At 39.7% G+C, this 144,179-nt stretch overlaps 1 protein-coding gene across 1 annotated transcript; it reads right to left on the reverse strand.

The window, feature by feature from the left end:
• Positions 1-15,160: 15,160 nt before the first annotated feature.
• LOC131996711 (uncharacterized) lies at positions 15,161-89,775 on the reverse strand. Its single transcript, XM_059366485.1, has 3 exons — positions 89,648-89,775; positions 18,560-23,571; positions 15,161-15,318 (listed from the first exon to the last, which is right to left on the reverse strand). The coding sequence occupies exons 1-3, from the start codon at positions 89,773-89,775 to the stop codon at positions 15,161-15,163; spliced, it is 5,298 nt and encodes a 1,765-aa protein (XP_059222468.1).
• Between the last annotated feature and the right edge of the window lie 54,404 nt (positions 89,776-144,179).

The following is a 144,179-nucleotide window of genomic DNA, read 5'->3' on the forward strand; positions in this document are numbered from 1 at the left end:
CTAAATCGGACATGAACGGCCGCCACATCCCTTAAAACACCTCCCAAACCGGTCATGTATGCCGACTTTGTGTATTTGGGAGTAGACCAAGAATCTGACATCAACATTCGGGACCAACTGCCTAGGTGATGTCCCACCCCAATAACAACCCCAAAATAGGACGTATTTGCTCACCATATGCTGACGTTTGCTGATTTTTGCGACAAGGGGTTTTAATTAAAGGTATTTGAAATTAGGAATCGAATTTGATATCCAATTTTAAAGCCAATGGCAATATGGGGTTTAAATAAATGATATTGTAAAGTAGAGCACGATGCTGATATATTTTCAGAGCTGAGTGTTTGGGGGACCGCCCCACTCCCCAAAACACCCCTAAATCGAGCATATTTACCGACCAATGTGGGGCTCAAATGAAAGGTATTTGTACCCTACACCACTACTGTGGTACAGGGTATTATAACTTAGTGCATTTGTTTGTAACACCCAAAAGGAAGAAAGATAGACTCATTGATAAGTATACCGAACGACTCAGAATCACTTTCTGATTCAATTTAGCTATGTCCGTCTGTCTGTCTGTCCATGTTAATTTATGTACAAACTACAGATCGCAATTTTCATCCGATCGTCTTCAAATTTGGAACAGGCATGTTTTTCGGCCTAAAGACGAAGCCTATTGAAATTGGAAAAAAAGGATCAGATTCCAAATCTGATAAAGCTCCCATATAGATGTTTGTCTGATTTGCAGTAATAACCGATTCTCACGAAATTTGGCAGGAAGGATTTTCTTATGACTCGAAATTACTGGTGAAGTTCAAAGAAATCGGTTCAGATTTAGATATAGCTGTCATATATATACAGCCCCATTTTCACTCCTTGAGCAATTGCAAGCGCATTTATTGACTAATCTTCCCAAAATTTTGTACAACGCCTTTATCAACAACTCCCACGATATATGAGAAGTTTTCTTGAAATCGGTTCAGATTTAGACATAGCTCCCATATAGATGTTCGCCCGATTTGCAGTAATAATGCAATAAAATGGTCACTTGTTAACCCATTCTTTCGAAATTTGGCGGGACGGGTTTTCTTATGACTCTTGACATTACTGGTGAATTTCATAGAAATCGTTTCAGATTTAGATATTGCTCTCATACATTTATATCGCCCGATTTTCACTCATTAAACCATTGCAATCGCATTTTATAACCAATCTTCACAAAACTTTGTACAACTCCTTGCTCAAAGACTACCACAATATCTGAGAAGTTTGCTTGAAATTGGTTCAGACTTAGATATAGCTCCCATATATATGTTCTTCCGATTTTGAGAAATATTGCAATACAGTGCTCATTTATTCACCGATTCTCTTGAAATTTGACAGACTTTTTTTTTGACTCTCGATATTTATGGTGTGTTTCATAGATTTAGATATAGCTGTCATATATGTAAATCGCCCGATTTTCACTCCAAGAGCTACTGCAAGCGCATTTATTGACCAATCTTGCCAAAATTTTGCACAAAGCATTCCTCGACAACTACCACAATATCTAAGAAGTTTGCTCAAAATCGGATCAGATTTAGTTATAGCTCCCATATATATGTTCGTCAGATTTAGACTAATTTGCACCCGTACCCAGCAGAAAATATTGCACCCCTGGATGCAATAGTGTAAGTTAAAATTATTATAACATCAGCATACACAGCTGCTTCCGGCATGCATAATTTGTGTGGGCGATGTCCCACTTTAATGCGATTGTTTAAATATCCAAAATGCGCTTCTTGTTTAACATCAAAAATGGAACATTAGCAGCACAAATTTAATTTGCTTTTTTCATGCAAGTAAAGTTTTCAATGAAAACACCGTTTTCTGCGATTAATGCCCCAAAAATAAATGATTTTTTTAGTATTTTGTTTTCATTTGCTGTGTGTTGTTGGAAATAAATTGTCATTAACATACAAAGCTCAGTCTCAGATGGCGTTTTATCTCAAAATCTTTTAAGAATACTGCGTTAAAAAGGAGAAAACAACAACAAAAGATTAAACACAACACGCGCGACAACCTCTTTGCCCGAGCTCGCAAATTCAACTGAATACATTAAACTATCTTAAAGCACGCGGATAAAGATCGGGCCAATTTCTAGCTTTCATGAAGCACGAATTGTTTTACTTGATCTTTGTTCAATGAGCTCAAAACACTATTGGCAGACACAACCGTTGATCAAAAGCAATATGGATGTAAAACAAATTCGTTTTTACCATACTTTGAAGCCATTTTTCATGCATACCCTATGTAATATATTACTGTACAAAAGTATGTTTAAACCATATTTTTTCTAACATTTTTAAAGAATATTACTTTACATTATATTATAGTTTCATGTATACTTTTTGAGCCTTCAAAATGCGCGTTACTATGCTAGAATATTTTCGTATTGCTTCCAAGCCAGGAAAAATTTTTTGCTGGGTAGTTATTAAAATTTGAACATATACTCGAAATGTGATACGGATTGTTTAATAACCCATCTGAAAACATCCGCCGAGGCCCATGAAAGTTGGTTTACAATTGGATATGGCCCCACATTGTACTTATAGGGTAGGTGTAGGGTTTTATACAGTCGGAACCGCCCGACTTTTGCCCTTCCATACAATTTTTTTCAGGGCCAAGTGTCTAGGGGCAACCTCACTTTCGAAACACTCCTAAATCGGACATCATGACAATATGGGGCTAAAATAAAGACTTCGAAGAATGAAGTATATCTAACACCCAATCGTTAATGACCCTTAACCCTAAGAGTGAATTGATAGACCAATAAATATCATATAGGATTTAGACAAAGGCATTTATATTCGTATACTGTTAGTCAAGTGATATACATTTACTTCTTTCGTAGCATGGTATTTCACTAAAAGCTCTTTAATTGACGAAATGAAATATTCAAAGGATAATTTTGTCCCAAACAAAGTAAAAGAAGGCTCAAGGGAGCGGGCCCTGTTCCGCTAGTCTATATATATAAAAATGAATTTGTGTTTGTTTGTTTGTTTGTGGGTTTGTAAATTTGTTTGTTCCGTATAGACTTAAAAACTGCTGAACCGTTTTTTTAAATTTTCACAGATTGTCGGGAATGGTCCGGAAGGAGCAATAGGCTATATAATTTATTGATATTGTTAGGGGGCGGACCCTCCCCCTTACCCTAAAAGTACGATCCTAAAATAAAATTGAACCCATCGGGACAATATGGGATTCAAATGAAAGGTATTTAAGAGTGCGAATTGTGTGCTACGAATTTCATATTAAAAATTGGATCCAAGTAACTGGGGGGCCGACCCGACCCTAAAACCCCCTTAAATGGTTGTAATGGACGATAATGACAATGTGGAACTTAAATTAAAGGTATTTGGGAGTAGATTACAAAATGGTCAGGATGGAGGAAAGGGCTTTTTAGTTTTTTTGATATTGGAAGGGGGCGGACCCTCCCCCGTTACCCCAAAAACACCACCGAAAATCAAAAGGGGACCAATAGGAACACTAAACTTTGTGTCCAAAAATTTAGGTGCTTTACTTCCCCATTAAAACAATGGGAGATCAAGTGATAGATATTTTTAAGTAGAGTGCGTCATTCAAATTTATGCTCAAGCCCTCTCACCAAACGGCTGTATACACCAATTATGACAATGTGGGATTGAATTCAAAGTATGAAGTTGCGGACTGCGAATATAATATCTTTATTCTGCTCATATATCTAGCGGACCACCTCACCTCGAAACAGTTGATCAATTATAATGACCTAGCAGGACACTGCCGTCGTACCCCCAAAGTTATGACGTGCAGTGTGATAGGAGCAGTTGCAAACCTTAAGTCAAGGTGGCCGTCATGTTTAGCTCAGCGACAAGGAGCTTTCTTTTCCTAGAAAAGTCCAAACAAAGTGCTGCTGGGTAACACTTTCATGTTCAAAAGTTTTACATGGTTTAATTACTAAGAACTGTCGCCACCGCACCTAATATAAAAACCGGAAAATTAGTTCTCTACCACTGAGAATCGTTTAATATGGCAATTTAATTTGATTTAAAAGACAAGTAAAAAGGCGGCCGGGCCGAACTTTGGATACCCCCCACCTCGGGTATATATGTAAACCGCCTTTCATCAAAATTCGGTGAAAAATTCATGACTTATGTCCCATATCAGTCATATTAAAATATGTTCCGATTTGGACCATATACTAATAAGTACAGTAGATATATCTAAAAATAAACCGATCTGAACCATATACGACACGGATGTCGAATGTCGATGATATCGGATTATAAATGCGAATTTTATGGGGCCAAGACTTTAAATCGAGATATCGGTCTACATGGCAGCTATATCTAAATCTGGACCGATTTGGGTCAAGTTACATAAAAATGTCGAAGAGCCTAACTTAAAGCACTGTCCCAAATTTCGGCGAAATCGTAGAATAAATGCCTCTTTTATGGGCCCAAAACCTTTAATCGAGAGATCGGTCTATATGGCAGCTATATTCAAATCTAGACCGATCTGGGCAAAATTGAAGAAGGACGTCGAAGAGCCTAACTAAACTCACTGTCTCAAATTTCAGCGACATCAGACAATAAATGCGTCTTTTATGGCCCCAAAACCTAAAACCTAGATATACGTCTATATGGCAGCTATATCCAAATCTAAACCGATCAGGGTCAAATTGACGAAATATGTCAAAGCGCCTAACACAACTCACTGTCTCGAATTTCATCAAAATCGGATAATAAATATGGCTTTTGTGGGCCTAAGACCCTAAATCGGAGGATCGGTCTATATGGCAGCTATATCCAAATCTGAACCGATTTAGGCAAAATTAACGAAGGAAGTCGAAGGGCCTAGCACAACTCCCTGTTTCAAATTTCAGCGAAATCGGATTATAAATGTGGCTTTTATGGGCCTAAGACCCTAAATCGAAGGATCGGTCTATCTGAGCCAAATTGACGAAGGATGTCGAAGGACCTAACACAACTCGTTGTCTCAAATTTCAGCAAAATCGAATAATAAATTTGGCTTTTATGGGGCTAAGACCCCAAATCGGCGGATCGGTCTATATGGGGGCTATATCAAGATATAGTCCGATATAGCCCATCTTCGAACTTAACCTGCTTATGGGCAAAAAAAAAAAGAATCTGTGCAAAATTTCAGCTCAATATCTCTATTTTTAAAGACTGTAGCGTGATTTCAACAGACAGACGGATAGACGGACGGATATGTCTAGATCGTCTTAGATTTTTACGCTGATCAAGAATATATATACTTTATAGGGTCGAAAATGGATATTTCGATGTGTTGCAAACGGAATGACAAAATGAATATACCCACATCCTTCGGTGGTGGGGATAATACTAAATTATGACTATTCAACATGCAGCCATATAGTCAGTTATAGAAAACTAACACATGATGATCAATGTTATAGGCGCTAAGCTGCACCAAGCGAGAAGCAGCATAGACAAAGGAAATTTATTGATTCATAACATATGTTCAAAAAAAAAACTAACAGATCGGAGAAATGTCAAATTCTCCGTCGTTTATATGTGATTGCGCAAGCATCCGATATAGAACGGATAACTTTTAAGTTATTTTGTTAACAATCTTTCCCTTGTCGAAAGCAGCACTAACATTTAAATAAGCGCCATCTATTCTGTTTGCAAATGAATCAACTGAATGAAGACGCCACCACGAACAGAGAGAGGGCAGAGTGGTAAAAATTGACCATGCAGCATTAATCTTTGTTATGGCAACCTATCGGTCCATAAAATAATGAAAAATAAAGTCTAAGAATTTCGTTGCGGTTGTTTGCTGTACTATTTTTTGCAAATTTCCTACCCTAAGATAGATAATTCAGTTAGTTTATGTGGCTATCTTTGCCATAGATAAAAATTTATTTAGTAGAGTGCGAATATCCATGTTTGTGTTAAACTGTTAGAGGGGAAGACTCAACGAACGTACAAAGAATCAGAGCTATTGGAGAGTAGGTTACGTTACAGTTTAATGGGTTTCATTGAAAATTTAGCTAAAAGATAACAAGCCTCCTTTTTATAGTCGAGCCCAAGTGGAATGTCGATGAGCACACATTTTTTTTATACCCACCACCGAAGGATGGGGGTATATTCATTTTGTCATTCCGTTTGCAACACATCGAAATATCCATTTCCGACCCTATAAAGTATATAAAGGGTGATTTTTTTGAGGTTAGGATTTTCATGCATTAGTATTTGACAGATCACGTGGGATTTCAGACATGGTGTCAAAGAGAAAGATGCTCAGTATGCTTTGACATTTCATCATGAATAGACTTACTAACGAGCAACGCTTGCAAATCATTGAATTTTATTACCAAAATCAGTGTTCGGTTCGAAATGTGTTCATTCACCGTTCAGCGATGAGGCTCATTTCTGGTTGAATGGCTACGTAAATAAACAAAATTGCCGCATTTGGAGTGAAGAGCAACCAGAAGCCGTTCAAGAACTGCCCATGCATCCCGAAAAATGCACTGTTTGGTGTGGTTTGTACGCTGGTGGAATCATTGGACCGTATTTTTTCAAAGATGCTGTTGGACGCAGCGTTACGGTGAATGAACACATTTCGAACCGAACACTGATTTTGGTAATAAAATTCAATGATTTGCAAGCGTTGCTCGTTAGTAAGTCTATTCATGATGAAATGTCAAAGCATACTGAGCATCTTTCTCTTTGACACCATGTCTGAAATCCCACGTGATCTGTCAAATACTAATGCATGAAAATCCTAACCTCAAAAAAATCACCCTTTATATTCTTGATCAGCGTAAACATCTAAGACGATTTAGACATGTCCGTCCGTCTATCCATCTGTCTGTTGGAATCCCGCTACAATCTTTAAAAATACAGATATTGAGCTGAAACTTTGCACAAATTATTTTGTGTTAGGCCCTCCGACATCCTTCATTAATTCGTCCCGGAACGGTCCAGATTGGGATATAGCTGCCATATAGATCAATACGCCGATTTAGGGTCTTAGGCCAATAAAAGCTACATTTATTATCCGATTTTGCTGAAATTTGGAATGGTGAGTTGTGTTAGGCCCTTCGACATCCTTCGTTAATTCGGCCTGGATCGGTGTAGATTTGCAAATAGCTGCCATATACATCAATCCGCCGATTTAGGGTCTTAGGCCCATAAAAGCCACATTTATTATCCGATTTTGCTGAAATAAGCGGTGAGTTGAGTTAGGCCCTTCGACATCCTTCGTTAATTTGGCCCGGAAGGGTCCAGATTTGGTTATAGTTGCCATATAGACCGATCTCTCGATTTAAGGTTTTGGGCCCATAAAAGGCGCATTTATTGTCCGATGTCGCCGAAGTTTGCAATATGGCACAGATCGGTCCAGATTTGGTTATAGCTATATATAGACCGATCTCTCGGTTGTAGGTTTTGGGCCCATAAAAGGCGCATTTTTGTCCGATGTCGCCGAAATTTGGGACAGTGAATTGTGTTAGGCCCTTCGAGATCCTTCTTCAATTTGGCTCAGATCGGTCCAGATTTAGATATAGCTGCCCTATAGACCGATCTCTCGATTTAATATTTTGGGCCCATAAAATGCGCATTTATTGTCCGATGTTGTCGAAATTTGAGGCAGAGGGTTAAGTTAAGCCCCTCCACATATTTCTGCAATTTGGTCTAGATCGATTAAGATTTGAATATAGCAGCCATATAGACCGATATCTCGCTATCTTGGCCGCATAAAAAGCGCATTTATAATCCGATATCACTGAAATTTGAAACAGTGACTTATGTTAGGTTTTTCGACATCTATGTTGTATATGGTTCACATCGGTTTTTTATATATAGCTACTAAAAAGACAAATATTTTGTTATACACAGTTGACCAATAACTTCTACTTACTTGTATTTGGTCCAAATCGGAACATATTTCGTTATAGCTGCTGTGGGACCGGGCCGAACTTTGGATACCCACCGACTCGGATATATATGTAAACCACCTTCTACCAAAATACGGTGAAAATTGCATACCCTATGTCCCATAGCAGATATATCGAAATATGTTCCAAATTGGACCAAATGCTAATAAATACAAGTCATTGGTCTTAGTAGCTATATCTTAAAATAAATTGATCTGAACCATATACGACACGAATGTCGAAATGCCTAACACAAGTTACTTTAAATCAAGAGATCGGTCTACATGGCAGCTATATACAAATCTGCACCGATTTGGGCCAAGTTGCAGAAAAATGTCGAAGAGTCTAGCACAACGCACTGTCACAAATTTCAGCGACATCGGATAATAAATGCGCCTTTCATGGACCCAAAACCTTAAATCGAGAGTTCGGTCTATATGGCAGCTATATCCAAATCTGGACCGATCTGAGCTTAATTAACGAAGACTCACTGTCCCAAATTTCAGCGAAATCGGATAAAAAATGTGACTTTTATGGGCCTTAGACCCTAAATCGGTGGATCGGTCTATATGGCAGCTATATCCACATCAGGACCGATCTGGGCCAAATTTAAGAAATATGTCGAAGGGCCTAACACAACTCATTGTCTTAAATTTCAGCGAAATCGGATGTGGATTTTATGGGCCTAAGACCCTAAATCGGCCGATCGGTCTATACGGGGGCTATATCAAGATATAGTCCGATATAGCCCATCTTCGAACTTAACCTGCTTATGGACAAAAAAAGTACTTGTGCAAAATTTCAGCTTAATATCTCTATTTTTAAAGACTGTAGCGTGATTTCAACAGACAGACGGACGGACATGTCTAGAACGTCTTAGATTTTTACGCTGATCAGGAATATATATGCTTTATAGGGTCGGAAATGGATATTTCGATGTGTTGCAAACGGAATGACAAAACGAATATAGCCCCATCCCCAGTAGGTATAACAAAGGATAATGGATAGAAATTGCAAAGCTATTGGAGCTTTTTCAGGTTATCAATCAATTCGGAACATGCTTGGTTTGGCTCTTGGAGACCAAAGTATATGTCATTGCGCAAAATATCAGCAAAAATTGGAATAGAATTGAGCCCTATATAGTGGCTTAAGAATTAAAATCGGGAGATCGGTTCATATGGGAGCTATATCAGGTGATGGACCCATTCAGACTATATTTGGCATGTATGTGGAAGGTCATAGGAGAAGTCGTCATATAGTACCCAAAAAATAAAAATTTGGTATCCAAAATTCGGATGAGGTACTTAGGGGGGCCGCCCCACCCTAAAACCTACCAAACATATATTTAGACCAATCACGACGATATGGGATAAGAAAAGTATAAGGATAAGAAAACGTATCTGATATCCATTTGTCGAAACAAGTGCTAGGGGGACCACCATAAGCCCCAAAACACCCCTAAATCGGACATATTTACCGACCATGGCAATATGGGAATCAAATGAAAGGTATTTGTGAGTAGAATACGAATCTGATATCCATACGTGGGACCACATTTCTGGGGGGGTGAACCCCTTCCCGAAAACACCCCCCAAACAGAACTTATTTACTGACCATGGGAATATGGGGCTTAAATAAAGGGTATTTGAGTGCAGAATTAGAATCTGATATCCAAATATGAGACCAAGTGTTTGGGGGGCCGTCTCTCCCCAAAAACCTCCCCCAAAGGGGACACATTTACGACCATATCCACAAGGGGCTCAAATGAAAGGCATTTGGGAGTAAAGCACAAATCTGATGTCAATATTCGGGAAAAGTGTCTATGGGGCCACCCCACCCCAAATAGCAAATATTTGCTGACCATTGCAATATGAGGCTCAAATAAGAGGTTTTTTTCGAATAGAAAACGAATCTGATATATATTTTCAAAGCCAAGTCGCTAAGTTGCCGCTCATCCCCCAAAACACCACCCAAACCGGTCATGTTTGCTGACTATGGAAAAAGGGGGCTCAAATGAAAGGTATTTAGGAATAGACAATGAATCTGATATTAATATTCGGGACCAACTGTCTAGGGGACGTCCCACCCCCATAACAACCCCCAAATAGGACGTATTTGCTCACTAAGACAATTTGGGTCTTTAAGAAAGTGGAGCTCGATATCCATAGTTTTTGGGGCCTATACCCCAATCAGATATATTTGCAGGCTTTTGCAATAATGGGGTTTTATGAATGGTATTTGAGATTAGAAAACGAATTTGATATCCAATTTTGATGCCAATGGCAATATGGGGTTCAGATAAATGATATATAGATATATGAGAATAGAGAACGTTGCTGATATATATTTCTGTCTTAGTGTTTGGGGGACCACCCCACTCCCTAAACACTCCCAAATCGGGCTATTTCTGGGGGTCTACTTTCCTTTCCTAAATTACCCCTAAACAACAATTTTTACTGACCATCGCAATATGGGGCTCAAATAAAGGTATTTGGGAGTAGAATACGAATTTGATATACAAATGTAGGACCATGTATTTTAGGCATCACCCCTTCCCCAAAACACCCCCCAAAAGGTAAATATTTTTGACCATGCCAATATGTGGCTCAAATGAAAGGTATTTGAGATAAGAAAACGGATTTGATAACCAATCTTGAAGCCATGTTTTTGGGGGACACCTCATCCTGTAAACTCCTCTAAAGCCAATGGCAATATGGGGTTTAAATAAATGGTATTTGAGAGAAGAGCACGATGCTGATATTTTTTCAGGCCAAGTGTCTGGGGACCACCTCACCCCCGAAAATACCGATAAATAAGACATCATGAGAATATCGGGCAGAAATAAAGTATTTTAAGAATGAAGTACACCTCATACTGTAAGTCAAGCGAAATACTACAATACTTTCGTAGCATGGTATTTCACTAAAAGCTCTTTAGTTGTCGAAAATAAATATTCTAAGAAAATTTTTTTTCCATATAAAGTAAAAGAAGGCGCAGCGAAGCGGGCCCGGTCCAGCAGGTTTTATATAAAAAGTACATATATAGTAGCACAGTGCATGTGCGGATTAATTTAATCAATAAATATATAAACATATTTATTATATATAATACTTATTTATTATATATATTTATTATACATATTTATTATATATATAAATATTATATATAAAAATAAATATATAAACATATTTATTATATATAAACTTATAAAAACATATTTAATGGGACACTGATTCAAAATTACACTTGAACATTTGAAATATTCAATTTTAGAAAAATTGCTTAAAAAAAGCTTAGGTCCTTTATGACCAACGACACCTGTATGTCTTTGCTACATTTGAATTTTTAAATAATTTATGTTTTTCTTCAATTTCCAATTTTTAATGTTTGGTGTTTTCTCCTTTAGACGTCTTGAAAATTTGTAACTTCATACAGAACGTTTTGGCATCTAAGCGTTGAATATTGTTAACAGTATATTGAAGAAGTAACTAAAGACAACAAGTAAAAGCGTGTTAAGTTCGGCCGGGCCGAATCTTATATACCCTCCTCCATGGATCGCATTCGTTGAGCACTTGCCACGGTATCTCTTTTTAGGCAAGCAAAGGATAAAAGAAAAGAATCGCTATGTTATTGAGACAATATCAAGTTATTGTTCATTTTAGACCATAATTGAACTGAATTTTGGAGACCTTAGTAAAAGTCATTGTGTAAAATTTCAGCCAAATCTAATAAGAATTGCGAACTTAATGGCACTTTATCAAGTGCCTTCATCTTTTCGACATTTTGTGGTTTCCATGTGAGCTTACGATGCGATCAAAGACCTAAATATTTGATTTGGTTTTGGTTCGATAGAGATCATTGTTTAGGAACACGATAATATACGATAGGAAAATGTCATAAGTAATGATTTACTATTGATAGCAAGAATATTCTACCTGCTAAACTTTATCAAAAGCTTGCTTCATGTCGAGAAATACCGCAGAGATGTACTTTTTTGTTTCAAAACATGCACTTAAAAAAAATGTGTCCTTATATAAAAGATTTTTTATACCCACCACCGAAGGATGGGGGTATATTCATTGTGTCATTCCGTTTGCAACACATCGAAATATCACTTTCCGACCCTATAAAGTACAATATAAACATTCTTGATCAGCATAAAAGTCTAAGACGATCTAGACATGTCCGTCCGTCTGTCTGTTGAAATCACGCTACAGTCTTTAAAAATAGAGATATTGAGCTGAAATTTTGCACAGATTCTATTTTTGTTCAAAAGCAGGTTAAGTTCGAAGATGGGCAACATCAGACTATATCTTCATATAGCCCCCATATAGACCGATCCGCCGATTTAGGGTTTTAGACCCATAAAAGCCACAGTGAGTTGTGTTATGCTCTTCGATAACATTCGTCAATTTGGCTCAGATCGGTCCAAATTTTGATATAGCTGCCATATAGACCGATCTCTCGATTTCAGGTTTTGGGCCCATAAAAGGCGCATTTATTGTCCGATGTCGCCGAAATTTGGGACATTGAGTTAAGATAAGCCCCTCGACATAATTCTGCAATATGGCACAGATCGGTTAAGATTTGGATATAGCTGCCATATAAACCGATCCTCCGATTTAGGGTCTTAGGCCCATAAAAGCCACATTTATAATCCAATTTTGCTGAAATTTGGGACAGTGAATTGTGTTTGATATCCTTCATCAATTTGGTGCAGATCGGTCCAGTTTTGGATATAGCTGCCATATAGACCGATCTCTCGATTTCTGGTTTTGGGCCCATAAAAGGTGCATTTATTGTACGATGTCGCCGAAATTTGGGCCGAAATTTGAGTTACGATAAGCCCCTCGACATAATTCTGCAATATGGCACAGATCGGTAAAGATTTGGATATAGCTGCCGTATAGAGCGATATTTCGATTTAAAGTTTTGGCCTCATAAAAGACGCATTTATAATCCGATTTCACTGAAATTTGACACAGTGACTTATATTAGGCTTTTCGAAATCCGTGTCGTATGTAGCTTAGATCGGTTTATTTTTAGATAAAGCTACGTAAAAGACCAATATTTTGTTATACACAATTGAACACTAACTTGTACTTATAAGTATTTGATCCAAATCGGAACATATTTTGATATAACTGCTATGGGACAAAAGGTATACAATTTTCACCGGATTTTGATGAAAGGTGGTTTACGTATATTCCCGAGGTTGTGGGTATCCAAAGTTCGGCGCGGCCGAACTTAACGCCTTTTTACTTGTTTCATAATATTAATAAAGTGATTTTGTCATAAATGACAAGTAAATGCTCCTAATGTTTTCGACTTTAACCTTGGTTTTAAAAATATGGTCTTAAACACAAAGATTTATTTAATCTTTAAATTCTCGTCCTTGCATTTCTTTACGGATACATTCCTTTAAGCATAATTTTAAGGTACATTATATTGCAGTATATCAATATTTATTTAAAAAAATACTTATAAATTTAAGGATACCACACGACTTTGATTAAAAGTGAAAAATAGCGTTGATATTAGTAAGAAATTTTGCAACTTTATTTTTAAGATTAACAAGTAAAAAGGCGTTAAGTTCGGCCACCACCTCGGGTTTATATATAAACCACCTTTCGTCAAATCCGGGGAAAAATGTATGCCTTATGACCCCTAGCAGCTATATAGAAATATGTTCCGATTTGGACCAAATACTAATAAGTACAAGTCATTGTTCAATTGTGTAAAACAAAATGTTGCTCTTTTTAGTAGCTGTATCTAAAAATAAACCGCACTGAACCATAAACGACACGGAAGTTATATCGAAAGTTTTATCACAACTCACTGTCCCAAATTTCGGCGACATTGGACAATAAATGCGCCTTTTGTGGGCTCAAAACCTTAAATCGAGAGATTGGTCTATATGGCAGCTATATCGAAATCTGAACCGATCTGAGCCAAATTGACAAAGGATGTCGAGGGGCCTAAGACAACTCACTGTCCCAAATTTCAGCAAAATCGGATAATAAATGTGGCTTTTATGGGTCTAAGACCCTAAATCGGGAGATCGGTCTATATGGCAGCTATATCCAAAACTGGACCGATCTGGGCCAAATTGACGAGGGATGTCGAAGGGCCTAAGACAACTCACTGTCTCAAATTTCAGCAAAATCGGATAATAAATGTGGCTTTTATGGGCCTAAGACCCTAAATCGGCGGATCGGTCCATATGGGGGCTATATCTAGATATAGCCCGATTTGGCCCATCTTCGAACTTAACCTGCTTATAGACAAAAAAAAGAATCTGTGCAAAGTTCCAGCTCAATATCTCAATTTTTGAAGACTGTAGCGTGATTTCAACAGACAGACGGACGGACATGTCTAGATCGTCTTAGATTTTTACGCTGATCAAGAATATATATACTTTATAGGGTCGGAAATGGATATTTCGATGTGTTGCAAACGGATTGACAAAATGAATATACCCCCATCCTTCGGTGGTGGGTATAAAAAACTCATAAACAAAAGCCAAGTCTTTATTAAATTTTAGGATATTGTCTTTGTTATGAGGCATATTTCTATATTTATTAATATAGACCTGATGTAGTTGTCTAATTTAGTAAATATGAAAGCCCGGAGTGCAATACCAATATTAATCAAAAGAATTTTTTTGTGCTCAAGAATTTAAATATGGAGTTAGGTTTCCAAAACATTTATATCAAAAGTTTTCCCTACGAATATGGACCACACTCGATGAGAATTCTTAAATTCTCTTTGTCATGTAATAACATTCAAAAATGGAAATGTAACGCATGACTTGACTTGACATGAAAACTGTTAGTTGCCATGTAAAACTTCTCCCCATAGAGGTGTCGCACTGCGGCACGACTTTCGGACTCGGCTATAAAAAGGAGGCCCCTGATCATTGAGCTTAAAACTTGAATCGGACAGCACTCATTGATATGTGAGAAGTTTGCCCCTGTTCCTTAGTGGAATGTTAATGGGCAAAATTTGTTTGTTTGTTAGTTGCGGAGAATCTTTCTGCCGAATTTTTTCTGATTTCATGCGGATGTAAATCTGATCTCAAAAAGTAAATAGATGGATCGGTTTATACGGCCTTTTATCTATTTATTAAGTACCAATTTTCAATCATATTGCATAAAAGTTAAGGTTTCTAGGAGTTTAGTAAGTTAAAAATGTAGATCGATTTGGGATCGTTATCCAAATCTAACCGACTCGCACCGATACGCGTGCAACAATAAAGTGTGATTTGTGTGACACGATACATCTGTCATGTCGCCAAGCTGCAAATGATGCCCGAAGATACATTGATTGACGATCAATCCATTCGAAATGCACTGGGAAAGGTATGAAGGCATCATGTACTGTAAAAATAAATAGATAGTTGCAAATATACCATATCAAAAAGTTAAAAATTAAAAAAAAAAAACCTTTTTGCGATGGTTTTATTCAATTCAAATTTATTTAAGTGTTAAAAACTTCCTAAAAATCCCTAATTAAAAAAAGTTTTTTAAAGATTTATGACGCTTTTGCCATTTTTTTTTTCAGACGTGAACCCTTGAAATACAGGTAAATTACATTCCTTGTGATTTCTTTTATTTCCCTCCAATGTCCATTTTACGCCATACAGTAACAGGTTAAAACATTATTTGAATTTTTATAGCCTTCACCACAGGATGGGATATACTACTAAATAAGCGTCTAAGACACCATAAAGTATATGTATTCTTGATCGTCCTAAATATATATTCGTATCTCGGAATAGGTACTACCTATTACAAAAAAATGTTAAAGCCTTTTGGAGTAGGCTAGAAATGGACTCCAAAGACTCAACATCTGCGGTGGTGGCGTCAGACCGCTGCATGTTGTCCTCCCCTCCTATAGGTGTGGCTGCCTTGGCACCTGTAGTGGAGAGTAATGCTTCAAGCGCACAACTAGTCGTGGGGGGAAGCACAGTTTGTCCCCAGCCTTTAAGTAAAGGTGGTGTTTCTGACTCGGATTCAGACAGCGACTTTGTCAACGAAAGAGTCATCGCAGCGGAATCGAGAGATGAGGGCATCGGGATGACAGCAGAAGTAACCGATGGCTTTGCTAAGCTCACAAGCAAACCGAGAAAGCGATCCGGTGCACGACAAAGGAGCCAAAGGAGTATGTACCGGCAGCGTAATCGGGCAAAAGTGCAGGATGCTGGAAGGGATAGAACTGACATGCACTGACAAGCACTTCTACGGAAGCTGGAAAAAGAATCAGATCCCCCGAAGTGCATTACACTGCTAAAATACTGAGGAGGAAAAGTACTCTGGGAAATCCAAGCCAGCTAGCCCTCATTGGAGACTCCAGACAGTGTCCTGCGGAGGTAGACAAAGTTGTAGAAGGAACGAAGGAAGCGCGCACGGCCCCTAAGTCTTCATGGAGGACTGTGACTTCCAAAAGGAGGCCACAGCCATCACGGAAGGGGAATATGGTCGCTGAAAATGGTAAAGAGCCGCCCTCTTACGCCAGAGTGGCAAGGAAGCACAACAGAGATGAGCTGACTTATGCAGTCATCAATATCGGCTGTGCATCCGGTAGGATTCCACCAGGTCCCAAGTGGTGGATCTGGTTAACGATCGGATTTTTGAACATGTCTGGAACTCTGTAGAGGGTCCACCCATACAAATGATGAGCTGCGAGTTTAGAGGGGACGCTGCGTTTTGCGTCGGCGCAATGTATTGATACCGTCAAACAGTTAGTCAGAGGTATTCACGCTCCCTGGGAGGGTGCAAAGCTCGACCTTGTGAGAAAGGTGGATATCCCACAGCTCACAAAGTCTACGGTCTTCATCAAGGGATGGGGCAGTAAATTTAGGACGGAACCCATGTTGGGACTCTTGGGCAAGCAAAACGAAGGTTTGATCGCAGAGAAGTGGGAGGTCTTCCAAAGGGAGGAGAAGGAGGAAGGAACTCTATTTGTGGTTGGCATTGATCAAGTCTCCGTGACAAGTTAGACTAAGACTAAAGGCATGGCGCACCACGGGAGCGAAGCTGTCTTTTTCAAGATTGGGAAAGGTATGAAGGCACGTGGGGGGAAGAAACGTGGGGGGATCTTTCAGTGTGCAGAGATGGGAACCACCAAATATAACTCTGAAGATTCCTAGTGGAGAAGAGTGGACTGTAGGGTTTGTTGTTGTTGGAAGTTATTATTTCTCAATAGAGAGAAATAATAACGTCGTTGTAGCAGTTGCCCAAATGATAAAACAAAAAAAAACAATAGCCGTATGAGTTCAACTTTCAACGTTATAAATTTTATTTAAAGTAATAAAAAAGTAGAGAAGAGAAGAGATGCTCACCTTTTCGTGGTTGTGCCAGAAGTGAAGCAAGTGTAACTTCACATACGAAAGGGAGATATTTTAGTACTTACAAACTAAGTGCCTATTCTATTACCACTTAGCATATGTGGTAGGGAAATTTAAATACATCTCTTAGATAATTCACAATAACAGACGTTAGGAAATTCAATTTCATTTAAATAGTTCAAATTCATGTAAATAGTTAAGGACAAAACTTCAATTTTGTCCATGGCGCCGGCCTTGCACTTGTGCAACAGAAGATGCACAAAGCACGGACGCCAAAGACTTTATGGCCTCAGAAAGAAGCATCGGATCTGGTTGCATAATATTGGGTAAATTATTTTTCCTTGTCTTGGGGTATCGTTTGGCCGTCTTTTGTACCTTGCTGTGTTGTTGTTTGGTCTTTCTTAAGGTTGTAGATCGTTGTTGACCTTGAGGCGACGTTTTATTGACTTTTTGTGACTGCTGACCCAGTCTAGAACGGAGATTTATGCTGACTTCTGTGCTCCTCTCGGATTTAGGCTCTCGAGTAGGCTTCGGATGCAGCATAGTATGATGTTGATACCTGCACTTGCGGCACGTTTCCTCGGAATGGCATTTTTCTATCGTGTGGCTCCTCGCAAGACAATTGATGCAGTATTTAAATTTGCGGATAACGATCCTTCTGTCTGACACACTCATCATTACAAATTTAGGGCAGTACCGTAAGGAGTGACGCATCTTGCACAACATGCAGGTGTATATATCACGTACGCGCATTTTGAACTTTCTTTTGATGATCTGAAATAAGAAAGTAGGTTAATGCCTAATTTTATTAGAGTGGGGAGTCTGAAATGACATGTTATTGGATATGTTAAATGAATCGGATGAAGCGATAGAATATTGCAAAAAAAAAAAAAAAACGGTCAAAGGCTAATCTAAAATTGGCAAGTGACATAGCTTCACGATGGGGCGGGTTATCGTCCCAGAAGATACCCGAATATCCGCGATGCGGATATTGTCATCAGACCCAGAATATGTCTTCACAATACGTCCCAAGCGCCAGTCACTTGGGGGCAACAAGTCGTCCATCACGACTACAAGCTCGCCGATCTTTATATTCGGAGACTTGGTTCTCCACTTATATCGTTTCTGCAGCGCTTTTAGATAATCTTCCTTCCAACGTATAGAGAATTGGTGATGAATAGCTTTTAGCTTAAGCCACCTATTTATTACAGAGATGTCTTGTGCAATCGGTTCCGGAAACGACATTATGGGAGACCCCTTCAAAAAATGGCCTGGAGTCAAGGCTGTGAGATCATTCGGATCTTCTGACACAGCGGAGATAGGGCGTGAATTCAAAACTCCCTCAATACGAGCCAGAACTGTAGCAAATTGTTCGAATGTGAACAAGTGGGCCCCTGCTATCCTCCTAAAATGGTGTTTGAAGCTCTTAACTGCCGATTCCCAGAGTCCCCCCATATGTGGAGCATGGGGGGGTATAAATTGCCATTCAAACCCCTGTGTCGAATATTTCTCCGAGATATCTACAGCTGTGACTTGAATAAAGCTCCTGAATTCCCTGAGCATCCTCCGACTTGCACCAATGAAGTTCCTTCCATTGTCAGATACTACCTTGCGAGGTAGTCCTCGCCTCCCCAAAAATCTGAAAAAGGCCGCCTCAAAGGCCAGCGAGGAAAGCTCTGAGCAAGGTTCTAAATGTATGGCCTTTGTGGCGAAACATACAAATATGCTGACATAGCCCTTTAAGAGAGGAGACCGCCGTAGAGTTGAACTTTTAAGCTCAAAAGGCCCGGCAAAATCTATGCCAGTGACATGAAAGGGAGGAGTTAATGCGCATCTCTCCGGAGGCAGTGGAGCCATAATTTGAACACAGGGTTTTTTCCTGAAAATAATGCACGTCTTGCATTTGCGAATTATACTTTTAACCCTAGGTTTGAGACGTGAGATGTAGAATTCTGTTTGCACCATTCGACACATCAATATACATTCGCCGTGGACAAGAATAGAGTGCAAATAGAGTAGATATAATTGACAAAAACGTGATTTCCCAGGAAGAATGATAGGGAATTTTTCATTGTACGGCAGGGAACAAGAGGCGAGTCGACCGTTCACACGTAACACATTGTTCTGATCCATGAAAGGGTTCAAGCATTTCAAGGAGCTTTTCTTAGACAACTCCTCAGACTTACTGACCTGTCTATATTCCTCGGCATACCACCTGAGCTGAGCCAACATTATCAATCGATTTTTCGTAAATAAAGCTTCGGAATGGATGAGGACTGGAGATGTGTTCCTGGGTTTACCCCTGAATCTACTTAGGCAGTTATTGTAAAAACGAAACATGTGGGAAATAACTCTCAATGCCCGAGAATAAGAAGAAAATTGAATCAAAATATCCGAGTCCTCAACGACCTCATGCATGACCCGAACATTAGGACGTTTTCCTATCTCAGGGATGATCAATGGGCTCCTGTTTGGCCATTCTGACGGTGCCTCCTTTAACCAAGTGGGTCCATTGAACCATAACGTATTATCAGTCAGATCGCGGGGCCTGCATCCCCTAGTTCCCAGGTCTGCAGGATTATCATGGGTAGGAACATGTCGCCAAGTTCCACCAGGTATAAGATCGTGTATCTTGGACGTCCGATTCGCTATATAGGTCTCCCATGTCCATGGTGGTTTCATTAGCCAGCCTAGCACTATAGTGGAATCCGTCCATAAGGTAATACCACCTATTCGAAAGTCAAAAGTCGATACGACGTAATTAACAAGTTCTGCCAAAAGATACGCTCCATTTAACTCTAAGCGTGGTAAACTTACAGTCTTGAGGGGGGCAACTCTGCTCTTTGCAAGCAATAGATTCGTACAAACCACAGAATTTGAAGCTGTGCACCGCACGTACACACAAGCACAGAAAGCAGATTGTGAAGCATCACAAAATCCGTGGATTTCCACCATGTCAGTAGGGTTATATTGTAGCCATCTTGGGATTGAAATGGAGTCGATGTGGCTCAGATCAGAGACAAGAGCATCCCATTTATTCTGAGATTCGGTGCTGAGAGTTTCATCCCAATTAACCCCCTCCAGCCAAAGCTGTTGCATCAACACTTTAGACCTAATGACAATTGGGGCTACCCATCCCGCGGGATCAAATAATTGTGCAACAGCTGAAAGTACTTTCCTTTTTGTAGTGGTCCGGTCTGGAGAGATCGATCCAAGGGAATAAGAAAATTTATCGCTCATTGCGTTCCACTTAACGCCAAGAGTCTTAGTAGAACTGGACTCGTCAAACTGAAGAAATTCAGAATCAAGCAAATCCTCCTTTGCCACCTGAGAAAGCAATCTGGAATCGTTTGCGGCAATTTTCTTTAAAGGAAAACCGGCACTGGATAGAACTGTCTTCAGATCATTCTGAGCATCAATAGCCTCATCAATTGAAAATCCTCCGGATAGTATATCATCCACATATGTCTCGCCTCTAAGAATATCCGCAACTTTGGGAAACTGGTCTTCAGTATCGGAGGCTAATTGGAGCAGAGTGCGAATGGCCAGGAATGGTGCACAATTTATCCCGAATGTCACCGTTTTCAATTGAAAATCTCTTACGGGGTCATTGATGCCCGGGCGGATGAGTATTCGCTGATAAGGCCGGTCTTGCGGATGTATAAGGACTTGACGATACATCTTCTGTATGTCTCCACAAAACACATACTGATATTTGCGCCAGTTAAGAATAACGGAGATCAAGTCAGATTGAAGAGCCGGTCCAGTGTGTAGCACATCATTGAGCGAATAGCCTGACTTGGACTTGCGAGAGGCATTAAAAACCACCCTTAATTTTGTGGTTCTATGTTCGGGACGAATTACCGCGTGGTGGGGTAAGTAGAATGAAAAGAACTTTCCACTCTCGGAAATTTCCTGTGACGAAGTTTCCTCCGCGTGGTCGAGGGAAATGTACTCATTCAAAACAGAGCAGTATTGAGATCCTACATCGGGTTCCTTAGAGAGATTTCTCCCCATACGGTTAAATTGAGCCAGAGCTAGAAATCGGGACGAACCAAGATGAATGGACCCAGGAAATTCCTTTTTGAATGGAAGCCGAACAATATAGCGTCCGTCCGTGGACCTTGTGGTAGTTCTTTCGAATAGTTCCTCACAATATGAATCCGATTCAGAGCCGAGATGAGAGGTTGGAACTTGTTCTTGTTCCCAGAATCTTCTCAGGAGTTGACTGATCGCAACCTCCTCCGATTCTATTACGTTGGTAGAGAATGAGTGATACGTTTCGGTCCGCATTGGACCACTAAGTACCCAGCCGAATATGGTATTGTAGGCTGATGTCTCGCCACAAATGTTCTTTTTAATACCTTCTAGATTTATGAAACGTTCAGAGTCGTTTCCAAGAATGAGATCTATTTGAGATGATCTGTTAAAGTAAGGGTCTGCTAAATCCAGCCCATCAAGCTCAGATGGATTAGAGATCTCAAAGGAAACTGAAGGAAATCGCTTTGTGACTTTAGGTAAGACAATGGCAGAAACTTCAAACTCTATACCATGCTTTTCTGACACAATGGTCAGTTGACATTCTTTCTCGGACGATTGCTCTTGATTGCCAATACCCGTTATCAGAAAATGGGCTTTTGAAGTTGGAATTTGTAAACGGTTTAGCATTTTTTCAGAAACGAACGTTCGTTGAGAACCTGGATCGATCAAAGCCCTTATGGTGAAATGCTCTCCTTGATGCGCAATCTGGATCAATGCAGTCCTTAGAAGAATCATGTCATTGTTTGAAGCCAAATTAGCCTGGACAGAGCAGGAGCGTTGTGAACTAGCGGGAGCCTCAGCTTGAGACGAGATATTTGTCCTTACCTCGTTAGATGCAGGACGAGTTTCACTGGCGGTTTCTGATTTCTCAGTTATCGTGCCACTATCTTTATGTGGTTTACCTTTAAGGTGAAGAAGGGTATGGTGAGTCTTGTGGCATATAATGCACTTGTTCTTACTCCTACAGTTTGATTTGAGATGAGCTGAGGATAGGCAGTTGCCACATATTTTGTTTGCATAAACAAAATCAACTCGTTGTTGAGCAGTGAATTCCCGGAATTTCTGACAGGATCTTATGCTGTGTTTCGAATCACATAGGGGGCACGGAGACTGGTCGAGTTTATCCTGTGAATGATATGTCTGAATTTTCTCAGGACTTTTGGTAGGAGGTGTATTTCCTTGTTTAGTGGATTTTATACTATGAATTCTTTCGACCACTTCAAATCGGTTAACCAAAAACTCATCGAGTTGGCTCCAAGTTGGCAACTCGCGGTGGGATTTAAGGGATTGTTCCCAAAGTGCCAGAGTCTCGTCAGGCAACTTGGTAGACACTAGGTAAATTAGCAATGGATCCCAACTCTCAATATTCACGCCGAGTGTCTTCAAGGTACACAAGCAATCGTTGGTTGTGGATTGAATCTTTTGGATAGATTCACTGTTCTCTACCATTGCGACAGGAATATTGAACAGCACTTTCAACTGATTATCTACCAGCACACGCTTGTTCTCGTACCGGGATTTTAATGCGCTCCACGCTAGACTGAAATTTTCGTCGCAGAGAGGGAATCTCTTAACTATTGCGCCTGCCCCCCCTTGAGTCTTGTTCCTCAAATGATAAAGTTTCTGAGCTGGGGTCAATTTCGGATGGTTCACATATACGGCCGTGAACATGTCACGAAACGAGGGCCATTGCTCATATCCGCCCTTAAACACCTCTGTGTCACAGGGTGGCACTTTAATGCAGATATTCGAAATATCTTGAGACGAGTTGTGGGACACATTTTGGTTTTGGGGTATATATTCCGGAACGAGACTGTGCCGTGTGTTTTGACGAGAATACCCACCGGATATTCTGAGTATATCCAGAATCTGGGACCTGGCGGTATAATATGCCTCAGAACTGGCATGAAAATTAATTTTTGCATTTTCCCGGAAATCCTTCGTATTAGAGGCCCGTGGTGACAACATTAGACCCTCATAGGTCTCCTGCAATCGTCTCCAACGATTCTCCAAGTCCTCCAGCTTCACCTCTAAAACCGAATCAGTCTGATCCGCAATATCGCTTTGCTCGAACTGTGTGCAAAACGCGACCAGATGGTCACAATTGAATAAAAACTTCTCTTGATCGGGCGAAGCCTGAATTCTGTTAAATGCTCCTTTCGATCCCGATGCATCTGTAGACGCGTTTGCGTTCGACATAGTGTCGGAACTCGCCTCTGTTGTGCTCATTTCCGTTATAAGACTATACGAAGCAACGTCAACGGAAAATAAAAGAAGAATCGAATAGATCTTTTGGTGTCCGGAAAATCTTGCGTACCTAAGGAATAGTGATGAAAACCGCCTCTATTGAAAAGACAGAAACCGATGATTCGAGACAATCTCACAGTCTCCAACAGACATAAAACGCCTAGGAACCACAACAATCCCGTTCTTCAACAAAAAAAAAAAATTGCCAGCAGAAGATTGGCGAAGCGTACAAGTTTGAAGTGTCCCAAACGTAAAGAAAAATAGAACGCAAGTTCCGACAATCTGATCGATCTATATGTAGGTATAAAATCTTCTTATCAAGAAAGATAAAAAAAAACTAAACATAAACTTGGCAGAAAGAGCAGGGCACTTTCTTTTAACACAATGAGTATAAAGAAGCTATATCCAATAACTTATGCCGTAAGTGCGTAGATTTCAGAACGACGAAGTCCACTACAAATCCGAACGATATGTGTCGGAAATGATTACTTAAGGCGGAGTAGAGATGCAGAGCAAAAAACTCGAGGCCAAGTTACGTTTGAGTAATGAATTTCAATTCATATAAGTAAAGACTGCCGGACCGGACCGTGGACAAATGAGATTATCCAGATTCAATAGTAAAATTTTACAAATTAGCGGAAGTGAATCCGAATAAATTAAATGTGATAAATATTTGCATTCAGTCTAATCAAAAATCCAATAAGGATAGTGTACTTAACGATGTATACGTTATTCAGGCAAAAATCTGCCACTTTAAAGCATTCAAGGTCTATAAATCAAAGACGTCTAATTAAAGCATGTACATTTCTATATTTATTCGTAGGTGCGTTGTAAATTATATTTTATTACTATCTGTGCAAACTTCACTTCGAATTTGTTTATTCGGCCTTGCATATGTTCAATCGAACTGAGATTTTCGTTCGAGTGTATGGTAGAGTTTCATCTCAGCTGATCATATAACAACAGTAAATGTATCTAAGCGATGTTCAAATTGTTCGATTTTGTTTACATTTATTCTTTCTCCATGATTTGTTTTGATCATAACTTTCTGTAATATGATTTCTTGGAATATTCCAATATGATGGCAGTACTACATGAACTGATTATGTATGAAGGCAGTGCAATATGATAAATATGAGGGAAGTGCAATAAGGGAGGAAATGTGTGATGTCGTTAATGATGTGATGTCTCAATGTGAAATTTTTAATGTTATATAAACTACATTTGTTAGCAAAGAGGCCATAATAAGGCGATAAAATGAGATGAATAATAAGGAATAAGGCGATAAATGTAAACAATTTACCTGGTTGTTGGAAATGTCATATTTTTGATTTTGTTGCATTCAGCCTAAACTGTTTTCTGTTCAAAATAGATTTTCACACTATTCACAAATTTTCATTAAGTAATTGCTTTTAATTTTTTTTTTTTTTTTTTTTCAAAATTTTATTTAGGCAAATTTCTAAAATAAATATTTAGAAAATTTTTCCAAGTATCTTCAAATCTTCAAATGGGTTTAAATATTGAAAAGAAAGTTTTAATCTCTTTCTTTTTATTTTATTTTGTTTTGCTGTTCACTTTTTTCTTACTTCTTTTTGTCTTCCTTGTCTTGTTACTACTCGTTATTCCTATTTTAATATTCTCGTTCCTTTAATTTGCATTGTCGTACTTTTCTCTATTCCCATGTCGTGGGCGGTTTTTTCTTTTTTTCTTGTCCTATTAACTGGCTTCCAATGAGAGAAAAATAAACGACGAACGAGTTACAAATCAACTAAAAGAGGAGAGCTTAAACTCGAAAAAACCAACCAATAGGAAAACTGTTATACATAAGACCGGATTAAATTACTTCTTTTTATCTGTTTTCTTTAAAGTGTAAAGAAAAAACCGTTAGGAGCAGTAAATCACTGAGACAAAAAAAATTTTAGGCTTTTGGCGAAGAATATGAAATTTTTTGCAAAACAACAAAAAATATATGGATTTTCCCGTTTTCAGACATTGGGTAAATTTTAACACGACTGTCGGACGGACATCACAAATTTCGATATCATATTGCACTTGGGGTTTCTTTTTGTTGGATTCCTTCTTTTTAAAGGGTATTTTTTGTGAATTTCGTGATTTTTAAAATTTCTGGTTTTCTAACGAAAAAAAAAAAAATACACCTTTGTAAAAGATATCCAATGGAGACATATATAATTTTTTTTTTTTTTTTTTTTTTTTTTTTTTTCGATTTTTTGTGGATTCTTTTCTTAATTATATTTTTTGATGTTTAACTTGACAACAAATATTTTAAAAATCTTCTGAGCATTTTATTAATAATTTTTTTCTTTTTTTTGGTTTTTTTAGTAATTTTTACCGATTTTTTTTGGTTCTATTTTACGACGATCAACGTGGGTGTGTCTGACTGTTTCGCGACGGTCAGCAGATAACACAAAAGGGAGTGAATGCGCACTTACCGCAGTTGTTATACGACTAATTACCATTAAGGGCAATGCAAAATGAATAACTTGTGCCTGTTTCCAATGGACGGTTCGAAGGACCATGAAGAAACGTGGGGGGATCTTTCAGTGTGCAGAGATGGGAACCACCAAATATAACTCTGAAGATTCCTAGTGGAGAAGAGTGGACTGTAGGGTTTGTTGTTGTTGGAAGTTATTATTTCTCAATAGAGAGAAATAATAACGTCGTTGTAGCAGTTGCCCAAATGATAAAACAAAAAAAAACAATAGCCGTATGAGTTCAACTTTCAACGTTATAAATTTTATTTAAAGTAATAAAAAAGTAGAGAAGAGAAGAGATGCTCACCTTTTCGTGGTTGTGCCAGAAGTGAAGCAAGTGTAACTTCACATACGAAAGGGAGATATTTTAGTACTTACAAACTAAGTGCCTATTCTATTACCACTTAGCATATGTGGTAGGGAAATTTAAATACATCTCTTAGATAATTCACAATAACAGACGTTAGGAAATTCAATTTCATTTAAATAGTTCAAATTCATGTAAATAGTTAAGGACAAAACTTCAATTTTGTCCAGACTAAGATAGGCAGACATTTTAATTCTGCGACACCAGGCCGTGCAGTGGCAGGTGACTTAACACTGCCCAAGAAACAGGGCGGCCGACAACGAGACACTAACGGCATCTCTCAATATTGGAAAGAAAGACTGATCCTAATACTAAAATATCAGGCAGTGCTGTGGCGAGAGACCTAACACAGCCTAACAAACAGGATCCCGACGGCGGACCCATCATCGACTTAAAGATTCGGAATACTGGGATAGGAAAAGATCCTAATATTGAAATATTAGGCAGCGCAGCTACAGGTGATGGTACCATCACCTACTCCCAAGAAGCCCATTTACTTAAGATTTGGAAGGCTAAGATAAGCAAAAATACTAGTATTGAAACACCAGGCAGAACAGGGAATGGAAACCCAATACAGCTTAACGATCAGCTTAATCAACTACCAATTATTCTATGCTATTACTGGAACTCGGCCGAGGACCTGCGTTATTTGTCATAAAAATTTTAATTATATATTTTCCCCAGAGTTGTCAACATCGGATGCAACAGTGGTGGTATAGGGAGACGGTGGCATCACTTTATCTGCCTTTCGACTTCCGACACCGCCACCCTCGTCGGAGCTGCAACGGCTGGTGAGGAAAGCAAAACAGACAGGACATGAGGTACTAATAGGGTGCGATGCGAACTCTCACCACATTTCTTGGGGTAGTTCCAACACTAATAAGCGGAGCCAAGCCCTGGCAGAGTTCTTGAATACTAACGACCTAATAACACTTAATATTGGTAACACCGCTATCTTTGTTAATAGGATTAGGGAGGAGGAGACTTGGGCAAGATAACTTAGATTGTCCAAGCGTAGAGGACATTGACGAAAATGTCAACAGGATTACGACTGTACTGGTTGCGTCCTTCGAAGATAGTTGTCCTCTTCGGGAAAGGAAATCAGACTAAGAATACAATGGATAAATTGTGTGTCAAAAGACATAAATATAAGGGAGAAAGTGGCACAGGGCACTCCACAGGGGAGCATTTTATCGCCACTCCTATGGGTGACCACCATAAATGACCTATTACGGATGCTGACTGAGGAGGGATTTGAACCCGTCTGCTACGCAGACGATGTTATAATATTTCTAAGAGGTAAGGATCCAAACGAGCTATGCGGAAGGGCCGAAAGGGTCTTGCATGTGGCATAAGACTGGACTAGACCCAGAGGTCTCAATGTTAACCCAGAGAAGATTGAAATATGCCTGTTCACGAGGAAGACCAAGATGAGCCAATTTAAAGCACCACGTTTCCTCAATAAGACGATTTCAATATCTGACAAGGTCAAATACTTAGGTATGATCTTGGACAGGAAACTGAATTGGAAGTGTCACATTCAGGAGCGTACTGAAAAGGCTCACAGCTGTTGGGCACTATGTAGACGGGCAGTAGGCTCGAAATGGGGCCTGAATCCTAGGATAGTCCACTGGCTCTACAGGAGCGTGATTAGACCAATACTTACTCACACCTCAGAAGTTTGGTGGACTGCTATCGAGAAAAAGTGCAACATAAGGATCATACATCTAGTTAATGTTGTCTTGGCATAGGCGGATCGATGAGAACCACTCCCACTAGGGCGCTGGAGACTATTCTATATATCCGACCTATTGACCTACAGATTAAGTGTGAGGCTGCCATTGCGTCTATGAGACTTAAGGCGATGGGAGAATGGATTGAGGATGGGAGCGGCACCATCGCGGTTTAATCGAGGCGACAATAGGAAACCAGGAAGAAAGCGAAAAGGTTTTTGATCGGATACCTGAGATGAACCTTGAAGTCGAGTGCGAGGCACTGCTGCCATCGGCACAATTTTGGATTGACGGAACCCTAGTATTGACATCTGGAATATCATGTTACACGGATGGATCAAAGCTAGAGGACAGCGTGGGCCTGGGGGTTTACATTGAGAACCCAAGGACTGACATCTGTTTTAGACTGCCTGTCTATAATACTGTCCTGCAGTCCTAGATCCGTGCGATCACGGAATGCGTGAAGTGTTGTGGTGCTAACGCGAGGACGTCGAGTCTGAACATCTTTACCGATAGTAAAATTGCCATAAGGGCAATAACAACCAGGACGGTAAGGTCACGAACAGTCTTGCAGTGTAAGAAGGAGACTAACGCCTTCTCTGAGGATGGGAAAATCCGCATCGTTTGGGTGCTGGTCCATAACGTAATAAGGGGAAATGAAAGGGCCGACCATTTGGCGGTGAAGGCCAGAGGACTGCTGTCAATAAACTTGGTTAATTGCAGTCGTGTTAAGGGAGTGGGCGACGAATGCGCATGCAACATTGTGGAAGAGCGAGACGTGCGGTAGGACGGCGAAGATCAGGGGAGGGATCCAGATCGTGAGAAGACAAGGCTATTACTGAAAGGAAGCAAGAAGGAGGTCAGTATAGCTATTGGTATCATAACGGGACACATAGGACTACGACCTCACTTATGTAAAATCGGTGAGGCAGGTGATAGCATGGGTAGGGCATGCGGGGAAGATGATGAGACGTTGCAGCATTTCCTTTGTCATTGCACGGCTTTCGCGTCCAACAGATACCGATGGTTAGGTGGAGACACAATATCAGACATTGGGGTGGCATTGAAAACAATTACGGATTTTGTAAGTAGCACGGAATTCCTAACTTTAAATTTTAATTTTTAGAGGTTACTTTATAGTTTGTAGAGCTCACAGCAAGCCGATTACTGGCTTAGGTGTATGTCCATAGTGGCATGGGGCGGAATAATATTTGCATCCTCTTTTCTACCTATCCTAACCTAACAAGTAAAAGCGTGGTAAGTTCGGCCGGGCCGAATCTTATATACCCTCCACCATGGATCGCATTTGCCGAGTTTTTTCCCGGCATCTCTTGTTAGCAAAAATAGGATAAAAGGGAAAGATTTGCTCTACTTCTAGAGCGATATCAAGATATGGTCCGGTTTGCACCACAATTACATTATATGTTGGAGACCTGTGTAAAATGTCAGCCAATTTGAATAAGAATTGCGACCTTTGGGGTCTCAAGAAGTAAGATAGAGAGATCGATTTATATGGGACCTTTATCAGGCTAAAGACCGATTCAGGCCATCACAAACACGCATGTTGATAGTCATGAAAGGATCCATTGTACAAAATGTCAGGCAAATCGGATAACAATTGCGACCTTTAAAGGCTGAAGAAGTCAACATCCCAGATCGGTATATATGGCAGCTATATCAGGTTATGAATTAATTTGAAGCTTATTTGGCACAGTTGTTGAAAGTCATAATAAAATACTTCGTGCAAAAATTCATTCCAAGCGGATAAGAGTTGCGCCTTCTAGAAGCTCAAGAAGTCAAGACCCAAGATCGGTTTATATGACAGGTATTCCAGGTTATTGACCGATTTGAACCGTACTTTACACAGTTGTTGTACGTCATGGCGAAAGACGTCGTGCAAAATTTTATTCCAATTGGATAAGAATTGCGCCCACTAGAGGCTCAATAAGTCAAGACCCAAGATCGGTTAATATGGCAGGTATATCAGGTTATGGACCGATTTAAACCATACTTGACAAAGTTATTTGGTATCATAACAAAAGACGTCGTGCAAATGTTAATTCCAATCGGATAAGAATTGCGCCCTCTAGAGGCTCAAGAAATCAAGACCCAAGATCGGTTTATATGGCAGCTATATCAAAACTTGGACCGATATGGCCCATTTACAATCCCAACCGACCTACACTAATAAGAAGTATTTGTGCAAAATTTCAAGCGGCTAGCTTTACTCCTTCGGAAGTTAGCGTGCTTTCGACAGACAGACGGACGGACGCACAGACGGACGGATATGGCGAGATGAGAATAAATTGTCTCGACGATGAAGAATATATTTACTTTATGGGGTCTCACACTAATATTTCGAGTAATTACAAACAGAATGACGAAATTAGTATACCCCATCCTATGGTGGTATAAAAACTATAAATCATTCAATACATCATTTTAATATTCTTTTTTGTGAGGATGAACCAAATTATCTGCGATCAATTTCATTTCTAGTCTTTTAAAACGTATTCCCATGAGTAGAATTCAGTTCAGATTATTGCAACCCATGTAATCTACATTCCTCTGACTCACACATTTCGATTTATAACATATTTATGAAGTGAACAAAAATTTGAATTCAAACTTTTAAAATAAGCCATTTACTATCTTTCGAATTTATCGAATAAGCCGATTAGCGCCCCTATCGCCATTAACCAAGTGTGCAGCCACAAATGGCGTATAATTGAAAATCATAATCCTCCCTTGTTTACACAAAGGCATCAATGGACTCAAATCGTTGAGCTCTATGCCAGACAAATGGTATCCTCAGCAGAAAAACATTTGCCACTTCAGTAGCGAAGGCTTGAAATAAGCAACCAATTCAACCCCTAATTAGTTAATGTTGATACCTTTGCGATCGACAGTTAATTATCAAAAAGATCCTGTCATCTCGAATACTGGTTTTCACACAGACAGCAAAAAATGAATGGCCCATTATAACAAAAGGTTCGCTTAAATGGGTGTCCCCGTTACAGTTGACTTTGGATGATTGACACAAATGCGAATGGCTTGACTTTACAAATTGAGTACAATAAAATTCTCCCTGTTTATATTTTTGAAAAGATGATGTTTTACAAAAAGCGTGTTTCATTTCCTGACAAATTTGACGAAGGAATGACAGTTAGTGAAAACTAATTTGAGCATTTAGCAAATCGAATAGGGGCTAGCAATGGAGGACTAAGGATTTTTCCATGTGAATGCAATTTACTCGTAAATAGGGATGAAATAAGTGTATAGACAATAAGTTCCGCAGTGACGAATTTCATTTATACTTCTCCAAATATTTAATTTGTCGGCATGAATATACATTATGACAATGAAATATATAAGATATAATGAATCTGTAATCTGTCCACGACAGAAGAAATAGCCTTCTATGAGCTTTAAATGTCCAATTCAACTGTACGAAGGTCAAATTGACACAATTTTTTCTTGTTCTTATTTCTTCAAACAATATGTCCATATTAGCGATTCCATTATCGGCTGAAACCAAAAGGCTTTGATTTGGCTTCTATTTAGATAGTAAGTTGATTATTGTTTGAACCATTGAGTGGAGCGCACGTTTTGTTATATCTCTCCGCATGAATTTTTCTGTAACTCGTAATAGGTCTTAATTTTTGAAAAAAAAAAAAATTAATCACTCAAGGATAGTGGTATTCATTAGGCGGTTGAAGATCTGCATCTCTTTCCAATGTACAGCAGCAGGTCTAAAGGCCGGGAGTAGGCTTAGAATGGACTCCAAAGACCCAACAGCTGCGGTGGCGGTATCAGGCTGTAGCATGTTGTCTGCTACCCTCGAAACCTCGAATGGTAGAGCGGCTGCTCAGGTTCCACCAGCCGACAGACGACTGGTGACGGAGTCGAGTCTTAAGGACAAGGTTCTGTTCTAACTTCGCATGCCTACAATTTGCCCAGGCCATCGGCCTTCCCCTGCATAATAGAAGGCTCATCGCTCTCAGGTTTATTGACAGGCTTGGTGCGAATCATCCTAAGACTCACCGTTACGGAGAGACACTCACTAAATTGGGCTCTCAGATACGCTGCAGGGCACCGTAGCGCAGAGGTTATCATGTCCTCCTATGACGCAGAAGGCCTGGGTTCGAATCCTGTCGAGACCATGAGAAAAATTTGTGAGGTACTATACCATGTTACACTTCTCTCCAAAGAGGTGTCGCACTGGGGCTCGCCATTCGGACTCGGCTATAAAAAGGAGGCCCCTTATAATTGAGCTTAAACTTGAATTGGACTGCACTCATTGATATGTGAGAAGTTTGCCCCTGTTCCTTAGTTTAATGTTTGTGGGCAAAATTTGCAATTTGATACGCTGCATAGGCTAACCCAACTTCTGAAACGGCATCGCAGTCAGAAACAAGTAAAAGCGTGCTAAGTTCGGCCGGGCCGAATCTTATATACCCTCTACCATGGATCGCATTTGTCGAGTTCTTTTCCCGGCATCTCTTCTTAGGCAAAAAAAAGATATAAGAAAATATTTGCTCTGCTATTAGAGCGATATCAAGATATGGTCCGGTTTAGACCACAATTAAATTATATATTGGAGACCTGTGTTAAATGTCAGCCAATTCGAATAAGAATTGCGGCCTATGGGGGCTCTAGAAGTAAAAAAGAGATCGATTTATATGGGAGCTGTATCGGGCTATAGACCGACTTGAACCATAATAAACACGTATGTTGATGGCCATGAGAGGATCCGTAGTACAAAATTTCATTCCAATCGGATAAGAATTGCGCACTCTAGAGGCTCAAGAAGTCAAGACCCAAGATCGGTTTATATGGCAGCGATATCAAAACATGGATCGATATGGCCCATTTACATTACAAACCGACCTACACTAATAAAAAGTGTTTGTGCAAAATTTTAAGCGGCTATCTTTACTCCTTCGGAAGTTAGCGTGCTTTCGACAGACAGACAGACGGACGGACGGACATGGCTAGATGGACATAAAATGTCGCAACGATCAAGAATATATATACTTTATGGGGTCTCAGACGAATATTTCGAGTAGTTACAAACAGAATGACGAAATTAGTATACCCCCCATCCTATGGTGGATGGTATAAAAAGGCTGCGGTTTTGCTAATGTCGCTAGGGACAGTTTGGTGATAGCAGTTGTCGATCAGGGGAGGATAACAGGGTTGTATACCTAGGAATAATTGGAAAGGGATAGTCAATGGACTGTCATCAGTATACTCCGATGTTCTTGCCGAATTTCCTGGGTCCCTTCCACTTTGTGATGATGAAGGCTGGTATCGGGACCGATGCAAACTAATTGCATTCGGGGATCAACGCTCAATTGAAATGTAACGTTGCGGTCTAAAAAAGATTGGTGAGATCTGACCAGTCGCAGTTCTAGATTTAGTCAAGAAGAAAGATATTCGTTCTCGATCAAAGGAGCATGCTTGGATTTAAAGGATTACCTCAGATCCTGAATCGATACTTGTAAGACTAAGCGAATGTAATCCCAATCTTTCTACCACCGAGTGGAAGATTGGTAGATTGAATGAGGCTGATGGTGACCGGAAACATGTAGTATTCGTACTACCGAACTCCGGCTGTCTCGCAGAGTTGTATCCTACGGACTAAAAAAGTTGAATCTGCAGGTCCATAGAAGCGGTGTGTTTGGAAAATCAGGCGACAACTTGGCAGTTGTTGCTGAACACTTGCCTGAGGAGCTATCGATCACATCGCCTTCTGGCGGATTGCAGAAGACTTAAAATCCCCCTGCCACGATCGAAACTGGTTGCACAGCTTAAGGTGTGCGCCAGCGGGGAAGCACGAAACTCAAAAAGAAATTCAACAGCAGCAGCTAGTAAAGCATCTAAGGAGGAATAAGAACAAATCCTGGAAGGAAACTCTGCAGTTTCGTGAAGGATACATCTGAGGCCTCTAGGCTATGGAAGATTCTTTCTTCGAGAGCTATTGCGGTGGGGTGTTTTCAAAAGTCAGAGAATTTACGGACAATGTCTTGTGCGGAAATACTAGAACTTCTCTTTGACACTCATTTCCCGGGAACCTTCCCAGGCGTAATTACTTTAGGCGTAAGACAGGTGTAATTCTTTGCAGCAGGAGATACAAGTTACCTACAGTGGCACCTGTCTCCTTGTGAGGAGAGCAAGTTCCATTTCCAGAAAGCGCAAAATAACTTGGTGTTTTGCTACACAGGAATATAAACTTAAAATCCAACATTTTGGAAAGGACAAGAAAGGCAACTCTTGCCCTATACACCAACAAGAGAGCCATTGGCTATACTTCAAACGCGTCATGCAATGGGTATATACTGGTGGTCTGGTGGACGGCGCTTCAAAAGTCTACCCACAGTTCAATAGTAAATCGGATGCAAAGAATGGTTTGTTTGTGCTTCATAGCCGTACTGAGGATGATACCATCTGATGCAGTGAATTTAATGCTACATCTAATGGCTAGACAAATTACTGCTGCCACTGCCGTGAGGCTAAGACGCTGTCTCTTTGGTCATGTGGCTGCTACGAACATTGTGTTATCCTTGATACAATGTCCGATGTTCGAGGCAGTATGGATTACACCTTGCCTTAGCCGCTTTTTGATGCTGTACCACCATTCCTGATAGAACCGATTGGAACAACGATACCCCTGGAAATAGAAGTTACATATATTTTTATACGGATCGTTCCAAACTAGACCACCAGGTACATTTTGGGATGTATTCTAAAGATTTACGTCTGGTCATATCGAAAAGATTATCCAATAACTGCAGTGAATATCAATCGGAGATCTTTGCAATTAAGGAAGTGGTGGAATGGATAAGATATAATGTCAAAACGATGATTGACATAAATATCTTCTCAGACAGCCGTCAAATTCCTGGAGAACGTATTTCTGAACACAAAAACAGTCATCGACTGTCGCAAATCTCTCAACGAGATGGCTGAACAGTTAAAAAATGCACTTGTTTTGTGTCCTAATCTAGACTTAAAGAGGTCTACTGCTTTGCTGTCACTGGCTAGAACAGACGTCTCAGTCATTGTGTCCTTCATGATAGGCCACCGTCTGATCGGAAAACATGCTGACAGACTGAAGGTTGCCAGTAACGATTTTGCAGAAACTGTGAGGACATCGACGCAGAAGAGACTATAGAACACCTTCTGTGTGTGTCCCGCACAAGCAGTTCGAGTTCCACTTTAGGTTTTCATTTCTTGGAGAACCTGTCTGATTTAGCGGATGTGAACGTTCGCAAGTTGTAAGGCTTTTTAAAGTGATCTGGACGGTTCAGCGGTAGGCACTAGAAGTTATCTTCCTTCTTCTGTTCCTGTGGTATAACAATATAGCTGCTATCTAGACCGATCTCTCGATTTAAAATCTTGGCGCCATAAAAGGCACATTCATAATCCGTTGTGACTTTCAATAACTGTGCCAAGTACGGTCCAAATCGATCTTTAGGCTGATATAGCTCCCATATAAACTGATCTCCCTCTTTGACTTTTGAGCCCATGGAAGTCACAATTTTTGTCCGATTTAGCTGAAATTATGCACATAGTGTTCTGTTATGACTTCCAACAACTGTGCCAAGTACGGTTTAAATCGGTCTATAACCTGATATAGATCCCATATAAACCGATTTGACTTCTTGATCACCTGGATACCTCAATTTTCGTCCGATTTGAGTGAAGTTATGTACATGGTGTTCTGTTATGACTCCCAACAACTTCGCCAAGTACGGTCCAAATCGGTCAAGAACGTGATATAGCTCCCATATATAGCTCAAGAAATCAAATCAGGAGATCGGTTTCTCCTGATTTGATTTCTTGAGCCCTTACCAGCATCGATTTCTATGCGATGTGGCTGACATTTTACATATAGTGTTCTGTTGTGACTCTCAACAACTGCGCCAAGTACGGTTCAATTTGGTCTATAACTATATATAGCTCCTATCAGGGACGTAGACGAATGATTTTGTCTAAAGAAAAAATTTGAATTAAATTTATTTTAAACAACAAATTTCGGAAAAGATTTTTAAAATGATTAAATTTCATATTTGTAATATTCTACTACAACAACATTTTGCTGAGGCCAGGGCTGCCTCATAATTATTATTCTTAAGGACAAAATTGTAACGAAACTCTTAGTAAAAACAACATTTTAATGAAATTTTTTCTAAGCAAATTTTTATAAAATTTTTCTGAATACAAAATTTCAGCGTAACATTTTCTGATGACAAATATATATTTTTAAGACAAAATTTCTTTAACATTTTTTTAAGGACAATATTTGAATTAAATTTTTTCTAAATACAAAATTTCTATTCAATAAAATTTTTTTAAAGACTTAATTTTAATGAATTTTTTTAAGGACTAAATTTTAACGAAATCTCTCTAAAAACAACCTATCTTCGAGATTATTTTTTAAAGGCAAAACTTCAATAAACTTCTAAATATCCATTTCGGCCTCTATAAAGTATATATATTTTTGATCAGCGTAGGTTAGGTTGAAGGGTGCAGATATTAATCCGCCCCATGCCACTGTGGACATAACCTAAGCCAGTAATCGGCTTGTTGTGCTCTCTTAGAACTATGAAGTAACCTCTAAAAAGAAAATTTTAAGTTAGGAATTCCGTGCTACTTACGATAACCGTAATTGTTTTCAATACCATTTCCCCAAGTTGGTATTGTGTCCCCACCTAAGTACCGGTAGCTTTTAGACGCGAAAGCCGGGCAATGACAAAGGAAATGCTTCTACGTCTCATCATCTTCCCCGCATGACCAGCACATACTAACAATTGCCGCACCGATTTTGCATGAGTGAGCTCGTAGTCCTATGTGTCCCGTTATGATACCAATAGCTACACTGACCTCTTTTTGCATCCTTTTAGTAATAACCTCGTCTTCTCACGATCTGAATCCCCCCATAGGATTTTCGCCGTCCTACCACTCCCTTAACTCGACTGCAAATAACCAAGTTTATTGACGGCAGTCCTCTGGCCTTCACCGCTAAATCGTCTGCCCTTTCATTTCCCCTTATTACGTTATGGCCCGGCACCCAAACGATGCGGATTTTGCCATTCTCAGAGAAGGCGTTAGTTTTCTTCTTACACTCCAAGACTGTTCGTGACCTTACCGTCCTGGTTGTTATTGCCCTTATGGCAATTTTACTATCATTAAAGATGTTCACGTTAGCACCAAACCACCTCACGCATGCCGTGATACTGGGTTCTCACTGTAGACCCCCAGCCCAACTCTGTCCTCTAGCTTTGATCATACGTGTACCATGATATTCCAGATGGCAATACCAGGGTTCCGTCAATCCAAGGCAGTGCCGATGGCAGCAGTGCGTCGCACTCGACTTCAAGGTTCATCTCAGGTATCCGATCGGAAACCTCTTCGCTTCCTTCCTGGTTTCCTATCGTCGCCTCGATTATACCGCGATGGTATGAGCTGCTCCCATACTCAATCCATTCTTCCATCGCCTTAAGTCTCATAGCCGTAATGGCTGCCTCACACTTAATTTCTATGTCAATGGGTCGGATATATAGAATAGTCTCCAGTGCCCTAGTGGGTGTGGTCCTCATCGATCCGCCTATGCCAGGATAACATGTTCTCTGAACCTGTTGTATGGTCCTTATGTGGCACTTTTTCTGCATAGCAGTCCAGCAAACTACAGAGTCGTAAGTAAGTATTGGCCTAATTACGCTCCTGTAGAGCCAGTGGACTATCCTAGGATTCAGGCCCCATTTCGAGCCTACGACCCGTCTACATAGTGCCCAACATCTATGAGTCTTCTCACGCTCCTGAATGTGACACTTCCAATTCAGTTTCCTGTCCAAGATCATACCTAAGTATTTCACCTTGTCAGATATCGGAATTGTCTTATTGACTAAACGTGGTGGGTTAAATTGGCCCGCCTTCGTCTTCCTCGTAAACAGGCATATTTCAGTCTTTTATGGGTTAATATTGAGACGTCTGGGTCTAGCCCAGTCATCAGTCATATGCAAGACCCTTTAGACCCTTCTGTATAGCTCGTTCGGATCCTTACCCCTTAAAAGTATTATAACATCGTCTGCGTAGCAGACGGGTTCAAATCCCTCCTCAGTCAGCATCCGTAATAGGTCATATATGGTGGTCACCCATAGGAGTGGCGATAAAATGCCCCCCTGTGGCGTGCCCTGTTCCCTTATATTTATGCCATGGGATTTATTCACCTGTTCCTTAGCATATTCCGTCTCCAAAGACCGGGTCCACCCGGTACTAGTCTAAGGATTGGATCAGTGTTTCGCTCCGCAAATTGTTAAAAGCCCCCTCGATGTCAATGCAGGGAGGTCTCCACCGACCTTCCCTTGACAAAGGCATACTGTTTGTATTTGAGCAGTTCGCTGGATGTGCTACTCTTTATCATGGGGTCCACAATACGTTCCATGGTTTTGAATAGAAAGGAGGTAGGGCTTATGGGTCTGTAGGCCTTTGGTGTCGCATAACTTGCCTTGCCGCTTGGGTATATGCATGGCCAGATGAGGCGCCAAATGGTCTGCCTCTTTCTGTAGTAACGCCGGAAATATTCCATCAGGTCCGAGTGACTTAAATGGTTTGAAGCTCCTCAAGGATTACTTCACCATAAATTCCGTTATTATAAACCTTCGATCAACGTCATTATTCCAAGATTCCGGTGTCTCCGTGAGTCCCGTCGTATCCTGTGGAAAATGGGTTTTCATCAAAAGCCTCAACATGTCCTCCGTTGTCTCTGCTCCCACTCCCATATCGTCTACTAAAGTTTCAGTTTGGACATGGGTTTTTGAGAGAAGCTTTTTTATCTTGGCGGCGTCATTAACGCTATCGACCTGTTCGCAGAAAAGCTTCGAGAAGAAACGTTTTGCTGCTCTGGTAATCTTATTGCATCCTTGAGCCGTGTGTAATACACATTCCAATAAACTTCCGCCTTTTTACTACGTGCTCTGTTAAAAAGTCTGCGGACCTCTTCCCAAATATTGCGAATCTCCCCGGTCATCCAGGGTTTTCTTGGGCTGATTTCTTTTCCTGAAGAGGACAACTTTTTTTGAAGGATCCCACCAGTGCAGTCGTAATCCTGTTGACATTCTCGTCAATCTCTTCTATGCTTGGACAATCTTAGCTATTTTGCCCAAGTCTTCTTCTGAGGAGCCTTCCGAAATTTGGCTAGTTGCTTTTCAACTTAATCCGGAAACTTATCGGATTCGCCGCTGGCCGTGCTATTCTAAACCTAATGTATCGATGGTCAGAGAAAGAGTGTTCAATGTAGATCCTCCAATCCTGAACCTCATCGATTAGATTTTCCGAACATATCGTCACATCTAATACCTCCTCCCTAATCCTATTAACAAAGATAGCGGTGTTACCAATATTAAGTGTTATTAGGTCGTTAGTATTCAAGAACTCTGCCAGGGCTTGGCTCCGCTTATTAGTGTTGGAACTACCCCACGAAATGTGGTGAGAGTTCGCATCGCACCCTATTAGTACCTCATGTCCTGTCTGTTTTGCTTTCCTCACCAGCCGTTGCAGCTCCAACGTTGGTGGCGGTGTCGGAGAGTCGAAAGGTAGATAAAGTGATGCCAGGTGTGCTCCACCGTCTCCCTTTCTTACCACCTCAGTCAGTGGACCTCCAATAAATGGGCATCTTGGGAGTAGGTGATGATCTCATCGTCTGCTCCCTGTTCTTTAGACTGCATTGACTTTCCTGTCACTGGGTCTCTCGCCACTGCACTGCCTGATATATTAGTATTAGGATCAGTCTTTCTTTCCAATATTGAGAGATGCCGTGAGTGTCTCATTGTCGGCCCCCTGTTTCTTGGGCAGTGCTGAGTCACCTGGCACTGCACGGCGTGATGTCGCAGAATTAAATTGTTGCCTATGCTAGTCTTCCCAATCTTGAAAAAGACAGCTTTGCTCCCGCAGTGCGTCATGCCTTTAGTCTTAGCCAAACTCGTCACGAAGACTTGATCAATGCCAGTCACTAAGAGAGTTCCTTCCTCCTTCTCCTCCCTTTGGAAGACCTTCCACTTCTCTGCGACCAAACCTTCGTTTTGCTTGCCCAAGAATACCAACACGCGTTCTGTAGTAAATTTACTGCCCCATCCCTTGATGAAGACCGAAGCCTTTACGCTGCCGGTACATACTCCTCTGTCTTCTTTGTCGTGCACCGGATCGCTTTCTCGGTCTTCTAGTGAGCTTAGCAAAGACATCGCTCACTTTTGCTATCATCCCGATGCCCTCATCTCTCGATTCGGCTGCGATGACTGTTTCATTGGCACGGTCGCTGTCTGAATCCGAGTCAGTAATAGCACCTTAACTTAAAGGCTGGGACGAATTGTGCATCCCTCTGGTTTATCCGTCTCTTCCTCATTTACTAGTCTGACGTCTAGTTATGCACTTGAAGCATTACTCTCGACTACAGGTGCCAAGGCACCCACACCTATAGAAGGGGAGGACAACATGCTGCGTTCTGACGACACCACCGCAGATGTTGAGTCTTTGGAGTCCATTTCTAGCCTACTCCAAAAGGCTTTATCATTTTTGTAATAGGTAGTACCTATTCCGAGATACGAATATATATTCATTTTTTCTTTGAGGAGCGAAATAAAAACACGTCCGCTTCACTCAACGGCTACTTGTTAAATATTAAATTTTGGTGCAAATTAGCACCATATGTTATTGAAGCTTTGCAATAAGGCCAAATTAGTTAAAACAAGTAAAAGAGTGCTAAGTTCGGCCGGGCCGAATCTTATATACCCTCCACCATGGATCGCATTTGTCGAGTTCTTTTCCCGGCATCTCTTCTTAGGCAAAAAAGGATATAAGAAAAGAGTTGCTCTGCTATTAAAACGATATCAAGATATGGTCCGGTTCGGACCACAATTAAATTATATGTTGGAGACCTGTGTAAAATTTCAGCCAATTCGTATAAGAATTGCGCCCATTGGGGCTCACGAAGTAAAAAAGCGAGAACGATTTATATGGGATCTGTATCGGGTTATAGACCGATTCAGAACATAATAAACACGTTTGTTGATGGTCATGAGAGGATCCGTCGTACAAAATTTCAGGCATATCGGATAATAATTGCGACCTCTAGGGGTCAAGAAGTCAAGATCCCAGATCGGTTTATATGGCAGCTATATCAGGTTATGAACCGATTTGAACCTTATTTGACACAGTTGTTGAAAGTAAAAATAAAATACGTCATGCAAAATTTCATCCAAATCGGATAGGAATTGCGCCCTCTAGAAGCTCAAGAAGTCAAATCCCCAGATCTGTTTATATGACAGCTATATCAGGTTATGAACCGATTTAAACCATACTTGGCACAGTTGTTGGATATCATGACGAAATAGTTCGTGCAAAAACTCATTCAAATCGGATAAGAATTGACCCAAGATCGGTTTATATGGCAGCTTTATCAGGTTATGAACCGATTTAAACCATACTTGGCACAGTTGTTAGGTATCATAACAAAACACGTCGTGCAAAATTTCATCCCAATCGGATAAGAATTGCGCACTCTAGAGGCTCAAGAAGTCAAGACCCAAGATCGGTTTATATGGCAGCTATATCAGGTTATGGACTGATTTGAACCATACTTATCACAGTTGTTGGATATAATAACAAAACACATCGTGCAAAATTTCATTCCAATCGGATAAGAATTGCGCCCTCTAGAGGCTCAAGAAGTCAAGACCCAAGATCGGTTTATATGGCAGCTATATCAAAACATGGACCGATATGGCCCATTTACAATACCAACCGACCTACACTAATAAGAAGTATTTGTGCAAAATTTCAAGCGGCTAGCTTTACTCCTTCGGAATTTAGCGTGCTTTCGACAGACAGACGGACGGACATGGGTAGATCGACATAAAATGTCACGACGATCAAGAATATATATACTTTATGGGGTCTCAGACGAATATTTCGAGTAGTTACAAACAGAATGACGAAATTAGTATACCCCCCATCTTATGGTGGAGGGTATAACAAGAAAGAACGTGCTAAGTTCGGCCGGGCCGAATCTTATATACCCTCCACCATGGTCCCATCTGTCGAGTTCTTTGCACAGTATCTGTTTTTAGGCAAACAAAGTATTATGAATAAGGACGGAGGAGCAGCTAAATCAAGTTATAGTCCGATTCGGGGCTCAAGAAGCGAAATCGGGAGATCGGTTTATATGGGATCTGTATCAAGCTATAGATCGATTCTGACCATATTGCACACGTATGTTGAGGGCCATGGGAGGAGCCGTTGTACAAAATTTGTGCCAAATCGGATAAGAATTGCGTACTCTAGAGGCTCAAGAAGTCAAGACCCAAGATCGGTTTATATGGCAGCTATATCAAAACATAGACCGAGATGGCCCATTTACATCTTAATCGACCTACACTAATAAGAAGTATTTGTGCAAAATTTCAAGCGGCTAGCTCTACTCCGATTTTGGATCTTGACTTCTTGAGCTTCTAGAGGGCGCAATTCTTATCCGATTTGAATGAATTTTGGCACGACGTGTTTTGTTATGATATCCAACAACTGTGCCAAGTATGGTTCAAATCGGTTCATAGCCTGATAAAGCTGACATAAAGGGTGATTTTTTTGAGGTTTGGATTTTCATGCATTAGTATTTGACAGATCACGTGGGATTTCAGACATGGTGTCAAAGAGAAAGATGCTCAGTATGCTTTGACATTTCATCATGAATAGACTTACTAACGAGCAACGCTTGCAAATCATTGAATTTTATTACCAAAATCAGTGTTCAGTTCGAAATGTGTTCATTCACCGTAACGTTGCGTCCAACAGCATCTTTGAAAAAATACGGTCCAATGATTCCACCAGCGTACAAACCACACCAAACAGTGCATTTTTCGGGATGCATGGGCAGTTCTTGAACGGCTTCTGGTTGCTATTCACTCCAAATGCGGCAATTTTGCATATTTACGTAGCCATTCAACCAGAAATGAGCCTCATCGCTGAACAAAATTTGTCAAAATTTGAACACATTTCGAACCGAACACTGATTTTGGTAATAAAATTCAATGATTTGCAAGCGTTGCTCGTTAGTAAGTCTATTCATGATGAAATGTCAAAGCATACTGAGCATCTTTCTCTTTGACACCATGTCTGAAATCCCACGTGATCTGTCAAATACTAATGCATGAAAATCCTAACCTCAAAAAAATCACCCTTTATAAACCGATCTGGAATCTTGACTTCTTGAGCCTCTATAGGTCGCAATGATTACCCAATTTGCTTGAAATTTTGTACGACGTATTCTCACATGACCATCAACATACGTATTTATTATGGTCTGAATCGGTCTATAGCCCGATACAGCTCCCATATAAATCGATCTCTCTATTTTACTTCTTAAGCCCCCAAACGGCGCAATTCTTATTCAAATTGGCTGACATTTTACACAGGTCTCCAACATATAATTTAATTGTGGTCCAAACCGGACCATATCTTGATATCGTTCTTATAGCAGAGCAAATCTTTTCTTATATCCTTTTTTGCCTAAGAAGAGAAGCCGAGAAAAGAACTCGACAAATGCGATCCATGGTGGAGGGTATATAAGATTCGGCCCGGCCGAACTTAGCACGCTTTTACTTGTTACTTGTTGCTTTTATTCTGATGCCTAAAGCAGGTTGCGTAAAATCTGCTTATCTAACTCATGGGGTGATCATTGGTTCAGTAGTCACTTGTTGTGCGCTGAAGATTTGAAGAACTATCTGTAGCAATGAATTACTACCCAAATGCTTTCAAATACTTGAAGGCCCACTGGAATAAAGATGAATCTCCAGCCAATCAACATTTCATGAAACAACCAGTGCTGTGGGTGTCGATCAAAGGTATGCAAGACTTCCAACTCTTGCGGCAGCAAGGACAACCTCCACTAAGATTTATCCTCTCCATCGAAAAAGTAATTATTTAACATTCTTGAGCTTGTGTTCCATTATATGGTACTAGCTGACCCGGGCCCGCTCCGCTGCGCCTTCTTTTCCTTTATATGGAACAAAAGTGAAATACCATGCTACGAAATTAGTATATCGCTTAAATAACAGTTTAACAATATAAGCCTTTATCTGAATCCCATATGATCTGTATTGGTCTACGAATTTAAGTTTGAATGTAAAGTGTACTCCATTCTTAAAATACTTTTTTTCAGCCCGATATTCTCTTGATATCTGATTTAGGGGTGTTTTCGGGGATGAGACACTTGGCCCTGAAAAAATATCACCATCGAGCTCTTCTTTCAAATACCATTTATTTAAACCCCATATTGCCATTGGTTTAGGGGAGTTTACACGATGAGGGGTTCCCCAAACACATGACCCCAAAATAGGTTATCAAATTCGTTTTCTAATCTCAAATACCTTGGTCCAAAAATGGTCGAAAAATGTGTACCTTTGTTTTGGGTTAGGGGTGATGCCCTAAATACATGGTCCTACATTTGGATATTAAAATTCTATTTTATTCCTAAATACCTTTATTTGAGCCCCATATTGCGATGGTCAGTAAAAAATTGCTGTTTGTGGGGTATTGTGGGAAAGGGGTATACCCCCAGAAAATTGGTCCCGAAATTGGGTATAAATTCTTACTCTACCCCCCAATACCTTTCATTTATGCTCCACATTGACATGGTTGGTAAATATGCCCGATTATGGGGTGTTTTGGGGATTGGGGTGGTCCTCCAAACACTAAGCCCGGAAATATATCAGCTGCGTGCTCTATTCTCATATATCTATATACATTTTATTTGAACCCCATATTGCCATTGGCCTCAAAATTGGATATCAAATTCGTTTTCTAATATTATTTAAACTCCTTATTGTACAAGTCAGCAAATATGTCCGGTTTTGGGGTATTGACCCTAAAAACTATAAATATTAAGTTCCACTCTCCTTAAGACCCAAAATGTCTTGGTGAGCAAATACGTCCAATGGGAGGTTGTTATGGTGGTGGGACGTCCCCTGGACCTGGCCCCTAATGTTGATATCAGATACGTGGTCTACACCCAAATACCTTTAATTTTAGCCCCATAACATGACCGGCTTGGGAGGTGTTTTGGGGGATGGGCGGCCACTTAGTGAGTTGGCCTTGAAAATTTATATCGGATTCATGTTCTGCTCCAAAAACTTTCTTATTTGAGCCTCATATTGCAATAGTCAGCAAATAGTTGTGGGGGGTGGGGTGGCTCCGTAGACACTTTTCACGAATATTGATATCAGATTAATATTCTCCACTTAAAAACCTTTTATTTAAGCCCCATGTTCCCATGGTCAGTAAATAATTCCTCTTTGGGGGGGTGTTTTGGGGAAGGGGTGAATCCCCAGAAACGTGGACCTACATTTGGATATTAGATTCGTATTCTACTCTCAAATACCTTTCATTTGAGTCCCATATTGCCAAGGTCGGTAAATATGTCCGATTTAGGGGTGTTTTGGTGGTTGGCGTGGTTGGCGTGGTCACCTAACACTTGGTCCGATAATTGGATATCAGATACGTTTTCTTATCCTAAATACCTTTCATTTGAGTTCCATATTGTCGTGATTGGTCTAAATATATGTTTGTTAGGTTTTAGGGTGGGGCGTTTTTTTTGTTTTATTTTTAGGGTACTATATGAAAGCACACAAAATTTCGCTTAAATCGCACCACCCATCTCCGAGATCTGGGGTTTCTGGGAATAAGGGTAAGGGGGAGGGTCCACCCTCCCTTCTGATATCAAAAAATGTTGTACCTTATTTTCACCACGGGATCATTATGCGCCATCTGTGAAAATTTCAAGAAAATCGGTTCAGCCGTTTCCGAGTCTATAAGGATCACAGAAACAAACAAACAAACCTACAAACAAATACAAATTGATTTTATATATAAGACTAGCTGAGCCCGGCCCGCTCTGCTGCGCCCGATTACGCTATGTTGGAGAAAGTTCTGCGTAATTGTAGTTGAAAATATATTCCAATTTTTCTACACTCAAGTACATCTTATTTAAACCCCACATTGCAATGGTAAGTAAAAATCCTTCTTGTGGTGTGGTGGCCCCCCAAAGACTTGGTCCCAAAAGTGAAAGTCAATTTCGTGCTCTATTCCCAAAGATCTTTCATTTAAGATCCATACTGCCATGGTCGGTAAATATGTCGGATTTGAGGAGTTTGCAGTGGTGGGGTGACCCACGAAACACTTAGTTCCGCAATTGGATATCAAATTCGTTTTCTACTCTCAAATACCTTTAATTTGAGTCCCATATTGTAGTGGTTGGTCTTTAAATCCGTTTGCCAGGTTTTGGGGGTAAGCGGCTCTCCCAGGCATCCCACCCCAGGATTTGATACCAAATTTGTTGCTTTGAAATCCTTCCTATATTCCTATATATTTGTTTACTTTATTCAAAGGACCGAGAGGTTGTCATAACAAAGATACATTCTGATGATTTATAATTACCTCTCTGCCCTCTCTCTGTTCATGTTACCATATTTTTATTTTAATTGGATCAACTAAATCCAATTGGATCAAACAGTTTCAGTTGAAGACTGCCAGATGACGCCAATTTAAATGTTAGTGGTACTCGCTTAGAGTGGATCATATGGTATGCTACTTGTCTATGAATAGTCATTCATAGACAACCATCATACCATATGACTATATATAAAAAAGTCATAATTTAGTCTTTTTTATACCCGCCACCGAAAGATGGGGGTATATTCATTTTGTCATTCCGTTTGCAACATATCGAAATATCCATTTCCGACCCTATAAAGTATATATATTGTTGATCAGCGTAAAAATCTAAGACGATTTAGACATGTCCGTCCGTCTGTCTGTTGAAATCACGCTACAATTATTAAACATAGATATTGAGCTGAAGCTTTGCAAAAATTCTCTTTGTCCATAAGCAAGTTAAGTTCGAAGATGGTCTATATCGAACTACATCTTGATATAGCCCCCATATAGACCGAACCGCCAATTTAGGTTTTTAGGCCCATAAAAGATACATTTATTAACTGATTTTGCTGAAATTTGGGACAGTGAGTTGTGTTTGGCCCTTTAAATTCCTTCGTCAATTTGGCTCAGATCGGTCCAGATTTAGAGGAAGCTGCCATATAGACCGATCCTCCGATTTGGGGTCTTAGGCTCATCAAAGACACATTTATTAACCGATTTTGCTGAAATTTGGGACAGTGAGTTGTTTTCGGACCTTCGACATCTTTCTCCAATTTGGCTCTGATCGGTTCAGATTTGGATATAGCTGTCATATAGACCGATTTCTCGATTTAAGGTTTTGGGCCCATAAAAGGCGCATTTATTGTCCGATGTCGCTGAAATTTGAGACAGTGCTTACGACACTGTCTTTTGTATGGGTTTTATCATAATAAAATAAAGGGTGATTTTTTTGAGGTTAGGATTTTCATGCATTAGTATTTGACAGATCGCGTGGGATTTCAGACATGGTGTCAAAGAGAAAGATGCTCAGTATGCTTTGACATTTCATCATGAATAGACTTACTAACGAGCAACGCTTGCAAATCATTGAATTTTATTACCAAAATCAGTGTTCGGTTCGAAATGTGTTTCGCGCTTTACGTCCGATTTATGGTCTACATAATCGACCAAGTGAGCAAACAATTAATGCGATTGTCACCAAGTTTCGCACTCAGTTTACTTTATTGGACATTAAACCAACCACACGAATGCGTACAGTGCGTACAGAAGAGAATATTGCGTCTGTTTCTGAGAGTGTTGCTGAAGACCGTGAAATGTCGATTCGCCGCCGTTCGCAGCAATTGGGTTTGTGTTATTCGACCACATGGAAGATTTTACGCAAAGATCTTGGTGTAAAACCGTATAAAATACAGCTCGTGCAAGAACTGAAGCCGAACGATCTGCCACAACGTCGAATTTTCAGTGAATGGGCCCTAGAAAAGTTGGCAGAAAATCCGCTTTTTTATCGACAAATTTTGTTCAGCGATGAGGCTCATTTCTGGTTGAATGGCTACGTAAATAAGCAAAATTGCCGCATTTGGAGTGAAGAGCAACCAGAAGCCGTTCAAGAACTGCCCATGCATCCCGAAAAATGCACTGTTTGGTGTGGTTTGTACGCTGGTGGAATCATTGGACCGTATTTTTTCAAAGATGCTGTTGGACGCAACGTTACGGTGAATGGCGATCGCTATCGTTCGATGCTAACAAACTTTTTGTTGCCAAAAATGGAAGAACTGAACTTGGTTGACATGTGGTTTCAACAAGATGGCGCTACATGCCACACAGCTCGCGATTCTATGGCCATTTTGAGGGAAAACTTCGGAGAACAATTCATCTCAAGAAATGGACCGGTAAGTTGGCCACCAAGATCATGCGATTTGACGCCTTTAGACTATTTTTTGTGGGGCTACGTCAAGTCTAAAGTCTACAGAAATAAGCCAGCAACTATTCCAGCTTTGGAAGACAACATTTCCGAAGAAATTCGGGCTATTCCGGCCGAAATGCTCGAAAAAGTTGCCCAAAATTGGACTTTCCGAATGGAAAAATGTTGTTTAAATGTTGACCGCAGCCGCGGTCAACATTTAAATGAAATTATCTTCAAAAAGTAAATGTCATGGACCAATCTAACGTTTCAAATAAAGAACCGATGAGATTTTGCAAATTTTATGCGTTTTTTTTTTTTAAAAAAGTTATCAAGTTCTTAACAAATCACTCTTTACAAAAACAATTACAGTGCTTTATGTTAGGCTCTTCGACATTTTTCTGCAACTCGGCCCAAATCAGTCAAGGTTTGGATATAGCTGCCATATAAACCGATGTCTCGATTTAAAGTCTTGGCCCCATAAAAGACGCATTTATAATCCGATTTCACTGAAATTTGACACAGTGACTTATGTTCGGCTTTTCGACATCCGTGTCGTATATGGTTCAGATTGGTTTATTTTTAGATGTAGCTACTAAAAAGATCACTATTTGTTATGTACAATTGAATGACCTGTACTTATTAGTATTTGGTCCAAATCGGAACCTTTTTCGATATAACTGCTATGGGACATAAGGTATGAAATTTTCACCGAATTTTGATGAAAGGTGGTTAACATATATACCCGAGGTGGTGGAAATCCAAAGTTCGGCCCGGCCGAACTCAACGCTTTTTTACTTGTTTTTAAATCATATTAAATGCCATATTAAACGATTTTCTGTGGTAAAAAACTAATTAGCCAGTCTATATATTTGGAGCGGTGGCGATAGTTCTTACCATGTAAAGCTTTTGAACAAAAAAGTATTGCCCAGCAACACGTCGTTTGGTCTCGTCTATCGGTGAGCTAAAAATGGTTGCAACCATATCGTTAAGGTGTGCAGCTCCTGCTTTCACGCTGAATGTTATAATTTCGGGACTATGGCGGCCTACATATTGATTAAATCACACAGTGTCCCGTTCGGTCATTATAATTGATCGCCGTTTTGGGATGAGGTGCAGATATATGAGATATATGAGCAGAATAATGATATCAAATTCGCAGTGTACAACCTTATACCTTTAATTTAACTTCATATTGTCATGATTGGTGTATATAGCCGTTTGATGGAGGGCGTCTATATGAGGGTTGTGCGCCACACTGCCACTTGAGCACAAATCTAAATGACGCACTCAACTCAAAAAAATCCATCACTTGATTCCCCATTGTTTTGATACCTTTAATTTAACCTCATATTGTCATGATTGGTGTATATAGCCGTTTGATGGAGGGCGTCTATATGAGGGTTGTGCGCCATACTGCCACTTGAGCACAAATATGAATGACGCACTCAACTCAAAAAAATCCATCACTTGATTCCCCATTGTTTTGATGGGTCAAATAACCTATTGGAGGCAATTTTAGGAAATAAAACACCACCTAGGTTCTTGTACACAAAGTTTAATGCCATATTCGTAATCTGCTCTCAAATGCATATCATTTGAGTTTCATCAAGCTATGGTTGAGTATTCCCATTTGGGGAGCTTATCGGGGATGGGGCGACTATCAATTACTTGGACCTCGTTTTTTATGTCATATTCGTACTCGTTTTTTATGCCATTTTCCTACTCCCGAATACCTTTCATTTGAGTCCTATATTGATATATATGTCCAATATGTCTATTTGGACATATATATCAATATTTGGGTTCCCCTTGGATACATGAACCCAAGTTTTCATACCACATTCGTTTTCTTCTCTCCAATATCTTTCATTTGATACCCATATTGTCCCTATCGGTCAACATTTGATTTTGGGTGGCGTTTTTAGTGTAACGGGGGAGGGTCCGCCCTCCCCACAAAATCAACAAATTACAAAGCCTTTACCTCCTTCCTGACCATATTCGTAATCTAGTCCAGAATACCTTTCATTCGAGCCCCATATTGTCATTATCGTCCAATAAACCAATTTGGAGGTTTTGGGGTCGGGGCGGCCCCCCAATTACTTGGAAAAAATTTTTAATATGGAAACCGTACTCTACTCTTGAATACCTTTCATTTAAGTCACATATTGTCCAATCGGTATACTTTTATTTTTGGCAGGTACTTTTAGGGTAAGGGGGAGGGTCCGCCCCCAATGCGATATCAAAAAATTATAAAGCCTATTGCTCCTTCCAGACCACTCCCCACAATCTTTGAAAATTTCAAAGAAATCGGTTTAGCCGTATTTGAGTCTATACGGAACAAACAAATTAACAAACCCACAAACAAACAAACATACAAACAAACAAACACGAATTCATTTTTATGTATATAGATGAGCTACATCAAGTTATTGGACCGTACCTGTTATAGATGTTAGAAGTCATAGAAAAATACTAGCTCCAAAATTGTAGGATAATCGAATAAAAATTGCGTTTTCCAGTGGCTCAGAGTTTCAAATAGGGGCATCGGTTTATATGACAGTTATGTGAAGTCTGTTGTTGAAAGTCATACTAAAATGACATTCGTAAAATTTCAACCAAATTGGATGAGAATTGCGACCTCTAGAAGCTCAAGAAGTGTAATCGGGCGATTGGTTTATATGGCGGCTATATCAGGTTATGGACTGATTAAGACCATACTTGGCACGTGCAAATTTTCAACTAAATCGGAAAAGAATTGCGCTGCTTTAGGAGCTCAAGAAGTCATGACCCAGTCTCGATGGCATCTATATCAAAACATAGACGGACGAATAAGAAGTATTTTTGCAAAATTTTAAGCGCCTAGTTTTACCCCATCAAAAGTTATCGTAGATCGAATATAAATGTCATGACGATCAAGAATATATATACTTTGTGGGGTCTTGGACGCATATTTCGAGGTGTTACAATCCTATGGTTAAGAGTATAAAAACGGATTTCAATATTTCTACAGATGGATTGAAGATAGAAATATGCAATATAAGCCATATATGCATATCAACCGATTTTCACTTCTAGAGTCACTGCAAGCGCATTTATTGACCAATCTCGGTTCGTCAGATGTTGGGTATGTTCGTCAGATGTTGGGTAATTAGCAACAAAGTTTTCATTTGTCAACCGTAGTTATTACAGTTTGTACATATGTGCTCGAAATTTGATACGGATTGTTTAATAACCCATCTGAAAAAATTCGCCGAGGTCCATAAAAACTGGTTCAGAATTACATATAGCTCGCACTTTGTGCTTATATATATTATAGGTTTGGTGTTGGGTATTATCCAGTCTGTACCGCCCGACTTTTGCCTTTACTAACTGAAATAAATCCTTGTTCCTCTCAACGAAGGGGATGTCGTTTGAGGAATCACAATGGGCTACACGATGGTCTCGGCGGATGCCTTGATCCGTAACTTCTGGTATCATCTTCTTCGAACCTTACCTTATTCTCTTTGAATGCGTAAATACCAAAACAACATGTACATTATTTAAATTGTCCTTTAATTGAGTTTTTAGCCTCAACTCTATTGTATTTAATTTTGTTTCCATATCCCTTTCATTCATCTCATAAAAGGCCATAGTTGTTTTAATATTCTTTCAATATGTCGCTTAATTCTAATTTACATCCCTTCTATCAAACGCAGGTGCTGTCTTTCCTTGTATATCTGTATATCATTTCTTTTTGGCAAATTTGAATTGGGACATTTGCAGCGAATGCAATCTGTTCTTTAATGGCCAAGTCATAAGTCAGAGTCAATCATAACATGGATAAAATTTGCACATGTATATATATACGAAGCAAATGCGAATATTGTAGCGGCATAAATTCAATATTACCCTTGAAATTAGGCATAGCGAATTCTGGCCAGCGAATGTGACAATAAGCCGATATGTAAATGTCAATTTAAACCGGCGAATATGGGCACAACTAAAACTGAATGTATTGAAAAGGCATATGGAATAATTAAGAACACAAAAAAGTGGTTGAAAAAATCAAAAAAGCATGAATGATAGAATCATAAATACAAAATGTTAAAAAAGAGAAGAAGGTGCTGTTTAAAAAGAATGTAGCGCGACATCTATACACCATAACGAATTTGCTTTAATTTTTGCTATCATGGTTCGTTCAAGCTACAAAAAGCAGCAATGTAAAGTGATTGGGATTTTTTCAATTTGCCTTTGGCAATTTTCATGCAAATTGAAACAGAATGCTTGAGCCCAAAATGGAGTGGGCAAATGTGTGCCATTTAGCCTTATGGAATGGTTGGTGCCTCATATTTCTCCGAAAGAAGATGGTTACTTAGAGATATAAAGTTTTAGAGTTTTGTCTCCAGATGGAATACAGCTATTAGACATTCGTTTGGTGGAAAATCGATTAGCGTTTCATGTTCATAAATTGCCAAATCCCCTACCCGCAATGGGTATGATATTGCCAATAATGGAAACTGTGTTGCCATTTGTTCTTTAGATAAAAGTGCAACCCGGGAATAAAGGGAACATATTGGTGGTACCACATAAAAGTTAAAATTTCAGGGCGCCCCAAATACTGAGTTCATATATTTTTAACCTAAAATGAATAAATAGAAATTTCTATGTCGGATAAATCCGGGCGAACTTTAACTCTGTAACCTCAAATTGAGGAAACCATTTTCATGACAGCTATGTCAAACTGTAGCCTGTGCCAAAAATGATCCGATGGATATTGTGAAATTTATTGAAATAGTTGACTTACATTAATATAATCACTACGATGGCCACCGTAGCGCGGAAGTTTGCATGTCCGCCTATGACGCTGAAAGTCTGGTTCGAATCCTGGCGAGAATATCAGAAAAAATTGTTCAGCGGTGTTAATTCCCTCCTAATGCTGGCAATATTTGTGAGGTACTATGTGTGTGAGGTGTCATAATGGGCACGCCGTTCGGACTCGGCTTTAAAAAGGAGGTGCCCGATAATTGAGCTTAAGCTTGAATCAATGGAATGTTCACGGCCAAATTTGTAATCATACAACTAAAGCTTTTTGTCAACTTAACCTGTCAACTCTTTGGGAGGAGCGAATGTATTTTCTGAAATCGCAAAATACCTGAGTGTTTTGATCGACAGGAATTAAACTTTAAAACAAACATTTTGGAAAGGGCAAGAAAGGCAACTTTTGTCATATATACCTGCAAGAGAACAATTGGCAAAAGTTTGGTGTTTAAACCGCGTCGCATGTACTTGGTATATAGTATATACTGCATTTGTCAGACCTATAATGGTATATGGTGTTGTAGTCTGGTGGACGGCGCTTCAAAATTCCTCTTACTGTTCAATACTCAACCAGAACCAAAAAACGGCTTGTTTGTGTATCACAGCCCCACTGAGGCCAACTCTATCCGATGGACTGATAGAATAGTCCTCAGTGAGGCTGTTCAATGGAACCTAATGCCACTGAACATTGCGGATAGACAAATTGCTGCGACCACTTCTGTGACGATAAAGGCGAACGTATTTCTGAATTAAAAAAACCAATCTTGACTGTCTCAACGAATAGCTGAACAGTTTAAAATTCACTTGTTCTGAATACCGGTTTTAGAGATATCCCAGGGAATTGGAAAGCAGACGAGCTTGCGAAACTAGGAACTACCATACACTGGAATATGTGGGTATGCCTCTAGCGACATGCAAGCTAAGGCTTCAGGATCAGTCCGGAAGAGCAAAGAATGGTAGATGGTCACGAAGAGGGTGTTGTGAACACTCTAAAATTGTGGCCAAATCTACCACTCTGCTGTCGCTGGTCAGAACATACGTCTAAGTCATTGTGTCCGTCATGACGAGTGTAGGTGAGTCTGATGGCAGATTACAACTATAACTCTGAAGAATGAGCGTGTTACAAAGACCTCTTAGGAGCTAATTGCCTGGGTTCGATGGTGTCTATTGGCGATTGAGCACTGTTAGAACGTGTGCTTTTTAAACCCTCCACCATAGGATGGGGGTATACTAATTTCGTCATTCTGTTTGTAACACCTCGAAGTATGCGTCTGAGACTCCATAAAGTATATATATTCTTGATCGTCATATCATTTTAAGTCGATATAGCCATGTCCGTCCGTCTGTCAAAAGCACGCTTACTTTCGAAGGAGTAAAGCCAGCCGCTTGAAATTTTGCGCAAATACTTTTTATTAGTGTAGGTCGGTTGGGATTGTAAATGGGCCAAATCGGTCCATGTTTTGATATATCTGCCATATAAATCGATCTTGGGTCTTGACTTCTTGAGTTTTGGTATCACTTCTAACAACTGTGTTAAGTATGATTTTAATCGGTTAATAATCTGGTATAGCTGTCATAAAAACCGATCTTGGATCTTGACTTCTTGAGCCAATAGAGCGCGCAATTCTCATCCGATTTGGCTTAATTAGCATGAGGTGTTTTGTTATGACTTCCAATAACTGTGCTAAGTATGGCGTAAATCGGTATAGAACCTAACATAGCTGCCACATAAATCGATCTGGGATCTTGACTTCTTGAGCCTCTAGAGGGCGCAATTCTCTTCCGATTTGGCTGAAATTTTGTACAACGGCTTCTCTCATAACCATCAACATACGAGTCTAATATGGTCCGAATCGATCGATAGCTTGATACAGCTCCCATTTAAACCTATCTCCCTATTTTACTTATTGAGCCGCTTCGAGGCGCAAATCTTATCCGAATGAACTGAAATATTACACAATGACTTCTATAATGTTCAGTAATCATTTATGGTCCGAATCGGACTATAACTTGTTATATCTATACTTTCATGGTGCTCCTTAGCAGAGATACATCTTCTTATCGATGAGGTATGAAGGTTCGTCAAGAAAACAAGATTTTTTGGTACGGGTAACTTGTGGTCGATTAGTAAATTGTCAGGACCATGCATTAATGGTCGGAAACTACGAATATGGAACCGACTTTCTGTTAATGTCTTCCTCACCACTTACTTCTTCCAGAAATTTCAAATTAATAGGAATTCACTCTACTCTTTCTTTCCTCTTCGGCCGTCTGTAAACGCAATGTATTGCATATGTGGGAATTCCCTTGAATGTTAAAATAAAAGAAGTAACAAGTAAGAGCGTGCTAAGTTCGGCCGGGCCGAATCTTATATACCCTCCACAATTGATCGCATTTGTCGAGTTTTATGCGCGGTATCTCTTTTTAGGCAAACAAAGAATATTGAATAAGAACTGTTATGCTATTGGAGCTATATCAATTCGGACCATAAATGAATGCTGAACATTGTAGAAGTCATTGTGTAATATTTCAGTTCATTCGGGTAAAAATTGCGTCCGGTAGGGGTTCAAGACACAAAATCGGGAGATAAAGGGTGATTTTTTTGAGGTTAGGATTTTCATGCATTAGTATTTGACAGATAACGTGGGATTTCAGACATGGTGTCAAAGAGAAAGATGCTCAGTATGCTTTGACATTTCATCATGAATAGACTTACTAACGAGCAACGCTTGCAAATCATTTTCAGTGAATGGGCCCTAGAAAAGTTGGCAGAAAATCCGCTTTTTTATCGACAAATTTTGTTCAGCGATGAGGCTCATTTCTGGTTGAATGGCTACGTAAATAAGCAAAATTGCCGCATTTGGAGTGAAGAGCAACCAGAAGCCGTTCAAGAACTGCCCATGCATCCCGAAAAATGCACTGTTTGGTGTGGTTTGTACGCTGGTGGAATCATTGGACCGTATTTGTTCAAAGATGCTGTTGGACGCAACGTTACGGTGAATGAACACATTTCGAACCGAACACTGATTTTGGTAATAAAATTCAATGATTTGCAAGCGTTGCTCGTTAGTAAGTCTATTCATGATGAAATGTCAAAGCATACTGAGCATCTTTCTCTTTGACACCATGTCTGAAATCCCACGTGATCTGTCAAATACTAATGCATGAAAATCCTAACCTCAAAAAAATCACCCTTTAGGTTTAAATGGGAGCTGTATCAAGCTATTGATCGATTCAGACCATATTAGACACGTATGTTGAAGGTCATGAGAGAAGCTGTTGTAAAAAATTTCACCCAAATCGGATAAGAACTGCGCCCTCTAGAGGTTCAAAAAATCAAGATCCCAGATCGGTTTATATGGCAGCTATGTTAGGTTCTATACCGATTTACGCCATACTTGGCACAGTTATTGGAAGTTATAACAAAACACCTCATGCAAAATTTCTGCCATTCGGATGAGAATTGCGCGCTTTATTGGCTCAAGAAGTCAAGATCCACGATCGGTTTGTATGACAGCTATACCAGATTATGAACCGATTTAAATCATACTTAGCACAGTTGTTGGAAGTGCAACTAAAACACTATGTGCAAAATTCTAGTTAAATCAGACGCCCTCTAGAGGCTCAAGAAGTCAAGACCCAAGATCGGTTTATATGGCAGCTATATCAAAACATGGAGCGATTTAAACCATACTTAGCGTAGTTGTTGGAAGTGCAATCATAACACTATGCGAAAATATCAGTTAAATCAGACGAGAATTGCGCCCTCTAAAGGCTCAAGAAGTCAAGACCCAAGATCGGTTTATATGGCAGCAATATCAAAACATGGACCGATTTGGCCCATTTACAGTATCAACCGACCTACACTAATAAAAAGTATTTGCGCAAAATTTCAAGCGGCTAGCTTTACTCCTTCGAAAGTTAGCGTCCTTTCGACAGACAGACAGACGGACGGACGGACAAGGCTAGATCGACTTAAAATGACATGACGATCAAGAATATATATACTTTATAGGGTCTTAGACGCATATTTCGAGGTGTTGCAAACAGAATGACGAAATTAGTATACCCCCATCCTACGGTGGAGGGTATAAAAACTTACTCAAGTTCGGCCGGGCTGAGTCTTGAGAGAATGGATTCTGCATAAATTTTTGTTGTGTACGTAACACTACAAATTTCTGCCAAATCAGGCAGAAAATGAAGAATTTTAGAGGCCATAGAATATTTATTGGAATATCGGTTTATATGGGAGCTATACCAGGCTAAACCGATTAAGACCGTACTTGGCTCTGTTACTGGAAGTTGTAGCAAAACAGTATGTGCAAAACTTTACCCAAATCAAAAAACAATAGAGGCATCCAGAGGTTAAAGGTATCACATCGGGAAATCGATTTAAAGGTTACACACCGATATGCACCATAGTACTTGACACTGTTTTGGAAAACGCAACAGCAATGGCTGCATATAGGAGCCCACGAGTTCAAGTCGAATTAGCATTTTATATGTTACTAGCTGACCAGGGCCCGCTCCGCTGCGCCTTTTATTATAATACTTTATATGGAACAAAATTTTCCTTAGAATATTTATTTTCGACAATCAAAGAGCTTTTAGTGAAATATGTGCTCTTCTTTCAAATACCATTTATTTAAACCCCATATTGCCATTGGCTTAAGAGGAGTTTACAGGATGAGGCGTCCCCCAAACACATGGCCCCAAAATAGGTTATCAAATTCAATTTCTAATCTCAAATACCTTTAATTTTAGCCACATATTGGCATGGTCGAAAATTTTTTTTCCTTTGGAGGTGTTTTGGGAAAGGGGTGATGCCCTAAATACATGGTCCTACATTTAGATATCAGTTTCGTATTCTACTCCCAAATACCTTTATTTGAGCCAAATATTGCAATGGTCAGTAAAAAATTTCTGTTTGTGGGGTATTTTGGGAAAAGGGTATACCCCCAGAAAATTGGTCCTGAAATTGGGTATCAATTCTTGCTATCTTAAGATTAGCAAGAAATCAGTCTGTGCCAAATTATGTGCAAATCGGTTGAAAATTGTAGTTACTACGGTCATTCAAGTGCAAATCGGGCGATTCATATATATGGGAGCTATATCTAAATCTGAACCGATTTTGATAAAATCTTGCACATATTTTGAGATCATTAACAAAACAATCCATGCCAAATTTTGTGCAGATCGGTTGAAAATTGTAGTTACTACGGTCATTCAAGTGCATATCGGGCGATACATATATATGGGAGCTGTATCTAAATCTGAACCGATTTTTACCAAAATCAATAGCGTTCGTCCTTGGGCCAAAAAAATGATATGTGCAAAATTTTGTGATGATTGGAAACAAAGCTGACCTGCACTTTGGTTACAATAATACATGGACTCACTGACGGACGGACGGACTGACGAATTTGGCTAAATCGAATCAGAAAGTGATTCTGCGTCGATCGGTATACTAATCAATGGGTCTAGCTCTCCTCCTTCATAGCGTTGCAAACAAATGCACAAACTTATAAAACCCTGTACCACAGTTGTGGTGTAAGGTATAATATTGGCTGCCCAAAAAGTAATTGCGGATTTTTCATATAGTCGGCGTTGACAAATTTTTTCACAGCTTGTGACTCTGTAATTGCATTCTTTCTTCTGTCAGTTATCAGCTGTTACTTTTAGCTTGCTTTAGAAAAAAAGTGAAAAAACGTATATTTGATTAAAGTTCATTCTAAGTTTTATTAAAAATGCATTTACTTTCTCTTAAAAAATCCGCAATTACTTTTTTGGCAACCCAATAATTACATATTTGCAAAAAAAAATATAACATTTTATGTTTAGCAATACTTTTAAACAATAGTTTAATAGATGATATGAGATGTTTTCCATGGGAACTAATAATTTCTACTACCAAATGCAAATAAAACTTTATTATACCCACCACCGAAGGATGGGGTATATTCATTTTGTCATTCCGTTTGCAACACATCGAAATATCCATTTCCGACCCTATAAAGTATATATATTCTTGATCAGCGTAAAAATCTAAGACGATGTAGCCATGTCCGCCCGTCTGTCTGTTGAATTCACGCTACAGTCTTTAAAAATAGAGCTATTGAGCTGAAACTTTGCACAGATTCTTTTTTATACCCTCCACCATAAGATGGGGGGTATACTAATTTCGTCATTCTGTTTGTAACTACTCGAAATATTCGTCTGAGACCCCATAAAGTATATATATTCTTGATCGTCGTGACATTTTATGTCGATCTAGCCATGTCCGTCCGTCTGTCCGTCCGTCCGTCCGTCCGTCCGTCCGTCTGTCTGTCAAAAGCACGCTAACTTCCGAAGGAGTAAAGCTAGCCGCTTGAAATTTTGCACAAATACTTCTTATTAGTGTAGGTCGGTTGGTATTGTAAATGGGCCATATCGGTCCATGTTTTGATATAGCTGCCATATAAACCGATCTTGGGTCTTGACTTCTTGAGCCTCTAGAGTGCGCAATTCTTATCCGATTGGAATGAAGTTTTGCACGACGTGTTTTGCTATGATATCCAATAACTGTGCCAAGTATGGTTCAAATCGATCCATAACCTGATATAGCTGCCATATAAACCGATCTTGGGTCTTGACTTCTTGAACCTCTAGCGTGCGCAATTCTTATCCGATCAGAATGAAATTTTGCACGACGTGTTTTGTTATTATATCCAATAACTGTGCCAAGTATGGTTCAAATCGGTCCATAACCTGATATAGCTGCCATATAAACCGATCTTGGGTCTTGACTTCTTGAGCCTCTAGGGGGCACAATTCTTATCCGAATGGAATGGAATTTCGCACGACGTCTTTTGTTATGATACGCAACAACTATGCCAAGTATGGTTTAAATCGGTCCATAACCTGATATAGCTGCCATATAAACCGATCTTGGGTCTTGACTTCTTGAGCCTCTAGAGGGCACAATTCTTATCCGATTTGAATGAATTTTTGCACGACGTGTTTTGTTATGATATCCAACAACTGTGCCAAGTATGGTTGAAATCGGTCCATAACCTGATATAGCTGTGATATAAACAAATCTGGGGATTTGACTTCTTGAGCTTCTAGAGGGCGCAATTCCTATCCGATTTGGCTGAAATTTTGCATGACGTATTTTATTTTTACTTTCAACAACTGTGTCAAATAAGGTTCAAATCGGTTCATAACCTGATATAGCTGCCATATAAACCGATCTGGAATCTTGACTTCTTGACCCCTAGAGGTCGGAATTATTATCCGATATGCCTGAAATTTTGTACGACGGATCCTCTCATGACCATCAACAAACGTGTTTATTATGGTCTGAATCGGTCTATAGCCCGATATAGATCCCATATAAATTGTTCTCTCTATTTTATTTCGTGAGCCCCAATGGGCGCAATTCTTATACGAATTGGCTGAAATTTTACACAGGTCTCCAACATATAATTTAATTAAATAACCGGACCATATATTAATATCGTTTTAATAGCCGAGCAACTCTTTTTCTTATATCCTTTTTTGCCTAAGAAGAGATGCCGGGAAAAGAACTCGACAAATGCGATCGATGGTGGAGGGTATATAACATTCGGCCCGGCCGAACTTAGCACGCTTTTACTTGTTTGTCAATAAGCGGACTATGTCTTGAAAAGGCGCCATATAGACCGATCCGCCGATTTAGGGTCTTAGTCCCATAAAGGCCACATTTATTATCCGGTTTTGCTGAAATTTTGGACAGCGAGTTGTGTTAGGCGCTTCAACATCCCTCTTAAATTTGGCTCAGATCGATCCATATTTGGATATAGCTGCCATATAGACCGATCTCTTGATTTAAGGGTTTGGGCCTATAAAAGACGCATTTATTGTCCAATGTCGCCGAAATTTGGGACAGTGAGTTCAGTTAAGCCCCTCGACATACTTCTTCAATACGGCATAAATCCGTTCAGATTTGGATATAGCTGCCATATAGACCGATCTTTCGATTTAAGGTTTTGGAGCCATAAAAGGCGAATTCAATGTCCGATTTCGCCGAAATTTGGGACAGTGAGTTGTTTTAGTCTCTTCGACATATTTCTACAACTTGGCTTAAATCGGTCCAGATATGGATATAGCTGCCTTATAGACCAATATCTCGATTTAAAGTCTTGGCGCATAAAAGGCGCATTTATAATCCGATTTCATTGAAATTTTACACAGTGACTTATGTTATGCTTTTCGACGTCCGTGTCGTATATGGTTCAGATCGGTTTATTTTTATACCCTCCACCATAAGATGGGGGGTATACTAATTTCGTCATTCTGTTTGTAACTACTCGAAATATTCGTCTGAGACCTCATAAAGTATATATATTCTTGATCGTCGCGACATTTTATGTCGATCTAGCCATGTCCGTCCGTCTGTCCGTCCGTCCGTCTGTCTGTCGAAAGCACGCTAACTTCCGAAGGAGTAAAGCTAGCCGCTTGAAATTTTGCACAAATACTTCTTATTAGTGTAGGTCGGTTGGTATTGTAAATGGGCCATATCGGTCCATGTTTTGATATAGCTGCCATATAAACCGATCTAGGGTCTTGATTTCCTGAGCATATACAGTGCGCAATTCTTATCCGATTGGAATGAAATTTTGCACGACGTGTTTTGTTATGATATCCAACAACTGTGCCAAGTATGGTTGAAATCGGTCTATAACCTGATATAGCTGCCATATAAACCGATCTTGGGTCTTGACTTCTTGAGCCTCTAGCGTGCGCAATTCTTATCCGATCAGAATGAAATTTTGCACGACGTGTTTTGTTATTATATCCAACAACTGCACCAAGTATGGTTCAAATCAGTTCATAACCTGATATAGCTGCCATATAAACCGATCTTGGGTCTTGACTTCTTGAGCCTCTAGAGGGCGCAATTTTTATCCGATTGGAATGGAATTTCGCACGACGTGGTTCGTTATGATACCCAACTACTGTGCCAAGTATGGTTTAAATCGGTTCATAACCTGATATAGCTGCCACATAAACCGATCTTGGGTCTTGACTTCTTGAGTCTCTAGAGGGCACAATTCTTATCCGATTTGAATGAGTTTTTGCACGAAATATTTCGTCATGATATCCAACAACTGTGCCAAGTATGGTTGAAATCGGTCCATAACCTGATATAGCTGTCATATAAACAGATCTGGGGATTTGACTTTTTGAGCTTCTAGAGGGCGCAATTCCTATCCGATTTGGCTGAAATTTTGCATGACATATTTTATTTTTACTTTCAACAACTGTGTCAAATAAGGTTCAAATCGGTTCATAACCTGATATAGCTGCCATATAAACCGATCTTGGGTCTTGACTTCTTGAGCCACTAGAGCGCGCAATTCTTATCCGATTGGGATGAAATTTTGCACGACGTGTTTTGTTATGATATTCAACAACTGTGCCAAGTATGGTTAAGGTCGTTGTATAACCTGATATAGCTGCCATATAAACCGATCTTGGGTCTTGACTTCTTGAGCCTCTAAGGAGCGCAATTTTTATCCGATTTGAATGAATTTTTGCTCGAAGTATTTTATTATGATATTCAACAACTGTGCTATGTATGGTTCAAATCGGTTCATAACCTGATATAGCTAGCTAGCTACTAATTTCGTCATTCTGTTTGTAACTACTCGAAATATTCGTCTGAGACCCCATAAAGTATATATATTCTTGATCGTCGCGACATTTTATGTCGATCTAGCCATGTCCGTCCGTCCGTCCGTCTGTCTGTCGAAAGCACGCTAATTTCCGAAGGAGTAAAGCTAGCCGATTGAAATTTTGCACAAATACTTCTTATTGGTGTAGGTCGGTTGGTATTGTAAATGGGCCATATCGGTCCATGTTTTTATATAGCTGCCATATAAACCGATCTAGGGTCTTGATTTCTTGAGCATAGAGAGTCGATATCATGACGAAATACTTCGTGCAAAAACTCATTCAAATCGGATAAGAATTGTGCCCTCTAGAGGCTCAAGAAGTCAAGACCCAAGATCGGTTTTTATGACAGCTATATCAGGTTATGAACCGATTTGAACCATACATAGCACAGTTGTTGAATATCATAATAAAATACTTCGAGCAAAAATTCATTCAAATCGGATAATAATTGCGCTCCCTAGAGGCTCAAGAAGTCAAGACCCAAGATCGGTTTATATGGCAGCTATATCAGGTTATACAACGACTTTAACCATACTTGGCACAGTTGTTGAATATCATAACAAAACACGTCGTGCAAAATTTCATCCCAATCGGATAATAATTGCGCTCCCTAGAGGCTCAAGAAGTCAAGACCCAAGATCGGTTTATATGGCAGCTATATCAGGTTATACAACGACTTTAACCATACTTGGCACAGTTGTTGAATATCATAACAAAACACGTCGTGCAAAATTTCATCCCAATCGGATAAGAATTGTGCGCTCTAGTGGCTCAAGAAGTCAAGACCCAAGATCGGTTTATATGGCAGCTATATCAGGTTATGAACCGATTTGAACCATACTTGGCACGGTTGGTGGATATCATAACAAAACACGTCGTGCAAAATTTCATCCCAACCGGATAAGAATTGTGCCCTCTAGAGGCTCAAGAAGTCAAGACCCAAGATAGGTTTATATGGCAGCTATATCAAAATATGGACCTATATGGCCCATTTACAATACCAACCGACCTACACTAATAAGAGGTATTTGTGCAAAATTTCAAGCGGCTAGCTTTACTCCTTCGGAAGTTAGCGTGTTTTCGACAGACAGACAGACGGACGGACATGGCTAGATCGACATAAAATGTCACGACGATCAAGAATATATATACTTTATGGGGTCTCAGACGAATATTTCGAGCAGTTACAAACAGAATGACGAAATTAGTATACCCCCCATCCTATGGTGGAGGGTATAAAAATCAATTTGTGATTGTTTGTTTGTATGTTTGTGTTTTCCTTATAGACTCAGAAACGGCTGAACCGATTTTCTTGAAATTTTCACAGATGGTGCATAATGACCCCGTGTTGAAAATAGGGTACTAAATTTTTTGATATCTGAAGGGGGAGCGTATCCTCTCCCTTACCCTAATTTTCAGAAATGCCAGATCTCGGAGATAGGTGATGAGAGCACACAAAATTTTGTGTGCTCTCATATAGTACCCTAAAAAAAATAAAAATTTGGTATCCAAATTTCGGATGGGGTACCTAGGGGGCTGCCCCACCCTAAAACCTACCAAACATATATTTACACCAATCACGACAATATGGGACTCAAATGAAAGGTATTTAGAATAAGAAATCGTTTCTGATATCCAATTGTCCGACCAAGTGCTAGGGGTACCACACCAAGCCCCAAAACACCCCTAAATCGGACATATTTGCCGACCATGGCAATATGGGACTCAAATGAAAGGTATTTGCGAGTAGAATACGAATCTGATATCCAAATATGGGACCACGTTTATGGGGGTCCACCCCTTCCCAAAACATCCCCCTAACAGGACTTATTTACTGACCAAGGGAATATGGGGCTTAAATAAAAAATGTTTGAATGTAGAATACGAATCTGATACCCAAATATGGGACCAAGTGTTTTGGGGGCCGCCCCTTCTCAAAAACATCCCCCAAAGGGGACAAATTTACGACCAAAGCAAAATGGGGCTCGAATTATATGTCTTTGGGAGTAAAGCTCGAATTTGATATCAATATTCGGAAAAGTGTCTACGGGGCCACGCCACCCCCATACCACCACACAAATTGGAAGTAGTTTGCTGACTATTGCAATATCAGGCTCAAATAAGAGGGTTTTTAAAGTGGAACACGAATGCGATACATATTTTCAAGCCCAACTCACTGAGTGACCGCCCATCCCCCAAAACACCCCCCAAGCCGGTCATGTTTGCCGACTATGAAAATATGGGGCTCAAATTAAAGGTATATGGGAGTAGACAACGTATCTGATATCAACATTAGGGGCCAACAATCTAGCGGACGTATTTGCTCACCAAGACAATTTGGGTCTTAATGAGAGTGGAACTAAATATTTATAGTTTTTAGGGCCTTTTGCAATAAGGGGTTTAAATGAGATTAGGAAATGATTTTGATATCCAATTTTGAGGCCAATGGCAATATAGGGTTCAAATATATGATATATAGAGAAATGAGAATAGAGTACGTTGCTGATATATTTTCCAGGCTTAGCGTTTGGCGGACCACCCCAATCCCCAAAACACCCCTAAATCGGGCATATTTACCCATTATGTCAATGTGGAGCTTAAATAAAAGGTATTTGGGGGTAGAGCAAGAATTGATACCCATTTTCGGGACAAATTTTCTGGGGTCTGCCCCTTTCCCGAAATACCCCACAAACAGCAATTTTTTAATGACCTTCAAAATATGGGGCTCAAATAAAGGTATTTGGGAGTAGAATGCGAATTTCATATCGAAATGTAGGACCAGTATTAAGGGCATCACCCCTTTCCCAAAACATGCCCAAAGGGAAAACATTTTTCGACCATGCCAATATGTGGCTCAAATGAAAAGTATTTGAGATTAGAAAACGAATTTGATAACTTACTTTGGGGCCATGTGTTTGGGGGACGCCTCACCCTGTAAAATCCTCTTAAGCCAATCGCAATATGGGGTTTAAATACATGGTATTTGAAAGAAGAGCACGATGCTGATATTTTTTCAGGGCCAAGTATCTGGGGGACCACCTCTCCCCCGAAAACACCACTAAATCAGACATCATGAGAATATCGGGCTGAAATGAAGTAATTTAAGAATGGAGTATACCTTACATCCAAACTTAAATTCGTAGACCAATGAAGATCATATGGAATTCAGATAAAGGCACTTATATTGTTAAACTGTTAGTCAAGTTAGCATCGTATTTCACTAAAAGATCTTTAACTGTCGAAAATAAATATTCCAAGGAAACTTTTGTTCCATATAAGTAAAAGAAGGCGCAGTGGAGCGGGCCCAGGTCAGCTAGTCTATACATATAAAAGAGTTGCGTGACTGAATGATCATCGCCCAGCCCAAATGGCTAAAAAAATCATGAAATTTTGCATGAATATTGGCCTTGGGTCATTGGCATGGGATAAGGCTGAATTTTGTGATATTCTTACATTTAGGTACTAAGAAGTACCAAAGAGTAAAAAATGCAAGAAGTACCAAAAAGTACGAAATACATGGTACATACCTGCCCAGCGCGAACGGAGGGGGCTAGAATTGTGTTCTTAAGCTCAAATTGAAGAGCGTCTTGAAAAAATAAGATTTTGTAAAAAAAATGAAAAATCGTACCGGAATTGGAGAAATAGTACGTTTAGTACAGCAATTGTTACTATTTAGAACTTTCTTTGTGAATTGAGCTAGAGATCTGATTTAAACCATGGTAAAGTAAATTGTGTGACTATAAGAGTTTTTTGAAATTTGTACATTTAGTTACTAAAACAAGTAAAAAGGCGTTTAGTTCGGCCGGGCCGAACCATGGATACCCACCACTTCGGGTATATATGTAAATGCGCCTTTTATGGGCCCAAAGTTTAAATCGAGAAAGCGGTCTATATGGCAGCTATATACAAATCTGGCCCGAATTGAAGAAGGATGCCGAAGGACCTAACACAACTCACAGCTATATCCAAATCTGAACCGATCTGGATTTAAGAAGGATGTCGCAGGTTATAACACAACTTACTGTATCAAATTTCGGCAAAATCGGATAATAAATGTGGCTTTTATGGGCCCAAGACCCTAAATTGGCGGATCAGTCTATATGGTGGCTAAATTAGGATATAGTCCTATACAGCCCATCTTCGAACTTAACCTGCTTATGGAAAAAAAAAAAGAATCTTTGCAAAGTTTCAGCTCAATACCTCTATTTTTGAAGACTGTAGCGTGATTTCAACAGACAGACGGACGGACATGCCTAGATCGTCCTAGATTTTTACGCTGATCAAGAATGTATATACTTTATAGGGTCGGAAATGGATATTTTGATATGTTGCAAACGGAATGACAAAATGAGTACTCCCCCATCCTTCCCTTCGGTGGTGGGTATCAAAAGTACCAAAAAGGTACGAAATGGGTGAACTATGTACAGGGCGGATGGATAGAGGTAGAATTTTGAAACTTGATTAAAAGATGTCTGGAGGAAGAGGATGAGTGTAAAAAGAAAAAATGGAAATATAGTACTGGTAACGGAAGGAAACGTACGTTTAATATAGCAATTGGTACCATTTGGTACTTTCTTTAGAAATGGAGCTAGAGATCTAAAATTCGGATATTTTGGTACCAAAATTTGTACCATTTGGTTCTTTTTATTACAGACTAGCTGACCCGGGCCCGCTTCGCTGCGCCTTCTTTTACTTTATATGGAACAAACGTTTCCTTGGAATATTTATTTTCGTCAATTAAAAATCTTTTAATCAAATACCATGCTAACTTGATTAACAGTTTAACAATATAAGTGCCTTTATATTCCATCTAAAAATTCCATTCTTCATTTCAGCCCGATATTCTCATGATGTCTGATTTAGTGGTGTTTTCGGGGGAGAGGTGGTCCCCCAGATATTGGCTCTGAAATATATCAACATCGTGCTCTTCTCTCAAATACCATTTATTTAAACCTCATATTGCCATTGGCTCAAGGTGAGTTTACAGGATGAGGCGTCCCCCAAACACATGGCTCCAAAATAGGTTATCAAATTCGTTTTCTAATCTCAAATACCTTTCAGTTGCGACACATATTGGCATCGTGTTTTGAGAAAGAAGTGATGCCCTTAATACATGGTCCTACATTTGGATATGAAATTCCTATTCTACTCCCAAATACCTTTATTTGAGCCCCATATTGCGATGGTCACTAAGAAATTCCTATTTGTGGGGTATTTTGGGAAAGGGGAAGATCCCCAGAAAATTTTCCCCGAAAATAGGTATCAATTCTTGCTCTACCCCCAAATACCTTTCATTTAAGCTCCACATTGATACGATCGGTAAATATGCCCGATTTAGGGCTGTTTTGGTGATTGGGGTGGTCCCACAAACACTAAGCCCGGAAAATATATAAGCATCGTGATCTGTTCTCATATATCTATATACATTTATTTGAACCCCATATTGCCATTTCCTCAAAATTGGGTATCAATTTCGTTTTCTAATCTTATTTTAATTCCTTATTGCAAAAGTCAGAAAATATGTCCGGTTTGGGGTATTGGTCCTAAAAACTATGAATATTTAGTTCCACTCTCTTTTAGAACCAATTTTTTTTGGTGAGCAAATACGTCCTATTTGGGGGTTGTCATGATGGTGGGACGTCCGCTAGACAGTTGGCCCCTAATGTTGATATCAGATACGTGGTATACTCCCACACACCTATAATTTGAGCCTCATATTTTCATAGTCGGCAAACATGGCCGGCTTGGAGGGTGTTTTGGGGGATGGGCGGCCACTCAGTGAGTTGGCCTTGAAAATACATATCGGATTCGTATTCCACTTTAAAAACCCTCTTATTTGAGACTCATATTTGGATATCAGATTCATATTCTACACTCAAATACCTTTTATTTAAGCCCCATATTCCCATGGTCAGTAAGTAAGTCCTGTTCGGGGGGTGTTTTGGGGAAGGATGGACCCCAGAAACGTGGTCCCACATTTGGAGATCAGATTCGTATTCTACTCGCAAATACCTTTCATTTGAGTCACATATTGCTATGGTCGGTAAATATGCCCGATTTAGGGGTGTTTTGGGGCTTGTTTTTAGGGTACTATATGAGAGCACATCATCATCGCAGCACCCATCTCCGAGATCTGGGGTTTCTGAAAATTAGGGTAAGGGGGAGGATCCGCCCCACCTTCAGATATCAAAAATTTACAAATTGATTTTTATATATAAGATATCAGGTTATGGACCAATTTGATCCATTTGATCCATCATAAAAATCGGATAAGTATAGCGCCCTCTAGTGGTTCAAGAAGTCAAGATTCAAGATAGGTTTACATGGCAGCTATATCAGGTTATTGACCGATTTGAACCTAACTTAGCACAGTTGTTGGAAATCATAGCGAAACACGTCGTGCAATATTTCTTTCCAGTCGGATAAGAAATGCGCCCTCTAGATGTTCAAGAAGTCAAAAACCAAAATCGGTTTATATGGCAGCTGTATCAAAACATGAACCGATATGGTCCATTTACAATCCCAACCGACCTACACTAATAAGAAGTATTTGTGCAAAATTTCAAGCGGCTAGCTTTACTGCTTCGAAAATTAGCTTGCTTTTGACAGATAGACGGACGGACGGACATGGCTAAATCAACATAAAATGTCACGACGATCAAGAATATATATACTTTATGGGGTCTCAGACGAATATTTCGAGTAGTTACAAACAGAATGACGAAATTAGTATACCCCCATGCTATGGTGGAGGTTATAAAAAGTAATCGGCGAATAATATCGCAAAAAGCGAATATAGTACCAACATAGACGCAAAGAAAATTTCATTTGAGCTGCGTAAAGGCAACCGAAATTTTCGGTAACGGTAACGAAAATTTCGCTCAGGATATGTCAATGCAGTTTTCATACAAGTGAAAACAAAACAACAACAGCGTGCTCGCGAGTAACGGTTAACTGTTTCTTTTTTTCACAAACTTTTTACCAAGGAATATATTAAACTAGCTGAGCCCGGCCCGGCCTGCAGCGCCCGATTATGCTATGTTGGAGAGGAGTACTCTAAATTTGAACATTTCTGCGTAATTGTAGTTGAAAATGTATTCCATTTTTTCTATGGATTTTTCTACACCCAAGTACCTCTTATTTAAACCCCACATTGCAATGGTCAGTAAAAGTCCTTCTTGGGGTGGTGGACCCCGTAGTTATTTCAGTTTGAACATGTGCTCGAATTATGATACGGATTGTTTAATAACCCATCTGAAAACATCCGCCTAGGTGCATCAAAATTGATTTAGAATTGGATATAGCCCCACATTGTATTTATAGCGTAGGTGTAGGGTATTATACAGTCAGCACCTCCCGACTTTCGCCCTTACTAACTGATTTTATGTTTGGTTGGGTAATACGTCATATCTATTTTTATTAAAGGTCCATAATAATTTTCAAAAAATTTCATTGTGCCCAAATGACGGTCTTGTCGCCCAAAAGTGTGCAAAAAAACTTGCATTGGCATCATTTGGACGATATGACGTTTGCCGTTTTGGGCCAATTGACTTACTTTACTTTAATTGGCTATGACAGAATATTTCTTCCACTAGCCGAACGTAGAATATCGTTTCAAGCGCCTCGATCTTCTGCGCTCATTGTAAAATCTCTGACACCAACTTTCGAGGTGTCTCCCACAACTTGATCTTTCCATCGGGCTTTTGGTCTTCCCGGTTTGCGTGTACCACCTTCTTTGCTGAAGCTTCTTCATCCATTCTGACAACATGACCTAGCCAACGCAGCCGTTGTATTTTGATGCGTCGTCATACAGCTCGTGGTTCATACGTCGCCTATATTCTCCGTTCACGCAAACTGGTCCATATATTTTACGAAGCACTGCCTCATCTGCTTTCAAAAGTACCCATGCTTCAGAACCATATAACAGCACGGGTAGTTTCAATGTCTTGTAAAGTGTAGTCTTCGTCTGTCGAGAGGTGGCCTTGTTTCTAAATTGCTTACTTAGTCCAAAGTAGCATCTGTTTGCCAGTATTATTCTTCGCTTAATCTCAAAACTGGTGCCATTCGTTTCGGTTACGGCGTTGCCGAGGTAGATTAAGTTACTGACTATCTCAAAGTTGTGGTTCCCAACTTTCTCCATGTTCTTTATCTGCTCGGTTGTGCAAGGCTTTTTGGGAGTGCAAACCATCCATTTCGTCTTACCTCCATTTACTGCCAGACCCATTTTCACTTACTCTCTTTCGATTCTTTCAAAGGCTGCAGTTACTACTTCCGGTGACCGACCTATGATATCGCAATCGTCGTCATAGGCGAGTAGCATGTGCTCTCTTGTGAATAGTGTGCCATATCTATTCACTTCTGCATCTCGTATAATCTTCTCCAGCAGGATATTAAAGAGATCACACGATAGGCTGTCTCCTTGTCTGAAACCTCGTTTGGAATTAAATGGTTCGGAGAGATTCTTTCCTATTCTTACTGAGGAACGCGTATCAGCAAGTGTCATCCAAACTCAGACATGGCTTGAAATACCTTTAAACGTAAAGGAGTATCGAAGGCGGCTTTGTAGTCAACAAAGAGGTGGTAGGTGTTGGTTTGTCCTTCTCGGGTCTTTTCCAGGATTTGGCGCAGTGTGAATATCTGGTCTACGGTTGATTTACTTGGTCTAAAGCCGCATTGATAGGGCCCAATTATCTCATTGACTTTAGGTTTTAATCTTTCACACAGTACGCTCGAGAGTATCTTGTATGCGATGGGGGGAGACTTTTTCCTCTGTAGTTGGCACATTCCGTCTTGTCTCCTTTCTTGTGTACGGGACATAGTATGCTGATCATCGGGTATGCGTTCTTCTAGCCAGATTGCTCAGATAAGCTGATACATACGCCTTATCAGTCTGTCGCCTTCGCTCTTAAATAGTTCAGCGGGTAACCCTTCGGCTCCTGCTGCCTTGTTGTTCTTTAGTCGGGTTACTGCTACTTGGACCTCATTCTGACTAGGAGGTAAACATTCTATACCATCATCAGGAATTGGTTCTGCGGTATCCCCTTCGCCGCCAACATCGGACACTAGCATTTGGGTAAAATGTTCTTTCCATATCCTCAGCATGTTGTCTGTGTCAGTTACCAGATTTCCTTCTTTGTCTCTGCAGGAGGATGTGCCTGCACCAAAGCCATCGGTTTGGTGTTTAATTCTTTGGTCGAATTTCCGGACTTCATTCTGACTCCTGTACATTTCAATTCGCTCGCACTCACGTCTTTCCATTTCCTTTTTCTTTCTGCGGAATAGACCTTTCTCCTCTCTCCTTTTCTCCCGTTGCTACTGATTGCAGGGTTGCTCTATATGCCGCATTCTTGGCTTCAGTAGCATCTCGACACTCTTGGTCGTACCATGGGTTTTTTGGAGGAGGCTTCCGGTACCCAAGTACGGATTTCGCGGCATTTTCCATGGCGTGGGCAATTGTTTACCACTGCGCCATTATATCATCGGAACAAGGAGTGCTTTCATGAAGCAGTTGGGTCAGTCGAGTGGAGTATGCCGCTGCCATTTGTTGTGTTTGCAGCTTTTCAATGTCCAGCTTCCGTGCAGTGCCAGATCTTACTTTCCTCGCCATGTTCAAACGGGTGCGAACCTTTGCTCCAACACGGTAATGATCCGAATCTATATTCGCTCCACGGATCGACCGTACATCTAACACGCTGGATGAATGCCTTCCATCTATCACAACGTGATCAATTTGGTTTCTCGTGTTTTGATCGGGTGACAGCCATGTGGCTTTGTGAATATTTTTATGTTGAAATTTGGTGCTACTAACTACCATGTTTTATGACGCGGCGAAGTCTATCAGCCTCAACCCATTACTGGACGTTATCTCGTGGAGGCTAAACTTTCCAACTGTTGGACCAAAAAATGTCTTCCTTCCCTATTTTCGCAATAAAATCTCCCAGTACGATTTTAATATCATGGGCGGGGCAGCGGTCATATTCTCTCTCTAGGCGCTCGTAGAAAATATCTTTGATCTGCTCGTCTTTGTCTTCCGTCGGGACATGGGCACAAATAAGGCTGATGTTGAAGAATTTGGCTTTTATGCGGATTGTGGCTAGACTCTCATCCACCGGAGTAAAGCTGGAGACAAGGTGTTTCAGTCTTCGACTAACCACAAATCCGCAGCCAAATTCACGCCTTGTGTAATGGCGGCTATAGTATAGTTCGTCACCGTTTGGTGTTGTAGTAACGCCATTCCCAGTCCATCGCACTTCCTGTAAGGCGGTTATATCTGCCTTGTACTTCTCTAATACATCCGCCAGCGTGTATACTGCACCTTCTCTATAAAGAGTGCGGACATTCCAGGTGCAGATCCGCAAATGATGGTCCTTTTTTTTCGTTTGCGTGGGTCGTCAACGTTGGAGTTGTTCGTTTTTACTATTCCTTTGTTTTTCATAGTAGTTCTATGTTTTCCGGGGGCGGGTTACTGGCTCAGCGCCCCAACTGCATGGGTTTTTTGGGATTGCATGTATCCCTCATTGTGGCGAGCCGCTTGCTCCAAGATCCGACGCACGCCGCCAGCCGCCTCTAACCTGGGAACAGACGCTGATGTTGGCCATTGGTTATTTGAAGGCGCCAATAACTCGCCTTGTCATCTCGAGTATCATTGGCACTCAGTATTTAATTAAGAGCTAGTGCCATCTGACTCCTCACTGAGACTCTCCTCTCGAAAATCGCTGACTGCTCGCGGCCGCATTTGCAGCTACTCCGCATAAAACGGAGCTTTCCACCATCCGCAACTTGTGGACGCGCCCGGTAGCTTTCAGCTAAGCTTCCCGTAATAACGATGGGCACCACACAAGTCGGAGCTCAAAGTTCTAGCCTGTGTGGTACTCATAGTCATCCCGTATCGGCCGGGATGACTCTATGCCTAATTCTTTTAGGTTAAGATGCTAAGCTTAAAAAAAAAATATTTTTTCAAAAAAAAAATAAAATAAAATAATCCTCTTCTTATACAATATATAAAAATCAATTTGTGTTTGTTTGTATGTTTGTGTGTTCCTTATAGACTCAGAAACGACTGAACCGATTTTCTTGAAAATTTCACAGATGGTGCATACTGATCCCGTGGTGAAAATAGGCTACTACATTTTTTGATATCTGAAGGGGGGCGGACCCTCCCCTTACCAAAATTTTCAATAACGCCAGATCTCGGAGATGGGTGGTGCGATTTAAGCGAAATTTTGTGTGCTCTCATATAGTACCCTAAAAATAAAAATTTGGTATCCAAACTTCGGATGGGGTACCTTGGGGGCTGCCCCACCCTAAAACCTACCAAACATATATTTAGACCAATCACGACAATATGGGACTCAAATGAAAGGTATTTCAAATAAGAAAACGTATCTGATATTCAATTGTCGGACCAAGTGCTAGGGGGTCCACCCCAACCCCCAAAACATCCCTAAATCGGACATATTTACCGACCATGGCAATATGGGACTCAAATGAAAGGTATTAGCGAGTAGAATAAGAATCTGATATCCAAATGTGGAACCACGTTTCTGGGGGTCCACCACTTCCCCCAAAAAAACACCCCCAAACAGGACTTATTTACTGACCATGGGAATATGGGGCTTAAATAAAAGGTATTTGAGTGTAGAATACGAATTTGATATCCAAATATGGGACCAAGTGTTTGGGGGGCCGTCTCTCACCAAAACCATCCTCCAAAGGGAACAAATTTACGAACGTAGCAATATGGGTCTCAAATGAAAGATCTTCGGGAGCAAAGCACAAGTTTAATATCAATATTCGGGAAACGTGTCTATGGGGCCACGCCACCTCCACAACACCACCCAAATAGTTAATATTTGCAAACTATTGCAATATGATTCTCAAATAAGAGGGTTTTTAAAGCGGAACACGAATCCGATATATATAAAGGCACAAGGACATAATAATCATCCTATTTTATCATAACTCTACTACTTAATAAAGGGTGATTTTTTTGAGGTTAGGATTTTCATGCATTAGTATTTGACAGATCACGTGGGATTTCAGACATGGTGTCAAAGAGAAAGATGCTCAGTATGCTTTGACATTTCATCATGAATAGACTTACTAACGAGCAACGCTTGCAAATCATTGAATTTTATTACCAAAATCAGTGTTCGGTTCGAAATGTGTTCATTCATGTGTTCAGCGATGAGGCTCATTTCTGGTTGAATGGCTACGTAAATAAGCAAAATTGCCGCATTTGGAGTGAAGAGCAACCAGAAGCCGTTCAAGAACTGCCCATGCATCCCGAAAAATGCACTGTTTGGTGTGGTTTGTACGCTGGTGGAATCATTGGACCGTATTTTTTCAAAGATGCTGTTGGACGCAACGTTACGGTGAATGAACACATTTCGAACCGAACACTGATTTTGGTAATAAAATTCAATGATTTGCAAGCGTTGCTCGTTAGTAAGTCTATTCATGATGAAATGTCAAAGCATACTGAGCATCTTTCTCTTTGACACCATGTCTGAAATCCCACGTGATCTGTCAAATACTAATGCATGAAAATCCTAACCTCAAAAAAATCACCCTTTACCTAGTTATATCTTAATAGGGGCTGATCTCGATCATATCTTATTCAGGTCCCGAGAACTCACAAACAAGTTATATTTTCAGACAATAAATCTGCTTTTATGGGATTTAGACCCTAAATTGGAAAATCGGTCTATATGACAGCTATATCTATATAGTCTGATCGGACCCATATAAAGACCAGATGTCGGGAAGCTTAAAACAACTCACTGTTTAAAATTTCAGCGAAATCGGATAACAAATAAAGCTTTTATGGGCTTCAGACACCTTATCGACAAATCGGTCTCTATGACAGCTATATCTTAATAAAGTCCGATCTGAACTATATTAAGATCGGATACCGAAAGGCTTAAAAAAATGCACTGTTTCAAATTTAAGCGATATCGGGTAAGATAGACCCTTTATCGGGAGATAGGTCTATAGGGCTGCTATATCCAAATATCGTCCGATCTAAACCATATTTGGGTCATATATCAAGAGGTCGAATACTACTCACTGTTTTAAGTTTCGGGGAAATCGGGTAATAAATAAAGCTTTTATTGGCTTCAGAACACTTATAATTCTATATGGTAGCTATATCTAAATATAGTCCGATCTGAACCATATTTAGGTCAGATTTCGAGAGGCATAAAATAACCCACTGTTACAAATTTCAACAAAATTGGATAATAAATAAAGCTGTTATGGTCTTCAGACCCTTTAACGGGAGATCGGTCTATATGGTAGCTGTATCTAAATATAGCCCGATCTGAACCATATTTGGGTCAGTTGTAGGGAAACTTTAAACTATTCATTGTTTCAAATTTCAAAATCGGATGGAAAATAAAGTTTTTATGGACATTAAACCCTTTATCGAAAAATCAGTCTATATAGCAGCTATATCCAAATATGGTCCGATTTGCCCCGTTCAAGAACTTAACCAGCGTGCATCAAAAAGACGTATCTGTGCAAAATTTCAGCTCAATATATCAGTTTTTGAAGGCTCTAGAGTGAATTCAACAGACGGGCGGACAGATATACGGACATCGTTAAATCATCTTAGAATTTTACGACGATCCGAAATATATATACTTTATAGGGTCCAAAATTGATATTTCGATGTGTTGCAAACAGAATGACTAAATGAATATACCCCCTATTCTACGGTGGTGGGTATAATAAAGCATTTATGGGCATTAGACCCTTTACCGACAGATCAGTCTATATAGCAGCTATATCCAACTATGGTCCGATTTTGCCTGTTCAAGAACTTAACTAGCGTGCACAAAAGGACCTATCTGTGCCAAATTCTTATATATCCTGGATTGCGTTTGTCTTGTTCTTTTCCCGGCATCTCTTCTTTGGCAAAAAAGGATAAAAGAAAAGATTTTCTCTGCTATTAGAGAGATATCAAGATAGGGTCTGGACCACAATTAAATTATATGTTGGAGACCTGTGTAAAATGTCAGCCAATTCGAATAAGAATTGCGCCCTTTGGGGGCTCAAGAAGTTAAATAAAGAGATCGAAAAGAATTGCGCACTCTAAAGGCTTAAGAAGACAAGACCCAAGATCGGTTTATATGACAGCTATATCAGGTAATGAACCGATTTGAACCATACTCGGCACACTTGTTGGATATCACAACAGAACATGTCGTGCGAATTTTCATTCAAATCGGATAAGAATTGCGCCCTCTAGAGGCTCAAGAAGTCAAGACCCAAGATCGGTTTATATGGCAGCTATATCAGGTTATGGACCGACTTGAACCATACTTTGCACAGTTGTTGGATATCATAGCAAAAAAAGTCGTGCAAAATTTGATTCCAATCGGAAAAGAACTGCGCACTCTGGAGGCTCAAGAAGTCAAGACCCAAGATCGGTTTATATGGCAGCTATATCAAAACATGGACCGATATGGCCCATTTACAATACCAACCGACCTACACTAATAAGAAGTATTTGTGCAAAATTTCAAGCGGCTAGCTTTACTCCTTCGGAAGTTAGCGTGCTTTCGACAGACAGACGGACGGACATGGCTAGATCGACATAAAATGTCGCGACGATCAAGAATATATATACTTTATGGGATCTCAGACGAATATTTCGAGTAGTTACAATCAGAATGACGAAATTAGTATATCGCCCATCCTATGGTGGAGGGTATAAAAATCAGATGCTCAGAGGATTCACGTTAATGCCCCAAATCAATACCTATATCACCCATATAGCAACACTGAATGGAAACGTATTTTTCAAACGCCAATGTGTCAGAGATACCACAATTCAGTACGTATAGTTTGAATATTCAATATTATTTTTTCACTTCATATTTTGTGTCGTTCTGTCTGCCCCTGCCTCTTTGTATATCCATCATTGATGGAACAATGTTCGCAAGGCAAACCATAAACAGTCAGCATTGGCCGTCGAATGGGAGTTGGGCTTAAATCTAAATAATACCATAAATCATTGCTAAGGACACATGCGCTCTTCCTACTGAAAGTCGCACACGCGACTGATATGAGCCATATCAGGTATTCATTGCGATATTTATCTTAAAATTTGTTCTGGCCATTCCAATGCATGTTCTTCGATCTAGAAATTTGGTTCGGCTTCCTATGATATATGAAGGCAGGCCATACATCATAATTGCCAAAATGGTGGCACATTTCGTATTCCCTACCGCAAAAGTAACGGCAAGGTTTTGTTCACCATTGTTTAACAGAAGGTTTGTGGAAATCAGTAGATTTATTATACCCTACACCACCATTGTGGTACAAAGTATAATAACCAAGGATGCGGAGTCGGGTTCGAAAAAATTACCTCATCGATATATATAAAAACAAGTAAAAGCGTGCTAAGTTCGGCCGGGCCGAATCTTATATACCCTCCACCGTGGATCGCATTTGTCGAGTTCTTTTCCCGGCATCTCTTCTTAGGCAAAAAAGGATATAAGAAAAGAGTTGCTCTACTATTAAAACGATATCAAGATATGGTCCGGTTCGGACCACAATTAAATTATATGTTGGAGACCTGTGTAAAATTTCAGCCAATTCGTATAAGAATTGCGCCCATTGGGGCTCACGAAGTAAAATAGAGAGAACAATTTATATGGGATCTGTATCGGGCTGTAGACCGATTCAGACCATAATGAACACGTTTGTTGATGGTCATGAGAGGATCCGTCGTACAAAATTTCAGGCATATCGGATAATAATTGCGACCTCTAAGGGTCAAGAAGTCAAGATCCCAGATCGGTTTATATGGCAGCCATATCAGGTTATGAACCGACTTGAACTTTATTTGACACAGTTGTTGAAAGTAAAAATAAAATACGTCATGCAAAATTTCAGCCAAATCGGATAGGAATTGCGCCCTCTAAAAGCTCAAGAAGTCAAATCCCCAGATCTGATTATATGACAGCTATATCAGGTTATGGACCGATTTCAACCATACTTGGCACAGTTGTTGGATATCATAACAAAACACGTCGTGCAAAAACTCATTCAAATCGGATAAGAATTGTGCCCTCTAGAGGCTCAAGAAGTCAAGACCCAAGATCGGTTTATATGGCAGCTATATCAGGTTATGGACCAATTTGAACTATACTTGGCACAATTGGTGGATATAATAACAAAACACGTCGTGCAAAATTTCATTCTGATCGGATAAGAATTGCGCACGCTAGAGGCTCAAGAAGTCAAGACCCAAGATCGGTTTATATGGCAGCTATATCAGGTTATGGACCGATTTGAACTATACTTGGCGCAGTTGTTGGATATCATAACAAAACACGTCGTGCAAAATTACATCCAATCGGATAAGAATTGCGCACTCTAGAGGCTCAAGAAGTCAAGACCCAAGATCGGTTAATATGGCAGCTATATCAGGTTATGGAGTGATTTGAACTATACTTGGCACAGTTGTTGGATATAATAACAAAACACGTCGTGCAAAATTTCATTTTAATCGGATAAGAATTGCGCACTCTAGAGGCTCAAGAAGTCAAGACCCAAGATCGGTTTATATGGCAGCTATATCAAAACATGGACCGATATGGCCCATTTACAATACCAACCGACCTACACTAATAAGAAGAATTTGTGCAAAATTTCAAGCGGCTAGCTTTACTCCTTCGGAAGTTAGCGTGCTTTCGACAGACAGACGGACGGACGGACGGACGGACAGACGGACGGACATGGCTAGATCGACATAAAATGTCACGACGATCAAGAATATATATTATGGGGTCTCAGACGAATATTTCGAGTAGTTACAAACAGAATGACGAAATTAGTATACCCCCCATCTTATGGTGGAGGGTATAAAAATGATTTGTGTTTGTATGTTTGTTTGTTTGTTTGTGGGTTTGTACATTTGTTTGTTCCGTATAGACTCAAAAATGGCTTAACCGATTTCTTTCAAATTTTCACAGATTGTGGGGAGTGGTCCGGAAGGAACAATGGGCTATATAACTTATTGATATCGGTAGGGGGCGGACCTTCCTCCTTACCCTAAAAGTACGATCCCAAAATAAAATTGAACCGATCGGGACAGTATGGGATTCAAATGAAAGGTATTCAGGAGTAGACTACGAATTTAATATTAAAAATTGGATCCAAGTAACTAGGGGGCCGCCCCGACCCCAAAACCCCCTATAATTGGTTTATTGGACGATAATGACAATATGGGACTCGAATGAAAAGTATTCAGGAGTATATTACGAAAATGCTCAGGAAGGAGGAAAAAGCTTTTTACCCCAAAAACACCACCCGTTACCCAAAAAACACCACTTAAAATCAAATGTGGACCGATGGGAACAATATGGGTATCAAATGAAAGTTATTGGGGAGTAGAATACGAATATGGTATTAAAAAGTGGGATGAAGCAAGCGAGGGGTCGTCCAACCGCAAAAACTCTCCCCAACAATCATATTGGACGTAAATATCAATATGGGGCTCAAAAGAAAGGTATTCGGAACTCGACTAGGAATATAACATAAAAAATGAGGTCCAACTAATTGGGGGTCGTCCCACCCCCAAATGGAAATATAATTCCATGCTAGCTGGATGAGCCTCAAATTAAAGGTATTTGGCAGGAGATTACGAATAAGACATTACATTTTGTGTCCAAAAATCTAGGTGGTGCTTTACCTGCTAAAATCGCCTCCAATGGTTCATCAAGTGATTGATATCTTTAAGTGGAGTGCGTTATTCATACGTCTCCACATGGTTTAATTACAAAGAACTGTCGCCACCGCACATGATATAAAAACCGGCAAATTAGATCGTTGCCACTGAAAATCGTTTAATATGGCATTTTCATTTGATTTAAAAAAGACTAAATTATGTCTATTCAACATGTATTCAACATCAGTTATAGCCAACTAACACATGATGATCAATGTTATAGGCGCGAAGCCGCTCCAAGCGAGTAGCAGCATAGACAAAGGAAATCTTTAGACTCATAACATATGTTAAAAAAAGCTCTAAAAGATGGGAGAAATGTCAAATTCTCAGACGTTTATATGGGATTGCGCAAGCATCCTGGGCGACATGAAGCGGATAACTATTAAGTTATTTAGGGTATTGAAGTCTAAACCTTTCCCTTATCGATGGCAGCACTAACATTTAAATAAACGCCATTTATTCTGTTTTCAAATGAATCATCTGGATGAATACGCCACCACGAACAGGGTAGAGTGGTAAAAGTTGATCATGCAGGATTTATCTTTGTTGTGGCAACCTATCGGTCCGTAAAATAAAGAACAAGTAAAAGCGTGCTAAGTTCGGCCGGGCCGAATCTTATATACCCTCCACCATGGATCGCATTTGTCGAGTTCTTTTCCCGGAATCTCTTCTTAGGCAAAAAAGGATATAAGAAAAGAGTTGCTCTGCTATTAAAACGATATCAAGACATGGTCCGGTTCGGACCACAATTAAATTATATGTTGGAGACCTGTGTAAAATTTCAGCCAATTCGTATAAGAATTGCGCCCATTGGGGCTCACGAAGTTAAATAGAGAGAGCGATTTATATGGGATCTGTATCGGGCTATAGACCGATTCAGACCATAATAAACACGTTTGTTGATGGTCATGAGAGGATCCGTCGTACAAAATTTCAGGCATATCAGATAATAATTGCGACCTCTAGGGGTCAAGAAGTCAAGATCCCAGATAGGTTTATATGGCAGCTATATTAGGTTATGAACCGATTTGAACCTTATTTGACACAGTTGTTGAAAGTAAAAATAAAATACGTCATGCAAAATTTCAGCCAAATCGGATAGGAATTGCGGCCTCTAGAAGCTCAAGAAGTCAAATCCCCAGATCTGTTTATATGACAGCTATATCAGGTTATGGACCGATTTCAACCATACTTGGCACAGTTATTGGATATCATAACGAAATATTTCGTGCAAAATTTCATTTCAATCGGATGAGAATTGCGCACTCTAGAGGCTCAAGAAGTCAAGACCCAAGATCGGTTTATATGGCAGCTATATCAGGTTATGGACCGATTTGAACCATACTTGGCACAGTTGTTGGATATAATAACAAAACACGTCGTGCAAAATTTCATTTTAATCGGATAAGAATTGCGCACTCTAAAGGCTCAAGAAGTCAAGACCCAAGATCGGTTTATATGGCAGCTATATCAGGTTATTGACCGACTTCAACCATACTTGGCACAGTTGTTGGATATAATAACGAAACACGTCGTGCAAAATTTCATTCCAATCGGATAAGAACTGCGCCGTCTAGAGGCTCAAGATGTCAAGACCAAGATCGGTTTATACGGCAGCTATATCAAAACATGGACCGATATGGCCCATTTACAATACCAACCGACCTACACTAATAAGAAGTATTTGTGCAAAATTTCAAGCGGCTAGCTTTACTCCTTCGGAAGTTAGCGTGCTTTCGACAGACAGACGGACGGACGGACAGACGGACGGACGGACGGACAGACGGACGGACATGGCTAGATCGACATAAAATGTCACGACGATCAAGAATATATATACTTTATGGGGTCTCAGACGAATATTTCGAGTAGTTACAAACAGAATGACGAAATTAGTATACCCCCATCTTATGGTGGAGGGTATAAAAATAAAGTATTGGAATTTCGTTGCGGTTGTTTTCTGTATTATTTTTGAAACTTCCCACCCTAAGACAGACCTTGACAATAGGTTTTTAGTATGGCTATCTTTGCCATACATAAAAATTTATTTAGTAGAGTGCGAATATCCATGTTTGTGTTAAGCTGCTAGAGGGGAAGGCTCAACGAACGTACACAGAATCAGAGCTATTGGAGAGTAGGTTACGTTACAGAGGTGACATTTTTCTATGCCTTGAAAGCGAAAGCTCAGTGGAATGCGTTTGATTGAAAATTTAGCTCAAAGATAAGAAGCCTCCTTTTTATAGTCGAGGCCAAGTCGTAAAGCACACACTTTTTTTCGTTTTGTCACTCGACTCGTTCGCCAAGTCACTGAAAACAACTCATTTTATAAAGGGAAATAGCTGTTTTCAATGACTTGGCGAACGAGTCGAGAGACAACAAGTAAAAGCGTGAAAAGTTCGGCCGGGACGAATCTTACATTCTCTCTGCCATGGATTTGTAAATTTTTTTGCCAGATATCTCTTTATAGGCAAACAAAGGATAATGGATAAAAATTGCAAAGCTATTGGAGCTATTTCAGGTTATCAACCCATTCGCACCATGCTGGGTTTGGCTGTTGGAGACCAAAGTAGATGTCATTGTGCAAAATATCTGCCAAAATTGGATAAGAATTGGCCCCTATAATTACGACTTAAAATCGGGAGATCGGTTCATATGGGAGCTATATCAGGTTATGGGCCCATTCAGACCATAATTGGCACGTATGTGCAAGGTCATAGGAAAAGTCGTCAAATAATGTTTAGATAAATCGCAAAAATTGCGCCCTCTAGAGGCTAAAAGAGTCAAATTAGGAGATCGGTTTATACGGGTGCTATATCAAGTTTTAAACCGGTTTGTATCATACTTAGCACATATGTTGGAAATCATAACACAATATCTTATACAAAATTTGAGACAAATCGGATAAGAATTGTGCCGTTTAGGGGCTCAAGAGGTCAAGATCAAAAATCGGTTTATATGGCAACTATATCAAGACATAGACTAATTTGAGCCATTTAAAAAACCAACTAACCTACACTAATAGGAAGTATCTGTGCAAAATTTCATGCGCCTAGCTTTATCCCTTTAAAAGTTAGTGTGCTTTCGACAGATGGACGGACCGAAATGGCTAAATCGAATGTCAAGACGATCAAAATCGATGCTTCGATGCTTTACAAACGGAATGATGCTTTCGGCCGGGAAGAATCTTTTATACCCTCCACCATGGATCGCATTTGTCGAGCTCTTGCCACGGTATCTCTTTCTAGGCAAACAAAGGATATAAGAAAAGCTTTGCTCTGCTGTTAAAGCGATATCAAGATATGGTCCGGTTTGGACCACAATTAAATTACATGTTTGAGACCTGTGTAAAATGTCAGAATTGCGCCCTTTGGGAGCTCAGGAAGTAAAATAGAGCGATCGATTTATATGGGATCTGTTTCGGGATATAGACCGATTCAGACCATAATAAACACATATGTTGATGGTCATGAGAGGATCCGTCGTACAAAATTTCAGGCAAATCGGATAATAATTGCGACCTCTAGAGGCTCAAGAAGTCAAAATGCCAGATCGGTTTATATGGCAGCTATATCAGGTTATGAACCAATTTGAACCTTATTCGACACAGTTGTTGAGAGTAAGAATAAAATGCGTCATGCAAAATTTCAGCCAAATCGGATAAGAATTGCGCACTCTAGAGGCTCAAGAAGTCAAGACCCAAGATCGGTTTATATGGCAGCTATATCAGGTTATGGACCGATCTGAACCATACTTGGCACAGTTGTTGGATATCATAACAAAACACGTCGTGCAAAATTTTATTCCAATCGGATAAGAATTGCGCACTCTAGAGGCTCAAGAAGTCAAAACCCAAGATCGGTTTATATGGCAGCTATATCAAAACATGAACCGATATAGCCCATTTACAATACCAACCGACCTACACCAATTAGAAGTATTTGTGCAAAATTTTAAGCGGCTAGCTTTACTCCTTCGGAAGTTAGCGTGCTTTCGACAGACAGACGGACGGACGGACGGACAGACGGACGGACATGGCTAGATCGACATAAAATGTCACGACGATCAAGAATATATATACTTTATGGGGTCTCAGACGAATATTTCGAGTAGTTACAAACAGAATGACGAAATTAGTATACCCCCCATCTTATGGTGGAGGGTATAAAAATAAAGTATTGGAATTTCGTTGCGGTTGTTTTCTGTATTATTTTTGAAACTTCCCACCCTAAGACAGACCTTGACAATAGGTTTTTAGTATGGCTATCTTTGCCATACATAAAAATTTATTTAGTAGAGTGCGAATATCCATGTTTGTGTTAAGCTGCTAGAGGGGAAGGCTCAACGAACGTACACAGAATCAGAGCTATTGGAGAGTAGGTTACGTTACAGAGGTGACATTTTTCTATGCCTTGAAAGCGAAAGCTCAGTGGAATGCGTTTGATTGAAAATTTAGCTCAAAGATAAGAAGCCTCCTTTTTATAGTCGAGGCCAAGTCGTAAAGCACACACTTTTTTTCGTTTTGTCACTCGACTCGTTCGCCAAGTCACTGAAAACAACTCATTTTATAAAGGGAAATAGCTGTTTTCAATGACTTGGCGAACGAGTCGAGAGACAACAAGTAAAAGCGTGAAAAGTTCGGCCGGGACGAATCTTACATTCTCTCTGCCATGGATTTGTAAATTTTTTTGCCAGATATCTCTTTATAGGCAAACAAAGGATAATGGATAAAAATTGCAAAGCTATTGGAGCTATTTCAGGTTATCAACCCATTCGCACCATGCTGGGTTTGGCTGTTGGAGACCAAAGTAGATGTCATTGTGCAAAATATCTGCCAAAATTGGATAAGAATTGGCCCCTATAATTACGACTTAAAATCGGGAGATCGGTTCATATGGGAGCTATATCAGGTTATGGGCCCATTCAGACCATAATTGGCACGTATGTGCAAGGTCATAGGAAAAGTCGTCAAATAATGTTTAGATAAATCGCAAAAATTGCGCCCTCTAGAGGCTAAAAGAGTCAAATTAGGAGATCGGTTTATACGGGTGCTATATCAAGTTTTAAACCGGTTTGTATCATACTTAGCACATATGTTGGAAATCATAACACAATATCTTATACAAAATTTGAGACAAATCGGATAAGAATTGTGCCGTTTAGGGGCTCAAGAGGTCAAGATCAAAAATCGGTTTATATGGCAACTATATCAAGACATAGACTAATTTGAGCCATTTAAAAAACCAACTAACCTACACTAATAGGAAGTATCTGTGCAAAATTTCATGCGCCTAGCTTTATCCCTTTAAAAGTTAGTGTGCTTTCAACAGATGGACGGACCGAAATGGGTAAATCGAATGTCAAGACGATCAAAATCGATGCTTCGATGCTTTACAAACGGAATGATGCTTTCGGCCGGGAAGAATCTTTTATACCCTCCACCATGGATCGCATTTGTCGAGCTCTTGCCACGGTATCTCTTTCTAGGCAAACAAAGGATATAAGAAAAGCTTTGCTCTGCTGTTAAAGCGATATCAAGATATGGTCCGGTTTGGACCACAATTAAATTACATGTTTGAGACCTGTGTAAAATGTCAGAATTGCGCCCTTTGGGAGCTCAGGAAGTAAAATAGAGCGATCGATTTATATGGGATCTGTTTCGGGATATAGACCGATTCAGACCATAATAAACACATATGTTGATGGTCATGAGAGGATCCGTCGTACAAAATTTCAGGCAAATCGGATAATAATTGCGACCTCTAGAGGCTCAAGAAGTCAAAATGCCAGATCGGTTTATATGGCAGCTATATCAGGTTATGAACCAATTTGAACCTTATTCGACACAGTTGTTGAGAGTAAGAATAAAATGCGTCATGCAAAATTTCAGCCAAATCGGATAAGAATTGCGCACTCTAGAGGCTCAAGAAGTCAAGACCCAAGATCGGTTTATATGGCAGCTATATCAGGTTATGGACCGATCTGAACCATACTTGGCACAGTTGTTGGATATCATAACAAAACACGTCGTGCAAAATTTTATTCCAATCGGATAAGAATTGCGCACTCTAGAGGCTCAAGAAGTCAAAACCCAAGATCGGTTTATATGGCAGCTATATCAAAACATGAACCGATATAGCCCATTTACAATACCAACCGACCTACACCAATTAGAAGTATTTGTGCAAAATTTTAAGCGGCTAGCTTTACTCCTTCGGAAGTTAGCGTGCTTTCGACAGACAGACGGACGGACGGACGGACAGACGGACGGACATGGCTAGATCGACATAAAATGTCACGACGATCAAGAATATATATACTTTATGGGGTCTCAGACGAATATTTCGAGTAGTTACAAACAGAATGACGAAATTAGTATACCCCCCATCTTATGGTGGAGGGTATAAAAATAAAGTATTGGAATTTCGTTGCGGTTGTTTTCTGTATTATTTTTGAAACTTCCCACCCTAAGACAGACCTTGACAATAGGTTTTTAGTATGGCTATCTTTGCCATACATAAAAATTTATTTAGTAGAGTGCGAATATCCATGTTTGTGTTAAGCTGCTAGAGGGGAAGGCTCAACGAACGTACACAGAATCAGAGCTATTGGAGAGTAGGTTACGTTACAGAGGTGACATTTTTCTATGCCTTGAAAGCGAAAGCTCAGTGGAATGCGTTTGATTGAAAATTTAGCTCAAAGATAAGAAGCCTCCTTTTTATAGTCGAGGCCAAGTCGTAAAGCACACACTTTTTTTCGTTTTGTCACTCGACTCGTTCGCCAAGTCACTGAAAACAACTCATTTTATAAAGGGAAATAGCTGTTTTCAATGACTTGGCGAACGAGTCGAGAGACAACAAGTAAAAGCGTGAAAAGTTCGGCCGGGACGAATCTTACATTCTCTCTGCCATGGATTTGTAAATTTTTTTGCCAGATATCTCTTTATAGGCAAACAAAGGATAATGGATAAAAATTGCAAAGCTATTGGAGCTATTTCAGGTTATCAACCCATTCGCACCATGCTGGGTTTGGCTGTTGGAGACCAAAGTAGATGTCATTGTGCAAAATATCTGCCAAAATTGGATAAGAATTGGCCCCTATAATTACGACTTAAAATCGGGAGATCGGTTCATATGGGAGCTATATCAGGTTATGGGCCCATTCAGACCATAATTGGCACGTATGTGCAAGGTCATAGGAAAAGTCGTCAAATAATGTTTAGATAAATCGCAAAAATTGCGCCCTCTAGAGGCTAAAAGAGTCAAATTAGGAGATCGGTTTATACGGGTGCTATATCAAGTTTTAAACCGGTTTGTATCATACTTAGCACATATGTTGGAAATCATAACACAATATCTTATACAAAATTTGAGACAAATCGGATAAGAATTGTGCCGTTTAGGGGCTCAAGAGGTCAAGATCAAAAATCGGTTTATATGGCAACTATATCAAGACATAGACTAATTTGAGCCATTTAAAAAACCAACTAACCTACACTAATAGGAAGTATCTGTGCAAAATTTCATGCGCCTAGCTTTATCCCTTTAAAAGTTAGTGTGCTTTCGACAGATGGACGGACCGAAATGGCTAAATCGAATGTCAAGACGATCAAAATCGATGCTTCGATGCTTTACAAACGGAATGATGCTTTCGGCCGGGAAGAATCTTTTATACCCTCCACCATGGATCGCATTTGTCGAGCTCTTGCCACGGTATCTCTTTCTAGGCAAACAAAGGATATAAGAAAAGCTTTGCTCTGCTGTTAAAGCGATATCAAGATATGGTCCGGTTTGGACCACAATTAAATTACATGTTTGAGACCTGTGTAAAATGTCAGAATTGCGCCCTTTGGGAGCTCAGGAAGTAAAATAGAGCGATCGATTTATATGGGATCTGTTTCGGGATATAGACCGATTCAGACCATAATAAACACATATGTTGATGGTCATGAGAGGATCCGTCGTACAAAATTTCAGGCAAATCGGATAATAATTGCGACCTCTAGAGGCTCAAGAAGTCAAAATGCCAGATCGGTTTATATGGCAGCTATATCAGGTTATGAACCAATTTGAACCTTATTCGACACAGTTGTTGAGAGTAAGAATAAAATGCGTCATGCAAAATTTCAGCCAAATCGGGTAAGAATTGCGCACTCTAGAGGCTCAAGAAGTCAAGACCCAAGATCGGTTTATATGGCAGCTATATCAGGTTATGGACCGATCTGAACCATACTTGGCACAGTTGTTGGATATCATAACAAAACACGTCGTGCAAAATTTTATTCCAATCGGATAAGAATTGCGCACTCTAGAGGCTCAAGAAGTCAAAACCCAAGATCGGTTTATATGGCAGCTATATCAAAACATGAACCGATATAGCCCATTTACAATACCAACCGACCTACACCAATTAGAAGTATTTGTGCAAAATTTTAAGCGGCTAGCTTTACTCCTTCGGAAGTTAGTGTGCTTTCGACAGACAGACGGACGGACGGACAGACGGACGGACATGGCTAGATCGACATAAAATGTCACGACGTACAAGAATATATATTCTTTATGGGGTCTCAGACGAATATTTCGAGTAGATACAAACAGAATGACGAAATTTGTATACCCCCAATCCTATGGTGGAGGGTATAACAAACAGAATGACGAAATTAGTATATCCATCCCAAATTAGTAACCCATCCAATAGTGGAGGGAATAAAAATAAATTTAGTGGTGTAAGCCGTAAGTTTTCGTACTGATGTCTTAAATGGATAATCATTAGTGTCGCAACTATTATTGAAGTAATATCCTGTGCTGAAATTTTTTTCTGATATTTTTGGCATGGGTAAGCCGAAGATACTTACCTTTGCTCAACTATGAGATTAGATAGGCAGACAAAAGTGGAAATTCGATTGAATTTAGAAATAGCCAAAATGATGACGATGTGATGGGAATCAACACCGAGCATCACCAATAACAAATTCAGCGCCATCTATTGGGATATAGAATTATTTGAATAGCCAACAAACCCGAACAATGAAAAAGAGAGCTAGATGTAGAGGAGAGTGTGTTCAAAGTTGATCATATGCTTTTTATACCCTACACCATAGGATGAGGGTATACTAATTTTGTCATTCTGTTTGTAACACCTCGAAATATGTATCTAAGACCCCATAAAGTATATATATTCTTGATCGTCTTGACATTTTAAGACGAACTAGCCATGTCCGTCCGTCCGTCTGTCTGTCGAAAGCATACTAACTTTTGAAAGAGTAGAGCTAGCCGCTTGAAATTTTGCACAAATACTTCTTATTGGTGTAGGTCGGTAGGGATTGTAATTGGGCCAAATCGGTTCAATAGCTGCCATATAAACCGATCTTGGGTCTTGACTTCTTGAGATTCTAGTGGGAAATTTCGCACATAGTGTTTTAATATTACTTCTAACAACTGTGCTAAGTATGGTTCAAGTCGGTCCATAACCATAGCTGCCATATAAACCGATCTTGAGTCTTGATTTCTTGAGCTTCTGGAAAGGTGAATTCTAATCCGATTTGAATGAAATTTTGCACATACTATTTTGATGTCACTTCCAACAACTGTGCGAAGTATGGTCTAAATCGGTTCATAACCTGATATAGCTGCCATATAAACCGATCTGCGGTTTTGACTTCTTGAGCCTTTAGAGGACGCGATTCTCATCCAATTTGACTGAAGTTTTCCACATAGTGTTTCGATATCACTTCCAACAGCTGTGCGTAGTATGGTGCAAATCGGTCGATAATCTGATATAGCTGCCATATAAACCGATCTTGGGTCTTGATTTCTTGAACTTTTAGAAGGTACAATTCCTATCCGATTTGGCGGTCAAAATCAGTCCATACCCTGATATAGCTGCCATTTAAACCGATCTGGGATCTTGAGTTCTTGAGCCTCTAGAGAGCGCAATTCTCATCCGATTTGGCACAGATTTTGTACAACGGCTTCTTCCATGGCCTTCAACATACGTGTGCAATATGGTCTGAATCGATTTATAGGTTGACACTGCTCCCATATAAACCGATCTCCCGATTTTGCTTCTTGAGCCCCGAATCGGACAAATTATTCTTTGTTTGCCTAAAAAGAGATACTGCGCAAAGAACTTGACGGATGCGAACCATGGTGGAGGGAATATAAGATTCGGCCCGGCCGAACTTAGCAAGCTCTTACTTGTTACTACTGTTTTGTCAAGTTGTCTGTCCATCGAATAAATAAAATTTAGGAACTAACTGTTCCATAGGACTGTTTTCGGTATTATTTTATTAACCCTCCTACCCTGGGACAAGTTTCCACAATAGTGTGAAAGTTCTATAAAGACATAGCCGCAAAATATATACGTAACTTAGTGACTGCAAAGAGAAGTAATTGTAAAGAAAGTTATACTTCATGTGGTGTAAAAGGAAGCACAGCGAAGCGGGCCCGTGTCAGCTAGTATCTTCTTCATATATATAAAAATCAATTTGTGTTTGTTTGTTTGTTTATTTTTATGCTTGTGTGTTCCTTATAGACTCAGAAACAGCTGAACCGATTTTCTTGAAAATTTTACAGATGGTGCATAATGATCCAGTGATGAAAATAGGGTACTACATTTTTTGATATCTGAAGGGGGGCGGACCCACCCCTTACCCTAATTTTCAGAAATGCCAGATCTCGGAGATGGGTGGTGCGATTTAAGCCAAATTTTGTGTGCTCTCATTAGGTACCCTAAAAATAAAAATTTGGTATCCAAATTTCGGATGGGGTACCTAGGGGGCTGCCCCACCCTAAAACCTACCAAACATAGATTTAGACCAATCACGACAATATGGGACTCAAATGAAAGGTATTTAGGATAAGAAAACGTATCTGATATCTAAATGTCGGAAGTGCTAGGGGGACCACCCCAAGCACCAAATCACCCCTAAATCCGACATATTTACCGACCATGGCAATATGGGACTCAAATGAAAGGTATTTGAGAGTAGAATACTAATCTGATATCCAAATGTGGGACCACGTTTCTGGGGTCCACCCCTTCCCCAAAACACCCCCAAACAGGACTTATTTACTGATCATGGGAATATGGGGCTTAAATAAAAGGTATTTGAGTGTAGAATTAGAATCTGATATCTAAATATGAGACCAAGTGTTTGGGGGGCCGCCTCTCCCCAAAAACCTCCCCCAAAGGGTACACATTTTCGACCATAGCCACATGGGGCTCTAATGAAAGGTCCTTGGGAGTAAAGCACGAATTTGATATCAATATTCGGGAAAAGTGTCTATGGGCCACACCACCCCCACAACACCACCCAAATAGGAAGTATTTTTCTGACTATTGCAATATGAGGCTCAAATAAGAGGGTTTTTAGAGTAGAACACGAATCCGATATATATTTTCAAGGCCAACTTACTGAGTGGCCGCCCATCACCCGAAACACCCCCCAAGCCGGTCATGTTTGCCGACTATGGAAATATGGGCTCAAATTAAATGTATGTGGGAGTAGACCACATGTCTGATATCAACATTAGAGAGAGTGGAACTAAATATTCATAGTTTTTAGGGCCAATACCCCAAACCGGAGATATTTCCTGACTTTTGCAATAAGGAGTTTAAATGAGAATCGAAAATTAATTTGATATCCAATTTTGAGGCCAATGGCAATATGGGGTTCAAATATATGATATATAGATAAATGAGAATAGAGTACGTTGCTGATATATTTTCCTGTCTTAGTGTTTGGGGGCCACCCCAATCGCCAAAACACCCGTAAATCGGCCATATTTACCCACCATGTCAATGTGGAGCTTAAAAGAAAGGTATTGGGGGGAGAGCAAGAATTGATACCCAATTTCGGGACCGATTTTCTGGGGGTATACCCCTTTCCCAAAATTCCCCACAAACAGCAATTTTTTACTGACCATCGCAATATGGGGCTCAAATAAAGGTATTTGGGAGTAGAATACGAATTTGATATCCAAATGTGGAACAATGTATTTAGGGCATCACCCCTTTCCCTTGTGGCCCAAATGAAAGGTATTTGAGATTAGAAAACGAATTTGATAACCTATTTTCGGGTCATGTGTTTGGGGGACGCCTCATCCTGTAAACTCCTCTTAAGCCAATGGCAATATGGGGTTTAAATAAATGGTATTTGAGAGAAGAGCACGATGCTGATATTTTCTCAGGGCCAAGTATCTGGGAGACCACTTCTCCCCCGAAAACACCCCTATATCAGATATCAAGTAATTATCGCGCTGAAGTAAGGTATTTAAGGATGGAGTACATCTTGCGTCCAAACTTAAATTCGTAGACCAATAAAGATCATATGGGATTCAGATAAAGGCCCTTATATTGTTTAACTGTTAGTCAAGTTAGCATGGTATTTCACTAAAAGCTCTTTAATTGTCGAAAATAAATATTTAAGGGAAAATTTTGTTCCATATATAGTAAAAAAAGGCGCAGCGTAGCGGGCCCGGGTCAGCAGATATATATATATATAAAATTTTCAACCGATTTCATCAAAGTCGGTTAAAATTTTAATGTAGCACATAGTATAAGGTTGTCCAAAAAGTAATTGCGGATTTTTTTAAAGAAAGTAAATGCATTTTTAATAAAACTTTGAATGAACTTTAATCAAATATATAATTGCCATTTTGTTCGATAACCTTTTGCCATCTTCCTGGCAAATTTAATATTCCACGCTCATAGAACTTCTGGCCTTTATCTGCAAAAAACTGAACCAAGTGCGATTTTATAGCCTCATCATTGCCGAAAGTTTTACCATTTAAGGAGCCAAGCTCACTCAGTTTTTGGCGAGTGACCAAAAATGTGTGCGGTCTAGCGTTGTCCTGGTGGAATATGACACCTTTACGATTGACCAATTCTGGTCGCTTCTCCTTGATGGCTGTATTCAATTTGTCCAATTGTTGACAGTAAACATCCGAATTAATCGTTTGGTTCCTTGGAAGCAGCTCAAAATATACCATACCCTTCCAATCCCACCAAACAGACAGCATAATCTTCTTTTGGTGGATATCAGCCTTTGAAGTGGTTTGACACAATTTTGACACTGTCTTCCTTTTAAGGCTTTTTCACCATACACATCTCGTAACTTTTTAGCAACCTGCTCCGCGTTTTTTCCTTTACGGAAATAATAAAGTAAAATATGACGAAAATGCTCCTTTGTGGGCTCCATATTAAAATTGACGCCAAACAAACAAATGTAAAGAAATAAGTATAGTATAAGTATAAGTAACAGCTGATAACTGACAGAAGAAAGAATTACAGAGTCACAAGCCGTTGAAAAAATTTGTCAACGCCGACTATATGAAAAATCCGCAATTACTTTTTGGGCAACCCAATATATTTATCGCAAGGTTTGCACTTATATGACCGTGGTAACAACAATTTTCAAACGATCTGTTTGAAAGTCGGTTCATATTTAGATATAGTTCTTATATATATATATATATATATATATATATATATTGCCCTAATTTTAAATTGTATGGTAGGTGTAGGTTATTATATAGTCGGCCCCGCCTGACTTTTGCCTTTCTTTGCTGTTTTTTTTAAATGCATTTCATTGAAATATTGATAAAAAAAAAATTAAAAACCAGGAACTCGAGCTTCAAAAACAGCTAAATTAATAAGTAAAAATCAAAATTTCAGGAAATTTTTCTCAGAGAATCTTTCCTCATAATATTGTTTTTAGAAAAAATAGACATTTTTCACAAAAATGTCATTGAAATTAAAACAAGTAAAAAGACGTTAAGTTGGGTACCCACCAACTCGGATATATATGTAATCCACCTTTCGTCAAAATCTGGCGAAAATACATACCTTATGCTCCATAGGAGATATATCGAAATATGTTTTGATTTGGACCAAACACTAATAAGTACAAGTCATTGTTCAATTGTGTATAACAAAATATTGATCTTTATTAGTAGTTATATCTAAAAATAAACCGATCTGAACTATAAACGACGCGGATGTCGAAAAGCCTAACATAAGTCACTGTGTCATATTTCAGTGAAATCGGACTATAAATGCTCCGTTTATCAAATATGGCACGATTTGGACCAAATTCGACATGGTTATTGAGTGATCTAATAAGTACAAGTCATTGTTCAATTTCACAGAACAAAGTATTGGTCTTTTTGGTAGTCATATCCAAATACAGACCGATCTGAACCACATACGACACGGATGTCGAAAAGCCTAACATAAGTCAATGTGTCAAATTTGAGCGAAATCGGATTATAAATGTGCTTTTTATAGGGCTAAGATTTTTAATCGAGAGATTGGTCTACATAGCAGCTATACACAAAACTAAACCGATCTGGGCCAAATTGCAAACAGTTGTCGAAGAGCCTAACGCAACTCACTGCCCCAAATTTGGGCGAAATCGGACAATAAATGCGCCTTTTATGACCCCAAAACCTTAAAGCGAGAGATCTGTCTATATGACAGCTATATCCACATCTGGACCGATCAGGACAAAATTGAAGAAAGATGTCGAAAGACCTAAGAGAACTTACTGTCCCAAATTTCAGCAAAATCCGATAGCACAAAAAAGAATTTGTGCAAAGCGTAGCCTGATTTCAACAGACAGACGTACAGACGGGCGGACATGGCTAGGTTGGGTTAGGTTTAAGTGGCAGTCTGCCATCAGACTCACTTAGACGTTTTCGTCCATTGTGATACCACAGAAACAAAAGAAGGAAGATGCCTTCTAGTTCCTACCGTTGAACCATCCAGATCGCTTTAAAAAGCCCAATAACTTGCGAATATTCACATCCGCCAAATCATACAGATTCTCCAAGAAATGAAAACCTAAAGTGGAACTCGAACTGCTTGTGCGGGACACACACAAAGAATGTGTTCTATGTCTCTTCTTTCTCGATGTACCTACAGCTTCTGCAAAAGTCGTTGCTAGCAACCTTCAGTTTGTCAGCATGTTTTCCGATTAGAGAGTGACCTGTCATGACGGACATAATGATTGACACGTCTGTTCTAGCCAATGAAAAGCGACTCCCTCTTTGTGGTAATCTATCATTCGTTTCCCTTCGGGCCTGATCCTGTAAACTTAGCTTACATGTCGCTAGAAGCACACCCACAGATTCAAGTTTCCCTGGAATGTGTGAGGTAGTTCCTGGTCTCGCAAGCTCAGCCGCTTTACAATTATAGAATAGGTGAATTTTGAACTGTTCAGCCATCTCGTTGAGAAATCTTCGAAAGTCGAGAGCGGTTTTTGTGTTCAGAAATACGTTCTTCAGGAATTTAATGGCTGCTTGGCAGTCTGAGAAGATATTAATGCCAATCATTGTTATGACATTCCACCACTTCCTTAATTGCAAGGATCTCCGGTTGATAGACACTGCAGTGGCAGGGTGACTTTTCGATATGACCAGTTCTAGATCTTTATAGTACATCCCCAAGCCCACCTGATTGTCTGGTTGGGAACCATCTGTATAGAAGTCTATGTAAGTTGTATTACCAGGGATATCGTAGTTCCAATCGGTTCCATCAGAAATAGTGGTGCAGTACTTTTTATCAGGAAGAGTATAATACACACTGCCTGGAACATCAGCCATTATATTAAGGATAACACAGTGGCCGAAGCCGCCGTATGACCAAAGAGAAAGCTCCCTTAATGTCCAGAGGTATAAGTCCACAATGTCCAGAGGTATAAGGTGTAGCATTAAATTCAGTGCATTAGATGGAATCGTCCTCAGTGCGGCTGTGATGCAAAAACAAGCCGTTCTTTGGATCCGGTTGAGTATTAAACGGCATGTGGACTTTTGAAGCGCCATACACCAGACCACAACACCATATAACATTCTCTCCTCCCAAGGTGACAGATGCCACAGTAGGTAACTTGTATGGCCTGCTGAAAAGAACTACTTCTGATTTGCACGGATTTATGCCTAGACCACTTTGCTGTCGCACGTAGAGCTTCCTGAAGTATACCTCTAAGAGCGCTGGGAAACTTCCCCCCTTACCGCAATTGCAGCGCCATAAGTATACGCGACTACTTTTATACCCTTTTCTTCCAGATACACTAATATATTGTTAATGGGTATATTCCAGAGTAGCGGAGACGGTTCATCTCCTTGAGGTGTTCCTCTGCTGACCCATCTTTTTAGATCCACAGATGCCAAGCCTGCCATAATGCATCTTTATACCCTACACAACTACTGTGGTACAGGGTATTATAACTTTGTGAATTAGTTTGTAACACCCAAAAGGAAGAGAGATAGACCCATTGATAAGTATACCGATCGACTCAGAATCACTCTGTCCGTCCGTCTGTCCATGTTAATTTGTGTACAAACTACAGGTCGCAATTTTAAAATTTGGTATAGACATGTTTTCCGGTCTAGGGACGAAGCCTATTCAAATTGCGAAAAAAATCGGTTCGGATTTGGACCGATTTGCAGTAATAATGCAATAAAATAGTTATTTCTTAACCGATTCTCTCGAAATTTGGCAGGAAGGATGTTCTTATGACTCTATATATTACTGGTGAATTTCAAATAAATCTGTTCAAGTATATATATATATATATATATATATATATATATATATATATATATATATATATATATACATATATATATATATATATATATATATATATATATATATATATATATATATATATATATATATATATTGCCCGATTTGCACTTCTAAACCCACTGCAAGCGCATTTATTGGCCAAATTCCCAAAATTTTGTACAACGCTTTCCTCGACGAATTCCACAATATCCATAAGTATGGTCGAAATAGGATCAGATTTAGATATAGCTCCCATGTATTTGTTCGTCTGATTTTGGATAATTGTTTGTCAATTCTCAACCGCAGTTATTACATTTTAAACATATTTGCTGTGCTCGAAATTTGATACAGGAATTTTAATAATCTATCTGGATACATCCGCCATTAAATTTGTTTCTGAATTAGATGTAGCCCCCCTTTTATGTTTATAGGGTAGTTGAAGGGTATTATAAAGTCGGCACCGCCCGACTTTAGCCTTTCCTTACTGGTTTAGTAAGTAAGTTATTAACAAATTTTTTTTACGTCGGTTTTGCATCATTGAAAGCACCTTCAATGTCTTGACAGCGAGAAAACCCTCTATGTAGCCGCCTTAATCGTGAAAGGCAGTTTCAGTGGATTTGACTTTACTATAAGTGATCTTTGCCCTAAGATATGTTACTATTAACCTCTCATGAGTCTTTAGCATAAAGGATGACAGACTAAAATCTTTCGCTTTCGTGTTGTAGGGTTTTCCTGCTTTTGGAATGAAAATGACGTTCGTGAACCTCCATCCCACATATATATATGTCATGCTGATATCTCCCTAAGCCAGGGAGCTAGTCTATCGGACACAGCTTGTAATTCAACCGGTGATACATCATCAGGGCCTGGGGACTTAAAGGAGTCGAAACTTCTTAGCGCCCAAAGGATTTTCGGATCAGACAATATTTCCATAATGGCCTCCGACGAATGCATATCAGTGACAACCTCTTCTGGAGCCACGTTGTCCGTTGGAGAATTTCCCGGAAAATGTGTATCAACGAGTAGCTCTAGTGTTTCCTCACTAGACATTGTCCATACATTCTCTGACTTCAGAATATACCTCACAGTAATATGTCTCGAGGGTAGGATCCTTTTTAGCCCAGAGGCCTCAGATGTATCCTCCACGGAGCTGCAGAATTCTCCCAAAATTTTGTACAACGCTTTCCTCGACGAATTCCACAATATCCATAAGTATGGTCGAAATAGGTTCAGATTTAGATATAGCTCCCATGTATTTGTTCGTCTGATTTGGATAATTGTTTGTCAATTCTCAACCGTAGTTATTACATTTTAAACATATTTGCTGTGCTCGAAATTTGATACAGGAATTTTAATAATCTATCTGGATTGTTCTGAGCCTTTCTCAGCTCGCCCTTTTATTTTTTTTACCTCAGCCTTATAGATGTCCCAATCGTAAAGGCATAGACGTGCAGAATTTGTGCCGAAATTTATCCCAATCCGCCTTTCTTCTGTTTATCCTAGGGACCGCTTCTGCAGTATTTTCTCCAAGGCTAAAACTAATATAACGATGATCAGAGAAATTGTGATCATCCAACACTTGCCAGTTGCATATTCTTGCGCTTATATCTTTCGATACAATGGTAATATCCAGCACCACCTGGATACCTAATAAAAGTCGGTTTATCCCCTTTATTACAAATCGCCAGATTCGATAAGTAGCTCACCTTTTTCGTTGACATACGAACTTCCCCACATCTGGTGTTGTGCATTAACATCACTTCCCACAATGATGCCCTTCTTCTCTACAGAAGCGGTTTCAACCTGCAACATACGGTTTGAAGACGGTATCTTTGAATCTTGTGCCATATATAGGGAAGCTACTACCGAATCTTCAGTGCTTTGAGACGGAAGAAGAAAAACATTTAGACTACTCTTTGCAAGAATACAGGCTCTTTGTCGCCCATTCCCCGTACCCTTGAAAATTTTCAATCCCGGAATTTATAGTCCACGAACCATTCCTGCCCACACCCATGGTTCCTGGATAAGAACCACGTCACATCCCCCTGCCATCAGGAGAACCTTTAGTGCCGCCGAAACGGCCTTACAATGGTGTAGATTTATCAGTAGAAACCGGGCCATAGTCAGGATTCAGAATTTCCACCACTGCTGTGTTAGCCTCGTCTTCTGATTCCGCCAGGAGTTCATCCTCACAAGATTCGTTACGCATCCAGGGCACCGGACTCTAGCGGGGTGGACGATTCCTCCTCAGATTCTTCGTTAGCTGCTGCTGTCGAAGTACTTTTTGAGTTCCGTCCATCCCCGCTGGCGCACACCTTGAGCCCGGTCCAACCGTATGACCCACCTACTCAGGGCTTATCGGGTTCCGTTTTGACGTCTCGATTGTGGCAGGGGAATTATCAGTCTGTTGCAATCTGCCAGACTTTAGCGATGTGGTCGATAGTACCTCAGGCAATTGTTCAAAAACAACTGCCGAATCGTCTCCTAATTCCCCAGCCGCATCGCTTCTAAAGATCTTCAGTTTCAACTTGTTGAATCCATACGACACAAATCATTCAGACTTGTTGAGGTCTGCGAGACAGCCGGAGTTTAGTACGAATACTGCATGTCACCGGTCACCATCAGCCTCATCCAATCTACCAAACTTCCAGTCGGTGGTTAAAAGATTGGGATTACATTTCCTTAGTCTTCCAAGTATCGATTCAGGTTCTGAGGGAATCCTTCGTATCCAAGCATGAGCCATTGGTCGAGAAGGAATACCTTCCTTTTTGACTAAATCTAGTGCTGCACCTGGCCAGGTCTCACCAATCTTTTTTAAGAGCACAACGATACATTTTAATTGAGCGTTGATCCCCGAAGGCAATTGGTCTGTATCGGCCGCGATACTAGCCAGCATCGTCACAAACAGGAGACCCAGGAAATTCCGCAAGAACATCGGAGTATACTGATGACAGCCCATTGACTATCCCACTCCAATTATTCCTAGGTATGCAGCCCTGTTCTTCTCCCTTGTCGCCAACTGCCATCACCAAACTGTCCCTAGCGACAGTTCTTTTAGACATGGGATGCCCTCCAGGTGACCACAGCCTTTTGGCTGACTGCGGTGCAGTTTCTGAATATAGACTTTTAGTCATTGGGGTAGCCTGTGCAGCGAATGCCCGAGCCCTATTTAGGGAGTCTCTCTCCTTATTAGTGAGAGTCTTAGAATCATTAGCATCAAGCCTCTCAATATACCTGAGAGCGATGCGTCTTCTGTTATTCCTTATTATTCTTAAAGAGCGTATTGGTTTGCCGGGGAAGACCGATGGACCTAGCAAATTATAGGCATGCGAAGAATAGGTTCGGCCTTGTCCTTACGTCTCAAACAATATGTCTTTTTTATACCCTCCACCATAAGATGGGGGGGTATACTAATTTCGTCATTCTGATTGTAACTACTCGAAATATTCGTCTGAGACCCCATAAAGTATATATATTCTTGATCGTCGTGAAATTTTATGTCGATCTAGCCATATCCGTCCGTCTGTCCGTCCGTCCGACCGTCTGTCTGTCGAAAGCACGCTAACTTCCGAAGGAGTAAAGCTAGCCGCTTGAAATTTTGCACAAATACTTCTTCTTAGTGTAGGTTGGTTGGTATTGTAAATGGGCCATATCGCTCCATGTTTTGATATAGCTGCCATATAAACCGATCTTGGGTCTTGACTTCTTGAGCCTCTAGAGTGCGCAATTCTTATTCGATTGTGATGAAATTTTGCACGACGTGTTTTGTTATGATATCCAACAACTGTGCCAAGTATGGTTCAAATCGGTTCATAACCTGATATAGCTCCCATATAAACCGATCTTGGGTCTTGACTTCTTGAGCCTCTAGAGTGCGCAATTCTTATCCGATTGGAATGAAATTTTGCACGACGTGTTTTGTTACGATATCCAACAACTGCGCCAAGTATGGTTCAAATCGGTTCATAACCTGATATAGCTGCCATATAAACCGATCTTGGGTCTTGACATCTTGAGCCTCTAGAGGGCGCAATTCTTATCCAATTTGAATGAATTTTGGCACGTAGTATTTTGTTATGATATCCAACAACTGTGCCAAATATGGTTCAAATCGGTTCATAACCTGATATAGCTGTCATATAAACAGATCTTGGGACTTGACTTCTTGAGCTTCTAGAGGGCTCAATTTCTATCCGATTTGGCTGAAATTTCGCAAGACGTTTTTTATTGTTACTTTCAACAACTTTGTCAAAAAAAGTACAAGTCGGTTCATAACCTGATATAGCTGGCATATAAACCGATCTGGGATCTTGACATCTTGAGCCTCTAGAGGGCGCAATTATTATCCGATTTGCCTGAAATTTTGTACGACGGATTCTCTCATGACCGTTAACATACGTGTTTATTATGGTCTGAATCGGTCTATAGGCCGATACAGCTCCCATATAAATCGATCTCTCTATTTTACTTCTTGAGCCCACAAAGGGCGCAATTCTTATTCGAATTGGCTGACATTTTACACAGGTCTCCAACATATAATTTAATTGTGGTCCAAACCGGACCCTATCTTGATATCGCTCTATTAGCAGAGCAAATCTTTTCTTATATCCTTTTTTTTTTGCCTAAGAAGAGATGCCGGGAAAAGAACCCGACAAATGTGATCCATGGTGGAGGGTATATAAGACTCGGCCCGGCCGAACTTAGCACGCTTTTACTTGTTTTTATTTAAGTCTATAGATAATAAATACCCTTACAGACTAATAACAATATACAATATTTACAAATGTGTTAACCTAAGAATTTAACAAGTAAAAAGGCGTTAAGTTCGGCCGGGCCGAACTTTGGATACCCACCACCTCGGGTATATATATAAATGTATACCTTATGACCCCTATCAGCTACATATATAGAAATATGTTCCGATTCGGACCAAATACTAATAAGTACAAGTCATTGTTCAACTGTGTAAAACAAAATTTTGCTCTTTTTAGTAGCTATATCTAAAAATAAACCGCTCTAAACCATAAACGACACGGACGTCGAAAAGCCTAGCATACGTCACTGTGTCAAATTTCAGTGAAATCGGATTATACAAGCGCCTTTTATTGGGCCAAGGCTTTTCATCGAGATATGGGTCTATATGGCAGCTATATCCAAATCTGGACCGATTTCGACCAAGTTAAAGATACATGTCAAAGAGCCTAACACAACTCACTGTCCCAAATTTCGGACAATAAATGCGCCTTTTATGGCCCCAAAACCATAAATCAAGAGATCGGTCTATATTGCAGCTATATCCAAATCTGGACCTACCTGAGCCAAATTGAAAAATAATATCGAAAGTTTTATCACAACTCACTGTCCCAAATTTCGGCGACATCGCACAATAAATGCGCCTTTTATGGGCACAAAACCTTAAATCGGGAGATCGGTCTATATGGCAGCTATATCCAAATCTGAACCGATCTGAGCCAAATTGACAAAGGATGTCGAAGGGCCTAAGACAACTCACTGTCCCAAATTTCAGCAAAATCGGATAATAAATGTGGCTTTTATGGGTCTAAGACCCTAAATCGGAGGATCGGTCTATATGGCAGCTATATCCAAATCTGGACCGATCTGGGCCAAATTGGCGAAGGATGTCGAAGGGCCTAAGACAACTCACATTCTTAAATTTCAGCAAAATCGGATAATAAATGTGGCTTTTATGGGGCTAAGACCCTAAATCGGCGGATCGGTCTATATGGGGGCTATATCTAGATATAGTCCGATATAGCTCATCTTCGAAGTTAACCTGCTTATAGACAAAAAAAGACTCTGTGCAAAATGTCAGCTCAATATCTCAATTTTTGAAGACTGTAGCGTGATTTCAACAGACAGACGGACAGACGGACGGACATGTCTAGATCGTCTTAGATTTTTACACTGATCAAGAATATATATACTTTATAGGGTCGGAAATGGATATTTCGATGTGTTGCAAACGGAATGACAAAATGAATATACCCCCATCCTTCGGTGGTGGGTATAAAAATAATATAATTTTTCCTTTTTAAACTTTCTCGATTCTCAGATAGATCTATAATATCTTTCAGTTGATTAAATTGATAACATATGTGTCGAAAAGGATCATTATTGGCATAGTTGGTTTTATAATAAGAAATTTTCAAAAGATCAAAATTTCTGGTAGGTCTGATAGGAACGTTAAAGAAAATTCGACTCAAAAGAAAGCAGGAATCTATTTGGCCATAAATAAATTTAGTCAAAAACGTAATGTTTAGCATGGTTCTACGACTTTTTAATGTAGGAAGCTTTATAAGATTTAATCGGTACTCATCCGAAGGTAATGAAATTCTGTCCCACCCATTTCGGCGGAGACAAAATAGTAGAAATTGTTTTTGAACTGATTCTATCAAATCAGAATGAATATTGTAAATAGTACGGATCCCATACCACTGAACCGTACTCGAGATTTGTTCTAACTAGAAGTGTTGACGGAAGTTTAAGCGTTGTTCTAGAAGAAATCCAAGGTCTTTAAATTTATAGACTACTTCAAGATGATTGGAACCCAAAAAGTAGCTAGTTTTAAGAGAGGTTATTCTTGAAAATGATGTTCTATAAAGTTCTGGTTTCACCATTCGTAAAGAGTATCAAGGTCATACTGAATATAACACTGTTCATCAGAGTCTCTCGTTGATCTGAAGATCTTTACATCATCTGCATACATGAAAATATTCGAGTGCTTTAAAGTAAAAGGGAGATCGTTTATGAACAAACAAAACAGCACAGGGTCAAGGTGACTACCCTGTGGAACACCTGAAGAGACAACAATTGATTTGGAAACTGCAGTACAAAATTTAACTCTTTGAGTACGTCCAGTCAGATATGATCTGATCCACTTTAGTAAAGATGGACTGAAACCTATAATCTTCGATTTCGATTTCCGGAACCCATGTTGGTAGGGAGACAATATAGAAAAGACTTAATGTGAAATAGTGTCAGTCAAAATTTTCTCTAATAGCTTTGGAATAGCATTCAAAATTGAAATGCCCCTGTAATTAGATACCTCATTGCGATTTCCGGCTTTAAATAACGGTCTTATATAAGATTGCTTCCACAATTCCTGCAGATATCCATGCTTTAATGAAGTGTTAAAAAGTGTACAAAGGGGATACGAAAGTTCGAGAGCGCAATGCTTTAAAATGTTCGATGGAATTCCATCCGGACCGGGATTAAAAGTTAACATCAGTGACCTTAAATTTTCAAGTACTACGTTTTCGCCAATCTCAGACACGTCTATAATAGCTGAATTGTTGATTGTGTATGGATATGTTCCACATAAATCATTATAATTATCTGAGTAGGTAGTGCTAAAAAAGTCAGCTAAGATGTCGGCAATGCCTGAATCGTTATCTGCTACATTAGCTTTATATTTAAGAAAATTCGGAAAACTATTACAACGGCGCTTTGAATTCACAAATTTGTAGAAGGATTTAGGATTTAATTTCAATTGATTTCTAATTTTGTTCAAATAACTACCATACGCCAATTTGTTTTCTTTATTATATTCGCATCTTGTTAATGAATACATCGAAAAGTCAGACGTTGACCCTGAGCGTTTAAACCTTTTATATAATTTATTTTTCTTGTTCTTCAGCCTAGAAAGATTGGTTGTATTCCATGGAGGCGTTGCAAAAAGTAGTTTTAGGGACAGATTGAGAAATAAAGTCAAGTAGCACAGTATAAACAGTTGAAATCATTTCATTGATATCTTTAGATCTGAAAATTTCATTCCAATGAACAGATGATAGTAGGGAGTTCAGTTTGATGTAATCAGTTTTAGCAAAGCAGTACACTTTTTTGATTCTTCGTCAAAAGACCCTGCTGACAAGTCGTCTGTCGGCTAGTGGAGCCTGGAGCGGCCGCTCCACTAGTCGAGGTTTCAGTAGCAGACAACATGGTACAGCCTGATACCATCACCGCAACTGTTGGGTCTTTGGAGTTCATTCTAAGGCTACTCCCGGGCTCTAGATCTGCCGCTCCACTGGAAACAGACGCAGATCATCAACCGCCTCATGGAAATCACTAACGTTGCTATCCTTGAGTGACTTAAAGTTTTCTTCCAAAAATAATGACCTATTACGAGTCGCAGGAAAATTCTTGCGGAGCGAAATTACAAAACGGCCGCTGCATTTAACTGTTGGGTCTTTGGAGTCAATTCTAAGGCTACTGCCGGGCTCTAGATCTGCCGCTCCACTGGAAACAGACGCAGATCATCAACCGCCTCATGGAAATCACTAACGTTGCTATCCTTGAGTGACTTAAAGTTTTCTTCCAAAAATAATGACCTATTACGAGTCGCAGGAAAATTCTTGCGGAGCGAAATTACAAAACGGCCGCTGCATTTAACTGTTGGGTCTTTGGAGTCAATTCTAAGGCTACTGCCGGGCTCTAGATCTGCCGCTCCACTGGAAGCAGACGCAGATCATCAACCGCCTGATGGATATCACTAACGTAGCTATCGTTGAGTGGCTTAAAGTTTTCTTCCAAAAATAATGACCTATTACGAGTTACAGGAAAATTCTTGCGGAGCGAAATAGCAAAACGGCCGCTCCATTCAACGGTTCGAATAAGACTACTAGCTTGCTTACGTAAAATCGGTGAGGCAACTGATAGCATGTGTAGGGCATGCTGGGAAGATGATGATGCGTTGAAGCATTTCCTATGACATTGCCCGACTTTAGCGTCTAACAGATACCGGCACTTATGTGAGGACACAATACCAGACATGAACCGACTTGTAAGTATCACGGAATTTCTAACTTAGATTTTCTTTATCAAGGTTACTATTTTTTTATCCTCCACCGTAGGATGGGGGTATACTAATTTCGTCATTCTGTTTGTAACTACACGAATATTTGTCTGAGACCCTCATAAAGTATATATATTCTTGATCGTCGCGACATTTTATGTCGATCTAGCCATGTCCGTCCGACTGTTCGTCTGTCGAAAGCACGCTAACTTTCGAAGGAGTAAGGCTAGCCGCTTGAAATTTTGCACAAATACTTTTTACTGGTGTAGGTCGGTTGGGATTGTACATGGGTCAAATCGGTCCAGGTTTTGATATAGCTGCCATATAAACCGATCTTGGGTCTTGACTTCTTGAGCCTCTAGAGGGCACAATTCTCGTCCGATTTGACTGAAATTTTGCACGTAGTGTTTTGGTATCACTTCCAATAACTGTGATAAATATGATTCAAATCATTTCATAATCTGGTATAGCTGTCATATTAACCGATCTGGGATCTTGACTTATTGAGCAAATAGAGCGCGCAAATCTCATCCGATTTGACTGAAATTGTGGATGAGGTGTTTTGTTATGACTTTTCATAACTGTGCCAAGTATGGAGCAAATCGGTACATAACCTGATATAGCTGCCATATATACCGATCTGGGATGTTGACTTTTTGAGCCTCTAGAGGGAGCGATTATCATCCGATTTGGCAGAAATTTTGTACAACGCTTTCTCTCATGACCTTCAACATACGTGTCTAATAAGGTCTGAATCAATCAATAGCTTGATACAGCTCCCATATAAACCTATCTTCCGATTTTGCTTCTTGGGCCCTTACAAGGCGCAATTCTTATCCGAATGAACTGAAATATTACAAAATGACTTCTACAATGTTCAGCATTCATTTATGGTCCGAATTGGACTATAATGTGATATAGCTGCAATAGCATAACAGTTCTTATTCAATATTCTTTGTTTGCCTAAAAAGAGATACCGCGGAAAGAACTCGACAAATTGCGATCCATGGTGGCGGGTATATAAGATTCGGTCCGGCCGAACTTACCACGCTCTTACTTGTTATATTTATTTTGTATTTAGAGCGCACAACAAGCCGATTACTGGCTTATGTGTATGTCCGTAGTGTCATATCCGCACCCTCTTTTCAACTACCAACCTACCTTAAGAAACACTATCATTTATATTTTGGCTTAAAGAAAAATATTATAAAATTGGATTAGAATTTTGTGTTATGAAAGAATTTCTTTTAAAATGTTGTCTTTAACACATGTCGTTAATATTTTTTCTTTAGAAAAACATATCATTGAAATGTTTTCTTCACAAATTAGTAAAAAAAAATATCAATACGGTTTTGTCTTTAAAATTTCTTTCAAATATTTTCTTTAAAAAGTCTTATTCTTAAAAAGTGGTGTTTAGAAAATTTTTTGAAATTTGTCTTTAAAAAAACTCATTGTAATTTTGTGTTTGCAAAAAATATCATTAAAAGTTTATGTTTGCAAAAAATTGCATTGAAAGTTTATGTTTGGATAAAAAATTCTTTAAAATTTTATGCTTTAGAAAAAATTTTATTGAAATTTTGTTTTACAATATTGCATAGAAGTTTTTTTTTGGAAAAATGTTTTTTAAATCTTGTCTCTATGTTGAATTTTTGCCGAAATCCGAAAATATTTTAAAAGTCATAGAGGAAATACTTGTGCAAAATTTTGGGTAGATCGTTAGAAAGATGCGCTTGGTGAAGCTCTTGAGATGAAAATCTGAGTTTGAACCGATTACTATAAAATTCACCAGTGATCAGAAGAGTCATAAAAGACATTTCCGTACGTAATTTCGCGAGTATCGGATGACAAATGAAGACATTAAACTATTAGTATAAATCGGGCGAACATACATACGGCAGCTATATCCAAATCTGAATCGATTTCTTCCAATTTCAATAGGCTTCGTCTCTAGGCTAAAAAAGATGCCTGTTATAAATTTGTGCACTAATTAAAGTGGACAGAAAGATTCACAGACAGACAGACGGACTTAGCTAATTCGAATCAGTAGGTGCTTCTGAGTTGATAGGTGTCATTGTGTAATATTTCAGTTCATTCGGATAAGAATTGCGTCCTGTAGGGGTTCAAGACACAAAATTGAGAGAAAGGTTTAAATGGGAGCTGTATCAAGCTATCGATAGATTCAGACCATATTAGACTAGTATGTTCAAGGTCATGAGAGAAGCCGTTGTACAAAATTTCAGGCAAATCGGATGAGAACTGCGCCCTCTAGAGGTTCAGGAAGTCAAGATCCCAGATCGGTTTATATGGCAGCTCTGTTAGGTTCTATACCGATTTACGCCATACTTAGCACAGTCATAACAAAACAACTCATGCAAAAATTCAGCCAAATCGGATGAGAATTGCACGTTCTATTGGCTCAAGATGTCAAGATCCAAGATCGGTTTGTATGACAGCTATACCAGATTATGAACCGATTTAAACCATACTTTGCGTACTTGTTGGAAGTGCATCCAAAACACAATGTGCAAAATTTCAGTTAAATCAGGCGAGAATTGCGCCCTCTTGAAGCTCAAGAAATCAACACTCAAGATCAGTTTATATGGCAGCTAAAACATGGATCGATTTAAACCATACTTAGCGTTGTTGTTGGAAGTGCTACCAAAACACTATGTGCAAACTTTCAACAAAATCAGATAAGAATTGCCCTCTCTAGAGGCTCAAGAAGTCAAGACCCAAGATCGGTTTATGTGGCAGCAATATCAAAACATGGACCGATCTGCCCCATTTACAATACCAACACTAATAAAAAGTATTTGTGCAAAATTTCAAGTGGCTGGCTTCCTTCGAAAGTTAGCGTGCTTTCGACAGACAGACGGACGGAAGGCCTGACGGACAGACGGACGGACATGGCTACATCGCCATAAAATGTCACGACGATCAAGAATATATAAAGGGTGATTTTTTTGAGGTTAGGATTTTCATGCATTAGTATTTGACAGATCACGTGGGATTTCAGACATGGTGTCAAAGAGAAAGATGCTCAGTATGCTTTGACATTTCATCATGAATAGACTTACTAACGAGCAACGCTTGCAAATCATTGAATTTTATTACCAAAATCAGTGTTCGGTTCGAAATGTGTTCATTCACCGTAACGTTGCGTCCAACAGCATCTTTGAAAAAATACGGCGTACAAACCACACCAAACAGTGCATTTTTCGGGGTGCATGGGCAGTTCTTGAACGGCTTCTGGTTGCTCTTCACTCCAAATGCGGCAATTTTGCTTATTTACGTAGCCATTCAACCAGAAATGAGCCTCATCGCTGAACAAAATTTGTCAAAATTTGAACACATTTCGAACCGAACACTGATTTTGGTAATAAAATTCAATGATTTGCAAGCGTTGCTCGTTAGTAAGTCTATTCATGATGAAATGTCAAAGCATACTGAGCATCTTTCTCTTTGACACCATGTCTGAAATCCCACGTGATCTGTCAAATACTAATGCATGAAAATCCTAACCTCAAAAAAATCACCCTTTATATTGTACTTTATGGGGTCTTTGACGCATATTTCGAGGTGTTACAAACAGAATGACGAAATTAGCATACTCCCATCCATTTGTATGGGTATAACAAGTAAAAAGGAGTTAAGTTCGGCCAGGCCGACCTTTGGATACCCTCCACCGCGGTTATATATATATAAACTACCTTTCGTCATAATCCGGTGAAAAATGCATAATTTATGCCCACATAGCAGCTTTATCGAAATATGGTTTGATTTGGGCCAAATTCGCAACGATATTGACAGGTCTAGTAAGTACAAGTCACATTGTTCAATATTGTGGAACAAAACATTGGTCTTTTTGGTAGACATATCCAAATATAGACCGATCAAAACCATATACGACACGGATGCCGGAAAGCCTAACATATCATAAATATGCCTTCTATATTCAAATCTGAACCGATTTGGGCCAAATTGAAGAAAGATGTCAAAGAGCCTAACACAACTCACTGTCGCAAATTTCAGCAAAATCGGATAATAAATGTGGCTTTCATGGGCCTGAGGCCCGAAATCGGTCTATATCAAGATATATTCCGATGTAGAACATCTTCGAACTTAAACTGTTTATGAACAAAAAAAGAATATGTGCAAAGTTTCAGCTCAATGTATCTATTTTTGAAGACTGTAGCGTGATTCCAATAGACAGACGGTCGGACATGTTTAGATCGTCTTAGCTTTTTACGCTGATCAAGAATATATACTTTATAGGGTCGCAAATGGATATTTTGATGTGTTGCAAACGGAATGGCAAAATGAATATAACCCCATCCAGCCTTGGTGGGTATAAAAATGTCCCGTCATAGAAGATCATGTTTTGGGAGAAAATAGGCTTGTCAAAAGGCCGCAATTTTTTATAGCTCAAAATACAAAATAAATTCTTAGGCGTGAGATTTCTGGAAACCTTTTTAGCGTCTTGCTGCATTTGACGGTTTCCAAAAGAAAAACAGTCATAGAAATCCACTTTTCTTCGCTAAATGGTCATAAAATATTGGAAAATAATTTTTTTTATTATTATATAGGAAATAAAAAGATTTTATTTAATACAAAAATTTTTTTTTAGATTTAAAAAATTAAGTGCTCGGTCATATCAAATGGGCCATATCGGTCAATGTTTTGATATAGCTGCCATATAAACCGATCTTGGGTCTTGACTTCTTGAGCCTCTAGAGTGCGCAATTCTTATCCGATTGGAACGAAATTTTGCACGACGGATCCTCTCATGACCGTCAACACATGTGTTTATTATGGTCTGAATCGGTCTATAGCCCGAAACAGATTCCATATAAATCGATCGCTCTATTTTACTTCTTAAGCCCCCAGAGGACGCAATTCTGACATTTTTACATAGGTCTCCAACATATAATATAATTGTGGTCCAAACCGGACCATATCTTGATATCGCTCTAATAGCAGAGCAAATCTTTTCTTATATCCTTTGTTTGCCTAGAAAGAGATACCGTGGCAAGAGCTCGACAAATGCGATCCATGGTGGAGGGTATAAAAGATTCGGCCCGGCCGAACTTAGCACGCTTTTACTTGTTTTTTTTTAGATTTAAAAAATAAGTGCTCGTAGTCGACTCCGGAGTCTAAGTCGGAGCCGAGCAATTTTCTCGGAGTCGGAGTCGACTAATAATTGCTCGATTCTGCTCCCCTGGTTGTAGGACCTCCCAGGAAAAATGTCTAGCTAGGCCAACGGGTGTATGCAGATTTTTTAAAATTATTTTTTTAGAACAAGATATACCCATGTCCTGAGTATGACATATCAATCTTGCTCAAAATCTCTGAAAATTATTCTTTCTACTGTAGGTGGGAAGAGGATAATATCAAACAAACGTTTTGATATCCCCAAAGGCCTTGGTATGGTCCATTGTGATTCCTCAATTTTACCACTCGTTCGGCGATCGGCATTATGTAATTAATACATTTGAATCAAGACTCAGCAGTGTCATAAATACATTATGACCGGTTTTAAGAAATTCAAGCGCAAAATTCTTTAAATGTCTGGATTTTTTTTTATTTTTTAGTTTTTTATGGGCGCTGTTTTCTTTGTTTTGATCATGTTCACTCTTTGCTTAATGCTATGATTGATTTTAATGTTATGATTGATTTTAGTTCGACTTTTTTTGTGTGTACGTCCGTTGGGTGACATTCAAAAACAAATCTCACATTACAAAAGTGTGGAAATTTAATCTCTTAATGGTCCACCTCTAAACTGCACATATTTCCAGGCAATTAAAATCGAAGTACACCCTTGATATTACACTCAAAAGAGTTACAAAAATCTCTGTGCAAGATTCAGTTACTGCGCAAAATTTTATGGCCTACGTTGATATAGGCTAACATTTCGCAGAGCAAATGTCCTCTCAAAGATTAACTATGCGGGGGAGTGAAACACTTTAGTAACTTGATTGGATAATAAAATACAATGTAATATGTTTTGTTTTGTTTTTTTTTCCGCTGAAATACAAAAGGAAACAAACAAAAGAAAAAGCGTAGGGATCAATCAAACTTATGACTTTATTATGATGGACAAGGCCATGAACTTTGATTGTGTTTTGCCCATGATGCGGAGATATAAAATTTTATTGATTTTCTGAATTTAAACTGAGGGAAAGTGTTCTTGTTATTGGTTACTGTTACTATGTGGAATCAAGATTTTTTTACAGTGATTCGGCCTAGAGAGAGTTGAGCGGATCCATTTTAACGACCGCAACCTGTTTGACTATAAAAATATGAATATGTTCCATATTTAAAGGGTTGCGAGTAGAAATATATGTATGTTGCTCATATAGGAAGTACAAATTGGAGTGATAGAAAATTTGAACTATAATCTTATACATAACAAGTAAAAGCGTGATAAGTTCGGCCGGGCCGAATCTTACATACCCTCCACCATGGATCGCATTTGCCGAGTTCTTCTCCCGGCATCTCCTCTTAGGCAAAAAAGGATATAAGAAAAGATTTGCTCTGCTATTGTTATATTATTATATGTTGGAGACATGTGTAAAATATCAGCCAATTCGAATAAGAATTGCGCCCTTTGGGAGCTCAAGAAGAAAATAGAGAGATCGATTTATATGGGAGCTGTATCGGGATTCAGAGCTGTATAGGCCGATTCAGATCATAATAAACACGTATGTTGATGGTCATGAGAGAATCCGTAGTACATATTTCATTCCAATCGGATAAGAATTGCACACTCTAGAGGCTCAAGAAGTCAAGACCCAAGATCGGTTTATATGGCAGCTATATCAAAACATGGACCGATATGGCCCATTTACAATACCAACTGACCTACACTAATAATAAGTATTTGTGCAAAATTTCAAGCGGCTAGCTTTACTCCTTCGGAAGTGAGCGTGCGTGGACGGACATGGCTAGATCGACATAAAATGTCACGACGATCAATAATATATGTACTTTATGGGGTCTCAAACGAATATTTCCAGTAGTTACAAACATAATGACGAAATTAGTTTACCCCCCATCCTGTGGTGGGGGGTAAACAAACAATGTTTGTTTGTTTGTTTGTATGTTTGTGTGTTCCTTATAGACTCAGAAACGGCTGAACCGATTTTCTTGAAATTTTCACAGATGGTGCATAATGATCCCGTGGTGAAAATAAGGTACTACATATTTTGATATCTGAAGGGGGGGCGGACCCTCCCCCTTACCCTAATTTTCAGAAACGCCAGATCTCGGAGATGGGTGGTGCGATTTAAGCGAAATTTTGAGTGCCTTCATATAGTACCCTAAAACTAACAAGTAAAAGCGTGCTAAGTTCGGCCGGGCCGAATCTTATATACCCTCCACCATGGATCGCATTTGTCGAGTTCTTTTCCCGGCATCTCTTCTTAGGCAAAAAAGGATATAAGAAAAGATTTGCTCTGCTATTAGAACGATATCAAGATATGGTCCGGTTTGGACCACAATTAAATTATATGTTGGAGACCTATGTAAAATGTCAGCCAATTTGAATAAGAATTGCGCCCTTTGGGGGCTCAAGAAGTAAAATAGAGAGATCGATTTATATGGGAGCTGTATCGGGCTATAGACCGATTCCGACCATAATAAACGCGTATGATTTGATGGTCATGAGAGAATAAGTCGTACAAAATTTCAGGCAAATCGGATAATAATTGCGACCTCTAGAGGCTCAAGAAGTCAAGATCCCAGATCGGTTTATATGACAGCTATATCAGGTTATGAACCGATTTGAACCCCATTTGGCACAGTTGTTGGATATCATAAAAAAATACGTCGTGCCAAAATTCATTCAAATCGGATAAGAATTGCGCCCTCTAGAGGCTCAAGAAGTCAACACCCAAGATCGGTTTATATGGCAGCTATATCAGGTTATGGACCGATTTGAACCATACTTGGCACAGTTGTTGGATATCATAACAAAACATGTCGTGCAAAATTTCATTTCAATCGGATAAGAATTGCGCACTCTAGAGGCTCAAGAAGTCAAGACCCAAGATCGGTTTATATGGCAGCTATGTCAGGTTATGGGCCGATTTGAACCATACTTGGCACAGTTGTTGGATATCATAATAAAACACGTTGTGCCAAAATCCATTCAAAGCGGATAAGAATTGCGCCCTTTGGAGGCTCAAGAATTCAAGACCCAAGATCGGTTTATATGACAGCTATATCAGGTTATGGACCGATTTAAACCATACCTGGCACAGTTGTTGGATATCATAACAAAACACGTCGTGCAAAATTTTATTCCAATCGGATAAGAATTGCGCACTCTAGAGGCTCAAGAAGTCAAGATCGGTTTATATGGCAGCTATATCAGGTTATGGACCGATTTGAACCATACTTGGCACAGTTGTTGGATATCATAACAAAACATGTCGTGCAAAATTTCATTTCAATCGGATAAGAATTGCGCACTCTAGAGGCTCAAGAAGTCAAGACCCAAGATCGGTTTATATGACAGCTATATCAGGTTATGGAACGATTTAAACCATACTTGGCACAGTTGTTGAATATCATAACAAAACACGTCGTGGCTAGAGGCTCAAGATCGGTTTATATGGCAGCTATGTCGAAACATGGACCGATATGGCCCATTTACAATACCAACCGACCTAAACTAATAAGAAGTATTTGTGCAAAATTTCAAGAGGCTGGCTTTACTCCTTCGGAAGTTAGCGTGCTTTCGACAGATATAAGATATATGGCGGACGGATGGACGGGCGGATACGGCTAGATCGACATAAAATGTCACGACGATCAAGAATATATATACTTTATGGGGTCTTGAGGAATATTTCGAGTAGTTACAAACAGAATGACAAAATTAGTATACCCCCCATCCTATGGTGGAGGGTATAAAAAGTATGCTGAGGGGCCAAACACAACTAACTCTCCAAAATTTCAGTGAAATATAAAAAGTAAATGCGCCTTCAATGGGCCCAAGATCTTAAATGGAGAGATCAGCCAATATGGCAGCTATATCCAAATCTGAACTGATATGCGCCGTAATGAGCAAGGATATCGAGAGGCCTAATACGACTTACGGTAACGAATTTCAGAGAAATCGAAAAATAAATGTGGCTTTAATGGGCCTAAGACCTTAAATCGGTAGATCGGTCTATATAGGGGCAATATCAAGATAATGTCCGATAGAATCCATCTTCGAACTTAACCTATTTTGAACAAAAAAGGAACAGGTAGGGATCTCTCTTTTAAGACCTATATATAGCATTATTTCAACCGACAGACGGACGGAAATAATTATATTCTTTGGTATTAAGTCGACGGACGTAAGTTTTCCCTTGGAAAAAAGAACAAATATATACCATGACCTAAGAATATAATTTTTAAGCGCCCCTAAAAGGTCATGAAATATAGTGGCGCCTAATGAATGATTTGTAGGTGTTTTTCTGTATCTAGTCCGTGTTCCATTTTCTGAATTAGGGACAAAATGTGTGTTGTGAATTGTGACGCGTCGTAATCGTCGCGACGATAGCTTGGGAAATAAAAAACTTCCATTATCGAGAAAAAATGCGACTTAAATGAATGTTGATTTAAGTTTACGGCTAAAAGCACTCTTCCAGACTAGCGGAATACTAGTTCCAAAAGCTTTCTGTACCGAGTTTGGAAGACCTGTCGCTATCTTGTAACGTTAATATTACTGAAAACTTCTAAGGCATAAAAAACAAAGGTTTGACAATTTTTTTTGCTTTTTTTATACCCTTCACCATAAGATGGGGGTATATTAATTTCGTCATTCTGTTTGTAACACCTCGAAATATGCGTCTAAGACCACATAAAGTATGCATATTCTTGACCGTCGTGACATTTTTAATCGAACTAGCCATGTCCGTCAGGCATGGCTAACTTTCGAAGGAGTAAAGCCAGCCGCTTGAAATTTTGTACAAATACTTCTTATTAGTGTAGGTCGGCTGGGATTGTAAATGGGCCATATAGGTCCATGCTTTGATATAGCCGCCATATAAAACGATCTTGGGTCTTGATTTATTGAGCCTCTAGAGGGCGCAATTCTTATCCGATTGGAGTGAACTTTCGCACGACGAGTTTCACTATGACTTTCAACAACTGTGCTAAGTATGGTTCAAATTGGTCCATAACCTGATATAGCTGCCATATAAACCGCAATTGGGTTTTGATTTCTTGAGCCTCTAGAGGGCGCAATTCTTATCCGATTGGAATGAAATTTTTGCACGACGTGTTTTGTTATAATATCCAATACCGGTGCCAAGTATGGTTCAAATCGGCTCATAACCTGATATAGCTGTCATATAAACCGATCTTGGATCTTGACCTCTTGAGCCTATAGAGGGAACAAATCTTATTGGATTGAAATGAAATTTAAGATAACGTGCTTCGCTATGACTTTTAGCAATTGTGCCTAGTATGGTTCAAATCGGTCCATAACCTGATATAGCTGTCAAATAAACCGATCTGGGGACTTGATTTCTTGAGCTTCTATAGGACGCAAATCTTATGCGATTTGGCTGAAATATCGCATGAAGTATTTTATTATGACTATCAACAACTGTGTCAAATAAGGTTCAAATCGGTTCATCACCTGATGTAGCTGCCATATAAACCGATCTGGGATCTTGAATTCTTGAGCCTCTAGAGGTCGCAATTCTCATTCGATGTGCCTGAAATTTGTACGACAGATCCCCTCATGACCATCAACATACGGGTTTATTATGGTCTGAATCGGTCTATAGCCTGATACAGCTCCCATATAAATCGATCTCTCTATTTTACCTCTTGCGCTCCCAAATTCTTATTCGAATTGGCTGACATTTTACACAGGTCTCCAACATGTAATTGAATTGTTGTCTGTTGGAATTTTGCACAAATACTTCTTATTAGTGTAGGTCGGCTGCGATTGTAAATGGGTCATATCGGTCCATGTTTTGATATAGCTGCCATATAAACCGATCTTGGGTCTTGACTTCTTGAGCCTCTAGCAGGCCCAATTCTCCGCCAATTTGACTGAAATTTCGCACGTAGTGTTTTAGTATCATTACCAACAACAGTACTAAGTATGGTTCAAATCGGATCATAATCTGGCATAGCTGTCATATAAACCGATCTTGTATCTTGACTTCGTGAGCCAATAGTGCGCGCAATTCTCATCCGATTTGGCTGAAATTTTGCATGAGTTGTTTTGTTATGACTTTCAATAACTGTGATAAGTATGGCGTAAATCGGTATAGAACTTGATATAGCTGCCACATCAACCTATCTGGGATCTTGACTTCTTGATCCTCTAGAGGGCGCAGTTCTCATCCGATTTGGCAGAAATTTTGCATGAGGTCTTTTGTTATGACTTACAATAATTGTTCTTAGTATGGCGCAAATCGGTACATAACTTGATAAGCTGCCATATAAACCGATCTGGGATCTTGACTACTTGAGCCTCTAGAGGACGCAACTCTTATCCGATTTGGTAGATTTTTTGAACAACGGCTTCTCTCATGACTTTCAACATACGTGTCTAATATGGTGTGAATAGATCAATAGCTTGATACAGCTCCCATATAAACCTATCTATCGATTTAGCTTCATGAGCCCCTTCAAGGCGAAATTCTTATCCGAATGAACTTAGCACGCTCTTACCTGTTATACCCTCCACCATAGAATGGGGGTATACTTATTTCGTCATTCTGTTTGTAACTACTCGAAATATTCGTCTGAGACCCCATAAAGTATATATATTCTTTATCGTCGTGACATTTTATGTCGGTCTAGCCATGTCCGTCCGTCTGTCCATCCGTCCGTCCGTCCGTCTGTCTGTCGAAAGCACGCTAACTTCCGAAGGAGTAAAGCTAGCCGCTTGAAATTTTGCACAAATACTTCTTGTTAGTGTAGGTCGGTTGGTAATGTAAATGGGCCATATCGGTCCATGTTTTGATATAGCTGCCATATAAGCCTATCTTGGGTTTTGATTTCTTGAGCCTCTAGAGTGCGCAATTCTTATCCGATTGGAATGAAATTTTGCACGGCGTGTTTTGTTATGATATCCAACAACTGTGCCAAGTATGGTTCAAATCGGTCTATAATCTGGTATAGCTGCCATATAAACCGATCTTGGGTCTTGACTTCTTGAGCCTCTAGAGTGCGCAGTTCTTACCCGATTGGCATGAAATTTTGCACGACGCGTTTTGTTATGATATCCAATAAATGTGACAAGTATGGTTTAAATCGGTCCATAATCTGATATAGCTGCTATATAAACCGATCTTGAGTCTTGACTTCTTGAGCCTCTAGAGTGTGCAATTCTTATCCGATTTAAATGAAATTTTGCACGACGTGTTTTGTTATGATATCCAACAACTGTGCCAAGTATGGTTCAAATCGGTCTATAATCTGGTATAGCCGCCATATAAACCGATCTTGGGTCTTGACTTCTTGAGCCTCTAGAGTGCGCAGTTCTTACCCGATTGGCATGAAATTTTGCACGACGTGTTTCGTTATGATTTGCAACAACTGTGCCAAGTATGGTTTATATCGGTTCATAACCTGATATAGCTGCCATATAAACCGATCTTGGGTCTTGTCTTCTTAAGCCTCTAGAGTGCGCAATTCTTATCCGATTGGAATGAAATTTTGCACGGCGTGTTTTGTTATGATATCCAACAACTGTGCCAAGTATGGTTCAAATCGGTTCATAACCTGATATAGCTGCCATATAAACAGATCTGGGGACTTGAGTTCTTGAGCTTCTGGAGGGCGCAATTCCTATCTGATTTGGCCGAAATTTTGCATGACGTTTTTTATTTTTTCTTTCAACAACTGTGTTAAATAAGGTTTAAATCGGTTCATAACCTGATATAGCTGCCATATAAACTGATCTCCCTATTTTACTTTTTCAGCCTCTAGAGGGCGCAATTCCTATCCGATTTGGCTGAAATTTGGCGTGATATGTTTTATTATGGCTTCAAAAATAACGGTACTAAGTATAGTTTTAATCGGTTCATAACCTGATATAGCTGTCATATAAACCGATCTGGATTTCTTTTATCATATGTTTGCCTAAAAAGAGATGCCGGGAAAAAACTAGACAAATGCGATTCATGTTGGAGGGTATATAAGATTCGGCTCTGCCGAACTTAACACGCTTTTACTTGTTTCTCCTATTAAATGTCAAGTAACAAAAAGAAGACAATTTGTAAGTAATTCCAACGTTAGATAAGTGTCCCTATTATTTTTTCCAATTGAATTCCATGAAAAAATTACCAAAACGAGCACTAAAACGAGAACCCGCGTTCTATAAAAAAAATACCAAAACTAGCACCCGCGATTTAAACATCAAATTTTTGTTCATCGTTCAAATTTCAGTGCGTTTACAAATAATTAGGTTAATTTTATATAAGAAACCATGTGTACCACTATACCGCATAGAACCGAATACGAACGACAAAAATGGGATGGACTCTGAAGAATTGGGACTGTGTTTGTTGTAGGGCGTCTAGGAAGAGGTGAGTGACAAAGAGATGAAGTTCCACGGATGATGTAGACATTCGCAAGTCGTTGTGCTTTTTAAAGCGATCTGGATGGTTTAATGGTAGGAACTAGAAGGCATCCTCCTTCTCCTGTTGTATCACAATAGATAATCATTTTTGAGTCTGAATACAAAAAAAAGCAAATTTTACCATGTATAATCCATTAAGGTACAGGGACAAACTTCTCATATATTAATGGGTGTTGCCTGAGTCAACTTTAAGCTCAATGATAATCGACCGCCTTTTTATAGCCGAACGGAACGGTGCGCCGCAGTGCGACGCCTTCTTGGGGAGCATTTTTTACATGGCTTCTACGCATGGCATAGTACCTCACAAATATCGCCAGCACTAGGAAGGGAAAACCACCGCTGAAAAATGTGTGCTTATGTTCTCGCCCTGCGTTCAGCACATAGATTGCATACAGCCTCTAAAACCATGTCCGGCTTTGACGCTGAACGCCTGGGTTCAAATCACTGCAAGAACATCAGTGAAATTGCTGGCAACGTTTGTGGAACCGAGCAATGTGGCATGCCTTTCTGACTCAGCATAAAAATTAAGGTGCCTTTTTATACCCTCCACCATAAGATGGGGGGTATACTAATTTCGTCATTCTGTTTGTAACTACTCGAAATATTCGTCTGAGACCCCATAAAGTATATATATTCTTGATCGTCGTGACATTTTATGTCGATCTAGCCATGTCCGTCCGTCTGTCCGTCCGTCTGTCTGTCGAAAGCACACTAACTTCCGAAGGAGTAAAGCTAGGCGCTTGAAATTTTGCATAAATACTTCTTATTAGTGTAGGTCGGTTGGTATTGTAAATGGGCCATATCGGTCCATGTTTGGATATAGCTGCCATATAAACCGATCTTGGGTCTTGATTTCTTGGGCCTCTAGAGTGCGCAATTCTTGTCCGATTGGGATGAAATTTTGCACGACGTGTTTTGTTATGACATCCAACAACTGTGATAAGTATGGTTCGAATCCGTCCATAACCTGATATAGCTGCCATATAAACCGATCTTGGATCTTGACTTCTTGAGCCTCTAGAGGGCGCAATTCTTATCCAATTGGAATGAAATTTTGCACCAAGTGTTTTGTTATGACATCCAATAACTGTGCCAAGTATGGTTCAAATCGGCCCATAACCTGATATAGCTGCCATATAAACCGATCTTGGGTCTTGACTTCTTGAGCCTCTAGAGTGCGCAATTCTCATCCGATTGTGATGAAATTTTGCACGACGTGTTTTTTTATGACATCCAACAACTGTGCCAAGTATGGATCAAATCGGTCTATAACCTGATATAGCTGTCATATAAATCGATCTTGGGTCTTGACTTCTTGAGCCTCTAGAGTGCGCAATTCTCATCCGATTGTGATGAAATTTTGCACGACGTGTTTTGTTATTATATCCAACAACTGTGCCAAGTATGGTTCAAATCGGTCCATAACCTGATATAGCTGCCATATAAACCGATCTTGGGTCTTGACTTCTTGAGCCTCTAGAGGGCGCAATTCCTATCCGATTTGAATGAGTTTTGGCACGTAGTATTTTGTTATGATATCCAACAACTGTGCCAAATATGGTTCAAATCGGTTCATAACCTGATATAGCTGCCATATAAACCGATCTGGGATCTTGACTTCTTGAGCCTCTAGAGGTCGCAATTGTTATCCGATTTGCCTGAAATTTTGTAGGACGGATTCTTTCATGACCATTAGACCATGGTCGAACCGGGCCCGCTCCCCTGCGCCTTCTTTAACTCTCTATTATCTTTTTAGGGTGGGGACACTTAATATTGCCGACATTTGCGAGGTACACTGCCATGCATGGTCATTTAAAACATTTTCCCCAAAGAGGTGTCGCACTGCGGGACGCCGTTCGGACTCGACTATAAAAAAATGTCCCTTATCATGGAGTCTAAACTTGAATCGGAAAGCAGCCATTGATGTGTGAGAATTTGTCCCTTCTCAATTCCTGGTGGTAATGTTCTTCCTTAGGGTAATGTTCTCATTAGGGGAAGAATGGCACTTCAGGCATTTCGACTCAAATATGGATATCAAATTCGTGCTGCCCTTCCAAATCCCTTTATTTGAGCCCCATATTGTCATAGCCGGTAAATATGAACCGTTTGGAGGGTGTTTTGGGGCTTGTGCGGCCACCGGCACTTTGCACTGAAAATAGATATCAAATTCGTTCTTTTTTTTAATTTGTAATTTATTTATTTACACCCGCACAACAAGAATATAAAATTCTTATAATTAAAGTGCGGGTAATATCTCCAACAATTGTACATAGTAAACACTTAAAACTAAGAATCTATAGCTATACAATACATCACAGATTTTGAATGAATAACTTACTAACGGAAAAAACTAACATTTGTGCCTTTGTAGATTTGAATTTAAAAGAAAAAAAAAAAACAAAAGTAAATTTATCAATTAAAGAGGAATTAATAGACTTTGTTGATCCGATTATTCCCAACGGATTAGCAGTTCAGTTTAGGGGGTGCTTTAGGGCGTACCCCAAAACACTTGGCTCCAAATTGGAAATTAAATTCGTTTTCTACCCTCAAATACCTTTCATTTGAGACCCATATTGTTATAATGAGTCAAATAACCCATGACGTATCTTTAGGAGGAAAAGCGCCACCTAGACTTAAACCCAAATTCCAATGTCATATTCGTAATCTTCTCCCTAATACCTTTCATTTGAGTCTCATAGAGCCATGGTCGGCTATTATGCCCATTTGGGGGTATTTGGGGGTGTGCGAACTTCCATTACTTGGACATAATGTTTTATGCCATATTTGTAATTTACTGCCTAATACTTTTCATTTGAGTCCCATATTGACATGAACTTCGAATATATCGGTTTAGAGAAGTTTTGTGGTTGGGGGGGGACCGCTGGGTACTTGGATTCAAATTTTAATACCATATTCGTTTCCTGGTCTCCAATGACTTTCATTTGATGCCCTTATTGTGCCCATCGGACCACTTTCGGACATAGGTGGCGTTTTTGGGGTAAGGGGGAGGGCCCGCCTCCACCCGATATCAAAAAATTATATAGCCTATGTTTCCTTCCAGACAAACGTACACAATCTATGAAAACTTTAAACAAATCGATTCAGCTAAGTATCATATAGTCATAATGGATCTAATGTCATTTTTAAGGAGTGGCGTGACCACTATACTTTGATCTGATTTTGTATGCCGGATTCGAAATCTACTCCCAAATACTTTTCATTTGAGCCCCATATTGAAATTAACGTCCAATATCTCTGTTTGGAGGAGTTTTGGGGTTGGGGCGGCCCGATGGGTACTTGGACTCAAATTTTAATACCATATTCGTATTCTACTCTACAATACCTTTCATTTGGTACCTATGTTATCCCGATCGGCCCACATTTGATTTTAGGTTATGTTTTTGGCATAAGGGTCCGTCCCCCTTCCGATACCGAAAAATTATATAGCCTATGTTTCCTTCCGCCGCCCTCCCTTTATCAAAAATTATATAGTCTATGTTTCCTTCCAGTTCCGTTTTGAGTCTATACGGAGCAAACAAACAAACCGACAAACAAGCAAATTAACACAAATTTAATCTTCTTATATATAACAAGTAAAAGCGTGCTAAGTTCGGCCGGGCCGAATCTTATATACCCTCCACCATGGAGCGCATTTGTCAGTTCTTTTCCCGGCATCTCTTCTTAGGCAAAAAATGATATAAGAAAAGAAAGAAAGAAAAATCTACTATTAGAGCGATATCAAGATATGATCCGGTTTAGACCACAATTAAATTATATGTTGGAGAACTGTGTAAAATGTCAGCCAATTCGAATAAGAATTGCGCCCTTTGGGGGCTCAAAAAGTAAAATAGAGAGATCGATTTATATGGGAGCTGTATCGGGCTATAGACGGATTCAGACCATAATAAACACGTATGTTGATGGTCATGAGAGGATCCGTCGTACAAAATTTCAGGCAAATCGGATAAGAATTGCGCTCTCTATAGGCCCAAGAAGTCAAGACCCAAGATCGGTTTATATGGCAGCTACATCAGGTTATGAACCGATTTGATCCATACTTGGCACAGTTGTTGGATATCATAACAAAACACGTGGTGCAAAATTTGATTCTAATCGGATAAGAATTGCGCACTCTAGAGCCTCAAGAAGTCAAGACCCAAGATCGGTTTATATGACACTTATACTAGGTAATGGCCCGAATTGAACCATACTTAGCACAGTTGTTAGAAGTGATACTAAAACACCATGTGCAAAATTTCAGTCTAGTCGGATGAGAATTGCGCCCTCTAGAGGCTCAAGAAGTCAAGACCCAAGATCGGTTTATATGGCAGCTATATCAGGTAATAGACCGATTTGAACCACACTTGGCACAGTTATTGGATATCATAACAAAACACGTAGTGCAAAATTTCATTCAAATCGGATAAGAATTGCGCACTCTAGAGCCTCAAGAAGTCAAGACCCCAGATCGGTTTATATGGCAGGTATATCAGGTTATGGACCGATTTGAACCATACTTGGCACAGTTGTTGGATATCATAACAAAACACGTTGTGCAAAATTTCATTCCAATCGGATAGGAATTGCGCACTCTAGAGGCTCAAGAAATCAAGACCCCAGATCGGTTTATATGGCAGCTATATCAGGTTATGAACCGATTTGAACCATACTTGGCACAATTGTTGGATATAATAACGAAACACGTCGTGCAAAATTTCATTCCAATCGGATAAGAATTGCGCACTCTAGAGGCTCAGGAAGTCAAGACCCAAGATCGGTTTATATGGCAGCTATATCAGGTTATGAACCGATTTGAACCATACTTAGCACAAATGTTGGATATCATAACAAAACACGTCGTGCATTTCATCCCAATCGGATAAGAATTGCGCACTCTAGAGGCTGAAGAAGTCAAGACCCAAGATCGGTTTATATGGCAGCTATATCAAAACATGGACCGATATGGCCCATTTACAATACCAACCGACCTACACTAATAGCAAGTATTTGTGCAAAATTTCAAGCGGCTAGCTTTACTCCTTCGGAAGTTAGCGTGCTTTCGACAGACAGACGAACGGACGGACGGACGGACGGACAGACGGACGGACATGGCTAGATCGACATAAAATTTCACGACGATCAAGAATATATATTCTTTATAGGGTCTCAGACGAATATTTCGAGTAGTTACAATCAGAATGACGAAATTAGTATACCCCCCATCTTATGGTGGAGGGTATAAAAATTTGGTATCCAAATTTCGGATGGGGTACCTAGGGGGGCCGCCACACTCTATAACCTACCAAACATATATTTAGACCAATCACGACAATATGGGACTCAAATAAAAGGTATTTAGGATAAGAAAACGTATCTGATATCCATTTGTCGAACCAAGTGCGAGGGGGGCCACCCCAACCCCCAAAATACCCCTAGATCGTATATATTTACCGACCATGGCAATATGGGACTCAAATGAAAGGTATTTGCGAGTAAAATACGAATCTGATATCCAAATGTGGGACCACGTTTCCACCCCTTTCCCAAAACACCCCCTAAACAGGACTTATTTACTGACCATGGGAATATGGGGTTAATTAAAAGGTATTTGAGTGTAGAATTAGAATCTGATATCCAAATATGAGACCAGTATTTGGGGGGCCGCCTCTCCCCAAAAACCTTCCCCAAAGGGAACACATTTACGACCATAGCTACATGGGGCTCAAATGAGAGGTCTTTGGGAGTAAAGCACAAATTTGATATCAATATTCGGGAAAAGTGTCTATGGAGCCACCCCACAACACCACCCAAATAGTAAGTATTTGGTGACTTTGGAATATGAGGCTCAAATAAGAGGGTTTTTAGAGTGGAACACGAATCCGATATATATTTTCAAGGCCAACTCACTGAGTAGCCGCCCATCCCCTAAAACTCCCCCAAGCCGGTCATGTTTGCCGACTATGGAAATATGGGGCTAAAATTAAAGATATTTGGGAGTAGACCACGTATCTGATATCAACATTAGGGACCAACTGTCTAGGGGACGTCCCATCACTATAACAACTCCCAAATAGGACGTATTGGGCAATGGCAATATGGGTTTCAAATAAATGATATATAGTTATATGAGAATAGAGTACGTTGCTGATATATTTTCCGGGCTTAGTGTTTGGGGGACCACCCCAATCGCCAAAACACCCCTAAATCGGCCAAATTTACCCACCATGTCAATGTGGAGCTTAAATGAAAGGGGGGTAGACCAAGAATTGATACCCTTTTTCGCAAGAATTGATACTGAAAAAAATTTTCAAACATGCTAATATGTGGCTCAAATGAAAAGTATTTGAGATTAGAAAACGAATTTGATAACCTATTTTGTGGCCATGTGTTTGGGGGACGCCTCATCCTGTAAACTCCTCTTAAGCCAATGGCAATATGGGGTTTAAATAAATGGTATTTGAGAGAAGAGCACGATGCTGATATTTTCTCAGGGCCAAGTATCCGGGGGACACCTCTCCCCCTAAAACACCACTAAATCAGACATCATGAGAATATCGGGCTGAAATGAAGTATTTTAAGAATGGAGTACACCTCACATCCAAACTTAAATTCGTAGACCAATAAAGATCATATAGGATTCAGATAAAGGCACTTATATTGTTAAACTGTTTGTCAAGCGGTATACTATTTTCGTAGCATGGTACTTCACTAAAAGCTCTTCAATTGTCGAAAATAAACACTCCAAGGAAACTTTTGTTCCATATAAAGTAAAAGAAGGGGCGGCGGAGCGGGCCCGGGTCAGCTAGTAGCTGTCATATAAACCGATCTAGGGTCTAGATTTCTTGAGTCCCCAGAGGGCGCAATTCTCGTCCGCTTTGACTGAAATTTCTTACGTGATGTTTTGTATAACTTCCAACAACTGCGCTTAGTATGTTTCAAATCGGTCCATATTTTAATATAGCTGCCATATAAACCGATCTTGGGTCTTGACTTCTTGAGCCTCTAGAGGGCGCAATTTAAATCCGATTTAGCAGAAATATTGTAACACGGCTTCTCTCATGTCCTTAAACATACGCGTCTGATGTGATCTGAATCGATCAATAGCTTGATACAACTCTTATACAAACCTCTCTCCCGATTTATCTTCTTGGGCCACTACTATGAGCAATTTTTATCCGAACGAATTGAAATATTACCCAACGACTTCTACAATGTTCATTTATGGTTCGAATAGGACTATAACTTGATATAGCTCCAATAGCATAACAGTTTTTATCCAATATTGTATGTTTGCCTATAAAGAGATACCGCGCATAGAACTCGACAAATGCGATCCATGGTGGAGGGTATATAAGATTCGGCTCGGATGAACATAGCACGCTCTTACTTGTTTAATGATCCTTCGGCAATTCTTTTCCGTTTTCTTTTACCAGTTAGTACTATTAAATAATGTAAGATTTACAGTACACTTGTTTTGTGTAATAACGCAAGTCAGTTTTAAACGAATATGAATAATTACTTTACTTAACTTTAATTGGCTATGACAAAACAGTTGTTCCACTAGCCGAAATTAGAATAGCGTTCCAAGAGCCTAGATCTTCTGCGCTCATTCTAAAATCTCTGACACCAAGTTTCGAAGTGTATCCCACCACTTGATCTTTACATCGGGCTTTTGGTCTTCCCGGTTTGCGGGAACCACCGTGTTTGTCTTCAAAAGACTTCTTTGCTGGAGCTTCTTCACCATTCTGACAACATGATCTAGCCAACGCAGCCGTTGTATTGTCGTCACACTGCTCGAGGTTTATACGTCGCCTATATTTTCCATTAACCAAACTGGTCCATATATTTTACGAAGAATCTTTCTCTTATATACTCCAAGCACTGCCTCATCTGCTTTCACAAGTACCCAGCCTCAGAACCATATAACATCACGGGTAGTATCAGTGTCTTGTACAGTATAATTCGTCTAATAATTTGTCTGTCGAGAGGTGGCCTTATTATACGCTCCACCATAAGATGGGGGGTATACTAATTTTGTCATTCTGATTGTAACTACTCGAAATATTCGTCTGAGATCCCATAAAGTATATATATTCTTGATCGTCGTGAAATTTTATGTCGATCTAGCCAAGCCCGTCCGTCTGTCCGTCCGTCCGTCCGACCGTCTGTCTGTCGAAAGCACGCTAACTTCCGAAGGAGTAAAGCTAGCCGCTTGAAATTTTGCACAAATACTTCTTATTAGTGTATTGTAAATGGGCCATATCGGTCCATGTTTTGATATAGCTGCCATATAAACCGATCTTGGGTCTTGACATCTTGAGACTCTAGCTTGCGCAATTCTTATCCGATTGGAATGAAATTTTGAACGACGTGTTTTGTTACGATATCCAACAACTGTGCCAAGTATGGTTCAAATCGGTTCATAACCTGATATAGCTGCCATATCAACCGATCTTGGGTCTTGACTTCTTGAGCCTCTAGAGTGCGCAATTCTTATCAGATTGGAATGGAATTATGCACGACGTATTTTGTTACGATATCCAACAACTGTGCCAAGTATGGTTCAAATCGGTCCATAACCTTATATAGCTGTCATATAAACCGATCATGGGTCTTGACTTCTTGAGCCTCTGGAGGGCGCAATTCATTTGAATGAATTTTGACACGTAGTATTTTGTTATGATATCCAACAACTGTGCCAAATATGGTTCAAATCGGTTCATAACCTGATATAGCTGCATATAAACAGATCTGGGGACTTGACTTCTTGAGCTTCTAGAGGGCGCAATTCCTATCCGATTTGGCTTAAATTTCGCAAGACGTTTTTTATTGTTGCTTTCAACAAATATGTCAAATAAAGTACAAGTCGGTTCATAACCTGATATAGCTGCCATATAAACCGATCTGGGATCTTGACTTCTTGAGCCTCTAGAGGTCGCAATTATTATCCGATTTGCCTGAAATTTTGTACGACGGATTCTATCATGACCATCAACATACGTGTTTATTATGGTCTGAATCGGTCTATAGTCCGATACAGCTCCCATATAAATCGATCTCTCTATTTTGATTCTTGAGCCCCAAGGGGCGCAATTCTTATTCGAATTGGCTGACATTTTACACAGGTCTCCAACATATAATTTAATTGTGGTCCAAACCGGACCCTATCTTGATATCGCTCTAATAGCAGAGCAAATCTTTTCTTATATCCTGTTTTGCCTAAGAAGAGATGCCGGGAAAAGAACTCGACAAATGCGATCCATGGTGGAGGGTATATAAGATTCGGCCCGGCCGAATTTAGCACGCTTTCTAAACTGCTTACTTAATCCAAAGTAGCATTGGTTTGCCAGTATTATTCTTCGCTTTATCTCAAACTGGTGTCATTCGTTTCGGTTATGGCGGTGTCGAGATAGATTAAGTTACTGACTGTCTCAAAGTTGTGGTTCCCAACTTTCTCCATTTTTCTTATCTGCTAGGTTGAACAGGGCGTTTTGGGAGTTGAAACCATTCATTTCGTCTTATCTCCATTAACTGCCAGACACATTTTCACTGATTCCCTTTCGACTCTTTCAAAGCAGTTACTACTTGCGGTGACCGACCTATGATATCGATATCGTCGGCATAGGCGAGTAGCATGTGTTCTCTTGTGATTAGTGTGCCAGCAGTATATTAAAGAGATCACGCGATAGGCTGCCTGCTTGTCTGAAACCTCGTTTGTTATTTAATCGTTCGGAGAAATTCTATCCTATTCTTACTGAGGAACGCGTATCAACAAGTGTCATCCTGCAGAGCCTCATTCATTTTGCAGGGATACCAAACTCAGTCATGGCTTGAAATACCTTCAAATGTAAAGAAAGGGGTATTGAAAGCGGTTTTGTAGTCAACAAAAAGATGGTAGGTGTTAATATGCCATTCACTGGTCTTTTCCAGGATTTGGCGCAGTGTGAATATCTGGTCCAGGGCGGATTTACGAGGTCTATAGCGGCATTGATATGGCTTTATTGACTTTAGTTATGTATAATATGGAGCGAAAATAAAGAAACGAGGATAAAATAGTCCACATAATGTATGTTTTTTTTTTTTAATAAATTTTTAGCTGTAGATCGTTTGGTTTGACCAACTTCTTAAGGGCGAGTTTTTGTGTACTTAAAATTTGGAAAGGTTTGGCTCTTTTCCATTGCCGTAGTATTTAACAACTAAAAAGGCGTTAAGTTCGGCCAGGCCGAACTTTGGATACCCACCACCTCGATTATATATATAAAATCACATTTCGTCATAATCTGGTGAAAAATGCATAATTTATGGCTCCATAGCAGCTTCATCGAACTATTTTCCGATTTGGACTAAATTCGACACGGATATTGAGTGGTCTATTAAGTACAAGTCATTGTTCAATTTTGTAGAACAAAATATTGGTCTTTTTGGTAGCCATAGCCAAATATAGACCTAAAAAGTAATTGCGGATTTTTAAAAGAAAGTAAATGCATTTTTAATAAAACTTTGAATGAACTTTAATCAAATATATAATTGCCATTTTGTTCGATAACCTTTTGCCATCTTCCTGGCAAATTTAGTATTCCACGCTCATAGAACTTCTGGCCTTTATCTGCAAAAAACTGAACCAAGTGCGATTTTATAGCCTCATCATTGCCGAAAATTTTACCATTTAAGGAGTTCTGCAAAGATCGAAATAAATGGTAGTCTGATGGTGCAAGGTCAGGGCTATATGGTGGATGCATTAAAAGTTTCCAGCCAAGCTCACTCAGTTTTTGGCGAGTGACCAAAGATGTGTGCGGTCTAGCGTTGTCCTGGTGGAATATGACACCTTTACGATTGACCAATTCTGGTCGCTTCTCCTTGATGGCTGTATTCAATTTGTCCAATTGATGACAGTAAGCATCCGAATTAATCGTTTGGTTCCTTGGAAGCAGCTCAAAATATACCACACCCTTCCAATCCCACCAAACAGACAGCATAACCTTCTTTTGGTGGATATCAGCCTTTGAAGTGGTTTGAGCTGGTTCACCATGATTGGACCATGATCGTTTTCGACTAACGTTGTTGGAAACAATCCATTTTTCATCTCCAGTTATGATTCGTTTTAAAAACGGATCGAATTCATTGTGTTTAAGGTGCATATCACAAGCGTTGATTCGGTTTGGTAAATGAATTTCTTTCAATACATGTGGTACCCATATTAAAATTGACGCCAAACAAACAAATGTGAACAAAATTCCGCGCACTTTTTTTCTAAAGCAAGCTAAAAGTAACGGCTGATAACTGACAGAAGAAAGAATGCAATTACAGAGTCACAAGCCGTTGAAAAAATTTGTCAACGCCGACTATATTACCGACAATTACTTTTTGGGCAACCCAATAGTATATCGCTTGACTAATTGTTTAACGATATAAGTGCCTTTGTCCGAATCCCATATGATCTTTATTGGTGTACAAATTTAAGTTTGGATGTAAGGTGTACTCCATTATTAAAATTCTTTATTTCAGCCCGCTACTCTCATGATATCTGATTTAGGGGTGTTTTCGGGGGTGAGGTAGTCCTCCAGGCATATGGCCTTGAAAAATATCAGCATCGTGCTCTTCTTTCAAAAACCATTTATTTAAACCCCATATTGCTATTGGTTTAGGGGAGTTTACACGATGAGGCGTCCCCCAAACACATGGCCCAAAATAGCTTATCAAATTCGTTTTCTAATCTTAAATACCACATATTGGCATGGTCGAAAATTTGTTACCCTTTGCGGGATGTTTTGGGGAAGGGGTGATTCCCCAAATACATGGTCCTACATTTGGCTATCAAATTCGTATTCTACTCCCAAATACCTTTATTTGAGCCCCATTTTGCGATGGTCTCTAAAAACTTGCTGCTTGTGGGGTATTTTGGGAAAGGGGTTGACCCCCAGAAAATTGGTTCCGAAAGTGGGTATCAATTCTTGCTCTACCTTCCAATACCTTTCATTTAATCTCCACATTGACATGGTCGGTAAATATGGCTGATTTAGGGGTGTTTTGGGGATTGGGGTGGTCGCCCAAACACTAAGCCCGGAAAATATATAAGCAACGTGCTTTACTCTCATATATTTAAATATCATTTATTTGAACCCCATATTGCCATTGTCCTCAAAATTGGATATCAAATTCGTTTTCAAATCTCATTTAAACTCCTTATTGCAAAAGTCAGCAAATATGTCCGGTTTGGGGTATTGGCCCTTAAAACAATAAATATTAAGTTTCACTCTCTTTAAGACCAAATTGTCTTGGTGAAATACTATTTGGGGGTTGTTATGGTAGTGGGACGTCCCCTGGACAGTTGGCCCCTAATGTTGATATCAGATAAGTGGTCTACTCCCAAATACCTTTAATTTGAGCCCCATATTTCCATAGTCGGCAAACATGACCGGCTTGGCGGGTGTTTTGTGGGATGGGCGGCCACTCAGTGAGTTCGCTTTGAATATATATATCGGATTCGTGTTTTACTGTAAAAACCCTCTTATTTGAGCCTCATATTGCAAAAGTAATGCTTCCTATTTGGGCGGTGTTGTGGAGTTGGTGGGGCCCCATAGACACTTTTCCCGAATATTGATATCAGATTTGTGCTTTACTCCCAAAGACCTCTCATTTGAGCCCCATGTGGCTATGGTCGTAAATGTGTTCTCTTTGGGGGCGGTTTTTGGGGAGAGGCGGCCCCCAAACACTCGGTCTCATATTTGGATATGCCTTTTATTTAAGCCCCATATTCCCATGGTCAGTAAATAAGTCCCGTTTGGGGGGTGTTTTGGAAAAGGGGTAGACCCCCAGGAACGTGATCTCACATTTGAATATCAGATTCGTATTCTACTTGCAAATACCTTTCATTTGAGTCCCATATTGCCATGGTCGGTAAATATGTCCGATTTAGGGGTGTTTTGGGGGTTGGGGTGGTCCCCCTAGCACTTGGTTCGACAAATGGATATCAGATACGTTTTCTTATCCTAAATACATATTGTCGTGATTGGTCTAACTATATGTTTGGTAGGTTTTAGGGTGGGGCGACCCCCTAGGTACCCCATCCGACATTTGGATACCAAATTTTTATTTCTAGGGTACTATATGAAGGCACTCAAAATTTCGCTTAAATCGCACCTCCCATCTCCGAGATCTGGCGTTTCTGAGAATTAGGGTAAGGGGGAGTGTCGGCTCCCCTCCCCCCCCCCCCCCCTTCAGATATCAAAAAATATAGTACCCTATTTTCACCACGGGATCATTATGCACCATCTGTGAAAATTTCAAGAAAATCGGTTCAGCCGTTTCTGAGTCTATAAGGAACACACAAACATACAAACAAACAAACATTGGTTTTTATACCCTCCACCACAGGATGGGGGACTTATTTCGTCATTCTGTTTGTAACTACTGGAAATATTCGTTTGAGACCCCATAAAGTATATATATTATTGATCGTCGTGACATTTTATGTCGATCTAGCCATGTCCGTCCGTTCGTCCGTCTGTCGAAAGCACGCTAACTTCCGAAGGAGTAAAGCTAGCCGCTTGAAATTTTGCAAAAATACTTCTTATTAGTGTAGGTCGGTTGGTATTGTAAATGGGCCATATCGGTCCATGTTTTGATATAGCTGCCATAAACCGATCTTGGGTCTTGACATCTTGAGCCTCTAGAAGGCGCAATTCTTATCCGATTGGAATGAAATTTTGCACGACGTGTTTCGTTATTATATCCAACAACTGTGCCAAGTATGGTTGAAGTTGGTTCATAACCTGATATAGCTGCCATATCAACCGATCTTGGGTCTTCACTTCTTGAGTCTCTAGAGTTCGCAATTCTTATCCGATTGGAATGAAAATTTGCACGACGTGTTTTGTTATAATATCCAATAACTGTGCTAAGTATGCTTCAAATCGGTCCATAACCTGATATAGCTGCCATATAAACTGATCTGGGATCTTGACTTCTTGAGCCTCTAGAGGTCGCAATTATTTTCCGATTTGCCTGAAATTAAGTACTACTGATCCTCTCATGACCATCAACATACGTTTTTATTATGATCTGAATCGGTCTAAAGCCCGATACAGCTCCCACATAAATCGATCTCTCTATTTTACTTTTTGTTTTTTCCTAAGAAGAGATGCCGGGAAAAGAACTCGACAAATGCGATCCATGGTGGAGGGTATATAAGATTCGGCCCGGCCGAACTTAGCACGCTTTTACTTGTTATATATAAGATAGAGTCGGAAAAGGATATTTCGATGTGTTGCAAACGGAGTGATAACATGAATATACCCCATCCTTTGGTGGTGGGTATAAAAACAAGATGTTATTACTACGGTTGCAACGGAAAACAAATTACCCAAAATCTAAGGAACATATATATGGGAGCTACATCTTATTCTAAATCGATTTTGACCAAACTACTTAGATATTGTGGTAGTCATAGAGGGAAGCGTTGTGCACAATTTTGACAAGATTGTCCAATAAATGAGCTTGCTGTGGTTTTAGAATTGAAAATCGGGCGATATACATATACGACAGGTATATCTAAATCTGAACCAATATCTATGGAATTCAGCTGTAATATTAAGAGTCATAGGAAAATCCTTCCTGCCAAATTTCGAGAGAATCGGTTTACAAATGAACATTTTTTGCAATATTTCTCAAAATCGAACGAACATATATATATGGGAGCTATACCTAAATCTGACACGATATTAACCAAACTTAATAGAAATTGTGAAAGTCGTCGAAGACAGCATTGTACAATATTTTGGGGAGATTGGTCAATAAATGCGCTTGCAGTGGCTCTAGGAGTGAAAATCGGAAGTAATGTCGAGAGTCATAAAAAAAATCCTTCCTGCCAAATTTCGAGAGAATCGTTTAACATACGACCATTTTATTGAATTACACTGCAAATCGGACGAACATATATATGAGAGCTATTTCCGAATCTGAACCGATTTTTTCCAATTTCAATAAGCTTTGTCACTAGGCCGAAAAACATGCAAGTTTTAAGACGATCGGATGAAAACTGCGACCTGTAATTTGTACACAAATTAACTTGGACAGACGGGCATAGCTAAATTGAATCAGAAAGTGATTTCAAGTCGATCGGTAAACTTATACCCCGGTAGTTATAATACCCTATACCACAGTAGAGGTGTAGGGTATAATTAGAAGTCGAATATCCCTGAAACAAGTGGGGGTATCATAGACCTCAAGCGGACTTTTTTGTAAGGATCTTTGAACACTATCTAACAAAGAAAATTTTTTGGCAGCCCCAACAGATTTTTGAAATACGTTTAGGGGTCTGCCAAAAGACCCCTGGGCTAACTAGGGTGCCTGGACTACCTAGGGAGCCTGGACTACCTAGGGCGCCAGTACTATCTAGGGGGCCTGGACGACCTAGGGCCTTGAAATTTGAACACCTTAGCTCTAACCATATCAAATTTCAAAGAGATATCTCTACACGTTCTCACACGGCATATTTATAACCGGTTTTTTTATTGTTCTAGGACAGTGCAATGTTTTATGTACCGCAAGCCCAACCTATGCTTTACTTACTGCCGTTAAGATGTCGAAAACTTAAACGTTGATTTGTAACAAATACCTGCGCAAGACTATTAATTTCTGCTTTCAAGACACACTAACAATCATATGGCGGTTTTCTCATAGAAAAAATAGTTCTTCTTAGCTAACGGGAACAATTATTTATCGTGGTGATAATCCTCCTGTTAACAAACTGTGCCAAGTATGGTTCAAATCGGTACATAACATGATATAGCTGTCATATAAACCGATCTTGGGTCTTGATTTCTTGAGCGTCTAGAGGGCGCAATTCTTATCCGATTTGAATGAATTTTTGCACGAAGTATTTTGTTATGATATCCAACAAGTGTGCCAAGTGTGGTTCAAATCGGTTCATAACATGATATAGCTGTCATATAAACAGATCTGGGGACTTGACTTCTTGATCCTCTAGAGGGCGCAATTCCTATCCGATTTGGCTGAAATTGTGCACGACATACTTTATTATGACTTTCAACAACTGTGCCAAATAAGGCTCAAATCGGTTCATAACCTGATATAACTGCCATATAAATCGATCTTGGATCTTGACTTCTTGAGCCTCTAGAGGTCGCAATTATTATCCGATTTGCCTGAAATTTTGTTCGACGGATCCTCTCATGACCATCAACATACGTGTTTATTATGTTCTGAATCGGTCTATAGCCCGATACAGCTCCCATATAGATCGATCTCTCTATTTTACTTCTTGAGCCCCCAAAGGGCGCAATTCTTATTCGAATTGGCTGACATTTTACACAGGTCTCCAACATATAATTTAATTGTGGTCCAAACCGGACCATATCTTGACATCGCTTCAATAGCAGAAAAAATCTTTTCTTATATCCTTTTTTGCCTAAGAAGAGATGCCGGGAAAAGAACTCGACAAATGCGATCCATGGTGGAGGGTATATAAGATTCGGCCCTGCCGAACTTAGCATGGTCTTACTTGTTTTTTTTTTTTTTGTCTTAATTCATTATCTTAATTTAAAATCTTAATTTATTTTTGTTATCATAATTTACTTACATTATTATAATTTATTATATCTACTGGAGGACCAATGAGTAAGGTAATCCAGATAAACCTCCACCGGAGCGAAACTGCTACACACGCTCTGATGGAGAAAATCAGCAAGGGCAGGATTCATATTGCTTTAGTTCAGGAGCCATGGACGACCCCGAACAAAGTTTCTGGACTGAACCATATTAACTACCAATTTTTCTATGCCAACACTGGTACTCTGCCGAGGACCTGCGTTATTTGCCATAAAAATTTAAATTATATATTTTCCCCAGAGTTGTCAACGTCGGATGAAACAGTGGTGAGACAGGGAGACGGTGGAGCATACCTGGCATCACTTTATCTACCTTTCGATTCTCCAACACCGCCACCAACGTCGGAGCTGCAACGGCTGGTGAGGAAAGCAAAACAGACAGGCAACGAGGTACTTAAAGGGTGCGATGCGAACTCTCAACACATTTCGTGGGGTAGTACCAACACTAATAAGCGGGGCCAACCCCTGGCAGACTTCTTGAATACTATCGACCTAATAACACTCAATATTGGTAACACCGCCAAAGTTTATTATGATGAGTATTACACACGGCTCAAGGAATACAATAAGATTACCAGAGCGGCAAAACGTGCCTCCTGGAAGCTTTTCTGCGCACAAGTCCATAGCGTTAATGACGCTCGCAAGATAAAAACGTTTCTCTCAAAAACCCATGTCCAAACTGAAACTTTAGTAAACGACATGGGAGTAAGAGCAGAGACAACGGCGGACATGTAGAGGCTTTTGATGAAAACCCATCTTCCACTGGCTCTACAGGAGCGTAATTAGGCCAATGCTTACTTACGCCTCAGTAGTTTGGTGGACTGCTATCGAGAAAAAGTGCAACATAAGGACCATAAAACAGGTTCAGAGAACATGTTGTCTTGGCATTGGCGGAGCGATGAGGACCACGCCCACAAGGGCACTGGGGACTATTCGAGATATCGGACCCATTGACATATGGATTAAGTGTGAGGCAGCCACTGCGGCTATGTGAGAATGGATTATGGATGTGAGTAGCTCATACCATCGCGGTATAATCGAGGCGACGATTGGAGACCTGGAAAGAAGGGGAGAGGTTTCCGATAGAAAACCTGGGATGAACCTTGAGGTCGAGTGCGAGACACTACTACCAGCGGCACAGTGTTGGATTGACGGAACCCTAGTATTGTCATCTGGAAGATTATGTTACACGGACTAATCATAGTTGGCTTGGGAGTCTACATTGAGAACCCAGGGACTGAAATCTTTTTTGACTGCCAGACCATAATACGGTCCTACAGGCGGAGATCTGGGCGATCACGGCATGCGTGAGGTGGTTTGGTGCTAACGCGAGGACGTTGAGTGTGAACATCTTTACGGACAATAAAATTGCCATAAGGGCAATTACAACCAGGACGTTAAGGTCACAATCAGTCTTGCAGTGTAAGAAGGAGATTAACGCTCTGAGGATGGCAAAATCCGCATCATTTGGGTGCCGGGCCATAACGTAATAAGGGAGAATGAAAGGGCAGACGATTTGGCCGTGAAGGCCAGAGGACTGCTGTCAATAAACTTGGTTAACGCGAATCTTTGCGGGTTGTCATTGCCCGTTTTTTGCGTCTTAAAGATACCGGAACTAAGTTGGGGACACAATACCAGACACGATCGAACTTAAAGGAGTGGCTCAGGTGCATGTCTATAGTGGCATGGGGCAGATTAATATCTGCACCCTCTTTTCAACCTTACCTAACCTATAATTAATTTTTGTTATCTAAATTTTATTTATATTATCCTTTTTCTTTTTTAGCCCAACATAAAAGACAATTCCTGGTTATTTACAAAAATTCTTTTTATACCCTCCACCATAAGTTGGGGGGTATACTAATTTCGTCATTCTGTTTGTAACTACTCGAAATATTCGTCTGAGACCCCATAAAGAATATATATATTCTTGATCGTCGTGACATTTTATGTCGATCTAGCCATGTCCGTCCGTCTGTCTGTCGAAAGCACGCTAACTTCCGAAGGAGTAAAGCTAGCCGCTTGAAATTTTGCACAAATACTTCTTATTAGTGTAGGTCGGTTGGTATTGTAAATGGGCCATATCGCTTCATGTTTTGATATAGCTGCCATATAAACCGATCTTGGGTCTTGACTTCTTGAGCCTCTAGAGGGGGCAATTCTTATCCGATTGGAATGAAATTTTGCACGACGTGTTTTGCTATGATATCCAACAACTGTGCCAAGTATAGTTTAAATCGGTTTATAACCTGATATAGCTGCCATATAAACCGATCTGGGGTCTTGACTTCTTGAGCCTCTAGCGTGCGCAATTCTTATCCGATCAGAATAAAATTTTGCACGACGTGTTTTGTTATGATATCCAACAACTGTGCTAAGTATGGTTCAAATCGGTCCATAACCTGATATATCTGCCATATAAACCGATCTTGGGTCTTGACTTCTTGACTTTGCACGAAGTATTTCGTTATGATATCCAACAACTGTGCCAAGTATGGTTGAAATCGAACCATAACCTGATATAGCTGTCATATAAACAGATCTGGGGATTTGACTTCTTGAGCTTCTAGAGGGCGCAATTCCTATCGGATTTGGCTGAAATTTTGCATGACGTATTTTATTTTTACTTTCAACAACTGTGTCAAATAAGGTTCAAATCGGTTCATAACCTGATATAGCTGCCATATAAACCGATCTGGGATCTTGATTTCTTGACCCCTAACTGTGAGCCTTATTTGGCACAGTTGTTGAAAGTCATAATAAAAAACGTCATGCAAAATTTCAGCCAAATCGGATAGGAATTGCGCCCTTCAGAAGCTCAAGAAGTTAAATCCCAACATAGGTTTATATGACAACTATATCAGGTTATGAACCGATTTTAACCATACTTTGCACAGTCGTTAGATAACATAACAAAATCTTTCGTGCATTTCATTCAAATTGGATAAGAATTGGGCCCTCTAGTGGCTTAAGAGTCAAGACCCACGATCGGTTTATATGGCAGCTATATCGAAACATGGACCGATATGGCCCATTTACAATCCCAACAGACCTACACTTATAAAAAGTATTTGTGCAAAATTTCAACCGGCTAGCTTTACTCCTTAAAAAGTTAGCGTGATTTCGACATGGCTAGATCGACATAAAATGTCACGACGATCAAGGATATATATACTTTATGGGGTCTCAGACGAATATTTCGAGTAGTTACAAACAGAATGACGAAATTAGTATACCCCGATCCTATGGTGGAGGGTATAAAAATAGGGAGATCGGTTTATATGGGAGCTGTATAAGGCTGTAGACCAAATCAGACCATACGCATGTTGAAGGTCATGAGAGAAGCCGTTGTACAAAATTTCGGCCAAATCGGATTGTAATTGCGCCCTCTAGAGGCTCAAGAAATCAAGATCCCAGATCGGTTTGTATGGCAGCTATATAAGGTTTTGGACCGATTTAAACCATATATGGCACACTTATTGAAAGTCATAACAAAATACGTCACACAGAATTTCATCTTAATCCGATAAGAACGGCTCCCCCTGGATGGTCAAAAATTCAAGATTCAATATCGTTTATATAGCAGCTATATCAGGTTAGAGATTGATTTGAACCATACTCAGCACAGTAAAAGTCATAACGAAACACGTCATGCAAATATTCAGCCAAATCAGATAGGAATTGAGCCCTCTAAAGGCTCCTAGAAGTCAAGAACGCAAGTTCGGTTTATATGACAGCTATATTAGGTTACAGACCGATTTGAACCATTCTAGGCACAGTTACTTGAAGTCATATCGAAACACGTCGTGCACAATTTCAGATAAATCGGACGAGAATTGCGCCCTCTAGAGGCTCAAGAAGTCAAGACCCCAGATCGGTTTATATGACAGCTATATCAAAAGATTGACGGATATAGCCCATTTAGAATCCCAACGTTTATAAAAAGTATTTGTGCAAAATTTCAAGCGGCTAGATTTACCCCTTCGAAAGTTAGCGTCCTTTCGACAGACAGACGGACGGACGGACATGGCTAGATCGACTTAAAATGTTATGACGATCAAGATTCATATATATTCTTTATGGTGTCTTAGACGAATATTTCGAGTAGTTACAAACAGAATGACAAAATTAGTATACCCCCCATCCTATGGTGGAGGGTACAAAAACATATGCCCAAATGGGGATCTGGCCTTTCGTTTTGAAACCGCAAGTGGTTTCTCCGATTTTTATACCCACCACCTAAGGGTGGGGGCATATTCATTTTGTCATTCCGTTTGTAACACATCGAAATATCCATTTCCGACCCTGTGAATTATATATTCTTGATCAGCGTCAAAATCTAAGAAGATCTAGACATGTCCTTCCCTTTGTCCGTTTGTCTGTTGAAATCACTCTACAGTCTTCAAAAATAGAGATGTTGAGCTGAAACTTTGGATAGATTCTTTTCTTGTCCATAAGCAGGTTAAGTTCGAAGATTGGCTATATCGGACTATATCTTGATATAGCCCCCATATAGACCGATCCGCCGATTTAGGGTCTTAGGCCCATAAAAGCCACATTTATTATCCGACATTGCTGAAATTTGGGACAGTAAGTTGTGTTAGGTCCTTCAACATCCTTCGTTAATTTGGCTCAGATCGGTCCAGATTTGGATATAGCTGCCATATAGAACGATCCTCCGATTTAGGGTCTAAGGCTCTTAAAAGCCACATTTATAATCCGATTGTGCTGAAATTTGGGACAGGGAGTTGTGTTAGGCCTTTCGACATCCTTCGTCAATTTGGCTCAGATCGGTCCAGATTTGGATATAGCTGTCATATAGACCGAACTCTCGATTTAATGTTTTGGGCCCATAAAAGGCACATTTATTGCCCGATGTTGCCGCAATTTGGGACAGTGAGTTGTGTTAGACCTTTTTAATTTCACTCAGATCGGTCCAGATTTGGACATAGCTGCATTTAGACCGATCTCTCGGTTTAATGTTTTGGGCCCATAAAAGGCGCATTAATTTGGGAGATTTGGGACAGAGAGTTAAGTTAAGCCCCTCCGCATATTTCTGCAATTTGGCCTAGATCGATCAAGATTTGCATATAGCTGCCATATAGACCGATATCTCAATTTAAAGTCTTGGCCCCAAAAAAGGCGCATTCATAATCCGATTTAACTGAAATTTGACACATTGACCATTGGCTTTTCGACATCCATGTTGTATATGGTTCAGAACAGGTTATTTTTAGACATAGCTACTAAGAAGACCAATATTTTGTTTTACACAATTGAACAATGACTTGTACTTTTAGTATTTGCTCCTAATCGGATCATATTTCGATATAACTGCTATGGGACATAAGGTATCTAATTGTCACCGGATATTTTGTATCCAAATTTCGGCCCGGCCGAACTTAACGCCTTTTTACTTGTTTAATAACAAATTGCCTATTTTAGGATATATGTATCCTAACCATTAAAGTTGACTTTTTTCAGTGATATTTCGCTTCAATCGCATTTACAACATGTTCTCTTTACAAAACAAACGGAAAAAATGGAACAAGCTTTTTCAATAAAGACCTAACCATTTGAGAACGGTTAGGGATAACTCTTTGAAATTTAAAACGGTTAAAGCTGATGTATAATCCAGATCATGTGCAAAACTTAAAGGCCCAAGGTAGTCCGCACGCCTCTTGGCGAAAAATTGTTCCGGCTGCCAAGTCTTCATATGTGGCCCGATTTTCAAAATTCTTTTTTGCTAGATAGTGCTCAAATATTCCAACAAAAAGTCCGTATACAATTTCTCTTCTTGCCCGAAAATATTCGATTTTTAATTTTTTTTTTTGCAATTTTGACCGAGAGAAGTTTGATCTTAATTTGTATGCATATTTTGGATTTGTGACAAAAGGTATCCACATCTGACCATTCAGTTTAAAAGGTGTCCATCCGATCATTCAGTTAAAAGTAATACAAGTTGGAAGTCAAAAAATGTGAGAATGTGAATTTTTGCATTTTTTTCTCAAGGTTAGGTTAGGTAAGATTGAAAAAGAGGGTGGGAATGTTAACCAGTACGGCTACGCTCTAAAAACTAAAAGGAAATCACCAAAAAGAAAATTTTAAGTTAGGAATTCTGTGCTACCTACAAAATCCTTGATCGTCTTCCATACCACCCCCTAAGTTAGTTTATGTCTTCAGTGGAATTCAGTATAGTGTTTTAACGAAAATCGTTTAGTTAAAAAGCGATTACAGAAAACGCATTTGACATCGATAAATCAGCTGTTTTCGCTGTTTTCGAAATTTTGCACAAATACTTCTTATTAGTGTAGGCCGGTTGGTATTGTAAATGGGCCATATCGGTCCATGTTTTGATATAGCTGCCGTATAAACCGATCTTGGGTCTTGACTTCTTGAGCCTCTAGAGTGCGCATTTCTTATCCGATTGGGATGAAATTTTGCACGACGTGTTTTTTTATAGTATCCAACAACTGTGCCAAGTATGATACAAATCGGTCCATAACCTGGGATAGCTGCCATATAAACCGATCTTGGGTCTTGACATCTTGAGCCTCTAGAAGGCGCAATTCTTATCCGATTGGAATGAAATTTTGCACGACGTGTTTCGTTATTATATCCAACAACTGTGCCAAGTATGGTTGAAGTCGGTCAATAACCTGATATAGCTGCCATATAAACCGATCTTGGGTCTTGACTTCTTGACTTTGCACGAAGTATTTCGTTATGATATCCAACAACTGTGCCAAGTATGGTTGAAATCGGTCCATAACCTGATATAGCTGTCATATAAACAGATCTGGGGATTTGATTTCTTGAGCTTCTAGAGGCCGCAATTCCTATCCGATTTGGCTGAAATTTTGCATGACGTATTTTATTTTTACTTTCAACAACTGTGTCAAATAAGGTTCAAATCGGTTCATAACCTGATATAGCTGCCATATAAACCTATCTGGGATCTTGACTTCTTGACCCCTAGAGGTCGCAATTATTATCCGATATGCCTGAAATTTTGTACGACGGATCCTCTCATGACCATCAACAAACGTGTTTATTATGGTCTGAATCGGTCTATAGCCCGATACAGATCCCATATAAATCGCTCTCTCTATTTAACTTCGTGAGCCCCAATGGGCGCAATTCTTATACGAATTGGCTGAAATTTTACACAGGTCTCCAACATATAATTTAATTGTGGTCCGAACCGGACCATATCTTGATATCGTTTTAAAAGCAGAGCAACTCTTTTCTTATATCCTTTTTTGCCTAAGAAGAGATTCCGGGAAAAGAACTCGACAAATGCGATCCATGGTGGAGGGTATATAAGATTCGGCCCGGCCGAACTTAGCACGCTTTTACTTGTTTTTTCTTAAAACATGTCTGATATGTGTGTGTACAATCAATTAATAAGCGTGGTTGCGTGTGTATCTTAATATGAAACAAGTGGTTCAAGAAGTCAAGATCCCAGATCGGTTTAATGGTAGCTATATTAGGTTATGAACCGATTTGAGCCCTATTTAGCACAGTTGTTGAAAGTCATAATAAAATACGTCATGCTAATTTCAGCGAAATCGGATAAGAATTGCGCCCTCTAGAAGCTTAAGAAGTCAAGTCCCCAGATCGGTTTATATGACAACTATATCAGGTTATAAACTGATTTGAAACATACTTCGCACGGTTGTTAGATATTATAACAAAATACTTCGTGCAAAATTTCATTCCAATCAGATAAGAATTGCGCCCTCTAAAGGCGCAAGAAGTCAATACCCAAGAT

Source organism: Stomoxys calcitrans, chromosome 1 (genome assembly GCF_963082655.1).
Source record: "Stomoxys calcitrans chromosome 1, idStoCalc2.1, whole genome shotgun sequence".
NCBI lineage: Eukaryota > Metazoa > Arthropoda > Insecta > Diptera > Muscidae > Stomoxys > Stomoxys calcitrans.

Bases quoted from the DNA above. Each gene is read 5' to 3' on its own strand.
- LOC131996711 (XM_059366485.1), bottom strand. From the start codon at position 89,775: ATGGCGCTGAATTTGTTATTGGTGATGCTCGGTGTTGATTCCCATCAC. The intron at 23,572-89,647 runs GTAAGTATCTTC...TGCTTCGTATAG, and splicing joins AATCTCATAGTTGAGCAAAG to TCTTATAACGGAAATGAGCA. The intron at 15,319-18,559 runs GCCATTTTTTGA...TTATTTTTACAG, and splicing joins TCTCACAGCCTTGACTCCAG to TACATGATGCCTTCATACCT.